Genomic DNA, 121,896 nt, shown 5'->3' with positions numbered 1-121,896 from the left:
TGGTACTCACTACAAGCCAGTCCAGCCTCCTACACCTGCATGCACAACATCTTCAGCCACTACGTCCATCACCAGCACACCCACCAGAACCCCCCGCACACGTGCAGTCACCACCCCCACTACCATTTACACGTCCCCTGTGTCCTCTCCCACTGTGTCTGTGACCCCCTCTTCCAAGCTACACAAACGCAGGCAGCCACCCACCCAACAGCCATCCACCTCACGACAGCATCCGGCCCAAGCCCCTGCACCCAAAGACACCAGACTGAAGACTCCTACAACCACAACCTCTTCCTCCACTCCCATACCCACTACACCTACCTGTCCCTCTGTTCCTAAATTGGTTTTCCTTTCCAAACTTGACCTCTTTCCTACAACTCCCCCACCCCGTCCATCTCATAGGACTCCAGTCAGCACCTCAGCCACCACAAAAGCGGGACCTGGAATGACAGTGTGCCATGGACTGTGGAGTCCCCCACCCTCAAGGGCAGCCAGTTCAGGAAGGAGCCAAGGCACGGCCAGCCCACCCCCGGTAAAACATCCGAAGATTGTCAGTGGCCGGCGCGAGAGGCCGAAGACACCAGGGACCAAAATCCCGACCATGATTCCGGCAGGAAGTATGGTGCCACCTGGCACACCGCCAAAGGTGGGGAAGGGCCACAGGCGAACAGGGAAGGCTGGGAAGGGCAGCACACCCGACAAGTCCGCCAGCAGCCCAGCTGGCCAGGAGGGCCCCGCCTGCCCCATCCCAGGTGGGCAGGAGGACACCCACAGGCCCGGTACTGCAGCCCAGGAGGACCCCGCCAGCCACACGACAGATGGGCAGGAAGGCACCGCCAGCCAAAGGTCAGGTGGCGAATGACCTCCATGCCATGGCCGGATCCGCTGAGTTGGACACTCATCCGATGCACCGCTGAACAGGGCACCGCCGTCTCAAGCACCGCTACACTGTGCACCGCCGTCTCAAGCACCGCTGAACAGGGCCCTTCATCTCAAGCACCGCTGAACAGGGCACCGCCGTCTCAAGCACCGCTGAACAGGGCACTGCCGTCTCAAGCACCGCTGAACAGGGCACCGCCGTCTCAAGCACCGCTACACTGGGCACCGCCGTCTCAAGCACCGCTGAACAGGGCACCGCCGTCTCAAGCACCGCTGAACAGGGCACCGCCGTCTCAAGCACCGCTGAACAGGGCCCTTCATCTCAAGCACCGCTACACTGGGCACCGCCGTCTCAAGCACCGCTGAACAGTGCACCGCCGTCTCAAGCACCGCTGAACAGGGCACCGCCGTCTCAAGCACCGCTGAACAGGGCCCTTCATCTCAAGCACCGTTGAACAGGGCCCTTCATCTCAAGCACCGCTGAACAGGGCCCTTCATCTCAAGCACCGCTGAACAGGGCCCTTCATCTCAAGCACCGCTGAACTGTGCACCGCCACACTGGGCACCGCCGTCTCAAGCACCGCTGAACAGGGCACTGCCGTCTCAAGCACCGCTGAACAGGGCCCTTCATCTCAAGCACTGCTACACTGGGCACCACCGTCTCAAGCACCGCTGAACAGGGCACCGCCTTCTCAAGCACCGCTGAACAGGGCACTGCCGTCTCAAGCACCGCTGAACAGGGCCCTTCATCTCAAGCACCGCTACAATGGGCACCGCCGTCTCAAGCAACGGTGAACAGGGCACCGCCGTCTCAAGCACCGCTGAACAGGGCCCTTCATCTCAAGCACCGCTGAACTGTGCACCGCCGTCTCAAGCACCGCCACACTGGGCACCGCCGTCTCAAGCACCGCTGAACAGGGCACCGCCGTCTCAAGCACCGCTGAACAGGGCCCTTCATCTCAAGCACTGCTACACTGGGCACCGCCGTCTCAAGCACCGCTGAACTGTGCACCGCCGTCTCAAGCACCGCTACACTGTGCACTGCCGTCTCAAGCACCGCTGAACAGGGCACCGCCGTCTCAAGCACCACTGAACTGGGCCCTTCATTTCAAGCACAGCTGAACAGGGCACCGCTTCTCAAGCACCGCTGAACTGGGCCCTTCATCTCAAGCACCGCTGGCCCATTGGCGGAAAGGGCAGGCCCGCCTCTGTGTCGGGCAGGGCTGCACGAAGCACTCTGGGCACCAGTCCCCCTCCAGAACCAGTGGAGACTGTTATCCACTTGTGAGACTGTGGCTTTGCACTCCCCAGGATGTAACAGTGGGCAAACCACCCACTGTAGAGACTTGAGAGACTGTGGCTTTGCATTCCCCAGGATGGAACAGTGGGCAAACCACCCACTGTAGAGACTTGAGAGACTGTGGCTTTGCACTCCCCAGGATGGAACAGTGGGCAAACCACCCACTGCAGAGACTTGAGAGACTGTGGCTCTGCACTCCCCAGGATGTAACAGTGGGCAACCCACCCACTGTAGAGACTTGAGAGACTGTGGCTTTGCACTCCCCAGGATGGTACAGTGGGCAAACCACCCACTGTAGAGACTTGAGAGACTGTGGCTTTGCACTCCCCAGGATGGAACAGTGGCCATGGAGGCCCATCGTGGATCTGGCGTCGTGGACTCATCTGGCTGAGGTGCCCCCCCTTCCCTTCCCCCTGAGGTGCCTGTAGTTTTGCTATCTGATGTCCCTGCAGTGTTCTCTCCGTTGGAGTCAGGTATCCTGTGTGGGCTTTGCCCATGTGATTTGGGCCCAGTGGTCCACGGACAATGCCTGCTACAATGATCGGACTTTAAAATGTATGTATATAAAAGGTTTTAGATGTGTGATATATTTTTAAGCCAGTAATACAATATATTCCAATGTTTAGAATCATTTCCTTTTTTTCTTTGCATTCTTCCAGGGGGTTTGGGGGGATAACTGTGATGTATTGCTATGCATTGATGTGTGTGTTGTAGTGCGTGAGGGTGGGGGTGGGTGTGTCGCTTATGTGTGTCCCCGTAATTTTTTGCCTCCCCCCTCCCCTGTGTCGTAGGTGCAGTACTCACCGTTGTCTTCTGCGCCGGCGTTCGTGCTCCTGGTAGAGGAGCAGGTAGACAATCGCTGGGAGGATGTGGAGTTCGGGTTCCATGCTGTCCAGATTCCTCGTGGGGTGTATGGAGGTGAGCGTTTTCCCTTCGAAATGGCTGTTTCTGCTGTGTTTTTATCGGCGGGGCTACCGCCCCGGAAAAGGTGGCGGATTGGTAGGTTGTGATGGGGTGGGCGGTACATTGACTCTCGCCTGTCTGTTGGCGGTTACCGCCGCGCTGTTTGTTTGTCCCGCCGTGGCGGGCGGTGTGTTGAAGTGGCGGTCTCTGCTGGCGGTTTCCGCCAGGGTCGGAATTCCATTTTTTTTACCGCCAGACTGCTGGCGGTTTAGCCGCCGCTTTAACACCGACCGCCAAGGTTGGAATGACCCCCTGAGTATTTTCTTTCATGTGTATGAGTACTGTGTGACTACAGTGGTATTGCATGTGCTTTTCATGTCTCCTATATGAGCCTTGGCTGCTGTACTGCCATTTGATAAAGTTTGTTTTGACCAATGACTTTGTGTTTCACCACTGCACATATTAGTTGCTCAATGTTCACCAGTAGCACATGGTATGTTTTGTTCAGTTGAGCCGCCTATGGGCTTTGACATGGCATTAGCCATTACTTTCTGTATTCAGTTTAGCCGCCTATGGGCTTTGACATTGCATTAGTCATTACATTCTGTATTCTGCCTATTGGCTTTGACATGGCATTAGCCATTACTTTCTGTATTCAGTTGAGCCGCCTATGGGCTTTGACATTGCATTAGCCATTACATTCTGTATTCTGCCTATTGGCTTTGACATGCTGTATCCAGTCTAGCCGCCTATTGGCTTTGACATTGCATTCCTATTGGCTTTGACATGATGTATTCAGTTTAGCTGCCTATTGACTTTGACATGCTATTAGATATTCTGCCTATTGGCTTTGACATGATATCATATATTACATTTTGTATTCAGCTCCGCTGCCTATTGGCTTTGACATGATATTATACATTGCATTTTGTATTCAGCTCAGCTGCCTATGGGCTTTGACATGATATTATACATTGCATTTTGTATTCAGCTCAGCTGCCTATTGGCTTTGACATGACACTAGACATTGCATTTGATATTTAGGTTAGCTGCCTATTGCCTTTAACATGACATTGCATTTGATATTTAGGTTAGCTGCCCATTGCCTTTAACGTGGAGTTAGACATTGCAGTTGAGAATCCAAGCTGTATTTTTCCAAGCTGTGTTTTTGCACCAGAGAACCAAGATGTTTTGCTCTCACAGTAGACTAGACCTGATAAGAGAGAGTACATGGGCGTTGTTTTTCCTCGCTTGAGCTTGGGAACAGGAGTAGTCTTGGAGACCTGGCCAGTCTCCAAAAGGCTTGCTCAGTTTCCCAGGTCTGAGAGGAGGGGGCACACCTTTGTAACGAATGTAACAGGCTGCAGAGAGTCAGATTCGAATCTGCCGGACCTCGTGCTGGAGCTTGGCGCCAGCTGCCAGCATCCCGTGTGGGTAGATGAAACTCTTTCTCGCGGCTGACAGGGGTCATCAGCTTGCAGACCTTAGAAAGATGTAGCTGTAAATAGTTCCTACACGGTGAAGTATTTGTTTTGCTTTGCATTCAATATCTTATAAATATAACCTGCTGTGTATATTGCAAACTGATATATTTTGTTTGATTAACGCGGACTGGAAAGCTACTAATTCGTCATTCATATAACAACAATAAAAGTCTTCTTTGACCTCAGAAGTGCATTTCTGTTGTGTTATGTTAGTGCTTAGAAACTAAATAAGAGGAAAGCACTACAGCTGCACAGCTACAGCTACCCCTAGACAACCTGGCTTCTAGACACTGACTACATTTCACTAATAAGGGATAACTGAACCTGATATGAGGTGTAGGTGTAGGAGGCTGGCCTGGGCTGTAGTGGGTACCAGAGGTACTTACACCTTGTGCCAGGTCCAGTTATCCCTTATTAGCGTAGAAGAGGGGTTTCTAGCAGGTTAGGCTGATAGAAGGTAACTATGGCAAAGCAGCTTAGGCCGAACTAGGAGACATGTAAAGCTCCTACTATACCACTGGTGTCATTTGCACAATATCATAAGAAAACACAATACACAGAAGTACTAAAAATAAAGGTACTTTAATTTTATGACAATATGCCAAAAGTATCTCAGTTAGTACCCTCAGTATGAGGATAAGATATATGACCAAGATATATGTACACAAACCAAAATTATGCAGGTAACAGCAAGAAAAGTAATGCAAGCAGTGTAAAATTACAGTAGATTGCAATAGGAGCACATAGGTATAGGGGCAACACAAACCATATACTCCAAAAGTGGAATGCGAACCACGAATGGACCCCAAACCTATGTGAGCTTGTAGAGGGTCGCTGGGACTGTAAGAAAACAGTGAGGGTTAGAAAAATAGCCCACCCCAAGACCCTGAAAGGTAGGTGTAAAGTGCACCTACTACCCCCAGAGAGCACAGAAGTTGTGATAGGGGGATTCTGCAGGAAAAACAAACACCAGCAATGCAACAACAGTGGATTTCAGGACCTGAGTACCTGTAAGACAAGGGGACCAAGTCCAATAGTCGCAACAGTGTCGAGAGTGGGCAGGAGCCCAGGAAATGCCAGCTGAGGGAGCAAGGCAGCTTCCACCGGATGGAAGAAGCATGGAGTTCTGCAAGAAAGAAGAGGACTAGGAACTTCTCCTTTGGAGGATGGATGTCCCACGTCGCGATGAAGCTTGCAGAGGTGTTCCCATGGAGAAATACTGCAAACAAGCCTTGCTAGCTGCAAGGGTCGCGGTAGAGGTTTTTGGGTGCTGCTGTGGCCCAGGAGGGACCAGGATGTCGCCACTTGGATGAGGAGACAGAGGGGGCGCCCAAGTCAGGGAGCCCTCACAGAAGCAGGCAGCACCTGCAGAAGTACCTTAACAGGCACTTAGAAGAAAAGTGAACCGGAGTCCCCCCGAAGTCACAAAAGGGAGTCCCACGATGCCGGAGAACAACTCAGAAGGTTGTGCACTGCAGGTTAGAGTGTCGGGGACCCAGGCTGGGCTGTGCACAAAGGAAATCCTGGAAGAGTACACAGGAGCCGGAGCAGCTGCAAATCACGCGGTACCCAGCAATGCAGTCTAGCGTGGGAAGGCAAGGACTTACCTCCACCAAACTTGGACTGAAGAGTCACTGGACTGTGGGAGTCACTTGGACAGAGTTGCTGAGTTCCAGGGACCACGCTTGTCGTGCTGAGAGGGGACCCAGAGGACCAGTGATGCAGTCTTTTGGTGCCTGCGGTTGCAGGGGGAAGATTCCTTCGACCCACTGGAGATTTCTTCAGAGCTCCTGGTGCAGGGAGGAGGCAGGCTACCCCCAGAGCATGCACCACCTGGAAACAGTCGAGAAAGCCGGCAGGATGAAGCGATACAAGGTTGCTAGTAGTCGTCTTGCTACTTTGTTGTGGTTTTGCAGGCGTTCTGAGCAGTCAGCGGTCGATCCTTTGCAGAAGGTGAAGAGGGAGATGCAGAGGAACTCTGATGAGCTCTTGCATTCGTTATCTGGTGAGATCCCCAAAGCAGAGACCCTAAATAGCCAGAAAAGGAGGTTTGGCTACCTAGGAAGGAGGATTGGCTACAAAGAGAGGTAAGAGCCTATCAGAAGGAGCCTCTGACGTCACCTGGTGGCTCTGGCCACTCAGAGTAGTCCAGTGTGCCACAGACACCTCTGTTTCCAAGATGGCAGAGGTCTGGGGCACACTGGAGGAGCTCTGGGCACCTCCCCTGGGAGGTGCAGGTCAGGGGAGTGGTCACTCCCCTTTCCTTTGTCCAGTTTCGCGCCAGAGCAGGGCTGGGGGATCCCTGAACCGGTGTAGACTGGCTTATGCAGAGATGGGCACCATCTGTGCCCATCAAAGCATTTCCAGAGGCTGGGGGAGGCTACTCCTCCCCAGCCTTCACACCTATTTCCAAAGGGAGAGGGTGTTACACCCTCTCTCAGAGGAATTACTTTGTTCTGCCTTCCTGGGCCAGGGCTGCCTGGACCCCAGGAGGGCAGAACCCTGTCTGAGGGGTTGGCAGCAGCAGCAGCTGCAGTGGAGACCCCAGAAAGGCAGTTTGGCAGTACCCAGGTTCTGTGCTAGAGTCCCGGGGGATCATGGAATTGTCACCCCAATGCCAGAATGGCATTGGGGTGACAATTACATGATCTTAGACATGTTACATGGCCATGTTCGGAGTTACCATTGTGACGCTGTACATAAGTAGTGACCTATGTACAGTGCACGTGTGTAATGGTGTCTCCGCGCTCACAAAGTCCGGGGAATTTGCCCTGAACGATGTGGGGGCACCTTGGCTAGTGCCAGGGTGCCCACACACTAAGTAACTTTGCACCCAACCTTCACCAGGTGAAGGTTAGACATATAGGTGACTTATAAGTTACTTAAGTGCAGTGGTAGATGGCTGTGAAATAACGTGGATGTTATTTCACTCAGGCTGCACTGGCAGGCCTGTGTAAGAATTGTCAGAGCTCCCTATGGGTGGCAAAAAAAATGCTGCAGCCCATAGGGATCTCCTGGAACCCCAATACCCTGGATACCTCAGTACCATATACTAGGGAATTATATCGGTGTACCAGTATACCAATGTGAATTGGTAAATTTAGTCACTAGCTTGTTAGTGACAAATTTGGAAAGCAGAGAGAGCATAACCACTGAGGTTCTGATTAGCAGAGCCTCAGTGAGACAGTAAGTCATCACACAGGGAACACAGACAGGGCACATACTTATGAGCACTGGGGCCCTGCCTGGCAGGGTCCCAGTGACACATAGACTAAAACAACATATATACAGTGAAATATGGGGGTAACATGCCAGGCAAGATGGTACTTTCCTACAGTAGGTAGCTTTGGTACCCACTACAAACTAGGCCAGGCTCCAACAGTACTGCCTTCAACATCTGATATCAGTGACGGCGGAATACCTTCCGGGGTCCTAGAACATATTAGCAGATTGGAATTCCAAATACATCAAGGATTCCAGCAACTGGCAACTGGACTACTCAGGATCAGTGGGGTCCTTGCAGCGTGGATCAGTTTGCCTCTAGGCTGAACTCAACTCCAGCAGTAGATCATTTAGCGACCACATCCTGGGGCCATAGCAGTGGATGCATTCCTACAGGACTGGGAACAGGGCCATCCTATGCATTCCCGCTCTTTCTCCTGATTCCCAAAGCGACGGCTCAAGTTCAACGCCAGAGGGCTTTGATAATCCTGGTAATTCTGCTCTGGAAATCACAAGCATGGTTTCCCACCATGTTGGAACTATCCTGGGAAGCACTGATTCTAATCCCATCCTTCCTACAGATTTTGCAGGATCCCCTCGGCCATCCACATCCGCTTGTCTTGCAGGGCCACCTCCATCTCATGACTTGGAGGATTTTAGGCAACGATGGGAAAACAACACACTTTCGGAGGAAGCTTGGAGACTCACCTAGCAGACATGGGCCCCGGGGACAACTAAGCAGTATAATTCGGCCTGGCAAAAATGGGTTTGTTGGTGCGTGGAGAAACAGCTGGATCCCTTGGGGGCATAAATTATGGATATCCTGAATTTTCTGGCAGAATTGGCCAGTTCGAGACTGGTGTATTGTACGGTGAACTCGTTCAGATCTGCAATTTCATCCATTTGAGGTGGGGAAGCACCCCTGCGTCTGTAAGTTACTAAAATGCATCAGGATGACTAAACATCCGGAGCCCAGATACACTGGGCCATGGGATGTCAACTTGGTCTTACGTTTCCTTTCAGACTGGTAGGATAACCGGTATCTTTCTAGAAAATAAATTTCAGTGAAATTGGCAATGCTGCTTTTTCTGATGTCTTGAAACAGAGTTTCAGATGTCAGAGCTCTGGACATCACGGCTAGGGTGTTCAGCCCAGATGGGGATATGTCCACCATCTCTAGAAGGACCAAATCGAATACCAGGATTTACCTATCCAGCCTTTGAAGCGTCACCTAAACTGTGTGTAGTCAGATGCCTTAAAGCTAATGAAGAAATGATGGCGGACATCACAGCACCAGGTGAGAGACAGCTGTTAATTGCTATTAAGAAACTGTTCAAAATGGTTTTGTCACTTTCCATTGCCAGGTGGGCAAAATGGATTATGGCAGAGGCTGGGATTAACAGTCACATTTTTGGAGCCCACCCAATGAGGGGAGTGCTATGGCAGGAGGACATAATGAATGCTATAGATTAGTTCTCGGAATCTACCTTTATAAGGTTTTATTCTAAACATATCTATGAAGCACCATTGGTGGTGGTGAGTAAGGTTTGAACATGCATAAATCTTGCCTCTGGTACACATTTAGAACGAGAAATTTCCTAGCTAATGAGAAGGAAAGTTTCAATTCTATGAAGGACAAGGAGGTGAGGATCACCCCTTCCAACGCATACTGGAAAAATGACTTTCCTACCTTTTTTCTGGTATGAAGAAGTATTATATTTTATAATTAACTTAGATGTAATGTACACTCACTGTTATCATTAGTTTTCTTGGTATTGATTGCCTTTAAACCGGTCATGTGGTTTGTACTGGAACACCTAGGGTATTTTATTGAAACATGGTCAATGATGTATACCGTCATCATTGCTGGATTATTACCTAGAGTATGTTATGGACTGTCATTATTGCCTCATACGCGAGATATTTTGTGGAATGGTTTTAACAAGGTACATTCAGCCCTTAGGGTCTGACTCAAAGACTGCCTGAAGTTAACTTCCCACAGTGAAGGGGAACGATGGGCGAGATGAATATAGACATTCGGACTGTGTTGGCATTGGTTCTTGGTTGTCATGGACGCATTTCTCCTTTGGTTCATGAGATATGTAGTGTTTACGTTTTTTCTTTAATCTTTGAACCTGATGGGTTACAAAGAGTGAGGGAAGAAATGCACAATCCTCGCCTCTGTGTCCTTAATAGAATTGGAACTTTCCTTCTTGTTAGCTAGGAAATTTCTCATTTTTTCAAGCGCCATTTGATAAAACCTCTTCAAACGTTACAATACTCAGAACTGGATAATGGTTTGGAATCGCCGTCTTGGGTTTGGATCAGAAAAATGGGTTGCAAGATAACAAGGCCAGGATTTGAGCTCAAGAAGACCAAGGCGGCTACGGGGGCCTCGGAGGATATTGTTATGGACTCATTAATGATTTGGGGCCTCTATTATTTGTTTGCAATTTAATCTACATAAGTGTAGTTAATGGCTGCTTGAGGATGCCCTTGGTAACTTCAGCTGAGACAGGCATGCACTCTGCCCGTCTTGCGTCCTTCACAGGAGTGAAAGCCTGCTTCTGGAGGGCGAGGAGAGTGACATTAATGGAGTCTGCAGAGCCTGAGATCCAAGATGGCGCCTTCTTCACCAGGGAGGGGGGCGGGGCCACGGCGAACAGTCTTTCTTCCAATGCAGGACGTGACGTCCATAGCGCGCGCGCATGCGCAGGCCGCGCCACTTGTTTACCTGCAGAGTCCACACAAAACATTACGACAGATGCTGCCTACAACCTCCGCTTCCTCATTGGAGGCTACCAGGTCGTGACTTCGCCCTCATTGGCCCATAGTTGGCGTAGTCCCGCCTATTTCGCAGGACGCTGTGAGTATTCATAAGAAGGCTAGCGCCATTGCAGAACAGGTCAGGTGCATAACGGGGCGCGAACCGTTCCTGGGCGTGGAGCGGAAGGTGCTGGGGAGCGCCGCCAGGCAGGGTGGCCGTCGGTGGAGCCCCGCGCACGTGCGCAGTTTAGATACCGAGACACCCCACTCTCCGGCTGTTGCGCAAGAGCGGCGCGCGCGCATGCGCAGTTGGTGAAACCCCCCCCCCCCCCCCCCCCCGGAGGTTAGTGACGCGCCTCCGTCTGACAGGTCCAGGGCCCCGCGCACGCGTAGTATGGTGACTAGACCGCTCTAGTCCCTCCCTCTGTTGTGGCAGTTGGCGCATGCGCAGCGGGTGAGGCTTATGCGGGGAACCCGGTGACGCACCACCGGTTGACAGGTCCAGGGCCCCTCGCGCACCGCACCTGCGCACTGAGGAGAGTAGCCTTTCTGCTTCCCTCCCTTTGTTGTGGCAGTTGAACAGGAGGAGCGGCGGCGCACGCGCAGTGGGCGAATCTCGTGCTGTGAGCCCGGTGACGCGCCACCGTCTGACAGGTCCAGGGCCCCGCGCGCGCCGCAGCGCCTGCGCAGAGCGCGCAGTTTTGAGCGCGCGAGGCGGGAGGCCGCAGGTGACGGTTTGGGCGCGCGCGCGCCGGTGGCTCGCGAGGCCCGTGACGCAGGCAGCGGCCGCCGCCATGAGCGCCCCTCAGCGGCCCGAGCCCGACGAGGCCCCAGCGGCTCCCCCCGCCAAGCAGCGGCGCCTAGAGGCCCCCGAGGCGCCCAGCCTGAAGGAGACGGAGGCGGCGCAGGCCCTGGCCGGCATGACCTGCTGGGCCGGGGAGGCCTCGGAGGAGTGCTCCATCGTGTCGGTGCAGAGCCGGCCGGCGCCGCCTCACAGGGCCGAGCACTACCTGGAGGCGCTGGAGGCCGTGCAGCAGGAGCTGGAGGGCGTCAACGAGCAGGCCAACCGCGCCTTCCTGCAGCTGCGCAGCAAGTACGGGGGCCTGCGCCGGCCGCACCTGGAGAAGAGGAACGGCATCATCCGCAACATCCCGGGCTTCTGGGTCACGGCCGTATCCTGCGCCGAGGGGCCGGGGGACGCGGGCGCCGGGGCCCGGCGAGTCCGACCACGGAGGGTCCGACCACAGAGGGTCCGCGGTGCTGCGGGGGCCAGCGCCGGCCGGACCAGAGGGGCCCTAAGGGCGGGGGGCTGGGATACCACCGACCCCCTCAGGGCCTGGGAGATACCAGGGGAGGGGCTAACACGCCACCGACCCCCTCGGGGCCTGGGAGATCCTAAGGGGGCTGGTATACCACCCCAACCCCCCTCTCAGGGCCTGAGAGATCCTAAGGGGGCTGGAATACCACCCCCTCTCAGGGCCTGGGAGATACCAGGGGAGGGGCCAACACGCACCGACCCCCTCAGGGCCTGGGAGATACCACGGGAGGGGCTGGTATACCACCCCAACCCCCCTCTCAGGGCCTGGGAGATACCACGGGAGGGGCTAACACGCCACCGACCCCCTCAGGGCCTGGGAGATACCAGGGGAGGGGCTAACACGCCACCGACCCCCTCGGGGCCTGGGAGATCCTAAGGGGGCTGGTATACCACCCCAACCCCCCTCTCAGGGCCTGAGAGATCCTAAGGGGGCTGGAATACCACCCCCTCTCAGGGCCTGGGAGATACCAGGGGAGGGGCCAACACGCACCGACCCCCTCTCAGGGCCTGGGAGATACCAGGGGAGGGGCCAACACGCCACCGACCCCCTCAGGGCCTGGGAGATACCACGGGAGGGGCTAACACGCCACCGACCCCCTCAGGGCCTGGGAGATACCACGGGAGGGGCTGGAATACCACCCCCAACCCCCTCTCCTCAGGGCCTGAGAGATCCTAAGGGGGCTGGTATACCACCCCCAACCCCCTCTCAGGCCCGCGTTAAAAAAGTGGGTGATAGATTGCAGATATGGGACTTTACATGGTAACTTTATTCCTAACGTAGTCATGCGTGCATGCAGTAAACAAAGGAGGAGAGATTGTGGGATATTGGTGACACCAAATACAAGGTGTGGGTGCTGCCTTTAGAAAGGCTGACATTTATGGTCACTGCAAAATCTGTAAATGAGAACAAATATTGAGATTATTACGTAGTGTGTAATCAGATGCATTTACAGTGCATCTTTTCAACAAGCGAGAGGGAATGGGTACACCAAATACAACAGTTCAGGAATGCTTTACGTGTGATAGTAAGAACCATTTAGCATTTATTAAAAGCTAGCTTTAAGCAAAATGTGGTGTATTGAAGAATAGGACATATCACGCCGGTATAAAAATGAAGACTAAGTAATAATTGTAAGCTAAAATGTCAGTGATAACTATGAAGTGGTTTCTTGTGATGAATGAACAAAATGTATTTTCAGTATTAAAAGAAAACTTGTGAATAGTTAACATACGAAAAGCATCGAGACCAAATCTTTGTGTGAAGAATAACTCCAACTTGTAGTGGGTTCACGTGCCTATCCTGATCATAGGTAGTAAGGAAGCAGGGTAATGGAGCCTTAACTGCTCTCACTGGTAGTCATTCTCAAGCGCAGTGGTGACATTGTAATGCATTGATCTTTGATACTTGGTCTTTAGTTGCCGTGTTTCAAGTTCTTAAGATCAGTGAAATGTTGGCAATAGTCGAGGGCATAAGGGTTTTCTCCATCATTGATCTTTCTGCGGCCCATGTTCGAGTGCTATTACATAACGATAGTAAAAAGTATATAGCTTTTATTGCCCTGGGTGACACCTTCAAGTTCAGTAGAATACCATTTGAACAGCCATCTGAACTTACTGAGCTCCAAGTTTGTAGTCGAGTGTACCAAATGTACATTTTCACAGTCTAAAGGCACGTATTTACAAACAGAAGTATAAATTGAGAGCCATCAGGGAAGCACCTGTTCTCAGAATAAAGGTGGCTTTTAGTCACTCTTAGGTCTAGCAGAGTTATAAGGAATACGTTGAAAAATAGTGCAAAATTTGGTTGCACTTGAAAACTTAAAAAAAAAACTAAGTCTTTGTGAAGTAATTGCCATAACAAGGTTGTGACCTAATGCGTTTGAGTTGCATTGCAACGGCTGCTAGTTATAACGTTTTTCGTGTGGTACTATTGCAGTGTGATACTAGAGGCAATGTTTTTTGCATTTGCACCCAGATCTTTACCACTAGCAAAGGGAAACTATGCAGTGTCAGAGAGAAACTTTGGTTTGTTTTTGGAGTATTTGTTAATTTAGTAGGAGCAAGTGATTATTAGAAGTAATCACAAGCTGTTAACCCAGGGGAGCTGCTTTTCTGTGCTATTACAGAACTCTGTTCAAGTGTGATGGTTGCTTGGAATCTATTAAATCCCTCAAGACATGACCACCCATGGGTACATACAGGTGCACAGTAGGAGAGTGGCTGTAGATGTAATGCAATCAGTGACTCGCACATGTTTTTCATTGCTATAGACGTTTCTCAGGATGGCCTTGGATTAAGGTAGTTGAGTGGATACCTAATCTGACGGTGATGTACAACTCGCTTCTGAGAGAGCTAAAGGATGTATAAAAAGTCTGGACATTCTCCAGAGACCATCATCACTCTACAGCCAAGTAATAATTATTTAGTTGAACGCTCCGTAGAGTGTTGAACTGTACCATTCAGTTGGCTGTGAGGAATCAGTTGGTTTGGGAAGTGAAAATATACAAAACCGTCTGATCCTGAAGGACAACTGAAGTTAAACCTGCATATGTTCTCCTTTTTGAGGTTATGAGAGGTAAGAAATCCAAGTCAAACTATAATCCTGGTTAGTTCCAGGATGGTTATTGCGCCAGACGAATGGGAGGAAGAAATAGATTAGCACACATGATTGATATGAAAAGTGTTATTATCGTAATTGGTCTGTACACCCTAAGATAATTGATATAGGTCAGTGGGTTTGCATTAAGAAGCCTGCTTTTGGGCCCGCTCTGCACCTCCCTGAGTGTGCCGGAGTGACCCCCTGTCGTGCCTCATTTTGAGGTGGGCTGATCACCAGTCCATGGATTGCTTTCTGGCCCCATGGGATTGGCGGGTGCCCTCATTGGGTTCCTGCTGGTGGATCCACCTTCTGCACCAGTCAGATCCCCTGATCCGCCGCAGGATCGGTCATTGACCTTAAAAAATTGATTTTCTAGTGGCCATTACTTCTGATAAGAGGGCTAGTGAGCTGCAAGCACTTTCTGTGCACCCTCATTACACCACTTTATTCTCAGACAAACTGGTGTTGCGCACATGTGCCTCTTTCCTCCTGAAGATGACATTTTCCTGTGGGACAGACCAGTGCCCTTCCTGCCTTCTATGCTCCCCCCCCCCCCCAATCCAGACTCTCTACTCTTCCGAAGAGAACCCACTGACTGGATACAAAAAGATATTAATGGCTCTACATTGATCGTACAAAAGTTCTGGGTGGATGATCAACATTTCATTAGGGTAATTGGGGCAAATCAAGGTAACGCCATGCAGAAACAGGACAGCTCAAATAGGGATGGTGATCTGCGTTTAGATTTGCTATGCATTAGGCAAGAGACAACCCCTTGAGGGCTTGCAATCTCATTCCAGCAGAGGCAAGACTGTGAACACTATTGGTTTCTTGGTCCCTGGCCTGGAAACCCATCAGGTTCCAATATGGATGTCTTTGCACATGTTTACCAAATGCCTTGTAAGTCAGGTCCGTCTTGTGGGCAGTTTGGTCGTTAGGTCCTACAGGACTTCCTGGTCTGAATCTGTTTTGTAGACCCACCTCCAGAGAAGTTTTGCTTGGGCAGTATTCTAAGGTAAGCAGTCTGTGGCTAGAAGTCTCTATCAGATGAACCTATCAGTCAATCACAGATTTGTACAGTGCGGCTAATTACCCATAGGCTCTCATGTTACTTTCGGTAACGCCTCATTTGGTAGAGACTATCCTAGCTGTAGATTTTTTTGATGAGCCTGCCACCAATCCCAATTTGAGAACAGACTTCTCTATGAAGGGTAACCCATATAAGGTCCTTGATGTCGGCACACTGACTCATCAGTAACCTTTGTGTTTTTTTGTAAGGAACTGAGGCTGGTTGTAAGAGAGAATGTGTCACATGGCTTAAGGACACTCATCCTTAGTGTTGGACAAGCATATAAGAATACAATGTTGGATCAGGTACTGCATCATCGTAGTGAAGAGGGAAGTGTAGGTCTGCATACTGCCCAGACGCTATTAAAGAAGCTGAAATAAATCAACTGATTGTGTTATGACTATAGGCTCACTGACATTTTGTTTGTCTGGTTTCCTTGTGTTTGTGCCACTTCTCATTTTACTTGTGTCGTTGTCGTGCCCATTTTCCTTGACACAGACATTCCAGTTTTTGAATCACCCCCAGCTCTCAGCCATGATTGATGATCGAGATGAGGACACTTTGAGCTACATGACAAACTTGCAGGTAAGAAAGGCCCTCTTAAATCTATAGATACGTGGGCCTGGACTGTTGGAGTTTGTTCATTGTCTATCTTAACATGTGGATGGTTTAGGTACAGTTCAGTCCTAGCTAGTTTTGGGGTTGAATATCATCTTAGGCTAGCATAAGACATTTCAGGCTGAGAAGGTGATGAGCTCTAACATGGTCTTAAGGTCACATTGTCCTTCTACAGTCATAGATGGTGCTGGGGACTAATCTATACTTATAACAACTTAGCATTCTCCAGGGACTCTGGCGTGTTCTGATATCCTGTTACAGTAGGGTAAGCCTTCTTGAATAAATACTTGTTTTGAGGACTGCCATAACCCTTAAAATAGCAGAGATCGAGAGATACTGCTGGGGTGTTACATCCTCTAAGGCCATTATAGGTGTTCTTTTGTCTAAGTTGGTGCTGCAGGCTGATATCATCCAATGGTGCGAGCCTGTTTCTCTTGGGTGTTAAATGTATCTGTCTCCTAGGTGTGGTGTTGTCCTGCTGGCAGTTGTAGGTTTTGTTAGGATCCGCTAACCTTTCCGAATTGTATTGGGTAGGTAGTATGAGCTGGAGCTCTTACCCCCCCCCCCCCCCTCCCCCCAGTATGCTCTTGCTTTCCTCATCCTAATGAGCTTATTGCGATCTATGGTCTTTTGAACTGGCTTTCACCTGCTGCTCTCTCAAGTGATTGCACTTGTGCTGCACACTGCTTGCAGAGCTTTCTGAGGTGTTTGGCTTCCGGCAACACATCTTTATTTCTCCTTTTCAGTCTCCTTGCCCATATGTGGGATCTGAAGGATTTAGAGCCCTTTGGATACATCAGCAACAAAAACGGCAAGCAGTTGCTGCAACTGGCCTTACTGGCTACAGAAGCACAGTATTACCCTGAGTTGCTCCAGCAGCCGCCATCTTGGAAAGACTAGTTTGGGTAGCTCTGCCCAAGATTAAACAGACTGACACTAGAGGAGTCAGTCAGCTACTTCTTTATTTGGTCAATGATGACCATAAAAGCATCAACATTATACAAGAATAAAAGCGTAATTGTGATGCTTATGATGAAGTAAAACAAACAGTTGGAAGAAAAACAATCGAGTAATGTCAGGATACATTGTGACCAGCACCCTAAACATAATGCAGTAAAAAAAATATACAACTGACGGTCCGCTATGTTAATGGAAAAAAGTTCGGCCTCTGTCACTAGAAGACTGTGGTAGTACAAAAACTTTTAGAAAACCATAATTTAGGATATCATAAAATTAATTAAATAGATATTCTAACATGCCATGTAAAAGCACACATAAAAAAATTATTTAAAAACTATGTATTACTTCATAAAGATAAAAAGTTAAAGGGTGAAATCCCTGACATTAAATCAGTAGATTTGAGCATACATCAAATGCAGAAAATAACATCATGAAAGGTTTCAGTTCATGTACTGGAATAGAATACTAAATCATAAGGGCTCTGGTGTATGTGCTAAAATAGAATGCTAGGCAGACGGCCAAATGGAAGATATCAGGAGGCATACTTCTTTCTAATCTTTAGCGCACAGCAGCTGTAACTAATAACTGAGCAGCAAACAGATTGAGATTCTGGGCACTGTAAATAACGTAGGCTGTCTGTGTGAATTAAATTTCATGGAGCATAGGGTTGGACGTAAGAAACAATCTTAGAGTGCAATACAGGTTGCAAAAAAGCATAAAGTGCTTCATGGCTGTAAAAAGCTGGCCTGGTGTGTGTGAGCACCTATGGTGTTAGAACCTTATACTAGGTACAGGTATCCCCTATTAGTGAAGTGTAGGCAGTGTCTAGAAGCCAGGCTCTCACGGCTTATCTAGGAGACATGCAAAGCTCACGCAATAACACTGTAGTCACACAGTACTCACACACATGAAAGAAAATACTCAGTGTTACAAAAATAAAGGTACTTTATTATAGTAATACAAATACTAGAATACTATATAGACAGTTCCCCAACTGGAGGTAAGCAAACGCTTATTTACACATTAGCAATCAGTAAATAGCATATAATGCAATAAGCATTGATAAAAGCAATAGCAAACAGTGAGGGCCCTAGCAGGGGGCCAAACCATATATTAAAGCGAAATGTGAAAGGCAGTCCCTCCCTCCCCCTCACCCAAGGAAGTGGAATCAGTAGAAGGGAGCTGGAGGAACTAGGAACCCCAAGAGGTAAGTACCAGAGTGACCCCCAGCGGCCAGGAGAGCAGAGGTAAGTACCTGGTGTGCCCCAAAATCAACAGGAGGACCTTGGAAAAAGATTATGCAAGACCCATCCAAGACTAGAAGAACTCAAAGGTGTGTCATGTCAGAAGAGGACCTGCAAAGGAAAGGGACCAAGTCCAGTTCGTGATGCAGTGTCCGGTTGTGGCAGTAGCCACTAACCACCCTTCTGAGGATGTAGGACCAGTTCGCTGACGAACAAGGTCAGCTGTGCAGCACAGGAAATGAAGAGAAGGCCCAGAAGTGATGCAAGTGATGTCCCAAGTCGGCAGTAGAGATGCAGTCGGTTAGTGGTGCTGGAGAAACAACAACAAGCTTTGGCAAATGCAAGAGACGGAGAAGGTTTTGCAAGGCTGAAGAGGACCAGCAAGGCCCAGGGAACTCTACCCAAAGAGGGGGAGTCCTGGGTGACCCCTCAGCAGGTGGGAGAGTCACAAGAAGAGGAGGCAGCCCTCACAGGCAACACACGGGCAGCAGGCACAGGACTCGCAGTGAGGCCCATTCAGCACAATTGAAGAGTCCCACGTAGAGGAGCAGGAGACTGTGCTTTGCAAGTAGGAGTGCTGGGGGCCGGGGCTACACAGAGCCTGAAGATCCTCTGGTGGAGAAACAAACATTCCTTGGTAGCTGCAATAGTCACGGTGCACAGGGGTACTCTTCTTCTGAAAAAGGCAAGCTCTTACCGTGTCCCAAGTTGGACAGCTGGCAGAGAGGCCCAAGGCGACCACTCCAGACCACCACCTATGATGCTGGATCCACACAGCTCCGTACCGGAGGAGATCCACGCTGCCTGTTGTCGTTGCAGTTGGTGCCTGCGGATGCAGGGGAGTGACTCCTTCACTCCAGGGGAGATTCCTTCTTCTTGAGCAGGCTGATGACTCGTCACCCTTAGAGGATCCACAGCCGGGGAAGTGTTGCAGTTGCTAGAAGGAACTGGAGAAACAATTTTGCAGATTGGAGTCATTGGGGAAGCGCTGTGAAGTCAGGAGGCGGGGCAGGAGCCCTTCAAAAACCCTTTCGCGCTCCCGCCGTCGCGGGAAGCGCTGTGAAGTCAGGAGGCGGGGCAGGAGCCCTTCAAAAACCCTTTCGCGCTCCCGCCGTCACGGATATCGCTGTGAAGTCAGGAGGCGGGGCAGGAGCCCTTCAAAAACCCTTTCGCGCTCCTGCCGTCGCAGGAAGCGCTGTGAAGTCAGGAGGCGAAGCAGGAGCCCTTTAACAACTCTATTGCGCTCCCGCCGTCGCGGGAAGCGCTGTGAAGTCAGGAGGCGGGGCAGGAGCCCTTCAAAAACCCTTTCGCGCCCCCGCCGTCGCGGGAAGCGCTGTGAAGTCAGGAGGCGGGGCAGGAGCCCTTCAAAAACCCTTTCGCGCTCCCGCAGCGCGGGACGCGCCCGGGCAAAGCCCGGGCCAAGGGCGGGCCCGTCCTGCGCCCGTCAGAGGCTGGGCTGGGCCACCCCCCTGACATCTATCTCCCAAGAAGGCCACATTGGACTTAGTCCCACTTATTTTGTCATTGCCAATTCTGTATCCCAAGTCAGCTGCTCCATTTAATCTGACACCTTATCGTTTAACCTTGCACCTACGCTAACATCAGATGGGCAAAAGGAAAGCAATCGAGGCAGGGGCCGGGGCAGTGCTAAAAGCCAAGCGAAAAAGGCATAAGCATGCAGCTAGCAACTGCGTCATGGATAGAATCTACTCTCTCCTGGGCGAATGCAACGGAATACTAACTAGCCCCCAGGGAAATATTTCTATTGAAACTGGGGGGGGGGGGGGGGGCACTTCAACTAACAGGAAGGATGGTCCCATGAAAATCGTGGAGATTTTCGTGAAACGTGGGCAACTAGTCACTGACACTACAGGGGTGGGCGAAAGTAGGAATGTTATCACCCATGCCGCCCCCTCCCCAGTAGAAGACCTACCATTTGCCACCAACGATTCCATCCAGCTCAGTAACCGATTCAATCCCTTAACCAACATCCCTGAATCACACGACTACATCAACCCAGACACCCTAGCAGATGGGCTAGCAGCAACCAATATGCACTCTCCTCATGTAACCCCACAGCATATCGAATGCATACAAGTTCTAAGGAAGGAAGTCACAGAACTCAAGCATATGGTTAACTCATTACTTGCAATAGTAAAACAGCTAACCCACGCAAATAACACGACCACCACTAACCTTGCCCAAAACCCAACCCTATCAGGCATCACAACAAACCCGCCCAACCCCTCAGCTTCTTGCCACGTCGGCCCTCACCCTATCGGAGAAAAGACCATGAACTCTCACCAGATACCCTTTTCCCACAACTCAGGCATAGGAAACTCACTAGACATCTATCATAAAACCCTCAAACCCATGAGCAATACCGCCTCAAAATACTCTGCACAACCTGCCACTGATCAGTCCCATTTAGGTAATGTAGTTCTAATGGTTTACGTTCCCAAGTTAACCACATTGACACGCAAGGAAGGGGTAGACTCTATCAAAAACAAGGCAATCCATTGGATTCGCCATGTTAGAGGCTGCCGATCCATAATACGCAAGGACCTAATTAATGTAGTACGACGACCAGACCCGGGAACTCACTTTGATATCCTAAAACTGACACTCAAGAACAGGACCATGGCGAACAATCTGGTGGCCCTAGACGCAAGAACAAGCCCACCAGCACACTCGCGCATCCAGTTTAAACACCCCAGGCCACCCACGCTCCACGAGGAGTGCCCGAGTTACCACCCAGCAGAAAACCTATCCTCTCTCGGTAAATACGATTGACTCACAGCCCCACCTAAAATCCTTGCAGGCAAACCTTGCAACCCTCTAACATCTATCACCCCCAGATCCCCCTTTTACCCTACCACTGTTTGTCCATGTATTCTCCCCCCTACCCATGACACCGAGACCACTTCTGGTTCACTGAGCAATCATGACAACGATGCTCCTTCCATCTTGCAGGCACATTGCCCACCAAACCAAGTGCTGCTGCCTAGGCCTGCAAGCACTTCCTGGATCAGGACCAGGCCAGTTCCAACAGAGGAACATCACCAACCACCGCAAGCCTCACGGGCAAACATTGGTATCAACCCATCTCTGCTCCCTCAACCACATCTCCCAGACCAACCCCCGACAGCCAACCTTACAAACCCCAGGCATCTAGACAGGATAACTCCGCCACAATCTGGGGTACGACTCGTTTCATGGAACGTGGCAGGTCTGAAATCTATTCTTCCCCTTCCATCCTTCTCCTCATTTATTGATGAACATGACATATGTCTCCTCCAGGAAACATGGTCACTCGACCCACTCTTCCGAACAGGCTACACAAATTTCCACATCCCCGCTGTGGCCAGCACGAGAGGCAGACCCTCAGGGGGTCTGACCATCTGGATCAAAACATCACTTAGCTGCCATATATCACAGCTACCTACCGTCTCTCCCGACCTGTTAGGCCTTCGTCTATCCTTTGGGCCTGACTCTGTGGTGAACATCTTTAATATCTACACTCGAGGGGTCAGGGGGGTCAAGTCTCCAAAACCCTCTGCGCCCTCGTAGCCCTCTTACAAAATTATCCCCGCCATCACAAAACCATTGTGGCTGGGGACTTCAATGTCACATTCGAACCCCTTGACTGGGACGATCTCGGGTCCACCCGAGAGGAAGATCAAGCCTGGTCTATCCCCGCCCTGTCAATCCCACCCATCAAGAGATGGACGTCTGTCGCTATTCAGGTCAAATCACTGACCATGGAGTTTGGACTCAGGGCGCTAAATGGAAGAACCAATTCAGACACCAACGGTAGTCACACGTACAACAAAACGAACCACTCCAGCAGAATCGATTATTGCCTATTCGATATAAGATTATGGCCTCTAGTCATCGATATGACGATCATCGAAAGGACTGAAAGTGATCACAACCCTCTCTCTGTCCACACATTAGACCTAGGTAACCTCCCAGCTATATCTAACCCTGCAGCAGTAGCACCTGAGGGTATTAGCCTGGCCAACAATAAGACACCTAAAATGGGACAATATCGTGGCTCGGCCCGCACTTATCAACGCTGCCAATAACACCCTAAAATCCACACTAATGGACCTAGAGGCAGGTTCTGCAACTCTCCCCACCAGGAAATAAGCTCAATCCACACCTCCTGCTTTAGGGACATTGCAGCTCACTTCTCAGCACCCCCAGCCCACGACGACAAACGACCCAAAGGCAGGCACCGCTGGTTCAACAAAACATGTCGGTCCCTAAACAAGCGCCTAGTTCAAGCCATTAAATCCAAGGACCCCACCGCCATCCGCGTAGCTAGGAAGTCCTATAAATCTGCAATATGCATAGCCAAGCGTGACCAAGATAACAAATGGTGGACAGCACTCAGCGACGCTGTGCGCGAGAGGAATTATAGTCTGTTCTGGTCCCTGGCAGCGCGAGGCCCAGAAACCAGTGGTTTGGACATTACAACCAACATTGCCCCAAGAGACTGGATAGTTCACTTTAGTAATCTGTACTCCCCTGATCATGATAGCCCCACCTCTGTTTGTACGGCCCCCCCCTCCCCCTAATTCACTCATTAGCACCCACCACCGCAGCACCCCTGTTGTTCTCTCAAAGTGATATAACCTACTCTCTAAGCACTTTAAAACGCGGCAGGGCCCCTGGATCAGACTGTGTCCCAGCAGACCTATTCTCAACAGACCTAGCATCCTGGTCAAGATACCTCACCATTCTAGCTAACGCAATAGCATCTGGGGCGCCAATTCCCGACTCTTGGAAAGCGGCCATTGTTATTCCAATTTTTAAAAAGGGCGACCGATCTCTTCCCTGTAATTATAGACCTATTAGCCTAATTGACTGTGTCCAAAAAGTCTTCTGCCATTGCCTCCTAGGGAAGATCGAAGAATGGATAACTGACCACGATATCCTTAGCCCCCTCCAAGCCGGTTTCCGAAAGAAGATTTCCACCATTGATCAAGCCCTCAGATTTCTATTATTATATTGGAAAACAGTGTTCATTGGCAAAGGCAGCCTTTATGTAGCTTTTGTGGACCTCAAATCTGCTTTTGACCTAGTACCTCGCAACAAACTTTGGGTCACTCTCTCTAGGATGGGAATCCCGGAGCACATCCTTGCCATTTTGATACGACTCCACGAGGACAACTACGCACAAGTCAGGTGGGGCAACAAGGGCCAACTAACTGATAGAATCCACGTTTCCCGGGGTGTGCGGCAAGGTTGCGTACTTGCCCCGACCCTCTTCTCCCTGTATATCAATGAAATTGTCCCCTCCCTCCTCAGACTGCAGGCTGACGCACCTTCACTTGGCACACAAAAAATCCCAGTCTTACTTTTTGCAGATGACACACTTTTGATATCCAAGACCCCCAGTGGTCTAAGGAAACTCCTTGCGTGCTTCGAGCATTTTTGCTCATCTCGGGGTCTCGAAATCAACGCCTCGAAAACAAAATTAATGACTCTTAATCCCCACAGATCCTTCAAAGGGAAATTTTCTTTAGAGGGCTCCTCACTTGAGAAGGTGGGCATTTTCAGCTACCTGGGCATAACACTCACTGACAACATGTCCTGGAAGCCACACATAGGAAAACAAGCCCTTAAATTAAGACAAACAACTGGGGCTCTATTAAAAAATTTCCACCTCTCACACACAAAACCAATTCGCCCAGCATTACAGTTATACGAAGCCCAAGCCGTTTCCTCAGCGCTTTACGGGGCTGAACTTTGGGGTTATACCAAAACCCAAGACCTAACCACCGCTGAAAACAACTTCCTAAGAAACCTTGTGTCCCTCCCGCTAAGCACCCCACTGTTCCCTCTTGTCAAGGATCTCGGCATCAAACGCATTGGTCACAAAGCCCGCCTGCGACCTCTGCTGTACTGGCGGCGTCTCTGGACCACTCCGGAGCTTGACATCTTCACTGAAGCTCTACAGGTCATCCTAAAAGCCGACCACTCTCTCAGAATCCCCTGGCTACGATCTATCAAGGTTTTACTATACTCACTCGGCCTCGATGATCTCTGGAACTCACCAGCCACGTCAGTCTTTCCCTCGAAAAGCGAACTAAAGAAACTATACTGGCAAATGGCCAACCACGAAGACACAAGGGCTGCACTCCACACTACATTATCTTGTGACTTTGTCAACCTAAAAGAGTCATGCAAGTACGAAACATTTTGGGACCTAATCACGGCCCCAAGGGACCGGAAACTGTACTTCCAGCTCCGCATTGGAACACTCCCATTAAGACTTTTCACCAGCAGCTGGTCACACAATGAATCCACTGCATGCCCTGCTTGCGAAGCCCCCGTGGAGAATCTCCCTCACCTCCTTTTTGCATGCCCCGCGTATACCGCCCCCCGTAGGAAATGGCTGGCCCCGGCATGCAGACTACTGGGAGTACGCTGCTCTGCGCTAGCCCTGCGAATCCTTAGATCAGACACCAGGCCAACGCTAGTGATCGCTATCGCCAAATTCCTCGGAGCCAGTTGGCTTGTCAGAGGGAAAACTCTTCTGGACAAAGACTCCAAATAAGACAGTCCCAACATCCTGCGCAGCGCATTTCATTTCATTTTATCTCATTTTATTCCATTTTTATTTAACTTTTTTCATTTTCTCTTATCTTTTACTTCCTTTTATCATTATATTTACCTGCAATTTTATTATGTGTATTTATTTGTATTTATTACTGCTCGCGCTTTTTTGGCTCTTGTAGCCGCAATAAAGCTTCTTTGAATTGAATTGATTGGAGTCATTGCTGGAGTTGCAGATTCAGTCCTGGATGGTCAAGTTGTAGTCCCAGTGACCAGAAGATGAAGTAAACAATGCAGAGGAGTCCTGCTGGAAACTTGCATGTTGAATCTGAGGACCCACCCAAGAGTGAGACCCTTGATAGTCCAGGAAGGGGGGTAATCGGTCATCTAGCAGGGTGACCACCTATCGGGAGGGGGCTGTGATGTCACCTGCCTGACATGGCCACTCGGATGCTCCCAGGAGCCTCTGACCACCTTGGATTTAAGATGGCAGAATCATGTGGCCACCTGGAGGCGCTCTGGGCACCACCCCTAGGATGGTGATGGACAGGGGAGTGGTCACTCCCCATTCCTTTGCCCAGGTTTGTGCCAGAGCAGGAACCGGGGGTTCCTGGACTGGTTCAAATCGGTTTATGAAAGGAGGGCACCAAATGTGCCCTTAAAAGCATACCAGTGGCTTGGGGAGACTACCCCTCCCAAGCCATGTAGCACCTATTTTCAAGGGAGACTGTGTTTACCTCCCTTTCCCACAGGAAATCCTTTGTTCTGGCTGAGCTGGTCAAGTAGCAGGAGGGCAGATATCTGTCTGAGGCATCAGCTTGAGCTGCTCAGAAAACCCCAGAAGACTGGTAGGAGCAATATACTTGGGACTTATAAGGGAACACTAGTATGCCAGTTGTGGGGCATGAAAAGACTTAACTAACCAAATTTAGTGGGAGAGAGCACAATTACTGGTTTCCTGGTTAGCAGGATCCCAGGGAAAAAAGTGGGAGTAGCCATGCCAAAAAGAGTAACTGTCTCTCACAGTGGATTTTTGGGTAGTTGAATGGCAAAAGTGTAAGGCAAACTAGGGGCCCATTAACTGAAAGACGGCTAAAAAAGTGTGCCGTGCTTAGTCGCAAACGTGTGCGAGATAATCTGTTCCAGATTAACCACTCGCAATATATATGGTTCAATCAATCAGTATTTGTAAAGCGTGGCCACTCACCCGTAGGAGCGTGAGCGCTGATAGTATCAGGCAAGTTAAAAAGGTTTAGTCTTAGCAAGGTCCCTGAATGCTTAGGTTAAGCAAGCATTCAAGCCATGGAATTGATGCCATATTATCACAGTCGAGAAGGGACTATGCGTATGGTGTCCTGCTCATGGAGGAGTTGTTTCCTGAGCTGAGCTGAAGCAGGCGACCCTAAGGATCCTGCTGTAACCTGATACTTAGAATATCACTGAACTTGATTTTAATTTATTTTCCAAATAATTTTCATAGAGTCCTGGCCTTACGCAAGGATTCATAGTGGACCCATTGCTGTTTTCTTTGTATTTGTAAGATTTCATACATCATCTAAATCGAGTTTTTCACTTCTCTAGTAATAGGCAGTAGATAATTTTCTAGCTTTCTGTTCACCAGTGACCTAAGAAGACACCTCACTACAATAGGCCTACAGAGGAGACAGACCTGTAGTGATGAAATGGCACAGAGTCCATTAACGATTTATACGTTTTCATCAGAGTTGCCATATTTAGTGGTCAGAAGTTGCAACTGGTAAAATGATTTTCAAATCTGTTACTGGGAGAAGTTTTCCTTGACTAATTATAGGCAAAAATGTAAAAGAAGAGAAAATGGCTTCTGGGTTTAGAGCTTGAGACCAGTATGGGACAAAAGGTCGCTTGATTTCATATTCTGGGATCGAATGCTTTTAGTTACAGAATTTTGCCTTTATGAACCCTGTACAAAGGAATTTGGAAGAAATGTAATGATGCAAGCTTGAAGCCCGAATTAAGTCGGGATAGTTTATAGGGCGAAAGCAAAGGGCCACGATACACTGTTTATAAAATGTAGTTAATGATCCACATGTGCTACCTAGGAAATTTAATTTGAGGAAGTCACTAAACAAACAAACAAGGTGCTGTCTATTCACTCAGTTGGTTTTAAAAGCCTTCCCCTTGGTTATAACAGATATTGATCAGACCAATTGTCAAATAGGAGTTTAAACCTATAAATTACAGAAAGCTGTTAAAAAATAGCACGATTTAACGGACATGTAGTATTTTACCATTCCGTAACACCCTCTTTATGGAATTGCAAACATGGAAATTTGTCTATTGCAGTTTCATTTAAAAGCAGCTATGGAGCAGGTTATCAAGAAAGGTTTGTTCTGTGAATCTGTTTTAGAATGAACAAATCATGTGGATAGTTGGAAATGTTATGTCCATGTGACTTCTGTTTCTTTTGTAAATCTATTGCGAAAGGAATGGAACAGGTTTTGTTTGTATAGTTATTTGAAAACCCCATTGGTCACAAACATGGCTACTTTTAAGGCCGGGGCAAGCTTGGATGTGTGATGTGCCATAAGCAATGTATTTTCCAGTCAATCGATGGGCACAGTATAGTAATCTGAACCCTCAACCCTTTCACAGCGCCGCAGTCCTACAGGAAGGACAGTCCTCACCCGCCCTCCTTAGATACGTTTCCATGTGCTCAGCAAGGCTGCTTGGCCTGTCCTCGATCTGTCTCCTACTGAGAGCACTTCTAACCGTGTTATTTTATGCATGCTCCTAAAAGTGCTCGGCCTCCCTAATCAAGCCTAATAAACCTCGTTTTTAACAGAATGTCCCAGTTGTTACTAAAATATGCCTCAGACCTAAGCCGCAACATTACTACAGCGGTCTTACCTTCTTACACAATCTCATATTTGAACTGTCCCTTAGAAGCAGGTGGATGTTTGGCAGTCTCGCGCAACATCTTGTACTGTCACATGTGTTCGTATCCAATGAGTTCTTCTCACAGAATGTCTAGGTAATAACTTTTCCTGTTTGCTGAATTCCCATCTCTTCTTTTATCTGCCTTCACCATTACTGACTTCACCACTGATGTTTTTACAATCTGTTTTCAGTCCTTTTCCTCCCGCTTCCTTGAGACTTTAGTGTCTGGTCAAGGACCTGAAAGCTTTTTGTAGAAATCGGGGGTTAACATTCTGGCAGCACCCATCAGTGGGGGCACATGCAGGATTCTTGTTTCTGAAACATAATGCATCTCAGTCTCGCCGAAGCCCTTCTAGTTGTTTGGTATGAGCATTCTGCTGTTCTGTTTCGTGGTCTTCAACCCCCCCATTTAGACAACCCTATAGGTCACTGGAAGGCACCGGTCTAAAATGAATAGAGATAACCTAGATGGCTGTCTCTGCTTATACCCTCCTAAGTACTGTTAGCTGGCACACCTGTGGGATCTACAAGAATATTGTATGCTCTGCTATTGCCTTTGAATGTCAAAATCGTATTGATGATGTCATTAAATGTTCAGTTTGACTTACACCCCCATGGCATGCTTCTTTTTGCTAATTTGCCCTCACCCTCTTCGCTCAGATTTTGGATATCCACGATTGAAAGCTAATTAAATGACTTTACTGTTAAACCTAGTTCTCCGTGACGTTAGCTTGTCATTGCCTCCGTGGTAAAACTTAGAGAATGAATAACTACATTGTAATTCAGACTTCCTTTAATAAGACGTTTGCAATGAGCTCCTACTAATTGGCCCTGCACTACAGTCGGGACTGTAGCAGCATGCTGTAAAGCGGCAATATAAACACTTCTCTCTGAGGTGCTTTCTCATTCCCTGTATAGTCTTGAATTTAAGAGTAAGAATTGAAGGGCTTTCAACCCAGTTGGTAGTTTTAAATGTGTTTAAAAACCCGTAGATCTTTTTTAAGTTATATGTAATGTTTAAAAATGAAACCAATATTTTGTTTTTGTAACGCACACCAGCCGAGATTTTCAAGGTTTACATGTTTAAAATGGTGCCCCATTCCTTCTCCTTGTACTCTGATCTCCCACTCCTCCTCCCCTCTTGACACGTGGACCTTGAGAAAAGGACTGAGCTGTTGAAAGATAGTAGGCACCTACCATGGTTGGTGCTGGTGTGTGAGGCCAGCTTTCATGCACTTTAAACAAAAAAACAACTCTGTTCTGCAGTTGTTCAATGAAACCGTGTGAGAGTAAGGAGAAAATGGACTGGGTTCAGTTGGAGGTTGCGGGGTGGGGTCTCTATCTGACTTCCTTTCATCTGTTTAAATAACCAGCTGCTACCTGGTCTATTCACTTGGCCCATCTTTCCTCTCTCTCAGGTAGAAGATTTCACACACATGAAATCCAGCTGCAAAATAAAGTTTTATTTCAGCGGCAATCCGTACTTCCAGAACGAGGTGATCGTCAAGGAGTTTCAGTGCGGCTCTTCGGGTGAGTGTGCAGCATTTCTGGGACTTGCTGATATTTTAGAGCCATGGCTGATTTGATGTGGATCCAAACGTGTTTTCTGTTGGGAAACACTTCAGAGGTTTGTGCTTAAAGGAGAGTAGGGCTTGTCTCAGAAGTGTTTTTAATAATGGGATTACCCTGTGCCACTCACAGCCGGAGCTCTAAATATAGTCTCATTTTAAGTGGTTCTTTCATACATTTAGTATGTATGAGGAAGAGGATGTTGAAAACACAATGCATTCTATCCAAGCATCCGAATCGGGCACTTTGCTGTGATCTGTGTTCTATATACCTGAGAGAGTTGGACTCCAAATGTCTAACTGTAGGGCCAGTTCCACAATTGAAATCCTCTTCCCTTTAAATAAAAATAAAATAAAAAAAGACTTTGCATTTGGGCTTTGGAAATGAGGTTCTGTCTGAGGCTTTTTCTTCCCTTAGCTGGGGCACTTCACACAAAGTGCAGGCGTTCTGGATAGGAAAATAAAGTATTTTCTGCCAGAAAATGGCTATCTGCACTCTTGGTGCTGAAAAATGTCAAATTAATTTTAAAAGAAAAGAGTTGTTCTGCCAGAAAGGCAGAGCTTAGTGCTCTGGGATTCTAACTGGAGAAGCTGGAAAAATGAACTGACTTGTCACCTTGGAGGTATGATGGGACACAAGATACTGTTAGACGTAAAGGTAAGGAAGCTTGTTTACCACATCTGAACTTGAGTTTTCTCTGTGACTGATGGATTCTGCTGTGAAGGAGCAAAGGCATCAATCAGCAGCCTGAAAGAAGAGGACCAGCTGTGTTGAGGCTTATTGAGCATCAGCTTGCAAGGTGAGGAAATTCCAATCAGCAGCTCAAAATAAGGAAGCTTACAGCACATCAACAGAGACCGAGGGAGACTGGGAAGCTTGATTCCAGTCCTTGTAGGTGAGATCACTGTGCCCAGACCCCTTCCAGTTACGATCTGTAGCTGGTGAAGTGTCCTGTGCTACAGGCTCCCTGCCTTTCTCTTTGTGACACATTGGGGTGGGGGGGGGGGGTGCTACCAGGGTGTACTGGCACTCTGGCCATCCAGCTACCCTCCTACAGCTAGTCGGTGGCTAATGTACACGTTAACTGTGCCGAGACATCAGGCATCTGTGATCAGATTGCGGACACCACCAGAGCAGTGTCTTTGCTAAGGACAGTGAGAAAGCCTCTTTCTAGCATGAGTACCCCCATTTTTGGCCGGTTTGTCAGTGTGTTTTGACTGTCAGGACCCCAGTGCTTCTGGTTTATGGCCTGCTTGGCGGTGTGTTTCACTATTTTTCTAAATTGTCTCTGGAGTCCTGCTAATCAGGGCCCCTGTGCATGTGCTCTCTGGTTCCAAATTGGTCCTTACTGCTAACCTAGTATTTCACTCCAAATTGGCATACTGGTCCTCCCTTATAAGTCCCTAGTATATGGTACCTAGGTACCCAGGGCATTGGGGATCCCTGTGGCCTGCAGCATTACTTGTGCCACCTATAGGAAGCCCATGCAAAGGTTTCTGCAGGACTGCCATTGCAGCCTGCGTGAAATAGCCCTACGTTACTGCTATTTTCACTGCACCAGGTCACTTATAAGTCATCTGTATGCAAGGTCTTCCAACCCTGAAGGCTTTGGTGCAAAGTACCTGTGTGTGAGGGCACCCCTTCACTAGCAGAGGTGCCCCCATTTTTTCCAGGCCCATTTTTCTGGACTTCGTGAGTGCGGGGGTGTGATTTTACGCGTGCACTGGACATAAGTCAATACCCATGTCCAGCTTCACAATGGTAACCCTGAATATGGCCATGTAAGGTGTCTAACAACTGGGAATTGTACCGCAATACTGATTCCAGTATTGGTTGCACAAACCTGTGCACTCTGGGGGCTCCACAGTGGACCCAGTACTGCCATACCAGCCTTCTGGGGTTTTCCAGGCAGCCCCAGCTGCTGCCACCTCAGACAGGTTTCTGCCCTCCTGTTCTTGAGCAGCTCAAACCCAGGAGGGCAGAACAAAGGCTTTCCTTGGGGAGAGGGGTGTTACACCCTCTCCCTTTGGAAATAGGTGTAACATGCATGGAAGGGGTAGCCTCACAGAGTCTATGGAAGTGCTTTGAATGGCACTGATTATCTCCTCCTTGCATAATCCAGTCTACACCAGTTCAGGGACCCCCAATCCCTGCTCTGGCGCACAACTGGACAAAGGAAAGGGGAGTGCCCACTCCCCTGTCCACCACCACCCCAGGGGTGGTGGCCAGAGCTGCTCCAGTGTGTCCCTGGGTTTTGCCATCTTGGATTCCAAGGTGGTGGGGCTCTCTGGGAGCATCTGAGGGGCCAATGCCAGCAGGTGACGTCAGAGCCCTTCCCTGGTAGGTGCTTACCTGGTTAGGTGACCAATCCCCCTTTCAGGGCTATTTAGAGTCTCTCCTCTAGGTGGTTCTTCAGATTTGGATTGCAAGACTCCAGCAGGAATCCTCTGCATCCTTTACTTTGTCTTCTACTGACTTCAGGTGAACCCTCCAGGAACTCTACAAACTACAACAAAGAAGCAAAGACGACTTCTGCAACATTGCATCTTCACCTCCTGCCAGCAATTGCAACAATTTCCAGGTCGTGCATCCTCCGAGGACTACCTGTCTTCAGCCTGCATCAGAAGAACCGAAGGAATCTCCCGTGGAGTGATTGAGTCACTTCCCTGCTTCAGCAGGCACCTTTCTGCAGCGAGGACCAGTGGCGTGGGTTCCCTCTCCAGACGGCGAACATAGATTGAGCAACACAGGTGGTGGACTAAACTGACCCAGACAGTCCCAAGGTCCAGCTGTTCAACTTTGGTGGAGGTAAGAGCTCTCTTCCCCATGCAAGACAGTATCCCGTGCACTCCGTGACTTGCAGTTGCCAAGGTTTGTGTGCAACCTTCCAAGGTGTTCTTCGTGCACAGCACAGCTTAGGCCCCCAGCACTCCATCCTACGACGCACAGCTTCCTGAGTGGTTCTCTGGCAGGGTGGGATCCCTTTGTGTTGTGCTGCGTGGACCTCCATTTGCACCTTCTTTGTCCCCCGTGGCGTCGGTCTCCTGTGCACGTTGCCTGGTCTTCTGAGGGCTCTTTGAGTTGCTGAGACCCCCCTCTGTCTGAGGAGGCCACCAGGTCCCTCCTGGTTCCGGGCAGCGCCATTTTCTGCTAACTGCAAGCTTCGCGTGTTTGAGTTTGGAAATTTATAGAGCGCATGGCTACCCTAGGGCCTCCCAGCGCTTAGGAGCATGACAACTACTGAGGAGAAAATATAACCTGCCAGAAAATTAGCTTGGAAAGAACAGTTTTTTTTTTCCCCCAGAACAAACGTTCTGATGGTTCTTGCCGACGCTCCGGAGGGAGAGTGTTCCAGAGGCGTGCTGCTTTGACAGAGAAAGAATTACCTTCCCACCGGGACCTCTTAAACCGCGCTACATGTACTAGCCGGAGATGGAAGATCTTAAGGTTCTGGTGGGAACATGAAAGAAAATACTTTGTCTGAGGAAGAGAGGACCTTTATTAATCAGGGCTTTATGGGCCATGAATAAAGATTTGAAGTGAATCTGTGTTTTATCGGTAGCCAGTGGAGAACAGCCAAAGCTGGCTTAGTAGAATGATGTCTAGATAGATTAGTAAGGAGCCTGGCGGCCGCATTCTGCACTACCTGGAGTTTCTTTACACCATATTCTGGTGTACTGAGAAAGAGTTACCGTTATCAAGTCGAGAAAGTATTGTAGCTTGAACAAGAATTCTTCTGGCCACAGGGGGAAGAAGCTATAGGATCTTCCTGAGAGTGCTCAGGAGACCAAAGCTTTAGATTGTTGTTCCATGGTGAGAAGGGGGTCGAGCCAAACACCAAGGCTCTTTATGTGCTCCTTGGGGGGAGGAAGATTTTTGAAGGCCTGAGTGCAGTGCCAAGGGGATTGCGGGGCCAAGCATGTGCCAAGGCTTGTTGGCGGAATCTAGCGACACAAACCGGACTGCATTCATCCATCCGGCGTGGGACATCTTCTGCACCAACCAGGAACCCGCATCTGTCTTGGGTGCATAACTGACTTGGTCTTTTCATCGATGGTTCTTCTTTTGCACCTTGATCTGGGTTAGCAGGGGCTCTTTTTCTCCCTGGACTCTTCTGTGCTTCTTGGACTTGGTCCCCTCCTTCCACTGGCCTTCAGGTCCAGGAATCTATTGTTGGTGTCTTGCAGTCTCTTCTGGTTCTTGCATGATCTTCTATCACAACTTGTGTGTTCTAGGAAACTTGCTGTGACTTACTCCTGTTTTCCTGGGCTCTGGGGTGGTGTCTATTACTTACCTTTTGGGGTTTTCTTACACTCCCAGCGCCCCTCTACACACTACACTTGCCGAGGTGGGAAACCGACTTTCGCATTCCACTATTTTAGTATATGGTTTGTGTTCCCCAATAGGCCCATTGCAACCTATTGTGACTTTCACTGTTTGCACTGTTCTGTGACTGTGTACTTAACTGATTCTGGTTACTATTGTATATTTTATGTGTGTTACTTACCTCCTATGGGAGTATAGCCTCTAATAAATTACCTTTATTTTTGTAACACTGAGTATTTTCTTTCATGTGTGTAAGTACTATGCGACTACAGTGGTATTGCAAGAGCTTTGCATGTCTACTAGTTCAGCGATGGCTGCTCATCCACCCTAACACCTAGAGAGCCTGGCTTCTAGACACTGACTAACTACATTTCTCTAAGAAGGGATAACTGGTCCTGGTGTAAGGTCTAATGTACCTTTGGTACCCACTACAAACCAGGCCAGCCTCCTACAGACGGGAGGACACTTTTGTTCTTTGGGTTTTGGGTTCTGGGCTGTCCTGGAACATTTGACTTCACATCATATGCTGAAGCTACATCATTACAATACAAGGATTAGTATCATGGCGCTAGCGAATGAGAGGGACCTTGTGCAACATGGTCTGTAATATGTAATTCTAATTGTGTGTCCACTATCGAATTGTTTTTATAGTGCTTAGCATCTAGGTGCTAGAATACTGTTTGGTGTCAGAACTCTGGCCCAGAGCGATGTAGCGATGTCTTTCTGGTTTTCACTGTTTATCCTACGTTTGTGTAGTATATCTCTCTTGTGTGTATTAGTAAAGCACCAGGCAATGTTCTTATTAGATGGTAGTATGGTGTGCATTGTATTCTGAAAGTCAGTCCACCTCACCTCACCTCCTTGAGTAAGCCTTGGACTGCTTTGTCTCGCTGCCCTGAGAGAGTCAAGTGCTGGAGAGGAGTACTTAGTTATCCAGTTTTGGGTCCACTAGTACTGAGGCCCTGGGACACCAGTGGGGATTACTGGTGCCCAGGAGCCTGATCTAACAGTACCCCTGTGTCTAATGCACTTTACTCCGTTTCTAATTCTTTTTTGAATTTTTGTTTTTATTTTCAACTCAGTTACTGTATAAATACTTGCACATTGCCTCTAAGATAAGTTTGCCTGCTTTATGCCAAACTACCAGGGGGTTGAGCTCAGATTTGGTATCTTTAGTGGTTCAACCTGAAAAGGGTTTGATTATAACTTAAGGGGTGGGGTACTTTCGTCCCTCAACTAACTCACTATTTAGGATTATCTAGGAGTATGAGGAGTCATAACTGACCAAGTGCTACATGAAGCCTTCAGACCATGGGGGTGTTTCCAAACGGATTTATTTTTGAGCAAAGAAAACAGGAAATACCCAGACTTCACCTCCCCATCTGATGAACCAGGAGCGAAGAGCAATGCTCATTTGATCAACTGGTTAGTGACGTTTCTGTACGTGTTTCTACTTGTACCCCTTATCTCATCAGTAATCATCAAACTGACTTGCTGCAGGCCGAGAATGATCCTCATAGTGATTCAGTGGCTACAGCATTGGTGGAAAGTTGACCTTTCTCTTTCGAAGTAACCCCACATGAGTTCTATGCAGGCCAGATAATACATTTGGCAGCATGGTTTCTTACCTCCTACATTATAAACATCTGATGGTCTTCAGTGCTATATAACATTCTAAATTAAACCAAAACCACACTTACTAGGGTTATCTGATAGCCTTCTGGGTGCAGATTCCTTACCTTTTCCCAGACATCAGACTGGATCCGGAAACTTCTTCTGAGCAATACCTTCCAGTGGTTCCGTTTGGCTCTGTGTGAAGTTGACGTCAGAAGTGACGTTGCGTATATAGGTGCCACTTCAGGCACATGGGTCAGTTCTTCTCTTTCCATGCCAGGTAGCGCCGATCTGGAGCGAGCTACCCCTTTGTTGCTTTTTGATAGGCCTTTGTTCAACTTTTTGTCGAGGTTTTTGAGGATGTCATTGAGAAAAGCTGTCCCAAACCGTGTGGTGCCTGTCATCACGCCATGTTGGTTACAGACCCCTATCTCGTTTGCCTCTAGTTCCTAGAGTGCAGCCACAACTCATGCTGAAACTGCCGTGCCATGGCGTCGAAGGCTTTGAGGGAGCGGTCCCTAAAGCTGGTTGCGGCCTGGCAGTCAGCAACACTGGCACATGCAGCACTAAGGAGGTTTCGGTTGAGAAGGAGGTCGCAGGACCATTCCCGGAGCCCCAAGTCCTCTTCTTCCCGTTCAAGGTCCTCTGGAAAGAGGCATAATAAATCCAAAAGGACGTAGGCTTCACCTCTTTGTCTGCGGACGAGATGAGTGGGAATTTTGGCATGCCCGGCATGGTTCTGCAGAGCCGTTGCCCAGTTGTACTGTCTCCTCTGGTTCCGGGAGCGGGATGGACACCCGCCCAGATCAAGGAGTCTTAGGTCAGCTGTGTATTTTGGGTGGGCCAACTGCTCTGATGCACCTTCGGGCCCTGTGGAACCTCAATGCCCTGGGTACCATATACTAGGGACTTACATGATGGCACCAGTATGCCAATTGTGGGGATAAAAAGTTACCAGCAACCAAACTTAAAGGAGAGAGCACAGTCACTGGGGTCCTGGTTGGCAGGATCTCAGAACACAGTCAAATACACTGACAAACAGGCCAAAAGTGGGAGTAACCAAGCTAGAAAGAGGCTACTTTCCTACAAACCAGAAACTATGTGCAATTGGGAGGCTCCATTTGGCTCCGTGTGGCATTGAAATTATGTCACGGTCACCTATATAGGCGCCACCCAGGCATGACGGCGCCAGTTACTTTGATCAAAACTTTCCAGGCCAGAAGCACAGAGCCATGCTAAGAACGGGCGTGTGTCCGAACTAGGGCCTTGAAAAAGGGTTCAGCCTAACCCTAGCAAACAAGTCCACAGAGCGGGGAGGCGTGGGTGGGTGTAAGGAAGCTGCAGATAAATAGTTTCTACAAAATAACGCGTTACCAAAGTAACTTATTCATCGGACAGACTTCAAGCTGCAGATTCCTTACCTTTGATTAGATACTCAAGCATTAAATCTCCTGGCGGTGGGCTGAGGACAGTGTTTTTAGACTAAGAAGTCCTGCAGACCTGACTGTCAAGGCAGTAATGTCTGGCAAACATGCAGAAACCCACGTAGCCATTTGACAGCTATCCAGGCCTGGGACTCCACGTGCTAGCGCTGTGGTCGCAGCTTTTTCCCTGGTAGAATGGGCCCGCAAGCTCTTGGGGAGCTGCTTCCTAACCAGGAGCAGCAGATCTTAATACAGAGAACAACACAGTGTGAAATGGTCCAATTCTCTACTAGCAGACTCATCCTTGCTCCCACATACCCCACAAAGAGTTGGTCATCCGCCTGGAACTCTTTTGTGCGGGCAAGGCAGAGCAACCTTTTTGGTCCAGCTTGGGGAGTCGCTCCTTTTCCTTAGAGGGATGTGTGGGAGCAAAGGAGGTGGGCAAGGTGATAGTCTGACCCATAGAGAATGGGGTCACTGTAAGAAAGTCACTCTTTTGGCATGGTTACACCCACGTTTTGCCTGCTGTTAGTGTGTTTAGACTGTAGTACACTGGGATCCTGCTAACCAGAACCCCAGTGATTGTGCGTTCTCCTCTAAATTTGGTTGCCTTGGTACACTTTACACCCCACAACTGGCATACTGGTGCACCCCTGCAAGTCCCTAGTACATGGCATTTTGGTACCCAGGGCACTGGTACACCAGGGGTCCTCCATGGGCTGCAGCATGCATTATGCCACCTATGGGAGCCCACGCAAAATGTGTCTGCAGGCCTGCCATTGCAGCCTGCATGAAAAGGTGCATGCAAACTTTCACCACTGGAAGTCACCGATATGGTAGGCCCTCCGAGCCCAGAGGGCAGGGTGCAAGTACCTGTGTGTTGGGTGCCCCCACAAACTCCAGTTCAGTTTTCCTGGACTTTGTGAGTGCGGGGACGCCATTTTATGCGTGTACTGGACATAGGTCACTACCTTTGTCCAGCTACATAATGCTAACTTTGAACCTAGACATGTTTGTTATCAAACATGTTGAAATCATACTCCGGTATAGTTGCCAGTATTGGTTGTATTATTCCATGCACTCTGGGGGCTCCTTAGAGAACCTTCAGCATTGCTCCTACCAGCCTTCTGGGGTTTTCCAGGCAGCCCAAACTGCGGCCATCTGACAGGTTTCTCCCCTCCTGCTGCTTCAACAGCTCAAGCCCAGGAAGGCAGAACAGAGGATTTCCTTTGGGAGAGGGTGTAACGCTGTTCTGTAATGATGAAGAGTAGTAGTCGTTAGTCAAGAAGAAAGGTGCTTACCAGTCCGGTGTGCTTTTAAGGCGGCATGAAGCTTGTTTCCCGAAAGCCAGTTGCCGTAGCACAGCATTGTGGGGATTACAATGGATTTTGATTTGTGATCTAAGTAAAAGTTGTTTATCAGCTAGTAAGGCAGGAGCAGATATGAAATTCAGTTTCCACAGTGCTGCTGTTTTCTATATATGCATGCCGCACTGTTGCTGTTGTGCAGATACATTTACCCTACTTCTGCCTCTTCTGGGTTTCCTACCACCTTTAGAAAGGGATCACCTGGCTTGTTCTGTAGAACTGAAAATAAAATTAAAAGCTGCTTATTGGAACAGCGGCTCTCTGAAGTCATGAACGCCCCCCTTGCTTTCTCTGGTTAGAAGCAGAGATGTGTATGTAAGGTCGTACATCCTTCAACTGCCTGCCAATGAATAGTTGGAATTTCATCTTTCGATATATATATATATATTTTTTTTAAACGAAAAATGAAGGGTTGGGAGCCTCAATACTTTGATATACAAGTGGTTCTACAATATTATTGTTTTGTAATTTCTCTGAAAACTGGTCAGCGTGGACTAAATAATTTCTACTGTTTGGACCTCAACGCAATCAGCCAAAATCCAGAACAATCATACATCAAAAATCATAAAACATTTTATTTAATTCGCTGACAAATATTCAAAAAACCGAAATTGTTGGGCTGGAGCTCTTCAAAATGTGGGGCTTATTTACAGTTTGTTGGACAGGGTACAAACACGGGACAGCTTGGGTTGGTGTTGATGACTAGGTAAAGAACGGCTGTCCTAGACCATTTCACTTAATGTAATTTTTGTCCATGCTTTTCTAATGAAACCTTAAGTGTAAAGCAAACATATTCCTGGGCAAAGTTTGCTTTATTTTGAGAGCTTTTTCCCCTTATCCACTCCCACTTTTGTCCTCCGCCTCATCCCACATTTGGGTCAGAATATTCCCGTTTTATTAATTTTATGAGTATATCTATGTCGGGGAGCTGGTGTTACAGGTAAGTATCTTTTCTTTAGGTGGTGTTCATTGGCTTGTGTGAAATAAAGACCCATACAGCTACAACTTACATTGCAGTTACTAAGTTGGTTTGATAATTGGAATGGATAGGAGATTTATTGAGCTGGTAAGCATGGTCGTAGACCGAATCCTTGATAAGAATCCTCCAAGCCACTTAATTGTATCTACAGTTATTACGCTTGCTCGGATTTCTTTTCATTGTAAAATTGCTCTTGAATAGGTGGGTGTAAAAGGTAAAAGGTGTCCCTGAAAGTAATGTAGCCGTCTGTTTACTCATTAGGGGCTGTCCTTTAATGCAGAAGTGATCAGCAGTATGCTGATGAATGCCTAGTAATGAGACTTGAACCTTTGTGGCGGGATACGTCATTTCTTTTCTTGTCCTGCAGGAAGATTAGTATCCCATTCTACACCCATCCGCTGGTGGAGGGGGCAGGATCCTACAGGACAAACACGGAAGTCTGGTCCATCTGGTCGGAGTTTCTTCACTTGGTTCTCAGATCACAGCTTCCCTGCAGCAGATCGAATTGCTGAGGTAGGTCAATTTTCAATCTCAATTTCTAATCCACCACCTTCCTTTCTCAGTCCCTTCTTTCACAGTTTTTCATATTTGTTCCAAGCATTGTATGGTTCAGCAGAGCTTGGCTCTTTGATTGCTGTATGAGCAGATCCGTGCACCCACCCATCCTCCAGAAGAGACCCTCGCTAGACACATGGACATCACAAGTTACCCATCAGTAGCCTTCTCTTTTGGAGGAATGTCCTAATCCTTTTTCATTTTATCACATTTGATGGTAAAAAGGACGGATAGTCTGCTCCTGTGTGGTGTATTCCGGCACAATTCATCCAGTTGTAAATTTGTGTTCAGTCTTAACCTTACTTCGGAAATGCCAGAGTATTTTATGTAGCTCAGAAAATAATTTACCCAATGTAGCAGGCTGTATTGCGAATTCCATCCATTTCATTAAAAAAAATACATTAAAAAAAAAATTACCAATTGAGATGCCTTTAGAAAATGAGATGACAAACATCTGTGGAGTCTTTTCCATTGGTTCTGTTATAGGCTCCTCCCCACCCTTCTTTCTTGGGGATGGGCTTGCTATTGTGTTTTGTACTTAAGACCAGTAATGAGGGTCCCTTATAGGAGAAGAAGTATTTACTTACCTACGAGCCTGGTTCTTCTCCAGGGGAATGTTTCATAAGCAACCCTGCCTCCTCCTCGGGTAAAAGGGAATTAAAATCTGTTCTAACACAATCTGTCATCTTTGTAAAAAGGAACGGGGTCGGTTACCAATACCCATCATACCTTGCAGGTGGCAGAGTAGCGAGGGTTCTTCAGCACATTAGGCTGCGTTGTCCCTCTTGTCTCAAGTATGCACGCATTTCTTTTTTTTTTGTTGTTAATAATTACTTTGTTTAATAATAATAAGCTGTGGGAGCCTGTGGGATAATTCAGTGCTTATAACAATAATGAAGATTCCCTTAAAGTAGAACTAAGATTACTGGTAAGTAATGATCCTCCTTTGTGAACAGTTTACATTTAGGGCGAAGCTTGATGGTGAATGTATGTCTAAAACAGCTGTCTTCATTCAGTTGCTCTGACACCTTCAGAGTAGCTCACAGTTCATTTTTAAATAAGCGCAGGGTCACATTTTCCTTTTAAATTTAAGGAAAGGCTGTGTTTATTTTACAGTACTACCTTCGTGCTGCAGCTAGCAGGGCCTCATAATGAGCAGTGCTGGAGTTAGATTTATGACCTAGAGCACAGGGGTGAAGAACTGACGCACTAAGGTATTTAAATCTTAAGTAAAAGTCCTTGTCTCGAAGCGTGAGAACAAAATGCTTCCGGATGCTTTTAAATGGGAGAAAGCAGAAATAAAGTTAACTTAATGATTGTTAATTCTTCGTTTTAATTTTCTCCCATTTCAAAGTGCCACGTTTACAAACAGCAGGTCACACTGCTGTTGGACACTATGCCGTTTTTATAATTGAAAGTAATTTTTTAAGTGGGAGAAATTTAAAGGGATGAAATATTTATATGAAACTTTGAGTTAGTCATGTCTTAATACTTTGCGAAGCATGTTTCTTCACTGTAAATTTCTCCCATATAAATAAGTGGCTGTATTTGTCTGTTATTAATATGGCGCTGTGTCTACAGGCCAATTTGGTGCAAAATGCCTCCTGTGTGTAAATGTGACACTTTGAAATGGGAGAAAATGTGAATGAGTAGTTATATGGAATCCATATAAACATAGTTAACTCTCCATTTAGTTTTCTCCCATTTCAAAGTGTGACATTTATACACAGGAGGCATCTTGTTCCCAGTGACTGGTCGTCACGGCGTCCTATTTACAACTGAAAAATGCAGCCATTTTCTAAGTGGGAGGAATTTAAAGTGCATAAAAATGTTTCATATTGTAAATCTTTCGCAGAACATTGAGCACTTTAAATTTCTCCCATTAAAAAAGAAAAATGGTTGTATGTTTGTTTTATTCTTCTGATGGTTTCACATATGGAGAAAGGTATGTCTTGTACCACAAGTCCATTCGACATAGGCTCTAATTCATATGTTCACATGTATCCCACTCTTACGCACATAGGTTCACACTGATGCATGTGGCACCCATTTCATAGTTCCCCTGTCTGAAAGTATTTTGTTCAAACCATAGTTTCTGATTCTATGGATATTAGGCTTAGTAACTGAAGCTGGCCGAAAGTGGGGGGTTGGGGGGGGGGGGGGCTAAATCTGGTAACACTGTGCAAAGCGCCTTGGTCTTCAGTAGCTCACATTGATTTTCACTGATCAGAAGTAGCTCTCACTACAGGGAAGGTTGGAGACCCCTGTACTTTAAACTGTCCTAAAGCAAAACATTTTTCTTTGGGCCACCCTAAGCAAGATTTTCTTAGAAGAGGGCTTTCTGCCCATGGCGTTTGCCATATTGCATTACAGGAGAAATGTTTTGCTTTCATGCTACATGCCTGGATGTAGAGCTTCTTGGGTGCTGTGCATTTCGTGGAAAGTGACATTCATAGCATACGACACTTGCTCTCTGTAAATCTAGTCCACCTCCATCTTCAAAGATAATTTGAGCTTCCGGAGGATAGGACCACAGTCTCCCTGTAGTGCTGTTTTTAAATGAACCACTGTGCATTGGACCTATGCCCTGAGGAAGGTGGTTGACCATATAATCATGATACTTGGATTGGACAAAATTTTCCATTCCCTCTCCCTTTTTTTTTTTTAACTTTGCATATTATGAATTGAAATGTTCCACTTTTGTGATTGATGGCTTTGTTCATCGGACTATATAAAGATGTACCTAATGAACTATAAATATCTTTATGAAACTAGAACAATATTGTAATTTTGAAGAATAGGAACATGGGGGGTGATATTTATTTTTGTACGGTCCTACTAATTTTGATTCTTGTTTTTTTAGCAGTGTTAGGTGTATGAGTGGTATGAAGAATGGTATTTTTTTTTGGGGGGGGGGGGGTGGGGCGTTTTAGTGAGGTCCTACAGCTGCCTATCATATTAGGAATAATAACTAAGAATATTAACAAATAAAATAATTGTTTTTGTAATTAACATTGCTCTACTGACCTTATAATTCATGAGGGATTCCTTTTAGGAACCAGCTTGGGAGGTGGGTTGTATTTTCTTGCTTTTGCTCATTTTCCCTGTCCTACTCCTTGATCCGTGTTTTCCAGGGAACCCTTTAGACATTGGACCGTCTTTATTCCAGCCTGCAATGTGTCTTTTCATGTTTGTGATTAGATAGATCTTGATACAATGTTCTTGTTTTCCTGTTCTAGATAATTAAGGAAGATCTCTGGCCTAATCCCTTGCAGTACTACTTGATGGGCGAGGGGGACAGTGGAGAGAATGGTGAAGACAGGTGAGTGACTTGTACAAGTATATGGTAGAGCTTACTTGGGGCTTCCTTGTTAACCAGCACAAATGAGTATAGTTTCAAATGACCCACAATGTCTTTGCTGGCATGAGTTTCTAGTGCTTACATTTGTGCTGCGGTTCATTCTGATTAATGTACATGAAATCTTTGCCATCATTTACAAAAAAATAGGAAGTGGAACACACTTGGAATAAATGTTATGTGGAAAGGAACTTTTTCATTTTGCTGTGGTGTGTGTTTTAAAAAAAAATATTCTTTAACCTTTCTTTGACAAGTAGGATCCAGCTAAATTGTCCTACATCACTAATGGCTCAGGGAACTCCAGCATTGGATCTTTCATACGTGCACTTGCTGGAATCATTCCCTGTTGTCAAGCTGGGGATCCACAGTAATATCAAAAGGGCAGTAAACTATGTTAACTTCGTCATAGGCTTCAACAAGTGTTTAGTTGCACATCGCCTTATATGAAGCAACCTCAAATTCAGCCAATGTGGTGGAAGTGTTGGGTTTCTTACCACCCACCCCGAGGCCACGTTAATTTGGATCTCTGTTGCCTGATATGTGAGTTGAGTCCCCAGGCAGAGCTCTGCTTCACCTCTCCGTGACCATGTATCATTTTCTGGACTACCCTGGGACTTTACCAGCTCTATCTTCAGTTTTGACTATGATGAGGGTTTTTGGTTGTTTTTTTTTTAAAGGTAAAGTTCCCTTTTTTTCTGGACTAGTGAGAACCTGCATCTATCATCATCTTTCACCATGGCTGACTCAGGGAAGTCTCTTCCTCTTGTGGTCATAAGATATATACTGATGACTGACATGAACAATGTATTGCTTTTATCCAGCACACAGTCCTTCACGCTGTGACATTGTAGTACATTTCCATTTAAAACCCTAAAGGACAGACAGTACAAAAGCCTTTTATCTATTGGAAAGGGTAAACAGTACCATCCTAAAGGGGGATCACCCTTTTCTCGACATGATTCTGTGAAAAGTGCTCATCCAAGCGCTTGTTTGAAGGCACTGAAAAAAGAAAACCTAAAAGTTTTGCTGAGCTGGACCGTCAACTTTGTGCCTGATCTGCCTTTTCACACAACATTGAGTTTCCACAGAAAAATGTTCCAAGTAGTAGAATGAATATCAGCATGAGCAAAAAAGCAAGCTTGCTGGAAACCAGACTTCCAGCCTTTACAGGTTTTCTTCTCATAGTCCCTGAAAAACCCTTCATCGCCAAATATTCCTTGTCGACCAGACCACAGACTCGGTCATTGGCAAGTACCACCTTTTGATGTCGACATCACAGTTGCAGACAAGGCCATTGTTCACGTCAGCAGCTCCAGTGACACCTGGATGGTAGACCGCGGTGCCAACAATGTCCTTACTCCTGACATCTACTTCATTGTAAGACATCAACCCCATTGAAGACCAAACCGTGGGCAACAAGTTTTTCCTCGCCAGTCCTTTTTTCACTCATTGAAGTCACAGCAAACCTTCCTATGGAATTTCTGGACTCCGAATTGGAGGGTAAATACTTCGACCAAGATGCTTCCCAGCCTGCCTCTAGCTCTGTTCTTGGATGGCTGCTATTTGCCAGAATCTGAAGGGGATGAAATGGATGACCAGGATACTTCTCAACTGATGATGATCAGCCAAAGATTTATGATGGCCATTTTGATCAACACTAACCATTGTTATGGCTGTGCTTAGCCAGATATGTTCATGTACCTGTTGCATTTAGACAGCAATGCAACAGATGGCATCTTTTACAGACTTTCTCCTCTGCAGCCGACTTGTCATCCCTGGCCTGCCTCTCCTCTGACTTGATCTTCTCCATCTCCCACACCACCTCCATCCCCTTCGCCTCCTAGTAAATAGCCTCCAAGAACAGTGACATCAAAACTGGGTCTTCCAACTCAAAGATATGGTGGAACAAGCATTCTTATTCACCGTACTGTGGTCAGGTCTCAAATTAATGAAAACACCAGCTACAGCACCCCATATTTATAGAAGAAATTGGGAACCACTGAACTAAAGTATACAAAAAAGTGATGGATGGAATGGTTCAATTAATATCCGCCACTGGTAATTACTCGGCGCTACATCCAAATCAATTATTTTGCACTCCATGACACTCCAGTTTGGACCCAGCTACATGCAAATCGGTCTTGACCCTGCTCCAATAGGAACAGTCCATCCCAAACTGCCAGGCCAGGTCCTCCTTGAACTGTAACACAAGCAACCCAGGACCTGTTTCTGCCTAGTTATGGACTAATCAGCCAGGTACAGCTTGGTGACAGTGTGCATAAGACCCACATCTGGGCATACTCACTTCACTTAAGGTGACCACCGAAGCATACAAAAAAGTTGATGGAGTACTTGAATTGATCTCGGCCACTAGGGTGAAAACAGTCCTAAGCTGCTTGTGTTCTGATCCAGAGAAGACCTGACTTGGCTGTTCGAGCTGAACTGTTTGCATGAGGAACAGGGTCAAGACTTATTTGCGTATAGCTGGGTCCAAACTGAGGTAGCATGGTGAGCAAAAGAACAATGGGTTCGGATGCTACCCTGAGCTGTAGGCAGTGGTAAGACTTGTTGCAGGCAGCCTCCCATCAGCTTGTGTTTTTCACCTTCCCCTGATGGAGGGCCACCCCTCGCTCTTGTGATAGGAAGTGCTGGTTTTTATGGCCAAAGGAGCCAGTGAGAGGGTACCTGTATCAAAATTAGGTTGTGGCTGCAATTCCTGCTACTTTCTGGTGCTTAAAAAGGATAGAAGCCTCCGTCCTATCTTAGACCTAGGCCCTCTCAGCTACATCCTAAAAATGGGAAAATTAAAAATGCTCACTCTCTGGTGTTACCTGCCTTTGACCCTGGAGACTGGATAGTCTCCTTGGGCTTTCAGGACGCTTACTTCAGCATCCCCGTCCTACCAGCTCACAGGTGTTACTTTAGATTCAGAGTAGGTCAGGAGCATTATCCGTTTGTTTTGCTTACCTGTGCCCTTACCAGCACCCCTCGCGTGTTCACCAAGGTGATGGCAGTGGTTACAGCACATCTGCGGAAGTCACCGGTTCCAGTCTTCCCCTACCTCGATAACTGGCTGAAGTGGGCTTTCCCCAGGCAGTGGACTCCCAACTCCAATCTATGGCTGACCTGCATTTGCTGGCAATGTGCCGAAGTCACACCTGACTCCCTCTCAGATGCCCCTTTTCATCTGATTTGTTCTGCACACAGTGCAGGTTTAGGCCTTTCCTCGAACTGCAAATCCAGGGCATTTGGGCCATGATTCCAATGCTGCAGCCTGTGTTCTGTATTTCAGAGAGACTGATTCTGAAGATGCTAAGTCCACCATCCGCAGACACCACCAACTCATCTGAGCCGCCAAGTGAACAGCCTTCAAAGACCGAATCAACAACGCACACAGCCACAAGGAGCTCTTTAACGTTGTGAAGGAACTCCCCAACCCCAGCTCCAACGACATCCCGACATCCCAAGACCTTGGCGACTTCTTACCGTCCTACTTCCACTGCAAGATTGCAGACATCCACGACAGCTTCAGCTCCCAGAGCAGATGGAAGGCCTCATCTTTGGCTCCACCCCCTCTGCATGGGATGACTCCTGGTGGCCTGCCACTCTCGGAACCACTCCCACGCGCCCAACCTAGGATTCATCTCGGACCCCTCACTATCCATGACCCAGCAAGTCAACGCCATCTCCTCCTCTTGCTTCAACACCCTCTGCATGCTCCGAAAGATCTACAAATGGATACCCACGGAAACCAGAAGAACGGTCACCTAAGCCCTCGTAGGCAGCAAGCTGGACTAGGGCAATGCCCTCTACGCAGGAACCACAGCCAAACTCCAGAAGAGTCTGCAACGCATCTAGAACACCTCCGCACACCTCATCCTGGACATCCACTGCCACATCACAGGCCGCCTGAAAAACCTGCACTGGCTCCCAGTCCACAAGAGAATCACCCTCATACTCGTCACCCACGCCCACAAAGCACTGCACCACATTGGACCAGAATATCTCAACAGACGAGACTCCTTCTACACCCCGACCAGGCATCTCCACTCTGCCGATCTCACCCTTTCAACCGTCCCATTACGTCCGAAGAACTAAAACAGCGGTAGATCATTCTCGCACCTCACCGCCAAAACGTGGAACACTCTTCCCACCCACCCACCTGTGCCAGACCAAAGACCTCCTTACCTCTTCAGGAAACTTCTCAAGACCTGGCTGTTCGAGCAGTAGCAGCACCTCTTTCCCATCCTCCCCCCCCCCCAGCAACAGCACCTTGAGACCCTCACGGCTGAGTAGTGCGCTTTACAAATTCCTGATTGAGTCGCATGGCCTCCTGCATCCTGCTGGTAAAACCTGCCCATTGGCATTTGAAGGCTCTGCAGTGGGATTTGAAGTCACAGTAGACGCAACATCAGGAAAACTTCTTTGATCTGGTCAAAATTGTATGAAAATGCCCCTTTTGGACCTGGTCACCCCCACTTTTTTTTTGTGATGGAGTTCCACTGGGTTTCTGCTAAACAGGTCCCCAGTGCCCTTCCCCAAAAATGTCTACAGTTAGCGCACACACATCTACTTGCGTAAGTCCCTAGTGAAAGTTACCCCTTGTACATAGGGCCTGGGTACTGGAGAGCATCCCTAAGTGATGCAGCATGTATTGTGCCTCCTTTAGCCCCCCCCCCCCACCCCCCACCCCGAATATTGCACACAGCCTGCCATTGCAGGCTGCATGTCATGGTGCAAACCATGAGTGAAAACACGACATGGCACACATTGTCTCATGCCCTAGTCACTGCATCTAAATATATGTAAGTCACTCCTGCCCCAGGCCTCAGAGCCCTAAGGCAGGGTGCATTATAACTGATGTGATGACATATCTGCATAAGCAGATAGGCCTGTGTGACGTCTAGTTCATTTACTTAGACATTGCAAGTGAACAGGGAAGGTATGTACTGGACACTGGTCAGCATGAGTTACCCAGCTACATATTGGCTTCACAGAAAATAATGGTGCTCGGTATCACACACCTTGTCTTAATACATCTGTGCTGATGCCAGTCTTGGATTTATTGTGACATACACCTAGAGGGCACCTTAGAGTTGTCCCTGAAACCTACTAATCCTCTAGTGTGCTGGCTTGTATTTGTAGGAAGCTGGCTATGAGATGTACCAATGTGGGGGTACACAGTGTAGATAGTGCAGGCGAGCCTTATTGGCTGACAAGGGCTAAACGGGTCAATACTTTTCGAGTTATCAATTTTTAAGTCACAATAAAATACACTAGTATTGACTTTAATGCAGTATGGTTATCCTATAGGAAAAGGCACATAAACTGCATTCGGGCACTTAATGACTTGCAGGAGTAATCTTGTGGATTTAAGGTAAGTATGGGGCCAGGTCCAAGACAGTACCAGCAGGTCACTTAGAGAGGCACTGGGGCGTTGTGGTGCAGAGGTGCTTTACAGCGTCGGGTATCCCATTCACTTTAAAGGGAAATGGTCCTGGGGAAAAAGAGGCTGCAAGTGGGGGCTGGGTGACCAGTCCAGTTCACCCCTAAAAAGGGGGGGGGTTTCAAGTCTTGAAGGTCTTGGTTGGGCATGCAGATGCAGTCAGTCCAAGGCTATTCTGACTGGGGGTGCGTGGGCAGTGGTGCTTTGTCTGGAGCGGTTGTGTTGTGAAGACTGTAGGAGGCTGGCTCAGTTTGTGGTGCACACCTATGGTGTGGCACCCTATACTGAGTCCAGGAAACCCTTAGTGATAATGAATTGGTCTCCAGATAATAAAAGCTCTCTAGGGGTAGCTGAGGCGAGCAGCTGAAGGAGGCATGTAAAGCACTTGCTATACCACAGTAGTCAGACAGTAACTCACTCAGAAGGAAGAACTACACACTGTTGCAAAAATAAGATTGTTTATTACAGCACTAACTACTACACTAGCATTGGTATATCTCTTCGGGGATTTCTACACACACTATATACACAAAGTAACCATCAGAAATACCATGGAATACACGGGGCCCTATGAGGGGCTAAACCACATAAGAGGAATGCGAAATAGTGAACCCAACCAAGGTAATTGTGTCGTTAGCTAGGAGCTGGGGGAAGATGAAAACAGAGGTTAGTACGGTAAGTGTCCCCAGCGACCAGATGCCAGAGGGGTTACCTACCCAGTCGTCCCATAGGCTGACATAGGAAGTAGTGGTTGGAGTTTGTGTGATTCAGGACCATTCCCAGTGGACCTAGAGTAAACCAACAGACCAGAGGAAGGTTGGTGAGTGCCCCTATCCCAGGATACCCAGAAAACAGGAGTACCTACGCCCGGAGACCTGGTGGAAGCCTCAGATTGTCCAGCTGCTGGTCCAAGGATGGATTTGGAACGTAGAGGAACTTAAAAGTAAGGGGACAGAGTCCAACACCCTCAGAGGTACCCAAGTGCTGCAGGTGGCAATGTCAACCCTCCTAGAGGTGAAGCTCCTGCCAGACACTAGAGGAAGAAGTCCAGCTGCGGGGTCCAGGAGCTGCAGAAGATCCAAGGAGTCATCTGAGCTGTCCCTCGACGGTCGCCAGATTGCTGGAGGGTCAGTGGCCAGCCAGGTCACCAAAAACACTGGCAAATGCAAGCAGAAGCTGAAGAGAGATTTGCAATATTTTGGGGACTAGCAAGGTCCAGGAGAGACTATCATAGAGGGGGAGTCCGGGCTGGCCCTCTGCATACAGCAAGGCCAGCAGAAGTCATTGGAGCCCCCACCAGTGACCACAGTTGATGGACAGGGAGTCCCAAGGAGGCCTCAGCAGCAGAACAAAACAGAAGCCTCGAGTTGCAGGACAGGGGCTGATCTTCGAGTTGCTGAGTGCTGGAGCCTGGGGCTTCTTGGTGCCTGAAGATCTCCTAGAAGAGGAGTCAAGTCTTGGCAAGAGCATCAGTCGCTGTGCACAGGGGTTCCAGTCCAGTGGCAGGAGCAGGAGCTCAGTCTCCCACGTTTGTCGGAAGACGAGCAGGACCCGGAGGAAGCCATAGACCCACCACCTGTGGTGCAGAACCTTTTGAGGTACGTGGGACAGTAGACCCCACCAGCCGGTTGACTGTCTTGAGGTGCCTGGCGATGCAGGGGAGTGACTCCTTTACTCTAAGGGAGATTCCTTTGTGCTTCCAGATGCCAGTCCTTCTGACCTTGGAGGGTGCACAGCCTTGGATATTTCAGAATTCTTGCAGGATCCAGAGAAACAATGTTCCAATGGGAGTCTTCCCACCAGAAGCAGACTTGTTTGTTTCCAGAGCAGACCAGAGCAATTCCAGAGGCCAGGAGCAGAAGATGTCTTTGAAAGAGTTCCTTGTAGAATCTTGCACAAATCTGAGTACCCACACACGGGGGAGCCCTTAAATTACACTAAAAGGGGGATTTGTCAATCTCTAAGTGACTCACCTGTCGTAGGTTGGAGGGGGGAGTGTAAGGAGCGGGATCGTCACTCCCCTGTTTGTGTGGTTTCGCACCAGAGCGGTAACCGAGGGTTCCTGAACTGGTACAAACTGGATTATGGAAGGAGAGCACCAAATGTGCCATTCAAAGCAGTCTGGTGGTGCTCAGAGGCCACCTCACCGCAGCCCTTGGATACTTATAGGAAATCCTTTGTTCTGCCTTTCCAGCCTGGGCATCAGCAGGAGGGCAGAACAGTGACTGGGGTCATCATGGGCTGGCTGCTAGACCCTTAACACTGCACAGGCCGAACTGGGGGGGGGGGTGTCCTCTAAGGAACCCCCAGAGTACATGGAATCATGCAACTAGCACTGGAATCTGTGTAGTTGCATGATTCCAACATGTTGGCTTCTCCAAACCTAGGCATGTTTGGAATCAATTATGTAGTTGACCACTCGTGTTGAATAGTGTCCATTACATAACTTAAGATGGCTTCCCGGTACTTACAAGGCCCAGGAAAAGGAGCCTGGCATTGGTAGGGGCACCCTGCTCATGCAGGGGAGCCCTCACACTTAAGGACATTCACCCTGCCCTTACGCTGAAGGGTCTACCAAAGGGGTGACTTTCAGTGTCGGAGTGCAATGACCAGGATAGAAGGCAAGCCTTATGTCTGTGGTAAAAGGTGCATGCACCATTTCACGCATGCTGCAGTGGCAGGCATGCAGACAGTTGGCATGGACCATCATGGGTTGCACAATACACACTGCAGCCCATGGGAAAGGTGGGGGGGGGGGGGGGGGGGGGAAGTGGGTTTACCAATGCCCTGCGTACCTTAGTACCATATACTAGTGACTTACATAGGTGCGCCAGTATGCCAATTGTTGGTGTAAAGTTTACCAGCAACCACATTTAGAGGAGAGAGCACAGACACTGGGGTCCTGATTAGCAGGATCCCAGTTAACTACAGTTTAAACACACTGACATTGGGCAACAAATTGGCGTAACTATGCTAGAAAGACTTATCATAGTTCTTGGTTCCTGCATAAGAGGCTGCAGGTGGCAACTGGGGGACCATTTGTCCAACCCAAGGTGGGATTCTGATCTGGAGGGTCTTTGGGCCTTGTTGGCACTGTTGTGCGCTTCAACTCTGGCCAGGGGCTCGGCTACAATGGTGCTTTTTGGTGTTAGACTTTCAACGGTCTAGAACTCACGGTTCTTCTTGGGTGTCTGCAGGGTGCATGGCAGTAGCACCGCTAATCCACAGGAGATGCTGGTAGTTTCTTGGAGTACTGGCAATCCTCCCGTGCTTTTGGTGGCAAAGCAGCTGCAGGACAAGTCAGCTTTGGCACAATTGAGGGCAGCAGGCAGGGTTGAGGCCAAGTAAGTGGCTGCCCCTCAGTTCTTGGTTTTCATGGCTCTTTGGTGTCTTCTTTGGTCCAACACATCTGAGTTCCTGGTAACAGAGAGCCTCCTAAATAATGACTTTAAGGGTATTAAGGGGAGTAGCCAATAGGCTACTTACCTTTGAGGTCCCTGTCATAACTGTCCCCCGAGTGCCTAATTCCACCACTCACAAGATGGTGGAATCCCTACTTTGTGTTTACTGCAAGTAGCCCATCCAAGGTTGTAACTAGTCTGGGAGTGTAAAACGTCTCCGGACTATCTAATTTCCTGCCTGTGCTGGTGCCAAATGGGCCACAGGTCAGGAGTTGCCTTTGCCTGGTCTGGAGAAGCTTGTGTAGGAAAGTACCCTCTTTTTGGCATGGTTACCTGCACTTTTTGCCTTCTGTCAGTATGCTTAAGACTGTTTCTACTTGGATCCTGTTAACCAGGACCCCATTAGTTGTCCTCTCTCTCTACATTTAGTTGCCTAGGACTTTGCAGACCTTGCAATTGGCATACTGGTGTCCCCTTGTAAGTCCCTAGTATATGGTACTAAGCGATCCAGGGCATTGGGGCTGCAGCATGTATTGTGCCACCCAGGGGAGCCCATGCAAGATGTCTGCAGGCCTGCCATTGAAGCATGCGTAAAAAGGTGCATGCACTTTCACTACAGGTCACTAACCCAGAGGCAGGGTGCAGGTCCCTGTGTGGGAGGGCACCCCTGTGTGAGCAGAGGTGCTCCTATGAACTCCAGTTCCATTACACTGGACTTTGGAAGTGCGGGAAAGCCATTTTACCTGTGTACTGGACCTGTGTCCAACTACATAATGGTAACTCTGAACCTGGGCATGTTTGGTATCAAACATGTCGGAATCCTACCCCAACACTGATGTCAGTATTGATTGTATGATTCCATGCACTCTGGGGGCTCCTTAGAAGACCCCCCAGCATTGCTACCACCTGTCTTACAGGGTTTCCCGGGCAGCCCAAGCTGTTGCCACCCGTCAGACAGGTTTCTGCCCTCCTGCTGCTTGATCTGATCAAGCCAAGGAAGGCAGAAAAGGCATTTCCTTTGGGAGGCAATGCCTTTGGGAAAGGGAGGTACCGCCCTCTCCCGTTGGGAATAGGTGTGACTGGCTTGGGAGGGGTAGCCTCCCCAAGCCACTGGTACGCTTTGAAGGGCACATATGATGCCCTCTGTGCATAAACCAGTCCACACTGGTTCAGAGACCCCCAAGTCCGTGCTCTGGCGGGAAACTGGACAATGGAAAGGGAGTGACCACTCCCCTGTCCACCACCCCAGGGGTGGTACTCTGAGATCCTCCAGAGGGTCCCTGGATTCTGCCATCTTGTTTCCATGGTTGGCAGTGTAGGAAGTTGGCTCTGTATGCACTATTTCAAAGTAAGGAATAGTATGCACAGAGTCCAAGGGTTCCCCTTAGAGGTAAGATAGTGGCAAAAAGAGATAATACCAATGCTCTATTTTGTGGTAGTGTGGTCGAGCAGTAGGCTTATCAAAGGAGTAGTGTTAAGCATTTGTTGTACATACACACAGGCAATAAATGAGGAACACTCAGACAAATCCAGCCAATAGGTTTTGTTATAGAAAAATCTTTTCTTAGTTTATTTTAAGAACCACAGGTTCAAATTCTACATGTAATATCTCATTTGAAAGGTATTGCAGGTAAGTACTTTAGGAACTTTGAATAATTACAGTAGCATTTATACTTTTTACATAAAACACATGTAAAGAAATGGCTCCCTGTTGCAGTTACCCCCCACTTTTTGCCTGATACTGATGCTGACTTGACTGAGAAGTGTGCTGGGACCCTGCTAACCAGGCCCCAGCACCAGTGTTCTTTCACCTAAAATGTACCATTGATTCCACAATTGGCACACCCTGGCCTCCAGATAAGTCCCTTGTAACTGGTACCTCTGGTACCAAGGGCCCTGATGCCAGGGAAGGTCTCTAAGGGCTGCAGCATGTATTATGCCACCCTAGAGACCCCTCACTCAGCACAGACACACTGCTTACAAGCCTGTGTGTGCTAGTGAGAACAAACTGAGTAAGTCGACATGGCACTCCCCTCAGGGTGCCATGCCAGCCTCTCACTGCCTATGCAGTATAGGTAAGACACCCCTCTAGCAGGCCTTACAGCCCTAAGGCAGGGTAGCCATAAGAGTATATGGTCTGGGAGTCTGTCAAACACGAACTCCACAGCACCATAATGGCTACACTGAAAACTGGGAAGTTTGGTATCAAACTTCTCAGCACAATAAATGCACACTGATGCCAGTGTACATTTTATTGTAAAATACACCACAGAGGGCACCTTAGAGGTGCCCCCTGAAACTTAACCGACTATCTGTGTAGGCTGACTGGTTCCAGCAGCCTGCCACACTAGAGACATGTTGCTGGCCCCATGGGGAGAGTGCCTTTGTCACTCTGAGGCCAGTAACAAAGCCTGCACTGGGTGGAGATGCTAACACCTCCCCCAGGCAGGAGCTGTAACACCTGGCGGTGAGCCTCAAAGGCTCACCCCTTTGTCACAGCACCGCAGGACACTCCAGCTAGTGGAGTTGCCCGCCCCCTCCGGCCCCGGCCCCCACTTTTGGCGGCAAGGCCGGAGAAAATAATGAGAACAAGGAGGAGTCACTGGCCAGTCAGGACAGCCCCTAAGGTGTCCTGAGGTGACTCTAACTTTTAGAAATCCTCCATCTTGCAGATGGAGGATTCCCCCAATAGGATTAGGGATGTGACCCCCTCCCCTTGGGAGGAGGCACAAAGAGGGTGTACCCACCCTCAGGGCTAGTAGCCATTGGCTACTAACCCCCCAGACCTAAACACACCCTTAAATTTAGTATTTAAGGGCTTCCCTGAACCTAAAGAGTTAGATTCCTGCAACTACAAGAAGGACTGCCGAGCTGAAAGACCCCTTAGGGCTGTAAGGCCTACTAGAGGGGTGACTTATCTATACCTGTATAGGCAGTGAGAGGCTGGCATGGCACCCTGAGGGGAGTGCCATGTCGACTTACTCGTTTTGTTCTCACCAGCACACACAAGCTGGCTAGCAGTGTCTGTGCTGAGTGAGGGGTCTCCAGGGTGGCATAAGACATGCTGCAGCCCTTAGAGACCTTCCTTGGCATCAGGGCCCTCGGTACCAGGGGTACCACTTACAAGGGACTTATCTGGATGCCAGGGTGTGGCAATTGTGGATACAAAAGTACAGGTTAGGGAAAGAACACTGGTGCTGGGGCCTGGTTAGCAGGCCTCAGCACACTTTCAATTCAAAACATAGCATTAGCAAAGGCAAAAAGTCAGGGGGTAACCATGCCAAGGAGGCATTTCCTTACAGCCAGGAACTCCGGAAGCATCTGAGTGACCAGGCAGGTGGCGTCAGAGCCAACTCCTTATAGGTGGTTACCTGGCTAGGTGACCAGCACACCCCCCCCCCCCCCCCCCAATCCCCCTCCGCCCACCAGGGCAGTTTTGGGGTCTCGCTCTTGAGTGGGTCCTCTGATTCAGTTTGCAAGATTCTAGAAGGGCTCCTCTGCGACTTCCACTTGGACTTGTGACCTCTGGAACTGCGCCTCGTACCTCCAGGACCCGACAAGCTGCTTCTAAAGAACACTTCTGCAACTTTGTTTCCAGTGCTCCTTCCAGCAACTTCAACATTTTCACCGGCGCTGCATCCAGTGAGGGCGGCGTGTCATCAGACTGCACTAAAAGAAAGAAGGAATCTCCCTTGGAGTGAAGGAGTCAGTCCTCTGCATCAGGCACCTGCTGCAACGACGACTGGCTGTGTGGATCTCCCCTCATCTTGAGCTGCGTGGATACTGTATCACTGGTGGTGGTCCAGAGTAGTCCTCTATGCCAGCTGTCCAACTTTGGTGGAGTTAAGCCCTTGCCTTCCCACTCAGGACAGTACCCCTGTGCGCCGCGTCTCTTGCAGCTGCCAAGGCTTGTTTTCATCTTCAATGGATCTTCAGGCGATGTGTAGCTCCACTCCTTCCTGCGACGCACAACCTTCTGTGTGGTTCTCCTGTAGTGGTGCCTGAGCTCCTTCGACTTGTGTCCCAGTCCTGGGGGTGCTGCCTCCGCTCCTGTGAGTCCCCCGTGACTCCCCCTCTGGGTTGAGTGCTCCTGGGCCTCGTGGGTTCCCATCAGCACCACTTTTCCACTGACAGCGAGTTTGCCTTCGCCAAGGCTTGTTGGTGGAATTCCTGCACCGACACCCATCTGCAATCTTCCTTCCAGCGTGCGGCTTTGTCTGCATCCATCAGGAACTCTTCTCCGCCTCCAGGGCTGCAGTGCTGACCTGTTCTTCATCACCGTCGATCAACTCCTGCAAGTACTGCTGGGTGGGTAGTAGCTCCTGCACCAAAGAAAGGGGGACCCTGACAAAAATGAGGAGAGAAACCCAGGGAACAAAACTCTAAACAGAGGAAAAATACATCTCTCCTATACAATTTGAACTGTAAGTCATTGATCACTGCTATACGTATTGTAACAAATGTTTTTATTTATATAAATCCAAACAACAATATCTTTAATTCGACAATTTCTAAATACAACAAAACTACAGCATCAATTCCCTACATAGTAATATCAACCAAACAAAAATTTGCTAAAATACAACACAGCACAATGGACAACCACTAAACTCACATCCCAAGACAAAAAACAGAACAACATAGACCACAAAATCATACACAAACTGATATCACACGACAAAATACTGCATAGATATATGAAAACAAAACTCATAAAATGTCACATTCTCACAGGTATTAGTTTAAGGAAAGTCACACATAATCATAAATATACATTGCATCTACTATTGTCAGACTTATAATCTAAAAGTTCATGGTATTACTGAAGGATCTATCCTCCTCCTCCTGGACTCCACTGTGACTCTTGGACTTGGTCCCCTCTCTCCACAGGTCTTCTTTCTTCAGGAATCCACTGCTGGTTTTCTTGCAGTCTTCTCTGGGTGTCTTCTTTTTATTCTTTTTCCTCTTTTTGTGTGGTTTGGGGAAATCCCAGTTGTAAGGAAATGCCTCCTTGGCACGGTTACTCCCTGACTTTTTGCCTTTGCTGGTGCCAAGTTATGATTTGAAAGTTTGCTGAGGCCTGCTAACCAGGCCCCAGCACCAGTGTTCTTTCCCTAACCTGTACTTTTGTTTCCACAATTGGCACACCCTGGCATCCAGGTAAGTCCCTTGTAACTGGTACCCCTGGTACCAAGGGCCCTGATGCCAGAGAAGGTCTCTAAGGGCTGCAGAATGTCTTATGCCACCCCGGGTACCCCTCACTCAGCACAGACACAATGCTTGCCAGCTTGTGTGTGCTGGTGGGGAGAAAATGACTACTTCGACATGGCACTCCCCTCAGGGTGCCATGCCAACCTCTCACTGCCTATGGCATAGATAAGTCACCCCTCTAGCAGGCCTTACAGCCCTAAGGCAGGGTGCACTATACCATAGGTGAGGGCATAGGTGCATGAGTACTATGCCCCTACAGTGTCTAAGCAAAACCTTAGACATTGTAAGTGCAGGGTAGCCATAAGCGTATATGGTCTGGGAGTCTGTCCAACACGAACTCCACAGCACCATAATGGCTACACTGAAAACTGGGAAGTTTGGTACCAAACTTCTCAGCACAATAAATGCACACTGATGCCAGTGTACATTTTATTGTGAAATACATCCCAGAGGGCATCTTAGAGATGCCCCCTGAAAGCCTCAAAGGCTCACCCCCTTTATTACAGCACAACAGGGCATCCCAGCTAGTGGAGATTCCCGCCCCCACGGCCCCACTTTTGGCGGCAAGGCCAGAGGAGATAATGAGAAAAACAAGGAGTCACTGGCCAGTCAGGACAACCCCTATGGTGTCCTGAGCTGAGGTGACTGACTTTTAGATATCCTCCATCTTGCAGATGGAGGATTCCCCAATAGGATTAGGGATGTGCCTCCCCCTCCCCTCAGGGAGGAGGCACAAAGAGGGTGTAGCCACCCTCAGGGCTAGTAGCCATTGGCTACTAATCCCCCAGACCTAAACACATCCCTAAATCGAGTATTTAGGGGCCCCCCGATCCAAGCAAGATAGATTCCTGCAACCTGAAGACGAAGACGGACTGCTGACCTGAAAGCCCTGCAGAGAAGACGGAGACACCAACTGCTTTGGCCCCAGCTCTACCGGCCTGTCTCCCCACTTCAAGAAAAACTGCAACAGCAACACGTTCCCCAGGGTCCAGCGACCACTGGAGCCTCAGAGGACTACCCTGCATCTAAAAGGACCAAGAACTCCCGAGGACAGCAGCTCTGCTCCAAAGAAGAAACAACTTTGCAACAAACAACTTTTAAAGGACTGCACGTTTCCCACCGGAAGCGTGAGACTTTGCACTCTGCTCCTGACCCCCCCCCCCCTTCCCGGAGCCCTACAAAACCCCCCTGGTCTGCCCTCAGAAGACACGGGTACTTACCTACTGGAAGCGGGGCACCCCCTTCTCCATTGAAGCCTATGCGTTTTGGGCACCACTTTGATCTCTGCACCTGACCGGCCCTGAGCTGCTGGTCTGGTAACTTTGGGGTTGCACTGAACCCCCAACGGTGGGCTACCTTGGACCCAACTTTGAACCCTGTAGGTGGTTTACTTACCTGCAAAACTAACAAATACTTACCTCCCCCAGAAACTGTTGAAATTTGCACTGTCTAGTTTTAAAATAGCTTATTGCCAAAACTGTACTTGACTTGTTATTTTGCTGATTCAAAGTTCCTATGATACCGGAGTGAAGTACCTTTCATTTGAAGTATTGATTGTAAATCTTGAACCTGTGGTTCTTAAAATAAACTAAGAAAATATATTTTTGTATACAAAAACCTATTGGACTGGAATTGTCTGAGTGTGTGTTCTTCATTTATTGCCTGTGTGTGTACAACAAATGCTTAACACTACTCCTTTGATAAGCCTACTGCTCGACCACACTACCACAAAATAGAGCATTAGAATTATCTCTTTTTGCCACTATCTTACCTCTAAGGGGAACCCTTGGACTCTGTGCATGCTATTTCTTACTTTGAAATAGTATATACAGAGCCAACTTCCTACACCAGTGATTTACTTCTGCTTTCCTGGTTGGGGGGGGGAGGATGTTAATTACCTCTGTGGTTTTCTGTGACTCCCCTCTACACATTCCACTTACCTAGGCCTGTTTCTGATTACTAGTGTACAAATGCAGTGTGCATTACTTACCTCCTAAGGGAGTATTTATTGTCTTTTAGTAATTTTGGTATTGTCTCTAAAATAAAGTACCTTTATTGTTGTAACACTAAGTATTTTCTTTCATGTGTGTAAGTGCTGTGTGACTACAGTGGCATTGCATGAGCTTTGCATGTCTCCTAGATAAGTCTTGGCTGCTCATCCACACCTCCTCTAGCGAGCGCTGGCTTCCTAGACACTGCCTCCACTTCACTAAGAGGGGAAACCTGGACCTTGTGTAAGGTGATAACACCATAGGTGTCCACCCACACACCAGGCCAGCTTTCTACAAACGCAAACTCCATCTGCAAAACCCTGGCCACATTGTTCACACTGTTACCTAATCAGACTCCTTTCTTTTGCCTCTCCCTTTCACGCTCCATAGTTTTCACAAAAACACATGTAATTGATAAATGCTTTACGTAAAAAAACACAGATCTTCAAAACAGATCTCACGACAGTGGGAGAGCCAATACTCCAATATTCACTGCACTCTGATAACTCGCTCCATAATGCTTTGCATGCCATTACTTTTGGAAAACATTTTTGCCCATAACTCAGCCAGTGGTGGTCTTAGGACAATGGCACCACCACCAAAATGTTCATGAGAATGTGCTCTTTCTGTCTTCGTCATCTTTGGCTCCCTGCACTAGGTTAGTAGGGACCCCAAAATAACCACCTCTCCCACAATTCAGTGTCTGTTTGAGCGATCATGGCCTGAACCTTTGTTTTACAGCTGGATGTAGTTTGTGTTTTAAGGGCTTTGTTTGTAATATTGCAGTAGACTGTCCTCTAGGGGCTATGTTCATGGTTAAATGACTTTCTGCCATTTTCCTTTCTTGTGGTTATGCCCTCTAGGGGCTAACTATATGGTTACATGCCCATATTTCTTACAAGTGCTATTTTCATTGTGGTGTCATCTAAGGGCTGTTCTAAGCATTACAGTCAACATAGCACAATATTTGCAGGCACGAAAACTCACCCCATAATGCTTTGCAGGGCATTACTTTTACAAACCATATTTGCTCATGAATCAGCCTGTGGTGGTCCTAGGACAATGGGACCACTTTGAAAACATTCAGCACAGTGTGTTCTTTCCGTCTACATCATCTTTGGGTCCCCACACTAGGTTACTGGGAACCCCAAAGTGACAAGCACTCTCACAGGAAAATTGTTTTACAGCTGGGAGTAATTTGTGTTTTAAAGGTCTTTTTCTTGTAATTTCAGTGCAGTTGACCTGCTAGCCCTAAAAATGTGTAATACGCTATGCCCTCTAGGGGCTAATTATAAGGTTACAGTGTATTACTTTAAGACATTCTGTTCATGTGGTTATGCTCTCTAGGGGCTGACCATATAGTTACATGACCATGTTTATTACAAATCGTATTTGCATTGTGATGTGCTCTAGGGGGCTGTTCTGAGCATTACGGTCGAATGCCAAGTTTATTTCTGATAAAGGTATGTTCGATGGCATCTGTCGCTGTAGATACGCATGTTCTGCAATAGCTCGCCATCTGGTGTTGGGCCGGAGTGTTACAAGTTGTTTTTCTTCGAAGAAGTCTTTCGAGTCACGGGACCGAGTGACTCCTCCTTTTGTCTCCATTGCGCATGGGCGTCGACTCCATCTTCGATTGTTTTTTTTTCCGCCATCGGGTTCGGACGTGTTCCTGTCGCTCCGAGTTTCGGAACGGAAAAAATAGTTAATTTCGGAAGATTTTCGTCGGTATTGTTGCGTTCGGGATCGGCGTACTTAGATTCCACACCGCATCGAAGATCGAAGAGCTCCGGTGCCCTTCGGGGTAGTTTTTCGATCCTCCGTCGGGGCCTGGTCGGCCCGACCGCGTGCTGAAGAACGCCGATGGAACGGACCCCGTTCCGTTTCTGCCCCAAATGCCACAATAAATACCCCTACACAGACCAACACTTGGTCTGCAACCTGTGCCTGTCACCTGAGCACAGCGAAGACACCTGCGAGGCCTGTCGTGCGTTCCGGTCCCGAAAAACACTCCGAGACCGTCGAGCCAGAAGACTTCAAATGGCGTCCGCACCGACAGCCCAACGGGAGTTCGAGGAACAAGAAGAGGAAGGTTCCTTCTCGATCCAAGACTCAGACTCCGAAGGATTCGACGATACACAAACCGTGAGTAAGACGTCGAAAACCACACAAAGAAACATTTACAAGGCCCAGGGGACGCCACTGCCACCAGGCCATGGCTCGACCCATAAATTCGGTGACCGACCTTCGGCACCGAAAAAGGCCCAAACAGTGCCGAGATCGTCCGACTCCGGTCGAGACACAGGCACGCAGCCTTCTCGGGACCGAGAAAGTGCTGGAGACAAGCCTCGACACCGAGATGCCGGTGTCGACACGGCTCTACGCCGAGACAGCGGCACCGAAACAGATCGACGCCGAGAGGTTTCGGCCCCGAAAAGGAAAAAAGTCACCTCGGAGCCGAAAAAACACGCAGACAAAGTTTCGATGCCGAAACAAACTGCAAGCGACCCAGCTTCAGGCTCTTATACAGAAGAGCACTCGCTAACCTCCCAAATGCAAAAGCATAGGTTTGAGGAAGAGCTACAAGCAACTGATGTGGACCATACGCAAAAGCGTATCTTCATTCAGCAGGGGACAGGAAAAATAAGCACCCTTCCCCCCATTAGGAGAAAGAGAAGGTTGGAGTTCCAGACGGAACAAGCACCACAACCAAAAGTGGTGAAAAGAGTTACACCACCACCCTCTCCTCCGCCCGTAATTAACGTTTCACCAGCACAAACGCCATCACACTCCCCAGCTCACACCACCATGAGCCAGGGTGACCAAGATCAGGACGCATGGGACCTATACGACGCCCCAGTGTCAGATAACAGCCCGGAGGCATACCCTACAAAACCATCTCCACCAGAAGACAGCACCGCGTACTCTCAGGTGGTGGCTAGAGCAGCACAATTTCACAACGTAAGCCTCCACTCAGAACAGGTCGAGGATGATTTCTTGTTCAACACACTCTCCTCCACCCACAGCTCATACCAAAGCCTGCCTATGCTCCCTGGTATGCTCCGGCACGCAAAAGACATATTTAAGGACCCAGTCAAAAGTAGGGCAATCACACCAAGGGTGGAAAAAAAGTATAAGCCGCCTCCTACGGACCCGGTTTTCATCACAACACAGCTGCCACCAGAGTCTGTTGTTGTAGGAGCAGCTAGGAAAAGGGCCAACTCTCACACATCTGGAGATGCACCACCCCCAGATAAAGAAAGCCGCTAGTTCGATGCAGCTGGTAAGAGAGTCGCAGCACAAGCTGCAAACCAGTGGCGCATCGCGAACTCCCAGGCACTACTTGCGCGCTATGACAGAGCCCACTGGGACGAGATGCAACATCTCATCGAACATCTGCCCAAAGACTTCCAAAATAGGGCAAAACAAGTGGTTGAGGAGGGACAGGCCATCTCCAACAACCAGATACGTTCCTCCATGGACGCTGCAGATACAGCTGCACGGACAATTAATACATCTGTAACTATCAGAAGGCATGCATGGCTCCGAACGTCTGGATTTAAACCAGAGATTCAACAAGCAGTTCTCAATATGCCTTTTAATCAAAAAGAACTGTTCGGTCCAGAAGTGGACACAGCGATTGAGAAACTCAAAAAAGATACGGACACTGCCAAAGCCATGGGCGCACTCTACTCCCCGCAGAGCAGAGGGAATTACAGCACATTCCGTAAAACGCCCTTTCGAGGGGGGTTTCGGGGTCAAAGCACACAAGCCAGCACCTCACATGCGACACCGTCCACTTACCAGTGACAGTATAGAGGAGGTTTTCGGGGACAATATAGAGGGCAATTCCCTAGAAATAGAGGGAGATTTCAAAGCCCCAAAACCCCTACTACTAAACAATGACTCACATGTCACTCACCCCCTCCACACAACACCAGTGGGGGGAAGAATAGGTCATTATTACAAAGCATGGGAGGAAATCACTACAGACACTTGGGTTCTAGCAATTATCCAACATGGTTATTGCATAGAATTTCTACAATTCCCTCCAAACATACCACCAAAAGCACAAAATTTAACAACACACCATTCCAATCTCCTGGAGATAGAAGTGCAGGCACTATTGCAAAAGAATGCAATCGAAATAGTGCCAAACACACAAATAAACACAGGAGTTTACTCACTGTACTTTCTGATACCAAAGAAGGACAAAACGCTGAGACCAATCCTAGACCTCAGAGTAGTGAACACTTTCATCAAATCAGACCACTTCCACATGGTCACACTACAAGAAGTATTGCCATTGCTAAAACTTCACGACTACATGGCAACTTTAGACCTCAAGGATGCTTATTTCCATATACCAATACACCCATCGCACAGGAAATACCTAAGGTTTGTATTCAAAGGAATACATTACCAATTCAAGGTACTGCCTTTCGGATTAACAACCGCACCAAGAGTCTTTACCAAATGTCTAGCAGTAGTCGCAGCACACATAAGAAGGCAGCAAATACATGTGTTCCCATATCTAGACGACTGGCTAATCAAGGCCCATTCGTTCATACAGTGCTCAAATCACACAAATCAGATCATACAAACCCTCTTCAAACTCGGGTTCACCGTCAATTTCACAAAATCCAAAATTCTGCCACGCAAGGTACAACAATACCTGGGAGCCATAATAGACACATCAAAGGGAGTAGCCACTCCAAGTCCACAAAGAATTCAAAATTTCAACACCATCATACAACGCATGTATCCAACACAAAAGATACAGGCAAAGATGGTATTACAACTCCTAGGCATGATGTCATCATGCATAGCCATTGTCCCAAACGCAAGACTGCACATGAGGCCATTACAACAATGCCTAGCATCACAGTGGTCTCAAGCACAGGGTCACCTTCTAGATCTGGTGTTAATAGACCGCCAAACTTACCTCTCGCTTCTGTGGTGGAACAACATAAATTTAAACAAGGGGCGGCCTTTCCAAGACCCAGTGCCACAATACGTAATAACAACAGATGCTTCCATGACAGGGTGGGGAGCACACCTCGATCAACACAGCATACAAGGACAATGGAACGTACATCAAACAAAACTGCATATCAATCACCTAGAACTTCTAGCAGTTTTTCAAGCACTAAAAGCTTTCCAACCAATAATAGTTCACAAATACATTCTCGTCAAAACAGACAACATGACAACAATGTATTATCTAAACAAGCAGGGAGGGACGCACTCCACGCAGTTAAGCCTGCTAGCACAAAAAATTTGGCATTGGGCAATTCACAACCAAATTCGCCTAATTGCACAGTTTATACCAGGGATACAAAATCAACTCGCAGACAATCTCTCTCGAGATCACCAACAAGTCCACGAATGGGAAATTCACCCCCAAATTCTGAACACTTATTTCAAACTCTGGGGAACACCTCAGATAGACTTGTTTGCGACAAGGGAGAACGCAAAATGCCAAAACTTCGCATCCAGGTACCCACACAAACAATCCCAAGGCAATGCCCTATGGATGAACTGGTCAGGGATATTTGCTTACGCTTTTCCTCCTCTCCCTCTCCTTCCTTACCTGGTAAACAAACTCAGTCAAAGCAAACTCAAACTCATATTGATAGCACCAACTTGGGCAAGGCAACCCTGGTACACAAAGCTGCTAGACCTATCAGTGGTACCCTGCATCAAATTGCCCAACAGGCCAGATCTGTTGACACAGCACAACCAAAAGATCAGACACCCAGATCCAGCATCGCTGAATCTAGCAATCTGGCTCCTGAAATCCTAGAATTCGGGCACTTACAACTTACCCAAGAATGTATGGAAGTCATAAAACAAGCAAGAAGGCCATCCACCAGGCACTGCTATGCAAGTAAATGGAAGAGGTTTGTTTGCTACTGCCATATTAATCAAATACAACCATTACACACAACTCCAGAACATGTAGTGGGTTACTTGCTTCACTTACAAAAATCTAACCTAGCTTTCTCTTCCATTAAGATTCACCTTGCAGCAATATCTGCATACCTGCAGACTACCTATTCAACTTCCCTATATAGAATACCAGTCATTAAAGCATTCATGGAGGGCCTTAGGAGAATTATACCACCAAGAACACTACCTGTTCCTTCATGGAACCTAAATGTTGTCCTAACTAGACTTATGGGTCCACCTTTTGAACCCATGCACTCCTGCGACATACAGTTCCTAACCTGGAAGGTGGCATTTCTCATCGCCATTACTTCCCTGAGAAGAGTAAGCGAGATTCAGGCGTTCACTATACAGGAACCTTTTATACAACTACACAAAAATAAAGTCGTCCTAAGGACCAATCCTAAATTTTTGCCAAAGATTATTTCACCGTTCCAGCTAAATCAAACAGTGGAACTTCCAGTGTTCTTTCCACAGCCAGATACCGTAGCTGAAAGGGCACTACATACATTAGATGTCAAAAGAGCATTGATGTATTACATTGACAGAACAAAGAACATCAGAAAGACTAAACAACTCTTTATTGCATTTCAAAAACCTCATGCAGGAAACCCAATTTCAAAACAAGGTATAGCCAGATGGATAGTTAAATGCATCCAAATCTGCTACCTTAAAGCTAAACGACAGCTGCCCATTACACCAAGGGCACACTTTCTAGGAAACATCCCAATGCAAGAAATATGTAAGGCAGCCACATGGTCTACGCCTCACACATTCACCAAGCACTACTGTGTAGACGTGTTATCCGCACAACAAGCCACAGTAGGTCAAGCCGTATTAAGGACATTATTTCAAACTACTTCCACTCCTACAGGCTAATCCACCGCTTTTGGGGAAATAACTGCTTACTAGTCTATGCAGAACATGCGTATCTACAGCGACAGATGCCATCGAACTGAAAATGTCACTTACCCAGTGTACATCTGTTCGTGGCATCAGTCGCAGTAGATTCGCATGTGCCCACCCGCCTCCCCGGGAGCCTGTAGCAGTTTGGAAGTTACCTTCAATTATTTATATATGTATCATCTCAACCTTAAATAGGTGCATACTTAGTCACTCCATTGCATGGGCACTATTACTACAATTCAACTCCTACCTCACCCTCTGCGGGGAAAAACAATCGAAGATGGAGTCGACGCCCATGCGCAATGGAGACAAAAGGAGGAGTCACTCGGTCCCGTGACTCGAAAGACTTCTTCGAAGAAAAACAACTTGTAACACTCCGGCCCAACACCAGATGGCGAGCTATTGCAGAACATGCGAATCTACTGCGACTGATGCCACGAACAGATGTACACTGGGTAAGTGACATTTTCATTATTGGATTTACAGGATAATTGTATGCGTTTTATTAATCTCTCCGTATTGCACTTATGACCATGATTCAGGACAACTTAACACCCTTATTACACTTATAATTTATTAATTTATTTGTCATCTCATCCATGGCGGTCTTGTGTTAGGATTTGTTAGCCAGCAGCTCTGATGGAGGGGTGGTGAAAGTGGTATTCTATTGGAATTAGCATGACAGACTTAAATTAGGATGCTAAATGGCAGCATTTTCATTTTTGGCTGCAGATCGAGAGAGAAGGTAAATGGAAGTGCTTCAGTGGCTTGCAGGGCAACTGGAATTATGTGACCGGAAAAGACCAAAATGAGGCAGGGTTCACCAATTTATGTGGCAAGAAAAGTCCATTATGAATTTACAATGCCAATAGCTTTAAACTCAAGCAAATGCGAGACCTATTGCATTGCAAATGCTTGTTTTAAATGCAGTTGGCCAATGTAGCCTTCCTTATAGGCTTCAAAACATTGTCTTCAGTGTCTCTCCAGACCTTACTGAAGAAAGGTGAACATATACACTTAAGAAAACATATTGTAAAGAAGAGGTCCGGGATCAGTGCACGTGGGTGGGATTATTCAGTGTTTGAATTCAATGAAGAATTCTCTGAGAGAACTAGGAAGCCATTTATTATTTTCCGTCATGTGCCGTGGTTGACGAGAGGCATTCAACTTGTGTCCCACAGACCCCCAGCACTCATCTTACATACACAGTACTACCATAAATGGGCGACTCCAGGTGTTGAGTTGCATTTTCTTTTTTTTAAACAAAATGGGGGACACATTTCTCATTTTTTCTAATGGGGAAATATATTTTCTCATGTTCCACTATCAAGGAAGATTCCTTGATGGTGAATGTATGGTTGCGATGGTATGTGTAAAACCACTGCGTTAGCAGAAGGTAGCTATGAAGCCCAGTTGTAGAATGGGTACTGCCAGGTCAGGGCTTTAACGGGAGACCAGCAAGGGGGAAGTAGTCTGCCTGTGCTTTGAGCATCTTGGGAGTTTGTAAGAAATAGGTTTTTATGTCTGGTAGTACATGTTACATCTGTTCTAGGTCATGCTTCTTTCGCTGTGAAACCACACTCTTATTATAATCTGATGTTGTTGCTTATCCGGGTCTTGTGGTTTGCTCTTCTTTCAGTGAAACAGAGAATGGTGATGACTGTGTGTTGATAGTGGATGACGACTGCGAAGAACAAGTGGAGGAAGTGGAGCAGGACGTGCAGGAGATCACAGACGAGGAAGAGAAACGTCTAGAAGGTAAGCCCAGTCCATCTTAGAAGCCAATTGTCCTTTGGGGGTGATCTCCAGTAGAGCGCAGATGGCCACAGGTCGGATCGCCCATGAAATGGTAGGCAAATGCACACCTCAGGCTTCTTTGAAATGCTTGCCGAGCCAGATTAGTCAACCATCATTATTATAGTGCCTAAAACTGAACCAACTTGCACCTAGTGAGTGGTATCATTGGACGTTAAGCCTCTTAGAACAGATTGTTTCACAGAGGCATTACTCTGATGCTTCTGGTGTTGTGAATATATTCCACTTCACAAGGGCACAGTCTGCGAAACCCTTCCTTAGGGTTCTTGCAGGCATTTCTAGGTGTCACGAGTTGTGTGCTGATCGTAATGCTCCGCCTGGAGTGTGGGGCACAAATGAATCTGCCGGGTATACCTCCGTTTTCACACTTGCTGTTATACGAGTGAGAACTAAACATTTATGTTTGATTTGTTAAGCTGTCAACAACCGGCATTACCGAAACCTCCCCAGCATTGAATTTTTCATATAAACATTTGTTTAAATCATCTCCTTAGTAATGTCAAAATAGCAATGTGTATTGTGAAACATAGCTTACCGTACCTCATTGAAAGTGATTTAAATTTCAGCTAGTGTTGAGAGCATAGTAAACCCTAGCGCCCACTGTAGGAGGCTGGACTGGCTTATAGTGAGTACCAAGGGGTACTTGCACCTTGCACCAGGCCCAGTTAGCCGTTATTAGTGTATAGGGTGTCTAGCAGCTTAGGCTGATAGATAATGGTAGCTTAGCAGAGCAGCTTAGGCTGAGCTAGGAGACGAGTGAAGCTCCTACAGTACCACTAGTGTCATATGCACAATATCATAAGAAAACACAAAACACAGATATACTAAAAATAAAGGTACTTTATTTTTATGACAATATGCCAAAAGTATCTCAGTGAGTACCCTCAGTATGAGGATAGCAAATATACACAAGATATATGTACACAATACCAAAATATGCAGTAATAGTATTAGAAAACAGTGCAAACAATGTATAGTTACAATAGGATGCAATGGGGACACATAGGGATAGGGGCAACACAAACCATATACTCCAAAAGTGGAATGCGAACCACGAATGGACCCCAAACCTATGTGACCTTGTAGAGGGTTGCTGGGACTGTAAGAAAACAGTTAGGGTTAGAAAAATAGCCCACCCCAAGACCCTGAAAAGTGAGTGCAAAGTGCACTAAAGTTCCCCAAAGGACATAGAAGTTGTGATAGGGCAGTGGTTCCCAATCTGTGCGCCGCGGCTCGCTGGTGCGCCATCAAAACTAGCCAGGGGCGCCGCACACAGTTTGGGAACCACTGAGCTATTTATAGCCCTTGGGCCAGTTCGTACAAAATAAAACTACTCAGTTGTAGCAGCTCTTTTTTAATTTTGTCCTTGAGCGCCCTCTGGTGGTTAAACACAACTAAAGGGATTCTACATTTCACAATATTTAAACAGTTATGTTATAACTACATAAAAATGAGACCTGCCCATTTTACTAGGGTTACCGTCAACCAATATTTTCCCCTTACTAAAAAACCCTATGCATGCTGTAATTAAACAACTGTTACATTTTTATTTTTTACAGTTATATATAGAATTACAATACCTTCATTGGCGTCATCCCAATTCTTTTCAGGGAGAAAAATGGATGTACTCCCTAGGCCAGGCTTACATCCCCCACCCGCCAACAAAAAGTAACATAATGGGGAGCCGCAGCCAGTGGCCAATAGATCAAGGGAGCCGTGGGTCGAAAATGTTTGGAAACCACTGTGATAGGGGAATTCTGCAGGAAAGACACAAATCAGCAATGCAACAACGATGGATTTCCAAACGAGGGTACCTGTGGAACAAGGGGACCAAGTCCAAAAGTCACAAGCAAGTCGGAGATGGGCAGATGCCCAGGAAATGCCAGCTGTGGGTGCAAAGAAGCTGCTACTGGACAGTAGAAGCTGAAGATTCTGCAGGAACGACAAGGGCTAGGAACGTCCCCTTTGGAGGACGGATCCCTCACGCCGTGGAGAGTCGTGCAGAAGTGTTTTCCTGAAGAAAGACCGCCAACAAGCCTTGCTAGCTGCAAATCGTGCGGTTAGGGTTTTTGGATGCTGCTGTGGCCCAGGAGGGACCAGGATGTCGCCAATTGCGTCTGGGGACAGAGGGGGCGTTGTGCAAGACAAGGAGCCCTCTCAGAAACAGGCCGCACCCGCAGAAGTGCCGGAACAGGCACTACGAAGTGGAGTGAAACGGTGCTCACCCGAAGTTGCACAAAGGAGTCCCACGCCGCCGGAGGACAACTTAGGAGGTCGTGCAATGCAGGTTAGAGTGCCGTGGACCCAGGCTTGGCTGTGCACAAAGGATTTCCGCCGGAAGTGCACGCAGGCCGGAGTTGCTGCAAAAGTCGCGGTTCCCAGCAATGCAGTCTGGCATGGGGAGGCAAGGACTTACCTCCACCAAACTTGGACTGAAGAGTCACTGGACTGTGGGAGTCACTTGGACAGAGTTGCTGGATTCAAGGGACCTCGCTCATCGTGCTGAGAGGAGACCCAGGGTACCGGTGATGCAGTTCTTTGGTGCCTGCGGTTGCAGAGGGACAATTCCGTCGACCCACAGGAGATTTCTTCGGAGCTTCTAGTGCAGAGAGGAGGCAGACTACCCCCCACAGGATGCACCACCAGGAAAGCAGCCGAGAAGGCGGCAGGATCAGCGTTACAGAGTTGCAGTAGTCGTCTTTGCTACTTTGTTGCAGTTTTGCAGGCTTCCAGCGCGGTCAGCAGTCGATTCCTTGGCAGAAGGTGAAGGGAGACATGCAGAGGAACTCGGATGAGCTCTTGCATTCGTTATCTAAGGAATCCCCAAAGACAGAGACCCTAAATAGCCAGAAAAGAGGGTTTGGCTACTTAGGAGAGAGGATAGGCTAGCAACACCTGAAGGAGCCTATCAGAAGGAGTCTCTGACGTCACCTGCTGGCACTGGCCACTTGGAGCAGTCCAGTGGGCCAGCAGCACCTCTGTTTCCAAGATGGCAGAGGTCTGGAGCACACTGGAGGAGCTCTGGGCACCTCCCAGGGGAGGTGCAGGTCAGGGGAGTGGTCACTCCCCTTTCCTTTGTCCAGTTTCGCGCCAGAGCAGGGCTGAGGGGTCCCTGAACCGGTGTAGACTGGCTTATGCAGAAATGGGCACCATCTGTGCCCATGAAAGCATTTCCAGAGGCTGGGGGAGGCTACTCCTCCCCAGCCCTAACACCATTTTCCAAAGGGAGAGGGTGTAACACCCTCTCTCTGAGGAAGTCCTTTGTTCTGCCTTCCTGGGCCAGGCCTGGCTGGACCCCAGGAGGGCAGAAACCTGTCTGAGGGGTTGGCAGCAGCAGCTGCAGTGAAACCCCGGGAAAGGCAGTTTGGCAGTGCCAGGGTCTGTGCTAGAGACCCATGGGATTGTGCCAACTATGCCAGGATGGTATAGAGGGGGCAATTCCATGATCATAGACATGTTACATGGCCATATTCGGTGTTACCATTGTGAAGCTACATATAGGTAGTGACCTATATGTAGTGCACACGTGTAATGGTGTCCCCGCACTCACAAAGTCCGGGGAATTGGCCCTGAACAATGTGGGGGCACCTTGGCTAGTGCCAGGGTGCCCACACACTAAGTAACTTAGCACCCAACCTTTACCAGGTAAATGTTAGACATATAGGTGACTTATAAGTTACTTAAGTGCAGTGTAAAATGGCTGTGAAATAACGTGGACGTTATTTCACTCAGGCTGCAGTGGCAGGCCTGTGTAAGAATTGTCAGAGCTCCCTATGGGTGGCAAAAGAAATGCTGCAGCCCATAGGGATCTCCTGGAACCCCAATACCCTGGGTACCTCAGTACCATATACTAGGGAATTATAAGGGTGTTCCAGTATGCCATTGTAAATTGGTAAAATTGGTCACTAGCCTGTTAGTGACAATTTGAAAGAAATGAGAGAGCATAACCACTGAGGTTCTGATTAGCAGAGCCTCAGTGAGACAGTTAGTCATAACACAGGTAACACATTCAGGCACACTTATGAGCACTGGGGCCCTGGCTGGCAGGGTCCCAGTGACACATACAACTAAAACAACATATATACAGTGAAAAATGGGGGTAACATGCCAGGCAAGCTGGTACTTTCCTACACCCACCATATGTCTCATTTCTGTCACTTGTCATTTGAAGGTAGTCCATTTGAGCTCCCCTCAAATCTCGCCAGATAAGTATGTTTTGCCTCAACTTCTTTGATTTCTGCACTTACTGTCTAGTCTTCTGGTAATCTTCTGTTTCTAATAGAGACCTGTAGCCGCATATTCCTCACTCACCTTTTGAATATTCCACAGGCATCAGACTGGTTCTGGAAGCTGTTCAGTAGTATCTGAATGCACAATCAGGTGGCGCTGTGAGGCTCCGCACTGACATTTATTCCCCTCTGTACATGGCGTGCAGGGCACCTAAGTGCCACACCTGTGTGCTGATGTCACTTTCTTTACTCTCCGCCACACGCGGATCGGGAGCTCACTTTTTGTCTCGGACATTTGCTCAGTTTTTTCTAGAATACAAGGAACGTCACCTCCAGAATTTTTCAAGCCCTGTAGGGACTGTCACAGACAAATCCCTTACCTATGGATTCCTGTGATCTGTGGGGTGGGCCACAAGTGCAAGACCTGCAGTGACTGTGTTGATGAACCCAAAAGCCATCAGGGACCACAAGGCCAAGCTCTAGTGTCAAATACAAAAGGATTCCTCCACTGAAACACTCCCAAGTTGTGGTCTGGGTTCAATGTTTGTCCCAGTTTTTGCTCTCGGAGTTGTCCAAGCCACTTCAAAGGTTCGTCGATGTTGAAATCATCGGGTAAGTCTAAGAAGAATCACAAGAAATCGAAGCAGAACTCTTCGCACCACTTGCCGGGTCAGCCCCACTCTTTTCAATATTACTCCAGAAGTCAGACAACTTCAGAGCCAATTCTGAAATTGGTTCTTGCACAACCAGAATTTCTGTGGACACACCAAAAAAAGTCCAGAGTTCACTGGAGTCATTCTCTAGCTCTTTGGATGCTTACAGACTTCCTCTGGCGTGCCTTTAGGCCCCAAGGAGTTGAGGCCTTCCATGTGGTGTAGCACCAGCGAGGTACCATGATTTTGGGATTTGTTGACTTTGGGTTTCTTCCTGGACTGCCTGACCCGCACTCACTCTGCTACCCTCCCTAAAATCAATCCAACACTATTCCAAGTGTCCTGAATAAATTTAAGTTCGATGGCATCTGTCGCTGTAGATACGCATGTTTTGCAATAGCTCGCCATCTGGTGTTGGGCCGGAGTGTTACAAGTTGTTTTTCTTCGAAGAAGTCTTTCGAGTCACGGGACCGAGTGACTCCTCCTTTTGTCTCCATTGCGCATGGGCGTCGACTCCATCTTCGATTGTTTTTTTTCCGCCATCGGGTTCGGACGTGTTCCTGTCGCTCCGAGTTTCGGAACGGAAAGATAGCTAATTTCGGAAGATTTTCGTCGGTATTGTTGCGTTCGGGATCGGCGTAGTTAGATTCAACACCGCATCGAAGAGCTCCGGTGCCCTTCGGGGTAGTTTTTCGATCCTCCGTCGGGGCCTGGTCGGCCCGACCGCGTGCTGAAGAACGCCGATGGAACGGACCCCGTTCCGTTTCTGCCCCAAATGCCACAATAAATACCCCTATACAGACCAACACTTGGTCTGTAACCTGTGCCTGTCACCTGAGCACAGTGAAGACACCTGCGAGGCCTGTCGTGCGTTCCGGTCCCGAAAAACACTCCGAGACCGTCGAGCCAGAAGACTTCAGATGGCGTCCGCGCCGACAGCCCACCGAGAGTTCGAGGAACAAGAAGAGGAAGGTACCTTCTCGATCCAAGAATCGGACTCCGAAGGATTCGACGATACACAAACCGTGAGTAAGACGTCGAAAACCACACAGAGGAAGATTTACAAGGCCCAGGGGACGCCACTGCCATCAGGCCATGGCTCCACCCATAAATTCGGTGACCGTCCGTCAGCACCGAAAAAGGCCCAAACAGTGCCGAGATCGTCCGACTCCGGTCGAGACACCTGCACGCAGCCTTCTCGGGACCGAGAAAGTGCTGGAGACAAGCCTCGACACCGAGATGCCGGTGTGGACACTGCTCGCCGCCGAGACAGCGGCACCGAAGAAGATCGACGCCGAGAGGTTTCGGCCCCGAAAAAGAAAAAAGTCACCTCGGAGCCGAAAAAACACGCAGACAGGGTTTCGGTGCCGAAACAAACTGCAAGCGACCCAGCTTCAGGCTCTTATACAGAAGAGCACTCGCTAACCTCCCAAATGCAAAAGCATAGGTTTGAGGAAGAGCTACAATCAACTGATGTAGACCATACGCAAAAGCGTATTTTCATACAGCAGGGGACAGGAAAAATAAGCACCCTTCCCCCCCATTAGAAGAAAGAGAAGGTTGGAGTTCCAAACTGAACCGACACCACAACCAAAAGTGGTGAAAAGAGGTACCCCACCACCCTCTCCTCCGCCCGTAATTAACGTCTCACCAGCACAAACTCCATCACACTCCCCAGCTCACACCACCATAAGCCAGGGTGACCAAGATCAAGACGCATGGGACCTATACGACGCCCCAGTGTCAGATAACAGTCCGGAGGCATACCCTACGAAGCCGTCTCCACCAGAGGACAGCACCGCGTATTCTCAAGTGGTGGCTAGAGCAGCACAATTTCACAACGTAAGCCTCCACTCAGAACAGGTCGAGGATGATTTTTTATTCAACACACTCTCCTCCACCCACAGCTCATACCAAAGCCTGCCTATGCTCCCTGGTATGCTCCGGCACGCAAAAGACATCTTTAAGGAGCTGGTCAAAAGTAGGGCTATCACACCAAGGGTGGAAAAAAAGTATAAGGCGCCTCCTACAGACCCGGTTTTCATCACTACACAGCTGCCACCAGACTCTGTCGTTGTAGGAGCAGCTAGGAAAAGGGCCAACTCCCACACATCTGGAGATGCACCACCCCCAGATAAAGAAAGCCGCAAGTTCGATGCAGCTGGTAAGAGTCGCAGCACAAGCTGCAAACCAGTGGCGCATCGCGAACTCCCAGGCACTACTTGCGCGCTATGACAGAGCCCACTGGGACGAGTTGCAACATCTCATTGAACATCTGCCCAAGGACTTACAAAATAGGGCAAAACAAGTGGTTGAAGAGGGACAGACCATTTCCAACAACCAGATCCGCTCCTCCATGGACGCTGCAGATACAGCTGCACGGACAATTAATACATCTGTAACTATCAGAAGGCATGCATGGCTCCGAACGTCTGGATTTAAACCAGAGATTCAACAAGCAGTTCTCAATATGCCTTTTAACGAAAAAGAACTGTTCGGTCCAGAAGTGGACGCAGCGATTGAGAAACTCAAAAAAGATACGGACACTGCCAAAGCCATGGGCGCACTCTACTCCCCGCAGAGCAGAGGCAATTACAGCACATTCCGTAAAACACCCTTTCGAGGGGGGTTTTGGGGTCAGAGCACACAAGCCAGCACCCCACAAGCAACACCGTCCAGTTACCAGGGACAGTATAGAGGAGGTTTTCGGGGACAATATAGAGGAGGGCAATTCCCTAGGAATAGAGGAAGATTTCAGAGCCCCAAAACCCCTACTACTAAACAGTGACTCACATGTCACTCACCCCCTCCACACAACACCAGTGGGGGGAAGAATAAGTCATTATTACAAAGCATGGGAGGAAATCACTACAGACACTTGGGTTCTAGCAATTATCCAACATGGTTATTGCATAGAATTTCTACAATTCCCTCCAAACATACCACCAAAAGCACAAAATTTGACAAAACATCATTCCAATCTCCTGGAGATAGAAGTGCAGGCACTATTGCAAAAGAATGCAATCGAATTAGTGCCAAACACACAAATAAACACAGGAGTTTACTCACTGTACTTTCTGATACCAAAGAAGGACAAAACGCTGAGACCAATCCTAGACCTCAGAGTAGTGAACACTTTCATCAAATCAGACCACTTTCACATGGTCACACTACAAGAAGTATTGCCATTGCTAAAACTACACGACTACATGGCAACTTTAGACCTCAAGGATGCTTATTTCCATATACCAATACACCCATCGCACAGGAAATACCTAAGGTTTGTATTCAAAGGAATACATTACCAATTCAAGGTACTGCCTTTCGGATTAACAACCGCACCAAGAGTCTTTACCAAATGTCTAGCGGTAGTCGCTGCACACATAAGAAGGCAGCAAATACATGTGTTCCCATATCTAGACGACTGGCTAATCAAGGCCCATTCGTTAATAGAGTGCTCAAATCACACAAATCATATCATACAAACCCTCTTCAAACTAGGGTTCACCGTCAACTTCACAAAATCCAAAATTCTGCCGCGCAAGGTACAACAATACCTAGGAGCCATAATAGACACATCAAAAGGAGTAGCCACTCCAAGTCCACAAAGAATTCAAAATTTCAACACCATCATACAACGCATGTATCCAACACAAAGGATACAAGCAAAGATGGTACTACAACTCCTAGGCATGATGTCTTCATGCATAGCCATTGTCCCAAACGCAAGACTGCACATGAGGCCCTTACAACAGTGCCTAGCATCACAATGGTCACAAGCACAGGGTCACCTTCTAGATCTGGTGTTAATAGACCGCCAAATTTACCCCTCGCTTCTGTGGTGGAACAACATAAATTTAAACAAAGGGCGGCCTTTCCAAGACCCAGTGCCACAATACGTAATAACAACAGATGCTTCCATGACAGGGTGGGGAGCACACCTCGATCAACACAGCATACAAGGACAATGGAACGTACATCAAACAAAACTGCATATAAATCACCTAGAACTTCTAGCAGTTTTTCAAGCACTAAAAGCTTTCCAACCAATAATAGTTCACAAATACATTCTCGTCAAAACAGACAACATGACAACAATGTATTATCTAAACAAGCAAGGGGGGACGCACTCCACGCAGTTAAGCCTGCTACCACAAAAGATTTGGCGTTGGGCAATTCACAACCAAATTCGCCTAATAGCACAATTTATACCAGGGATCCAAAATCAACTCGCAGACAATCTCTCTCGAGATCACCAACAGGTCCACGAATGGGAAATTCACCCCCAAATTCTGAACACTTATTTCAAACTCTGGGGAACACCTCAGATAGACTTGTTTGCGACAAAGGAGAACGCAAAATGCCACAACTTCGCATCCAGATACCCACACAAACAGTCCCAAGGCAATGCCCTATGGATGAACTGGTCAGGGATATTTGCTTACGCTTTTCCTCCTCTCCCTCTCCTTCCTTACCTGGTAAACAAACTCAGTCAAAACAAACTCATATTAATAGCACCAACTTGGGCAAGGCAACCCTGGTACACAACGCTGCTAGACCTATCAGTAGTACCCTGCATCAAATTGCCCAACAGGCCAGATCTGTTGACACAACACAACCAAAAGATCAGACACCCAGATCCAGCATCGCTGAATCTAGCAATCTGGCTCCTGAAATCCTAGAATTCGGGCACTTACAACTTACCCAAGAATGTATGGAAGTCATAAAACAAGCCAGAAGGCCATCCACCAGGCACTGCTATGCAAGTAAATGGAAGAGGTTTGTTTGCTACTGCCATATTAATCAAATACAACCATTACACACACCTCCAGAACATGTAGTGGGTTACTTGCTTCACTTACAAAAATCTAACCTGGCTTTCTCTTCCATTAAAATACACCTTGCAGCAATATCTGCATACCTGCAGACTACCTATTCAACTTCCCTATATAAGATACCAGTCATTAAAGCATTCATGGAGGGCCTTAGGAGAATTATACCACCAAGAACACCACCTGTTCCTTCATGGAACCTAAATGTTGTCCTAACTAGACTTATGGGTCCACCTTTTGAACCCATGCACTCCTGCGAAATACAGTTCCTAACCTGGAAGGTTGCATTTCTCATCGCCATTACTTCCCTAAGAAGAGTAAGCGAGATTCAGGCGTTTACAATACAGGAACCTTTTATACAACTACACAAGAATAAGGTCGTCCTAAGGACCAATCCTAAATTTTTGCCAAAGGTTATTTCACCGTTCCATCTAAATCAAACCGTGGAACTTCCAGTGTTCTTTCCACAGCCAGATACCGTAGCTGAAAGGGCACTACATACATTAGATGTCAAAAGAGCATTGATGTATTACATTGACAGAACAAAGAACATCAGAAAGACTAAACAACTATTTATTGCATTTCAAAAACCTCATGCAGGAAACCCAATATCAAAACAAGGTATAGCCAGATGGATAGTTAAATGCATCCAAATCTGCTACCTTAAAGCTAAACGACAACTGCCCATTACACCAAGTGCACACAACCAGAAAGAAAGGTGCTACCATGGCCTTTCTAGGAAACATCCCAATGCAAGAAATATGTAAGGCAGCCACATGGTCTACGCCTCACACATTCACCAAGCACTACTGTGTAGACGTGTTATCCGCACAACAAGCCACAGTAGGTCAAGCCGTATTAAGAACATTATTTTAGACTACTTCCACTCCTACAGGCTGATCCACCGCTTTTGGGGAGATAACTGCTTACTAGTCTATGCAAAACATGCGTATCTACAGCGACAGATGCCATCAAACTGAAAATGTCACTTACCCAGTGTACATCTGTTCGTGGCATCAGTCGCAGTAGATTCGCATGTGCCCACCCGCCTCCCCGGGAGCCTGTAGCAGTTTGGAAGTTACCTTCAACTATTTGTATATGTATCATCTCAACCTTAAATAGGTGCATACTTAGTCACTCCATTGCATGGGCACTATTACTACAATTCAACTCCTACCTCACCCTCTGCGGGGAAAAACAATCGAAGATGGAGTCGACGCCCATGCGCAATGGAGACAAAAGGAGGAGTCACTCGGTCCCGTGACTCGAAAGACTTCTTCGAAGAAAAACAACTTGTAACACTCCGGCCCAACACCAGATGGCGAGCTATTGCAAAACATGCGAATCTACTGCGACTGATGCCACGAACAGATGTACACTGGGTAAGTGACATTTTCATTCACTGGTTAAAGACCCAATATCTGTGCCAAAATCCTGCTGTTTTTTAAACCAATCCTTAACGCTTCAGCTGACTCTGCAGTATTAGCAACTTCAGAGTTTTGATGTGGGATATGCCTTTGGTGATACTGGCTGTTTTTGACATCTCTAACCTGATGCCCATCTCAAAATAATGAACATACTCTCCATATTAGATCTGGTTTTGTCTCCATATGGACAACAAGATGCAGGGGATAAAAACTGAGATGGAAATTTTGAGTTGTGGGCCTTAAAGAAAAAAAAAAAATCTTCAAATTGCATTTTTGCTACAGACATTGTTGGTACTGCTCTATTCATTGTTCATTCATTGTCTGTCTGAAATCCATTTTATTTGCACACCCTCCCAGAAAGCGAGCATCTATATCAAATTATTGTTTTAGAGCTCTCTGGGCTTACCTCCCCTGTGACAGTGAATGATCCTTATATAGGCTATACAACCACAAAGCATGGCAATTCATGAAGCAGGGAGGTACTAGCTCCAGACTAATGGCAGTCCATTTCCAGGCCTGCAGAACTCACAAGCTAGTGATTTAAAGGAAATAATGAATGAGTTCTCAACAGCTCTTTCCTTCAAGGTGTCATCTCAGATTACTTGTTTCCTCAAATAGATCTATTTGCAACACAACTAAAAGCAAAATACCCTAATGGGTTGGTCAAACAAATGTGTTCATGCTTTCCCACTAATTCCTTCAAGTCTGTCGGTAATGGTGAAACTGAAATACTTGCATGCCAAGATGACTCTCATTGTCTCTCAGTAGAGGAGGTAGTGATGTTTTCCAGATCTTTCACTAGTCATGATATCTGCACAAGATACTCGTGTCCAAACTGCATCTTTAATTCAGTTTGTAAGGCCAGCATTAACATCCCAAAGTGACATCCCTAAATTTCTCAGCATTACCCCTGAGATCGTACAATACTGACATCAAATCCTCCATGAGGTTTATATGGAAATTCTGAAATAAGCTAAAACTCTCTCCACACGGGCTTTTTATGCCTTCAAGTGGAAACAATTTTGATTATGGTACCAAGGTGAGCACAACCCTGTCTTCCTTCAAGATTAGATTATTCTTTATTTTCTCTACCTTTTTCAGTTAAAGTTGCAATACTTTTTTTTTGTTAGGGTGCAGTAGTCTTCCATCATGATTCCCGTTGACAGATTTTCTTGAAGTTATAGAAAACATTTGGTTCTGCAAATGGATGGCTCCTGTTTGAGCTTGTTCAGAAGGCAATCATTCCAGCAACTTGTATGGAAAACAGCTTTTCTCGTGGCTTTTTTCCCCCCTGGTAATCTTCTTTGGCAGTGAAATATATACATTCCTCAGAGACCAAATGGGTCCTATAGAAAACTAAAGATTTAGGAAAATGTAACTTTTTTTTATTTTTTTTAAATCAAGGTCTATGTACTTCAAAATAATCCGTCTCTAGATGGATAGTTTCTTGCGTTTCACTCTTGTAGGAAAGTCCCCTCTTTCTGCCATGGTTACCTCCACTTGCTTGATGTCAGTGTGCTTAGGCTGTTTTCACTGGGCTCCTGCTAGCCAGGACCCCAGTGATTGTGCTCTCTCCTTCAAATTGAGTCGCTTTGGTACTTCTTACACCACACAGTTGGCACACTGGTGTACCCTTGTAAGTCTATGGTGTGTGGTACTTGGGTACCCAGGGTATTGGCACACCAGGGGTCCTACATGGGCTGCTGCATGTATTATGCCACCCATGGGAGTCCATGCAAATTCTCTGCAGGCCTGCCACTGCAGCCTGGGGTAAAAGGTGCATGCACCCTTTCACTACCGGTCACTACACCAGGACACTGTAGGTCCACCCCTATGGTAGGCCCTTCTAGCCCACAGGGCAGGGTGCAGGTCCCTGTGTGTGTGTGAGGGCACCTCTGCATGAACAGAGGTGCCCTATGCACTCCAGTTGCATTCCACTGGACTTGGCAAGTGCGGGGAAGCCATTCTACCGGTGTAAAAGCTACATAATGGTAACTCCGAACCTGTGCATGTTTGGTATCAAACATGTCAGAATCATACTCCCAATACTGATGCCAATATTGCTCCTATCAGTCTTACAGGAGCTGCAAGCAGCCCCCTCAGACAGGATTCTGCCATCCTGCTGCTTGACCAGCTCAAGCAAGGGAAGGCAGAACAAAGGATTTCCTGTAGGAGAGGGTGCCCAACCTCCTCTCCCTTGGAAATAGATGTTACAGGACTGGGGAGGGATAGCCTACCCATGCCACTGGTTTGCTTCAAAGCTTACATTTGGTGCTGTCCTTGCATAATCCGGTTTGCACCAGTCACTCCTCCTGGGAGCATCTGACTGGTCAGGTTAGGCAGATGTCAGTGACCCCCTCTGATAGGTGGTCACCTTGCAAAGTGACCAAGACCCTTTTTGGGCTATTTAGGGACTCCCTTGCAGTTGCGCCCCCTGATTTGGTGTGCAAGACTCAAGCTGGGCTCCTCTCCATCGTTCACTTCATCTTCTGGCCACTGGAACTGCAACTGGACTCTTAAGGGAACCGACAATCTGCAACTCTGGTGACGTCTTTGCTTTGCAACATTGTTTCTCCGCTCCTTCCAGCAACTGCAACATTCCCCCGGTTGTGCATCCTCTGAGGTTGACAAGATTTCAGCCTGCTCCAAGAAGCAAAAAGGAATCTCCCTTGGAGTGAAGGGGCCACTCCCTTACATCTGCAGCCACCAACTGCAATGACGACCCATTGTCGATCTGCTTTCCTCTGGAATTTGGTGGTTCAAAGGTGGTGTCTGGAATGGTCCCCTTGGTCCTCTCTGCCAGCTGTCCAACTTGGGAGACGTTGAGCCCGTGCCTCCTTGCTAGACAGTATCCCTGTGCACTGCAACTCTTGCAGCTACCAATGCTTGTTTGCTCATGCTCCAAGGGATCTTCAGGCTCCGTGTAGCCCAGTCCCCTAGCACTTCTTCCTGCCAAGCAATTTCCCACCTGCTGCTCTTCAGGTGTGCTGACTGGGCCTCACTGCGGCTTACTATGCCTGCTGCCAGTGGGTTGTCTGTGGGGGCTGCGACTGCTTCTGCTTGCTCTCCCCACTGCTGATGGTCACCCCTGAGTCCCCTCCTTGGGTTGAGTTCCCTGGGCCTTGCTGGTGCTCTTCAGCCTTACAACACTTCTTTTGCTCCTCTTGCATGTGCCAAGGTTTGTTGGTGGTTCTTCTGCACCACTGACCATCTGCGACCTGACAACCGTCTCTGGCCTCGCTCTGCACTGCTCCAAGGACTTCTCTTCAACTGCTGGCCTCCACAACTGATCATCTTCCTTTCTCCAGTATTGGATCTTTCATAGATTCACATGCTTGAATCATCCCCGTCGTCGAGGTGGGAGCCTCACGGTAAACTTAAATATATATAAAAAGCAGTAAGTCAGTAAAAATAAAACCAGTAGGCCCAAGTAGGCCTCATAAGGTATTTTACAGTCTATCCACTTTGTTTTGTGAAAAGACCCAAACTTGAGTATCAACCAATCAGGATTCAGCCCCTCCCAAACACTCCCAACAGAGGCTGAATTCCCTTAGATTTTCTACCGCACGTCGTGTGAAGGGAGTCTCCCTGAGCTCTGCTCAGTTTTTTTCCTATTTTCTGACTGAAGATTGTTTTTTCTCTCAGGAAACTAGTTACAACTTTACTATGTCTGAAAAGGCAAAGAAGGGTCTGTTCAGAGACTGTGACAACTGTGGGAAGAAGAGACTACATATTGATGACCCCCACAAGAAGTGTATTTACTGCCTTCATCCAGACCATAAGGTGAGAGACTGCAAAATCTGTCGCACCTTTAGTCAAAAAACCCTCAAAGACCGAGAGGGTAGACTTCTCTTATGGCTGCAAAAACAGAAAGCCTTAGAGCATCCTTCATCAGACAGCGAAGAGTCACCACAAACTTCTCGCCCTCAGAAAAGAACAGGTGAGAGAGATAGAGGTGCGGATGAACCACCAAGAAAAATGCACAAAAAGACTAAACAAGTCTTAACTGAAGAGGCAGTTAAACATGGACCAAAAAAGGTTCATTCAGAACCTACTACGCCGTTACACCAGAAAAGCACCTCAAAGAAACCATCCCTGTCTCTGTCACCACAAAAAGAGACAGAAAAACTCTTTTTGGTGAAAAAACAACCGTCGACGACCGCCCCGTCGACGACAGTGTCGACGGTAACAGCGACCACGGTATCGTCGACGTTCACAACACCATCCTCACCGATGATTATGACGTCGTCGCCTTTGTCATCGACGATTATTACTGCAAAAATCTTCAAAAGAGCTTCGTCGGCAACCACATCGTCGACAGCGGAGGCCTCCTGGGTTCACAAATCATCCAGGGCACTCCCATCTACGCAAACTACGTCGGCGAAGCGACCGTCGTCGCTAAAATACCCGTCGACGAAGGGACCGTCGTCGCTAAAATACCCGTCGACGAAGGGACCGTCGACTAAGGAAAAGACGCCGTCATGGACGGAAGCGTCGACGAGAGACCCGTCGACGACAGTACAGTTGACGACAGTACCGTCGACGAGGGAACCGTCGACGAGGGAACCGTCGACGATGGATCCGACGATCACCACAGCATTAACAGTTTACAAACCTTTGGACATTTCACCAGCTCATTCCTCATACCATCATGAGGACTCCACCAGATTCTTACCCCTTTCCCTTATTAATATAGGGGACAAGCCATCTGACATTTTGCCGATGCATACATCACCAAGTAAGGTGCTGCCATACCCACCGCAACATCTTTTAGACGATGAGGATGATGACGTTCAAGGAATGTTTGGGGCAGCTAGTAGCCCGTCCCAACTAAATGTCAAATGTCAAGAGTTTGATGAAGAAGAGGATCAACATTACCAGCATAGTTATGCTTCAACATCTTATCCACAGGCAAACCAACCATCGCCTCTAGCTATGCCTAGCACATTAGTGACAGATTTACAGCATATGTTGAAGGACTACTATAAAAGGTTCCCACTGTCAACTCAGTCCACGCCACCTAGACCTCAGAGTTACCAGCAAGCTCAAACTACTAATGTTTCCGAAACGCCACAGGCTAGTAGACCTGTAACTAGCCAAGCTCCGGAAGCTTACCTCTCGTCGGACGACGAAAGGGAAGAGGGCGAGCTAGCAGATTCAGCGGCTAGTGAATGGGACGACTATCTCGTTCCCACACCATCTCCACCTCCAGCAGCTCCAGTGGATTCTCCTCCAGAAGACATAGGAGGTTTCCATAATATCATAGAGAGAGCGGCGAAACGTTTTGGCCTGGAAATTGTTTCCCATGAAACTGAATGTTTTTTGTATGACTTTAAAGAGCCATCAAAGAGATCTGTAAGAGCCATACCTATTGTGGATTTCTTATGGCAGGAGGGTTTGAAGGCAATGAAAAACCCGGCAACCGTGCCTTCACAAATGCCAAGGCTAGAGAAAAAATACAAGGCCCCAGATGATTCTCCGGCCTGTTTAGTCTCACAACCGAAACCTGACTCGGTTATATCACAGGCGGCTCAACGACGATCCAAAAACCCCTCTACACCTATTGCGTCTCCCCCAGACAAAGAGGGAAGGAGACTAGACAATATCAGTAAGAAATTCTCCTCGGTTGCTGCAGTAACGGTCAAGGCGGCAAATTCCCTCGCCATCCTGGGAAGGTACGATCGGCAGATGTGGGCAGACATGTCCGTTTTTGTAGATTCACTGCCAGAAGATCTCAAGGTGGAGGCTAAAAAGGTCTTGCAGGAGGGAGAAAGGGTTTCCGCAGAGATAATAGACAGTGCAATAGATATTTCCCTCACTGGCTTTCGACAATTAGCTGGAGCAGCAGTCCTGCGCAGACAAGGGTGGCTTAAAGCTACTTCATTCAGACCAGAAGTCCAGACTCGTGTTCTCGACATGCCCTTCGATGGAGAGAGTTTGTTTGGCAAACATGTCGATGATATGCTGCAGGCTATCAAGACGGATACCGATACAGCAAAATCCCTAGGTACCCTGCAATATAAAAAACTACCTTTTCGTGGAGCAAGGGGTAGAGGTAATTACTCCTTTCGAGGTGGATACCAACAATACAGGTCACAATATACATCTTCCTCCACAGGACCAGGACATCAGCACCATCAACAACAGCAGCATTATCGATTACCACCAGCCGCAGCTTACAAACATCCGGCTAGAGGAAGAGGAGCTGCCCGAGCAAGAGATACAGGCAGAAAGCAATGACCAGCGGATAATCTCAACACCTCCCCAATCAATATTGAAGGTCGGAGGTCGCATCAATTCTTATTTCCCCAAGTGGAAGGCTATAACATCGGACAGATGGGTACTAGATGTGGTGACCAGAGGTCATACTCTGGAATTCATCCAAACACCACCGAGTGTCCCTCCATCGGGTACACCCCCTCTGAGGTTGAGCCAACTTCTCAGGGAAGTAAGGATAATGCTAACAAAAGGAGCAATAGAACCAGTCCCTTTATCTCAAAGGAACAAGGGATTCTATTCCCGGTTTTTCCTTCTCAAGAAACCCTCAGGAGACTGGCGCCCCATCCTGGACTTGAGAGCACTAAACAAGTTTCTAAAGAAACAATCGTTCAGGATGGTAACGTTGCAGGATGTCCTGCGTCTCTTAAACACGGGCGATTGGATGGCATCCCTAGACCTCCAGGATGCTTATTTTCATATCCCCATATATCGCAACCATCGCAAATTTTTAAGGTTCAGGGTAGGAAGTATGCACCTCCAATTCCGGGTTCTACCATTCGGTCTCAAATCAGCCCCCAGAATCTTCACAAAAATGCTAGCTCCAGTAGCAGCACATCTTCGCCAGGCAGGTATCCAGGTCTTCCCTTACCTGGACGACTGGCTTATAAAGGCACCCTCAAAATTCCAAGTAACAAATCATATTTCCTATTGCCTTCATTTGTTACACAGCCTGGGGTTTGTAGTCAACTACCAGAAATCTCAGATATACCCCAAACAAGAATTGAGTTTCTTGGGAGCAATTTTGGACACAGTACGCAGCAAAGCGTACCCATCACACGAGAGGAAACAAAAGTTAACCTCGTTGGCAGACAACCTATCCAGAAAAAAGTTCGTTTCAGTCCACATCTACAAATCATTGCTCGGAATGATATCATCGTGCATTCCGCTAGTCCCAGATTGCAGGCTCCATATGCGACCCCTGCAAGAGCAATTGGACATACAATGGACACAGGTCCTCGGCTCCTTCGAAGACAAGATTCGCATAACGCCTCTAATGAAGAACACTATGAGGTGGTGGGCGACTCCAACCAATTTCTCAAAAGGGCTGTCTTTTCTTCTTCAAACACCAAGTTACATAGTAACAACGGATGCCTCTCTCGAAGGATGGGGTGCACACTGCCAGGACCTGCAAATCAGCGGAATCTGGAATCAGCAAGAGAGCCAGCTCCACATCAATTATCTAGAACTCAAAGCAATACACTTAGCTCTAAAAGCTTTCTTGCCAAAGATACAAGGTTCAAGCGTCTTAATCCGGACGGACAACATGACCAGCATGTTTTATCTAAACAAGCAAGGAGGCACAAGGTCCCTACAACTCTCGCAGCTAGCCCAACAAATTTGGACATGGGCCATCAAACACAATATTTCACTAAAAGCGGAGCATGTGCCAGGACAGATCAATGTTCTAGCAGACACCTTGAGCAGGACAGTAATTCCTTATCACGAGTGGGAGCTAGACCAGAAAACTCTCAATGGCCTGTTTCTATTATGGGGCAAACCAAACTTAGACCTATTTGCCACTCTCGAGAACAAGAAATGCCAGTTCTACGCAAGTTGGCTTCCCCAAAAAGATTCGTGGGGGAATGCGTTTTCGATGAGATGGTCAGGAGTTTATGCCTACGCTTTTCCTCCGATCCCGCTCATTCCGAGAGTCATCAGAAAAATGAAGACGGAGGGGTGTCGACTTCTACTCATAGCTCCCAGATGGCCCAGACAAATATGGTATACGGAGCTCCTCATGCTCTCCGAAAGACCACATCTACCACTCAGACAGAGTCCGACTCTTTTAACGATGCACCAGGGACAAGTCACACACCCACATCCGTCGTCTCTTCATTTGTCGGCTTGGCTCCTGAACACAATGAATACTTAAATCTCAAAATCTCCCCAGAGTGTAGAGACATCTTAGCAAAAGCTAGAGCTGACACTACCAACAAAACCTATAGACTTAAATGGAAACGGTTTTGTGTTTGGTGTGCAGCGGAAAATATACATCCTTTATCTTCTACTCCGGAACAGATACTTCCATATCTCCTGCTCCTGGCAAAATCAGGACTTGCATATTCTTCCATACGGGTACATCTGGCAGCAATCTCCAGATACCGCAGATCACCAGATAGACTCTCTTTGTGTTCCACAAGAATTGTCAAACAATTTATGAAGGGCCTTTTTCGGGTCTTCCCGCCAATTAGGAAACCCCCGCCTCTATGGTCATTGAATGTTGTGTTGATGCAACTCATGAAAGCTCCTTTTGAGCCGATCCACAAAGCTGACCTAAAATTCCTCGCATGGAAAACAGCGTTACTGTTAGCTCTTACTTCGGCAAAACGAGTCAGTGACATTCAGGCTTTCACCATCAAACAGCCGTTCCTCCAGTTTACAAACTCAGGTGTCATCCTGCGGACAAATCCTAAATTCATTCCGAAAGTTCCCTCAACATTTCATTTAAATGAACCAGTCATCTTAAAAACCTTTTTTCCAAATCCGCAAACAGTGGCGGAAAAAACATTACATTCTCTCGATATTAAAAGATGTTTAAAGTTTTATCTACAGAAAACTCAGGCCATCCGCCAGTCGGATCAATTATTTGTAGCATTCGGCGGAACAAAGAAGGGACACGCGGTGTCCAAACAGACTTTAGCAAGATGGATTGGCCTGGCGATTCAATTCTGCCATTCAAAAGCAGGAAAGCCGCTCCACACCAAGGTGAGAGCCCACTCTACAAGATCGGTAGCCACTTCAGCGGCACTCTTTGCAGGTGTACCACTACATAGCATCTGTAGAGCAGCAACATGGTCCAGCCAACACACATTTACAAGACATTACTGTCTAGAGGAGACAAACCAGGTCGATACAGCAGTGGGACAAGCAGTGCTGAGGCATCTATTTCGTTAAGGTGAGCCTCTTACACATCCCACCACCACACTCTAGGTATGGTCATTAATGGTTCATTTTCTTCTGCTGTTTAACGTGTCGTATTCTCCATAATAATAGCATAAACTGTGTCAGGATTTCTTGCCACACACATTTTATTGCTTTTATATTCGTATGTTTGTGAATATAAATATAATTATATGTAAGTGCATATTTAAAACTGAACTAATGTGAATCACATCACGTATAGAATTACGATGGAATTACAGTCAATGTAATTCAGTAAGTAAGAAAACATTACTGCTCGTTACTCGGATTCAAGCATGTGAATCTATGAAAGATCCAATACTGGAGAAGAAAATTAGTTACTTACCTGTAACTGCAGTTCTCCAGTATTGGTATCTTTCATAGATTCACATGCGACCCACCCTCCTCCCCTCAGAGGCTCCCCTATTATACAGATATTAAACTTCACACTCCTAATAGAAAATCTGAGGGAATTCAGCCTCTGTTGGGAGTGTTTGGGAGGGGCTGAATCCTGATTGGTTGATACTCAAGTTTGGGTCTTTTCACAAAACAAAGTGGATAGACTGTAAAATACCTTATGAGGCCTACTTGGGCCTACTGGTTTTATTTTTACTGACTTACTGCTTTTTATATATATTTAAGTTTACTGTGAGGCTCCCACCTCGACGACGGGGATGATTCAAGCATGTGAATCTATGAAAGATACCAATACTGGAGAACTGCAGTTACAGGTAAGTAACTAATTTTCTTCCAGTTGACCTGATTCTGTGTGCACAAAAGGGTGGGTAGTGGCTCCTGCCCCCACTGGACACTTCATCGTGGACAGGACTCTGTCCCCTTCTTTTGCAGGTCCTCTTCTGCCGGAATCCTCCTTTTGGTTTCTTCCTGTTCTTGTACAATCCCTTTACTAAGTCCTCCTGTTAGTCCTTGGGAAAACCAGGTACTTTCCTCTGTGCTCCAGGTCGCTGGGGAGGTCACTCTGGTACTCGCCTCTTGGGGTTTCTAGTTCCTCCAGCTGCCCTCTAACCACTTCACTTCCTTGGTTGGGGCCTGTAGGAAGTTGGCTCTGTATGTGCTATTTCAAAGTAAGGAATAGCATGCACAGAGTCCAAGGGTTCCCCTTAGAGGTAAGATAGTGGCAAAACGAGATAATACTAATGCTCTATTTTGTGGTAGTGTGGTCGAGCAGTAGGCTTATCCAAGGAGTAGTGTTAAGCATTTGTTGTACATACACATAGACAATAAATGAGGTACACACACTCAGAGACAAATCCAGCCAATAGGTTTTTGTATAGAAAAATATCTTTTCTTAGTTTATTTTAAGAACCACAGGTTCAAATTCTACATGTAATATCTCATTCGAAAGGTATTGCAGGTAAGTACTTTAGGAACTTCAAATCATCAAAATTGCATGTATACTTTTCAAGTTCTCTTCCAGGGGATCCTCATCAATAGTCATAAACATTGAATATTCCCGCCCTTGTGCGGGGACCCCGGAGCATATATACAATATATACACATTATACATGTGTAACAAACAGTCATGCAGGCTTTCATGTTAAAAACAGGCTAAAATGCTTTATTTCTATGAAGTTTTTTTTTGTTTTTTTCTTTAAATACTACAATAGAGCATAAATAAGTACCCAGCTCCTAAAACTAGGCTTGGGGAAGTAAGCAGTAGCAAACTCTAGTGAAAAAATAGAGAAAACTGCATTGAAAAACAATGAAGCATTCTTAGCCAATAGGCTGCATGTAGGTTAACACAGGAGAACCATAAAAACTTTGGCACTGTGCCTTTAAGACCCTGAGCACCTCCAGTATCCCACCATGCCTCAGGGGTGAAGGAAAGGTGACAGTTGGTTCACAGTTAGGTCAGTTCTTTTTTCCGGCTTCTTCTGAGAGGATCCTGGAGCATTGAGCTCTCAGTTTTTCTGAGTTTTCCTCAGGAAAAATTCTTTAAAAAAAGCGTTTTTTCACTTTTCACTCGACAAGTAACATCTTTGTCTGAGCTAGGAAGGTTTTTTCTGACAGAAAAATGCCTTCTCTTTTTGTCAAATGCCCTGCTTGTGGGAAGAAGAAGGCCCAGTCAGATCCCCACTCTCTGTGCATAGTGTGCCTGCCTCAGAGTCACTGCCCTGACACTTGTAAGTACTGTAAGAACATGTCTAGGAGGACTCTGAAAGACAGAGAGAAGATCCGACTTCATGGGCTTCAGGAGAGGAAAAGAACATCGTCCTCCTCACTCCCCAGGCATCCAGAAGGCCATTCTCAGGAGAGAATGGCCCGGTCGACGTCGACAGGTAGGAAAATACCTGTTTGTTCACCGTCGACGTCGTCGCTACCACCGTCCCACCGGCATAGATCGCCGTCGACGGCGACGCACCCGACGTCGAAGGGAACGGCGCCGAGGGAACATCAGAGCAGGGGCAGGTCTCCGTCGACGGCAGCCCGCCGATCGACGTCGAGCCACCGCCGGCATGCCCGGTCGCCGCCAAAGGCTGTGCGCCCCCCCGACGTCAGGACACACGACGTCGAGATCTCCACGACGGCACGAGAAACATCCGCCGTCAACCTCCCATCGCTCCACGTCGAGGCACACGACGGCGAGCAGGTCGAGGTCCAAGGAACGCCGTTCGACGTCAAGGCACTCAACGTCGAGGCAATCAACGTCGAGGCAGGACCAACCGACTGGGCGTCCTTCGACGTCGAAACAACCATCGACGTCGACGCAGGTTTTACCTGTCCAACAGGGAGCAGAACATCGCCCCTCGCCAGACAAGGCTCAGTCTCCAGTGGTCTCCATACCGAGCGACTCTTCTCGGTCAAGAGCATCTCCTGGGCATGTCTCGCCCATCAACCTATCTCCGAGATGGCTGGAGAGCCTCAACAGACCAGCGGCCTCCCCAGATTCGCAATATTCGCGAATGTATTCACCCACTGCATCCCCGCCAAGAACGCCATCGCCGACAGCCGGGGCAGAACGGGCTCGTTCAGCTCCTCGACAGCCGACCGCGAGGCCTAGGCGCTCAGCTACAGCGTCCCGCAGCAGATCTCGCTCTCAACGGAGATCCAGGTCGCGCTCAAGAAGATCACCCTCTTGGTCTTCATCAGGTTCTTCTGTCGGGCGTTACTCACCTACTCTTACAGATTCACCACCTGCTAGAGTCTCACCAGTGGATGACATAACCACTTTCAACGAGGTGTTGCTAAGAGGAGCGCAGAAACTCAATATAGAGGTTCCAGAACCGTCTACCTCCTCATCAATCATCTTTGAGACGCTACAACAGAGATCAGCGTCGAAAAAGTTGCTGCCTCTAGTGCCTGGTTTGTTGCAGCCGACCATGGACACTTTTCTGGCCCCAGCCTCGCTTAAGTCTGCCCCGGCTCGGATTCTTAAAAAGTACAAGGCTCCAGAGCAAGACCCTTTATTCCTTAGGAAGGATCCGCCGCCAGACTCAGTGATCATAGCTGCCGCCCGAAAGACCCACTCGGTGGCATCTTCATCCACGGTACCCCCGGATAAAGAGAGCAGGCATTTAGACTCTCTGGGAAGAAAGATGTGCGGGACAGCAGCTTCAGCAATGAAGGTCTCTAGTGCGTCTGCGCTCCTGGGCAGGTACGATCGTTCTCTGTGGGATTCCCTCAGTAGATTTACAGAAAAACTGCCCAGAGAAGACAGGCAAGATTTCCAAGAGATTCTACAGGAAGGATGCCTGGTATCTAACCAAGTTATCAGCGCGGCAGCGGATGGGGCGGATTTGGCGGCTCATGGGTACGCACATGGTATCTGTGCGAGGAGATCTTCCTGGCTGAGGCTCACTGGCTTGAAACAGGAGGCACAACAACGTATCCTGAATCTCCCATTTGCCGGGAATTCTCTATTCGGTGCCCATGCAGACGAAGAGATGGCCCGCATGAAGACCGAGGTGGATCCCATGAAGGCGGTAGGCCTCGAAAGAAGGAAAGATTTCAGGCGGAGGTACAGACCGTACGATAGACGCCCTTTCCAACAGAGGGTTCAAACCCCTCATTGGTCGCAAAGGTCTCAGCAACGACAGGGACGCCCTCTGTTTCAGCGAAGAAACACAAGGGAGCGAGGGTCAAGTAGACCTCAACAGTCCACTCCAAAAGCACCCACTAAGCAATGAAGTCTCGCTTCCCTCGACACTGTACACCACTCCGGTGGGGGGGAAGTATTATTGCTCATCTTCACGAGTGGCACTCTATCACAAGAGACAAATGGGTGCTCAATATTGTCGAACATGGCTATTCTCTCCTTTTCAAGCAGCCTCCACCACACTTGCCACCAACCAAACACAATCCGGCTCATCTCACCTTGCTACGCAAGGAGGCTCTCGCCCTCCTAAGAAAGAATGCCATAGAAAGGGTTCCACCTGCCCACAGGGGAAAGGGGGTCTACTTCCGTTACTTTCTAGTAGCAAAGAAGGGTCAAGAGGGCGTTTTCAGGCCAATCCTGGATCTAAGACTGCTGAACAAATACATAAGAAAGCAGAAATTCAGAATGCTAGCGCTTCACCAAATTTTCCCTCAACTGCATCAGGGAGACTGGATGTGCTCCCATCGACCTGCAGGATGCGTATTTCCACATCCCAATAGCTCCAAAGCATCGAAAATTCCTGCGCTTTCGAGTAGCGTTACAGCATTACCAGTTCAGGGTTCTACCCTTCGGCCTGAAATCTGCTCCAAGAGTTTTCTCGAAATGTATGGCAGTGGTGGCGGCGCATCTACGAAGACAAAGGATATACATATATCCATACCTAGACGACTGGCTACTAAAGGCTTCTTCTCCGGAGCAGGCGAGAAGCCATCGGGACATTGTACTAGGAGTTTGCGAAGCTCTAGGTCTTCAGGTCAATTACCAGAAGTCAACCTTGACTCCAACGCAGAGTCTTCACTACCTAGGAGCTATCATAAACACAGAACTACAAAAAGTGTATCCTTCGGAGGAACGACTGTCCTCAATAAACATGAAGTGCCAGGACCTGTTGAGAGCCAGCGCACCTACGGCACGTCAGGTGACATCACTACTGGGCTCCATGGCATCGTGCATCTTTATTGTCCCAAATGCCAGACTCCACATGAGACCCCTCCAAGAGGCATTGGAGGCCAATTGGAGCCAAAGAACAGGTCGCTGGGAAGACACAATGCGGCTACCGGAGGTAGCACTGCAGTCATTGAGATGGTGGATGCACAGACCTCACCTGTCAGTGGGCGCTCCGTTTCACCAGGTACTTCCATCCGACACTCTGGTAACGGATGCGTCTCTTCAGGGATGGGGGGCTCATCTGGGTCCTTTTCAAGCGCAGGGTCTGTGGTCAGACAAGGAGAAGCAGTACCACATCAATCTGCTAGAACTCAGAGCGGTCCATCTGGCTCTCAAGTCTTTCACACCGCTAATTCAGGGGAAAACTCTATTGATACAGACGGACAATACAACCACGATGTATTACTTGAACAAACAAGGGGGAACGAGATCCCTACCCCTTTCACGAGAGTCCCAAGCGATATGGCATTGGCTCCTGGCCAGAGGAATGTCAATCACAGCAGTTCACCTGCCAGGTCAGCAGAACGTAGAAGCAGACTTTCTAAGCAGACACCTGGAGGACGTTCACGAATGGGTCCTGCACGACGAAGTCGCAGAATACATCTTCGCGCAATGGGGTCGGCCTCAACTGGACCTCTTCGCAGACGATGTAAACAGGAAATGCCCAGACTTCGCATCCAGGTTCTACCGTCCAGGATCTCGAGGGAATGCCCTGTTGATCGACTGGTCAGGGACATTTCTTTACGCTTTTCCTCCAATTCCCCTTATTCCGGCAGTGATCAGCAAACTTTACGGATCCAGGACCAGAATGATTCTTATAGCGCCACAATGGCCTCGACAATTCTGGTACACGGATCTCCTCAACCTGTCAGAAAAACCTCACAGGAGGCTGCCGTGCAGACCGGATCTTCTGAGCAGAATGGATTGCAGGATTCTGCATCCCAACCTACCCTCTCTGAGCTTAACAGCATGGCTCCTGAATTCCTGCAGTATGGGCACCTAGGACTCTCGCAGGAGTGCATGAACATCTTGAAAGAGTCCAAACGGCCTTCCACGCGGCGTTCCTACGCTTTTAAGTGGAAGAGATTCTACATATGGTGCTGTCAGCAAGGCCATAATCCCATACGGGTGCAGGAGGACGTCATACTGTCCTATTTGCTTCACCTAGCGAAATCCGGTCTGCAGGTATCATCTATTAAGGTACATTTGTCTGCTATTACTGCCTATCGCAAGTCACCTTCTCAGGAATCCTTCTTTACGAAACCTGTAGTCAAGGATTTCTTAGAAGGTTTGAAGAAAGTTTTTCCGCCAATTCGGAGGCCTTCTCCTCCGTGGGAACTGAACATAGTCCTAGCAAAACTTATGGGCCCTCCTTTCGAGCCTATCCATAAGGCCTCCTTACAACACCTTACGTGGAAAACGGCTTTTCTGGTGGCCATTACTTCAGCGAGGAGGGTCAGTGAGATCCAGGCCTTGTCTGCAAAAGAATCGTACACGGTTTTTCATGACAATAGAGTAGTTCTACGAACTCACCCATTTTTCCTTCCGAAGGTGGTGTCAGAATTCCATATTAATCAGACCATAACTTTACCGACGTTCTTTCCCAATCCGGAAACTCCGGCTGAGAAAGCATTGCACTCATTAGGCTTGAAAAGAGTGCTGAAATTTTATCTGGACAAGACAAAATCGATTAGACACTCTAACCGCTTGTTTGTGAACTATGGTCATTTAAGGACAGGAGAAGCAGCATCTAAGCGAACAATATCAAGATGGATAGTCTCTTGTATTGTTAATACTTACCAGCTAGCTAATAGACAATTGCTAGCGCGGCCTAGAGCGCATTCCACAAGGGGAAACGCGGCTACTGCTGCTCTCCTTAACAATGTTCCTATATCTGAGATTTGTAAGGCTGCTACATGGAAGTCTGTCCATACTTTTACAAGACATTATTGTTTAGACTCAGATGCAAGAGCGGATGCCCAAGTGGGGCAGGCCTCTCTAAGGAATTTATTTGCGTAAGACATGTCTATTCCTGCACTTCTATCGGACAGTCCGCTGGGTTTAGGGATGGGCTTGCTAATCTATTCAATGTTTGACTATTGATGAGGATCCCCTGGAAGAGAAGGATAAGTTACTTACCTGTAAATCCTAGTTCTCTTCCAGGGGTATCCTCATCAAAGTCATAAACAACCCACCCTCCTCCCCGGACACACGTCTACTGGAAGTGCAGGACAGACAGTATTTTGATTCAATTATACAAATTGTCACCGTAAAAAGAACTGACCTAACTGTGAACCAACTGTCACCTTTCCTTCACCCCTGAGGCATGGTGGGATACTGGAGGTGCTCAGGGTCTTAAAGGCACAGTGCCAAAGTTTTTATGGTTCTCCTGTGTTAACCTACATGCAGCCTATTGGCTAAGAATGCTTCATTGTTTTTCAATGCAGTTTTCTCTATTTTTTCACTAGAGTTTGCTACTGCTTACTTCCCCAAGCCTAGTTTTAGGAGCTTGGGTACTTATTTATGCTCTATTGTAGTATTTAAAAAAAAAAAAAAAAAAAAAACTTCATAGAAATAAAGCATTTTAGCCTGTTTTTAACATGATAGCCTGCATGACTGTTTGTTACACATGTATAATGTGTATATATTTTATATATGCTCCGGGGTCCCCGCACAAGGGCGGGAATATTCAATGTTTATGACTTTGATGAGGATACCCCTGGAAGAGAACTAGGATTTACAGGTAAGTAACTTATCCTTATTCACAAATAGCTGTTTTGAAAGTGGACACAGTGCAATTTTCACAGTTCCTAGGGGAGGTAAGTATTTGTTAGGTTAACCAGGTAAGTAAGACACTTACAGGGCTTAGTTCTTGGTCCAAGGTAGCCCACCGTTGGGGGTTCAGAGCAACCCCAAAGTCACCACACCAGCAGCTCAGGGCCGGTCAGGTGCAGAGTTCAAAGTGGTGCCCAAAACACATAGGCTAGAATGGAGAAGGGGGTGCCCGGGTTCCGGTCTGCTTGCAGGTAAGTACCCGCGTCTTCGGAGGGCAGACCAGGGGGGTTTTGTAGGGCACCGGGGGGGACACAAGTCCACACAGAAATTTCACCCTCAGCAGCGCGGGGGCGGCCGGGTGCAGTGTAGAAACAGGCGTCGGGTTCGCAATGTTAGTCTATGAGAGATCTCGGGATCTCTTCAGCGCTGCAGGCAGGCAAGGGGGGGATTCCTCGGGGAAACCTCCACTTGGGCAAGGGAGAGGGACTCCTGGGGGTCACTTCTCCAGTGAAAGTCCGGTCCTTCAGGTCCTGGGGGCTGCGGGTGCAGGGTCTCTCCCAGGCGTCGGGACTTTAGGTTCAAAGAGTCGCGGTCAGGGGAAGCCTCGGGATTCCCTCTGTAGGCGGCGCTGTGGGGGTTCAGGGGGGACAGGTTTTGGTACTCACAGTATCAGAGTAGTCCTGGGGTCCCTCCTGAGGTGTCGGATCTCCACCAGCCGAGTCGGGGTCGCCGGGTGCGGTGTTGCAAGTCTCACGCTTCTTGCGGGGAGCTTGCAGGGTTCTTTAAAGCTGCTGGAAACAAAGTTGCAGCTTTTCTTGGAGCAGGTCCGCTGTCCTCGGGAGTTTCTTGTCTTTTCGAAGCAGGGGCAGTCCTCAGAGGATGTCGAGGTCGCTGGTCCCTTTGGAAGGCGTCGCTGGAGCAGGATCTTTGGAAGGCAGGAGACAGGCCGGTGAGTTTCTGGAGCCAAGGCAGTTGTCGTCTTCTGGTCTTCCGCTGCAGGGGTTTTCAGCTGGGCAGTCCTTCTTCTTGTAGTTGCAGGAATCTACTTTTCTAGGGTAGCCCTTAAATACTAAATTTAAGGGCGTGTTTAGGTCTGGGGGGTTAGTAGCCAATGGCTACTAGCCCTGAGGGTGGGTACACCCTCTTTGTGCCTCCTCCCAAGGGGAGGGGGTCACAATCCTAACCCTATTGGGGGAATCCTCCATCTGCAAGATGGAGGATTTCTAAAAGTCAGAGTCACCTCAGCTCAGGACACCTTAGGGGCTGTCCTGACTGGCCAGTGACTCCTCCTTGTAGCTTTCTTTGTTCCCTCCAGCCTTGCCGCCAAAAGTGGGGGCCGTGGCCGGAGGGGGCGGGCAACTCCACTAAGCTGGAGTGCCCTGCTGGGCTGTGACAAAGGGGTGAGCCTTTGAGGCTCACCGCCAGGTGTCACAGCTCCTGCCTGGGGGAGGTGTTAGCATCTCCACCCAGTGCAGGCTTTGTCACTGGCCTCAGAGTGACAAAGGCACTCTCCCCATGGGGCCAGCAACATGTCTCTGGTGTGGCAGGCTGCTGGAACTAGTCAGCCTACACAGACAGTCGGTTAAGTTTCAGGGGGCACCTCTAAGGTGCCCTCTGGGGTGTGTTTTGCAATAAAATGTACACTGGCATCAGTGTGCATTTATTGTGCTGAGAAGTTTGATACCAAACTTCCCAGTTTTCAGTGTAGCCATTATGGTGCTGTAGAGTTCGTGTTTGACAGACTCCCAGACCATATACTCTTATGGCTACCCTGCACTTACAATGTCTAAGGTTTTGCTTAGACACTGTAGGGGCACAGTGCTCATGCACTGGTGCCCTCACCTATGGTATAGTGCACCCTGCCTTAGGGCTGTAAGGCCTGCTAGAGGGGTGTCTTACCTATACTGCATAGGCAGTGAGAGGCTGGCATGGCACCCTGAGGGGAGTGCCATGTCGACTTACTCATTTTGTTCTCACTAGCACACAGGCTTGTAAGCAGTGTGTCTGTGCTGAGTGAGGGGTCTCTAGGGTGGCATAAGACATGCTGCAGCCCTTAGAGACCTTCCTTGGCATCAGGGCCCTTGGTACTAGAAGTACCAGTTACAAGGGACTTATCTGAATGCCAGGGTGTGCCAATTGTGGATACAATGGTACATTTTAGGTGAAGGAACACTGGTGCTGGGGCCTGGTTAGCAGGGTCCCAGCACTCTTCTCAGTCAAGTCAGCATCAGTATCAGGCAAAAAGTGGGGGGTAACTGCAACAGGGAGCCATTTCTTTACAGGGCCTTTCTCGCATTCCATTCCACTTTCCTACTAAATGGTTTGATCCACTCTTGGGGCCCTTTCTATTTTTACCAAGTATTGCCAATGCTTGTTGCTTTTATGCTATTTTACCGATTTGCTTTTGTGTGTATAATTGGTGTGCACTTACCTCCAGTTTGGGGGGGGGGGCTATAAGTAGTCTAGTGTTATTATAATAAAGTACCTTTATTTTTGTAACTGAGTTTTCTCTTGTGTGTGAGTGCTGTGTGACTACAGTGGTATTGCATGAGCTTTCCATGTCTCCTGGATAAGCCTTGGCTGCTCATCCACAGGTACCACTAGAGAGCCCTGACTTCCTAAACACACCCTATACTCACTCATTGGGAATACTTGGACTTGGTATAAGGTGATAACACCATAGGTGTCTACACTAGACCAGCTTCCTACAAGGATCTCCTGTACAAGTTGGGGGACAGATGAACACCCCAACCTTCCATCACTGAACTTGACAGCTTGGTTCCTGAACTCCTCCAATGTGGTCGTTTAAGCTTGCAACAAGAATGCATGGACATATTATAAGAGGCTAAAAGACCTTACACAAGAAAATACTCTACCTTTTTAAATGGAAGAGGGTTTGCTTATGACATACAAAACAGGCCAATCCTTTCTTGTGTTAGGAAGACATGACTATACTTTATCTACTTCATTTGACAAGGACTGGTTTACAATTTTCTTGAATTAAAGTGCATCCTGCGGCTATGACTGGCTATATAAAATGCCTGTGTCAAACCTACTTTTGTTTAGAATACCTGTAATTAAAGACATCTTAAATGGGCTTAAGAAGGTATTCCCTCCTTTAAGATGGACTCCTCCTTGGCAACTTAACATTGTTCTCTCCAAATTAACGAAGCCCCGTTTACACCCATTCATAAAGCCTCTTTAGAGCATCTTCCATGTAAAGGGGCTTTCCTGGTAACCATTACATCAGCATGCAGTGTGTGAGAAATTCAGACATTGTTTTGTACAACCATACACCGTATTTCATGGTGCTATAGTTCTAATGAAAACTCAACCCAGTTTTCTTCCCAGAGTGGCTTTAGAATGACACATTAATCAAACTATCTGCTTACCTACCTTGTTTCCTAATCCGTCGGCTCCAGCCTAAAGGTCTTTGCACACTCTTGATGTTAAGACTTCTAAACTTTTATGTAGAAGAAACCAAAGATGTAAGAAACTCAGATCGTCTCTTTATTAAATATGGCCCAGTAAGAACAGTCTTATCATCAAAACAAACCATTACTAGATGGATAGTTTCCCATACATGTCTTTCATACTAGCTAGCTAGCACATTCCACAAGGGGGGAGGCTGCAACTATGAAATGTTCCCATTTCAGAAATATGTAAAGCTGCTTCATGGAGATCTGCACCTCCCTTTACTAGACCTCGTCTAGATTCAGACTCCAGAGTGAACACTCAAGTAGGGCAGACTTATTTGAGGAACCTTTTCGGGGAATGTTGGAGCTGTTCTTCTCATGTTCACTTGTTGTGGGATGGGCTTGTGATTCTATTCAGTGCTTATGACTATTGATGAAGATCCCTGGAAGAAAAGGAAAAGTTGCTTATCCGGAATCTTAGTTCTCTTCCGGGGGACACCTCATCAAAGCCATATGCAACCATCCCATCTCCCTGGAAAGGAACTACTACAGCTCTCAACAATTGACTCGTGCAGAATTCCTAATCCTCGTAAAACTGACCTGACCGAACTGTCACCCGCCAGACATGATGGGACACACGGGCCACTGTGAGGTTCTTAAAGACAGTGCCAGCTCTCTACTAGCCGTTGAATGGCAGCCTGTTGGCTAACAGTGTCTCATATTCCATTTTCTGTTCCTCTTAAAGGTTTGTGAAAATATTCTGTGGGCATTTTTTAAAATGTATAGCTCATATACATGGAATTGGTTTGTTTAAAAATGAAAATTCATTATAATCTGGTCATTTTTAGCCTTTCTTTAGGCTGCAGACATATTTGTAAGCTGCTGTGTACAAAGTTGGTCACACATTGACATTTTTTTTAAAGTGCTCCAGGATCCCCTGCCCAGGGGCTTGACTGTTCAGTGCTTAGGACTTTGATTAGGATTCTCCTGGAAGAGTTTACAGTAGAGCTAGCAGTTCTAACCCATCATTCTGCAGGGGCACTGGGTGTACATGTTACAAAAGTCATCCACATGTACTTTTCACCTTTTTTTTTGACGTTCTGTTGCTCCTTAGGTTGTTTTTCCCCTTTGCCATGATATGTATGACAGTGTTCGCTGATGGATGACTTGCATGTTCTGCTCTGACTAATCCGATACCTTGCTTCTCTGCGACTATGCAGGTGCTGAGGACCATGACCTTGATGTGATTGAAGAGGTGCCCAAAAAGCAAGAAAGTGGCAAAGATTCCAAGGGAGGCAAGAACAAGCCAAGTGAGGAGAGACTTTTGTTGAAAGACATAGAATCTTCAGAACAGCCACACCGGGACAGTGGAGAGCTCGACGAGGAAGAGGACGAGGATGGTTAAACGTGTAAACAAAATGCACGCCTTCTCCCTTCCATTCCGAAGTGCACAGGCATTGCAGTAATATGGTGGCACGGCGCGGAAGCACGGCTGAAAGCTCGACTGCTTATGGCCAATGTTCCACTTACCCACTTGTGGTGGCCCGTATCCTGACCTCTAGAAGCAAGCTTGTGACCTTGGAACTGCAGTGCGACTTGTCAGCTTAAAGCACCCTCCCAGTCTGCTGCACTGTTCAGAGACCAGTTGATTTACACGGGTTTTAAAGTTTATTTTTATGGTTTAAATCTAGTTTTATAAGAGTTATTTAAAAGGAGTTGAAGCTCATTGCAAAGTGGCTGTTTGCCTTAGCGAGTGTGCGGGTTGGAAGGAGCATGTAAATATCTATAAATAGGTTTTTAAATGGTGTTTAGCATCTAGATTTAACCAGAGGGACGTTTATCATGGGGTTTACAAAGACGACTGGCTCTGGGGCGTTAACAGTAACATTTTTAGCTCAGGGGTATATACTTTTATTTGTTTAATTTATTAATTCTTGCCATCGCCAGTCTTCAGTTCTTGTCATCTGCTTCTTTGACCACCTGCGTGGCACGAGCTCCCAGACCCATCCTCCTGTAATACACCGGAGATGCTGCCATTGAAAGCTGTTATATTTGGGCAGGAGACGACAAACGTTTCTGATTAACGTAGGGCGTTGCTCCAAATGCTCAATGAAGTTCAGATGGAGTAGGGTCTGCCTGTCGCTTTAGATGTCAGTTGGGACTCTTGCAGAGATCGGAGAAAGCTGCGCCTTCCCTGAGCAGTCTAGGCAGGTGTTCATTTTGTCACTTTTCTTCTAGTCGTTTTTTTTTTTTTTTTTGTACAGCCGAGGATCCAAGAATGTGGTAATCTACACTCCTGACTGCTTTAGGTCGCAGTGACTTGATGCATTTTTGTGAGTTTCCTTCCCATTTCTAAAACTTATTTTGCAGCATAACATGAGCTGATCACTTGCATGTCTACTACGCAAGCTCTGCTGTCACTTCTGGGCTCAAATGTCATTTATTTTCACTGTCAATTGGACTGACCAGTGTTCTAAACAAATGTAACTATGCAATTGTTTTCTGTTTTTATTTCACCAAATCATTGCCTTTTGATTTGACTATCCTTAATCCAAGGAACATGCATGCTCCCTGTCACCATTACAGGGGGATACTTAACAAGCCCTTCTGCATTTATGTGCACATGCCACGGGTCCAAAGGCAGAAGCTCTGATCTCGTCATAGACATCAGTTCTCTATCAGTCTCAACGGAGTAATCCTAGTCGCTTCAATCCAGCCAGGAGCAAAGAAAATCAGTAAAAACGGGTATTGCTCTACAGCCCCTTCCAGTGAGTCAAGCCCACCCTTCCCACGCAGCCATCATGAGTAGGTGTGCACTAGGTAGGGCCTCGCTTCAATATTCTTTCCTCATGGACACGCCCATTAAGATTGGTTAATGTCAATTTATGAGTCCTTTGACTTTTCAGCCCTGACTGACCAGTCACTTCATGATCACTGTGCTGGAATGAGCCGTCTTTGCCCTCCTGCCAATCTTCTTGTTAATTGTCTGATTCTCTAGTTGACGGCATGATTTGTGCCCCTGGAAGAGTCCTGCTCTCACTACCAGGAATCTAGACTTTCACCCCGCCCTTGCCAGTGCGCCTTTTAGTTCAAAATAATCAAGTCCTTTTTGATAACCCTTTTATCTTCCTCATGGTGACTGTTTAGTTTTTAAAATGAAAACCATACCATTGGAAGTTCCATGTAGCAGAAGATAAACATTTTTGGGATGTCTTAGTAACTTTTACAAGCTCTACTGGGCTCTGATTTTCAGCAGAAAAGGTGATTTGCTCTTATTTGTAATTCTTTAAAGTAAGCTCCATAAATCATAGTATGTCCATCTCATGGGCATATTGTAGCCGGGCCACTTGGTCGTGAAGTAGCACTTATGCAACCTGGTTTCAAAAACAGTCTTTACTTGACAAATTACGCTTTGCCTCCCATCACTCCACTTTTTTACTGCATTTTCTAAAAGTATACTGGTGACTTAGTGCAGCTTTGGCTAAAGAATGCCCGGCACTGAGATTTCTCTTCAGATGTCTTGTTTTACAACACTGCTTACATGTTTCTACAGTTTCAACATTAATTTGCTTAGAATGTCAGTGCAAGAGCAAGGCTTGATACCAATTTTTCAGTATTAAGCAAAGTGCTTGGCTTCTACAAGTGTGAAGGAAGCGTGTAGCTCTGCATCATTTGAGTGATTTGTCAAGATGTCACAGGTGCAAGGCTCCTGACTTCTAGGCTAGGGAGTGTCCTCAGTCTCTTCCGACCAATCCCTTGATTTTGACAGTCATGTCACTGATGTGTGGTTGTGCGGATAATTAGTTATATACACCTGCAGAAGAACTGATACATTTTTAGTTTACAAAATGGAAACTGCATTATAGGAACTGGTTCCCTGTCGCTGGTGCTTTTGGTGCAGAAGATAAACCTTTTTCATGTGAAAAATTGTGTGCCCATTCTCCACTTTCATTTGGCCAACCATTTCCATTTTCCCTGATGAAGCAGAACCGTACCCCTTATTTAGTTCTATGCAACGATATTGGGGGTTTGAAGCTCCAGTCTGTGTAGTAATGGTTTCGTAGGAGGATATAAACGTTGTCATTTCTAAATGTTCTGCACCTTTAATTTTTTTTTGTAGTAGTTTTCTGCATCAAGTAAAGCACTTAACACTATGATCAGGTTGATTATTGTACTTATTTTCATTACTGGAAATTAACTGGAACAGAGACCCATTTCTATTCTCTTCTCCTGTGTCACCTTCTTAGCTATTCCAGTTGTCCCAGTGTTTTTGTGGCCCAAATGGAGAATAGGAGAAAGATTGAAGTTTGAACTCTTGAAGGGGAGAAAGGCAGAGGTGTCACTAGTGTGAATAACCTATGCTTTTTGAGATACCTGACCGTAACTACTTCCTCATAGGATCTTTGCTGATGTCCGAGAATATAGTAGAGCTCTGCCTCCATGAGAGATCCTGCAACACCTTTCAAATAATTGTTTTGAGACAAAGACTTCTTAAACTATGCCTATGTAATTTAAATGCATTTTCATTAAAGCAGACTAGTTAAAAAATAAATGACTTATGTAAATATATCTGATTCTTCTAACTGCAGTTTCAATCCTGCTAGACTGGATCTGGAAGATGTAATCAGCATTGCTCTTGCGCGCTAGTAGGGAGCATTGAGCGGCTCTCCACTGACATTGATTTACCCTAGCTCCCAACTCTTTTCGTGTCAGTTAAAATCCTGTCTCTTTTCATTCTGCAAGGAAACTGTTCGCCTTAAAAACAGGGTTTAAGCCTTGAAGAGATTGTTGCAAACAGATATGACCGAACCCCCGATGTGTGCAGCTGGTGTTTGTGTTTAGGGCATGACTGCAAGTCCTGTGAAGTGTGCCTTTAGGAATCCCAAAGTGATCAGAGAACACAAAGCTGTGCATCACCAAAGGAAGTAATGAAAATCATGTTGCCTCTAAGTTGAGGGGTTGGTTTGTTTCCGCGACACATACTTGTTGCAGTTCAACTCTTCTGGTAAGCCCTAGTTGAATCGGAAGTTGAAGAATGCCTAACAGGATTTGTCCCAGTCCAATCACTCTCCACCTATAAAGTTGTGAGAGAGTCTCAGTCCCGGTTCCCCACAGAAGCGCAGATTCTGCAACTGATCCGATGCACCGGAAATTCCCATGGCCATAGGTGATGTTGCAACAGACAGAGGCCATGTTGCACAATGTAGATGCTTTTCTGGCACACCTTCGTGCCCCAAGAAGCTGTAAAGGCCTCCAGTCAGGTTACCGCTTGCAGGTTTGCCCTCTGTACCATTTGTGCCTCTTGAACCTATCTGGGGTTCTGCTTTGATCTCAGAGCTAGCTTCCAACCCAGCACCAAAATCAAGATTGGTTTCTTTGGTGCTGGCACCAGACTAAAACCATTTCCCAATAGTCTTTTCGAACTTTGAGTGGTATTCATCTTTACCCCCCGCCAGAAGCTGTCCCATGGCACCTGGCCCCTCTCCATTCAGTGCCTCCTAAGCCACACCACAGCTCTGTTCAGAAACTGATCAAAGTCAACCAACTTTTAGGAATAACAATGAAGATGATGGATGGTGTTATTTTACCCCACAATATGATAACCATCTGGGTACGGACTTGGAGGCCAGTGGGTTGGACACTGGTTTGTGTTCTCCTAGACCATCAAGGAGGAGAGTGCCTCATTTGCTCTGTTGATAGGCAGCAGAGCTCTTGGACCTACAACTTCCACCTAAAGGATGTGAAAACTGTGACAGAAGTTCTGTAACCTAGACAGACATCCTCTGAATCTCTTCTACTGTTCACTGAGGCCCTTGTTGACCACCTTTCCAAGCCACGTTCTCCAGTATTGGATCTTTCATAGATGCACATGCTTAAATCATTCCCCATCGTCGAAGTGGGAGTTCTGCTGTACCATAGTAAAGCATTACATGACATTACTATAGTATATATTGCAATGAAACATTCACTTTCATAACTTATCCATGTCTCTTAAAGAACCAAACTCTAGCCAATCAGGCGACTGCTCCCTCTAGAATACTCCCCACGGAGGCTGGTTCTCTCAAATTTTCCGCAAGTTTTGTGAAGGGAGTCTTCCTGAGATCTGCTCAGTTTCCCTCAACCTCTGAGAAGGAACTTTTCTACTACCATCTCCGAATCATTGAAAGAAAGGGCTCTTCACACCCTGTGGTACCTGTGGGAAGGAAAGTCTTTGTTCTGAAGATCCCCACTACCTCAACACAGGGTAAAGAACTGCACAATCTGTTGCAGTTTTTCTACTAAGACCTTAAAGGATAGAGAGGGGGAGGTTTCTAGAAAAATAAAAATCTAAAAGATCTCCTTCTGAAGAGGACAGTGACACTTCTTCTACCTCTAAGAAGAGGGCATGCAAAGGGGGAGGTTGCATGACCAAAGAACTTCAGAGGAGTCTCGAAAGGCGTTAGACTCACCACAAGTCTGTCATCAGTTCCAAAAAGGAGAAAATAGAACAATACTCATAAACTGTAAGGTCTGAACCTACCACTTCTTCTAGGTCTGGGTTGCGCACAAAGGTCCTCCTCAGTATCTCCCTTGACCAAACCCAGGATTGCCTTAAAGCTCTCGATCACGACAGCCGCTGTTGACAATGACAACAGTGATGTTGACATCCGCGTTGAAGTCTACATTGACGCCATCCACTAAATCTTCTGCGTCTATCATGTTGGTGAAAGTCTTGTAGACGAGGGCCATGTTGGTGTCCCAGCAGTTGATGACGATTCCACTGACGGGGCACCCGTTGATGAAGTGATGATAATAAAAAAAGCCAGCGCAACTCTAAACTACAGCTACAGATTCGACAACAATCTCAAAACGCCGAAAACATTGCTGTTTCCTGAACACACTTTCCCTAGTAAATTTCCTCCCTACCCTCCAAGTCACCTTCTTGGTGTGGAACAGTAAAATGATGATGGACCATTTGGAACGACCCACAGCCCTTCGGTGATCCACGTAAAATATCAGGATGGGGAACAGTACTAAGAGGAATACTATGAATCTCATCTAATGAGTGGCGCTGAAAGGCCTTAGCAACAAGGGGAAACATCCAGCATTATGGCCATTCTACTTCCCAGGAAAGTATGGTGCAAATTTGTTTGACCCTGTTTCAAGATCTGCAGGGGATGCTGCAAGACTTTCAGATTCCTGGAACCCATTCCACCTCTGCTTCAGTCTCCTAGAAAACCTATGCCTATTTGACCACCTTTAACACCCCTGGTGACACTAGCTTCCAACATTCTGGACCCTCTATGGATAATCCTCATCGGATGACAGTGAAGAGGGAGAGATAGCAGACATTCAGTGCATTCCCAGTGAATGGGATGATTCCTTAATTTCCGCACCATCTGCACAACCAGTGGACTCTCCTCCTTATGACATTGGGGGCTTCCACAACTTGATGAAAAAAAGAGGCAAAAATATTCCACATGTCAATGACAGTTAAACGATCTGACTGTTTTCTTTATAATTTCACCAAAATAATGAAAAATCCTGCAATGGTTGCAGCTGTCCTGCTGCGAATAGACCAGTATAAGGTGCCTTAGAATTCACGTGCCTGTGTAATAGGGCCCTCCAGGCCGAATTCAGTGATATGTGACCGCACAGTGCCTGTCCGAGAATCTGTCCATGCCCATCTCAGGCGACTGGATAATATTGGAAAAAGGTTTTCCTCAATGTCAGCAATCACAGTATGTGCTGCAAACTGCTTGGCCATATTAGGCAGGTACGACCGGCAAATGTGGTCAATGGTGCTTTCATTTACCTCTTATCTGAAGATAAGAGAATGGAGGTAAAGAAATCCTACAAGGAGGAGGAAAGAGTATAGTCTGAAATCATTGACTGTGCTATGGATGCAGCATCAACTGGCTTGTGGCCTGGATGGCTGTAAGCGACATCTTTCAGCCTAAGGTGCAAAGCAACATCCTCAACATGGTCTATAATGGGGAAGCCCTATTTAGGACATGCGTAGATGATACCTTACAGCCGAACAAGGCAGATACCAACAGTGCAAGATTGCTGGGTGCTCTATAATTTCGCAAGGTACCCTTACGATGAGCAAGAGGAAGGGGTTCTACATCCTTTAAAAGAGGTTACCAGCGGTTTCACCAATATCAACCTTTTCAGCAGCAATATAGGTCATCCTACCACCAGCAGTCCTATCAACCACCACCTGCAGCATCTTCTCCCAAATAAATGCAGACAAATAAAAGCCCAAAGAAAATAGCAGAAAATAAACTGGGGGTGCAAAAATCTCCAACCTCATCAGTGGTATCGAATAACTGGCTGGGTTTTAGACCTCATCACGTAAAGGCATACTCTAGAATTCATCAGAAGTCTGCCAACTACTCCACTGAAGGGAGTGCACCTGCCTCATCTTCGCTTACTCCAGAAGGAAACCCCACCATGTTAAGCAAAGGTACACTAGAAAACATTCCCTGCTCTGAAAAGGGATGGGTTTATGCGATTATTTTTCCTCACAAAAAAAGAAACCAAGGGTGATGGCTTCCTGTTCTGGATCTTCGAAAATTGAACACACACCTACAGAAACAGTCCTTTCTCGTGGTAACTCTTCCAGACATCCTCCACCTTCTCAAACACCGAGGCTATGTGGCAACCCTGAATTTACAGGTTGCATATTTTTGTATCCCCATACATCTCAAATGTCAATTTTCTTTTCAGATTCACAGTAGCCAGCACTTAATAGCAATTCAGCCTTCCCATTCCGCCTCAGATCAGCACCCTGCATCTTCACAAAATGCCTTGGTCCTGTGGCAGCCTTCCTATGAAAGGAAGGTTATCTGGTATTCCTATACCTTGATGACTGGCTGATAAGTGCCAACGGCCCTTCAAGCCATGGAAGCTTGTCTTCCATCAAGCAGAATACAATTCCTGTGAGCAGCTTTGGCTAACTCCCAAGACAAAGCATTCTTATCTCAGGACAGACAACAATGGCTCTAACAGGCCTTCAGAATTTGGGGAAGAAAGTTCTTTCCAGAACGTCTGTTAAAATCACTCCTACGCACAGCCATCCGCCATACCGCTAGTTCCATTATCCCGTCTGAAAATGAGGCCTTTACTGGAGGAACTGGACAATGGATCCAGAGGGAAGGGCCCTTTGTCGATTTGGTTAAAATCAAGTAAAGCATGAGAGAAGCCCTGACCTGGTGGACGAAAGCAGCAGTCTCTCCAGAGGCTCAACGTTTTTGCCTTAAACACTCGATACTCGAAGCAATTTACCTAAGTCTTTAAGCTTTCCTTTCAAGAATCGCAGGTTCCTCCGTGCTAGTTTGTTCCAACAACACCACCAGCATTCACTATCTCAACAAGCAAGGGAGCCCACGATTATTAGCCTTCACTAAGGTAGCTCAACATATCTGGAACTGGACTATAGAACACAGAATAACTTTTCAGGTGAAGCATGTTTCTGATACAAGCAACCTGTTAGGCGACATGCTAAGCAGATCTGGGTACAGTTGCCACGAATAGAAGCTCCATCAGCCTACCCTGAACAAGATCTTCCGTCTGCTGGGAACACCAGCTCTGGTAGTCTTTGCCACCAAGGGGACCAGGAAATGCCAGATTTATGCAAGTTGGCATCCCCATCCAGGATCATGGGGGGAATGCCTTTACCATGAGCTAGTCAGGGATCTTTACATAGACTAGATACCCCCCCCCCCAAAATCCCACCTTCACCCTTCCTCCTCCTATAGCTCTCATACCAAGGCTTGTCTGGAAGATCAAGGCAGAGCAGTGTCGGATAATCGTGATAGCCCCGAAACGGCCCAAATAGTATTGGTTCACAGAGCTGCTTCTGCTTTTGGAGGCCAACCACATTCAGCTGAAACCACTCAAGATGCTCAAACTGTGACCCAAGGTCAGGTCCTTCATTCAGATAGGACTTCTCAATACTTATCCGCATGGCTCTTGAGTTCCATGAGTTTGCAGACCTAGGTATAGACTGCAGGGACATTATAGGTAGAGCAGACCCAACGAGAAAAACCAATAGAAAGAAGTGGAAATATTTATTTGGTGGCAGAAGTTGAACATGCATCTTATTCAGGTTTTTCCAGCTCAAATACTGCCTTAACTCGTGGCTCTGGCAAAATCAAGATTATTCCATGTGTCCATTAAGGTACACCCGGCTGCAAAATCAACGTATAGACGCTCAAGCTCTCTCTAGTTTAAGAGGCTCATTAGGTAATTCCTTGAAGGGCTATTAAGGGCGTTTCTTCAATACGATCTCCTCAGGCATGGCATCTTAATGTGTTGGCACAATTATTGTAAAGTCCATTTGAGATAACACACAAAGCAGACCTCATGCTCGACTGGAAAGTAACTGTTCGGTGGCATGTGTAGCTGCAGATACACATGCTGTGCATAGTCCGCCGTCTGGTGTTGGGCTCGGAGTGTTACAAGTTGTTTTTCTTCGAAGAAGTCTTTTCGAGTCACGAGACCGAGGGACTCCTCCCACTTCGGTTCCATTGCGCATGGGCGTCGACTCCATCTTAGATTGTTTTCTTTCTGCCGTCGGGTTCGGACGTGTTCCTTTTCGCTCCGTGTTTCGGGTCGGAAAGTTAGTCAGAATCTCGGAAGAATTCGTCGGTATTGTTTCGTTCGGTATCGGGTTAGTTAGAACAAATCGACACCGAATCTTGAAGAGCTCTGATAGCCCTTCGGGGTAATTTCGATCATCCGTCGGGGCCTGGTCGGCCCGATCGCGTGCAACAGCGAGACTGATGGAACGGACCCCGTTCCGATTCTGTCCTAAATGCCATAATAAATATCCTTATACGGATCAACATTTGGTCTGTAACTTGTGCCTGTCCCCCGAGCACAAGGAGGATACGTGCGAAGCCTGTCACGCGTTTCGGTCGAGAAAAACGCTCAGAGACCGAAGAGCCAGGAGGTTGCAGATGGCGTCCACGCCGACAGGACAACAACGGTTCGAGGAGGAGGAAGAAGAAACTTTCTCCATCCACGAGTCGGATTCCGAAGAATTCGACGTCGAAGAACAACCAACCGTGAGTAAGACGTCGAAACAAAAATCACATGAAAAAAATGACAAAGCCCAGGGGACGCCACCGCCAACAGGCCATGGCTTAACCCGGAAAGTAGGTGACCGTCCATCGGCACCGAAAAAGGGCGAGCTGCTGTCGAAGTCATCCGACTCCGGTCGAGATACAGGCACGCAGCAATCGCGGGACCGAGAGAGTGACGCAGAAAACATTCGGCACCGACACAGCGCACCGAAGTTGGTCGGCACCGAGAGGGCACGACGCCGAAAAGAAAAAAGATCTTGTCGGAGCCGAAAAAATCCAGAGACACGGTTTCGGTGCCGAAACACCCGGCAACCGAACCGAAAACTGGTTCCTACTCAGAGGAACAGGGACTGTCCTCTCAACTAAAAAAACACAGATTTGAGGAGGAATTACAAACAATTGAGCCAGATCACACGCAAAAGCGGATCTTTATTCAAAAGGATACAGGGAAGATTAGCACTCTTCCCCCAATCAAAAGGAAAAGGAAACTTGACTTCCAGCAAGGAGACAAGCAACCACAAGCAAAGGTGGTAAAGAAGGTAACTCCACCACCCTCTCCACCACCATCAACTCATGCATCACCTGCACAAACTCCACCATTAATACACTCACCACCTCATACCACAATGAGCCAGGATGATCCGGATGCATGGGACCTCTACGACGCTCCAGTATCGGACAATAGCACGGAGTCGTACCCAACTAAACCGTCACCACCTGAGGACAGTACATCATATGCACAGGTGGTAGCTAGGGCAGCCGAATTCCATAATGTCTCGCTACATTCGGAGCCTATTGAGGATGACTTCCTCTTTAACACCCTGTCCTCCACCCATAGCCATTATCAAAGCCTTCCCATGCTTCCAGGAATGCTAAGGCACTCAAAACAGATATTTCAGGAGCCAGTTAAAAGCAGAGCCATAACTCCAAGGGTGGAGAAAAAATACAAGGCTCCGCCCACAGACCCTGTTTTTATTACATCACAACTGACACCAGACTCAGTAGTTGTGGGGGCAGCTCGTAAGAGAGCCAACTCGCATACATCATGCGACGCACCACCTCCGGACAAGGAGAGCCGCAAATTTGATGTAGCGGGAAAAAGGGTTGCAGCACAAGCGGCAAATCAGTGGCGCATCGCCAACTCGCAAGCACCCCTGACGAGATACGACCGGGCTCATTGGGATGAGATGCAACATCTCATCGAACACCTCCCCAAAGAGTTCCAAAAACGAGCGCAACAGGTGGTGGAAGAGGGACAAAGTATCTCGAACAATCAGATACGGTCTTCCATGGATGCAGCGGATACAGCTGCAAGGACCATAAATACTGCAGTCACGATAAGGAGGCACGCATGGCTGCGCACATCTGGGTTCAAACCCGAAATACAAAAGGCTGTGCTCAATATGCCGTTTAATGAACAGCAATTGTTTGGGCCGGAGGTCGACACTGCAATTGAAAAATTAAAAAAGGACACCGATACAGCCAAAGCCATGGGCGCACTCTACTCCCCGCAAGGCAGAGGCACATTTGGCACATTTCGTAAAACAACTTTTAGGGGAGGGTTTTGAGGTCAACCCACAGAAACCAGCACCTCACAAACGAGACCACCTACCTACCAGGGACAATATCGAAGGGGAGGTTTTCGGGGACAATACAGAGGGGGCCAATTCCCAAGAAACCGGGGAAAATTTCAAGGTCCCAAAACCCCTCAAAATAAACAGTGACTCACAGGTCACACCATCCCTTCACACAACACCAGTGCGGGGAAGACTAAGCCAGTTCTACAAATCTTGGGAGGAAATAACAACAGACACTTGGGTCTTAACAATTATCCAACATGGTTATTGCATAGAATTTCTCCAACTCCCTCCAAACGTCCCACCGAAAACACACAATATGTCAAAACAGCATATAGACCTTCTAGGACTAGAAGTTCAAGCATTACTGCAAAAGGAAGCAATAGAACTAGTACCACGTCAACAAAAGAACACAGGAGTTTACTCACTGTACTTTCTAATACCAAAAAAAGACAAAACTCTTAAGACCAATACTAGATCTCAGAACACTAAACACCTACATCAAATCAGACCACTTTCACATGGTCACATTACAAGACGTAATCCCACTGCTCAAACAGCAAGACTACATGACAACATTAGATCTAAAAGATGCGTATTTCCATATACCGATACATCCTTCGCACAGGAAATACCTAAGGTTCGTATTCAAGGGAATACATTACCAATTCAAAGTGTTGCCATTCGGAATAACAACTGCGCCAAGAGTCTTTACAAAATGCCTAGCTGTAGTAGCTGCACACATCAGAAGGCAGCAAATACACGTGTTCCCTTACTTAGACGATTGGTTAATCAAGACCAACACGCTAACAAAGTGTTCACATCACACAAATTATGTTATACAAATCCTTCACAAGCTGGGTTTCTCCATCAACTATGCAAAGTCACACCTTTTGCCGTGTCAAACACAGCAATACTTAGGAGCGACAATCAACACAACAAAAGGGATAGCCACTCCAAGTCCACAAAGGGTTCAAACATTTCACAAGTTAATACAGGCCATGTATCCAACACAAAAGATACAAGCAAAAATGGTATTAAAACTCCTAGGCATGATGTCTTCATGCATAGCCATTGTCCCATACGCAAGGTTGCACATGCGGCCCTTACAACAGTGCCTAGCATCACAATGGTCACAGGCACAGGGTCAACTTCTAGATCTGGTGTTGATAGACTGCTAAACATATCTCGCTTCTATGGTGGAACAGTATAAATTTTAACAAAGGGCGGCCTTTCCAAGACCCAGTGCCACAATACGTGATAACAACAGATGCTTCCATGACAGGGTGGGGAGCACACCTCAATCAACACAGCATCCAAGGACAATGGGACGTACATCTAACAAAGCTGCATATAAATCACCTCGAATTGTTAGCAGTATTCCTAGCGTTGAAAGCATTTCAACCCATCATAACCAACAAATACATTCTTGTCAAAACAGACAACATGACAACAATGTATTATCTAAACAAACAGGGGGGAACACACTCGACACAGCTGTGCCTCCTGGCACAAAAGATATGGCAATGGGCAATTCACAACCACATTCGCCTAATAGCACAATTTATTCCAGGGATCCAAAATCAACTAGCAGACAATCTCTCTCGAGATCACCAACAGGTCCACGAATGGGAGATTCACCCCCAAATTCTAAACACTTACTTCAAAATTTGGGGAACACCTCAAATAGACCTATTTGCAACAAAGGAGAACGCAAAATGCCAAAACTTCGCATCCAGGTACCCACACAGGCAGTCTCAAGGCAATGCTCTATGGATGAACTGGTCAGGGATATTTGCGTACGCTTTTCCCCCTCTCCCTCTCCTTCCATATCTAGTAAACAAATTGAGTCAAAACAAACTCAAACTCATACTAATAGTACCAACATGGGCAAGACAACCTTGGTACACAACACTACTAGACCTGTCAGTAGTACCCCATGTCAGGTTGCCCAACAGACCAGATCTGTTAACACAACACAAACAACAGATCAGGCATCCAAACCCAGCATCGCTGAATCTAGCAATCTGGCTCCTGAGATCCTAGAATTCGGACATTTAAACCTCACCCAAGAATGTATGGAAGTCATAAAACAAGCTAGAAGACCATCCACTAGACACTGCTATGCAAGCAAATGGAAAAGATTTGTTTGCTACTGCCATAATAATCAAGTTAAACCATTACATGCATCTCCAAAGGATGTAGTGGGATACTTGCTACATTTACAAAAATCAAATCTAGCCTTCTCTTCCATAAAGATACACCTCGCAGCAATATCTGCATACCTGCAAATTACCCATTCAACTTCACTATTTAGGATACCTGTCATTAAAGCGTTTATGGAAGGCCTGAAAAGAATTATACCACCAAGAACACCACCTGTTCCTTCATGGAACCTCAACATCGTCTTAACAAGACTCATGGGCCCACCTTTTGAACCCATGCACTCTTGCGAAATGCAATTCTTAACGTGGAAGGTTGCATTTCTCATTGCCATCACATCTCTAAGAAGAGTAAGTGAAATTCAGGCGTTTAGTATACAAGAACCTTTTATTCAAATACACAAAAATAAGGTAGTCCTAAGAACCAATCCAAAATTTTTACCAAAAGTTATTTCACCGTTCCACTTAAATCAAACGGTAGAACTACCAGTGTTCTTCCCACAGCCAGACTCAGTAGCTGAAAGGGCACTACATACATTAGACATCAGAAGAGCACTAATGTACTACATTGACAGAACAAAAGAAATTAGGAAAACAAAACAACTGTTTATTGCATTTCAAAAACCTCATACAGGAAACCCAATATCAAAACAGGGTATAGCCAGATGGATAGTTAAGTGCATCCAAACCTGCTACCTTAAAACAAAGAGAGAACTGCCCATTACACCAAGGGCACATTCAACCAGAAAGAAAGGCGCTACCATGGCCTTCCTAGGAAACATTCCAATGAACGAGATATGTAAGGCAGCCACATGGTCTACGCCTGACACATTTACTTAGCACTACTGTGTAAACGTGCTATCCGCACAACAAGCCACAGTAGGTCAAGCCGTACTAAGAACTTTATTTCAGACTACTTCCACTCCTACAGGCTGAGCCACCGCTTTTGGGGAGATAACTGCTTACTAGTCTATGCACAACATGTGTATCTGCAGCTACACATGCCACCAAACGGAAAATGTCACTTACCCAGTGTAAATCCGTTTGTGGCATTAGTCGCTGCAGATTCACATGTGCCCACCCGCCTCCCCGGGAGCCTGTAGCCGTTTGGAAGTTATCTTCAACATTTGTACATTTGTAAATATATTACTTAAACCTTAGTTGGTACATACTTATTCATTCCATTGCATGGGCACTATTACTAACATACACAACTCCTACCTCACCCTCTGCGGGGAAAACAATCTAACATGGAGTCGACGCCCATGCGCAATGGAACATAGGAGGAGGAGTCCCTCGGTCTCGGGACTCGAAAAGACTTCTTCGAAAAAAAACAACTTGTAACACTCCAACCCAACACCAGATGGCGGACTATGCACAGCATGTGAATCTGCAGCGACTAATGCCACGAACAGATGTACACTGGGTAAGTGACATTTTTCCATATATAACATTTTTAGTAGACAATTTTCATACCATGTATACGTGTGTACAACAGCAATGCAGACTATATTCATAAACAGGCTAAAGTGCTTTATTTCTATGGATTTTTTTATTTATTTATTAAAACAGTCCCTTTCAAAAGTACAATAAGAGAAAAACTTTCCAAAGCCCCATAGCTGGGCCCAGGGAAAGAAGCAGTAGCAACATCAGTGAAAAAAGAGAAAAAAAACTACATTGAAAACAATGGAGCATTATTAGCCAATAGGCTGCATGCAGGTTAACACAGGAGAACCATAACATTCTGGCACCGTGCCTTTAAGACCCTGAGCACCTCCAGTATCCCACCATGCCTCAGGGGTGAAGGAGAGGTGACAGTTGGTTCACAGTTAGGTCAGTTCTTTTTTCTGGCTTCTTCTGAGAGGATCCTGGAGCTGGAGCTCTGTTTTTCTGGGTTTTTCTCAGGAAAATATTTAAAAAACGCGTTTTTTCTACCTTCACTCGACATTTTACACCTTTGTCTGAGTCGAGGGATTTTTTCCTGACTGGAAAATGCCTTCTCTTTTTGTGAAGTGCCCTTCCTGTGGGAAGAAGGCCCAGTCAGATCCACACTGCATTGTGTGTTTGCCTCAGAGTCACTGCCCTGACACTTGCAGGCACTGCAAGAACATGTCAAAAAAGACTCTGAAGGACAGGGAGAAGATCAGACTTCATGGTCTTCATGAGAGGCAGAAGACATCGTCCTCTTTGCTCCCCCAGGCAGCCAACAAGCCATTCTGAGGAGAGACAGGCTAGATCGACGTCAGCTGGTAGAAAGGGGCCTGTTTGTTCCCCGTCGACGTCATCGCTGCCACCGTCACATCGTCATAGATCGCCGTCGAACCGACCGACGTCGAGGGATACGACGTTAAAGGTACATAGCCACCATAAGGGCAGATCTCCGTCGACGGCAACCCACCGATCGACGTCGAGCCAGCACCGGCATGCTCATTTGCCGTCGAAGGCCTCACACCCCTCGACGGCACGGAAGACGACGTCGAGACTGCCTCAAATGCGAGAGCAGACATCCGTCGGCGGCCGCCCATCACTTGACGGCGAGGCACACGACGGCGAGCAGGTTGCGGTCAGGGGACCACCGGTCACTGAAGAGGCGCTCGACGTCGAGACCAGAGCAGTCAGTGGTACTCCCTTCGATGTCGTTGCAACTTTCGACGTCGACACAGGTGTTGCCTATCTCACAGGGAGAAGAGCGTCGACTACCGCCGGCTGATAAGAGCACTCCAACAAGTCCGGTGGTCTCCATAAGGAGTGGTTCGTCTGGGCGGTCGAGAGTCGCTTTGTCTGGGCACATCTCACCCATCAACTTATTGCCAAGGTGGTTGGAGAGTCTTAATAAAACTACTGCTTCTCCAGACTCGCAATACTCGAGATTGTACTCACCTTCGGCTTCTCTCCCGAGGACACCATCGCCAACAGCACGGACAGAACGGGCTTGTTCTGCATCTCGCCAGTCTGCCACTAGGCCTTGGCGCGCTGCAACAAGATCTCGGAGCAGGTCACTCTCCCAGAGAAGATCCAGATCAAGGTCACAGAAGGTCTCCTTCTTGGTCTACATCGTCGGGGTCTTCAGTAAGAGGGTACTCCCCGACTCTAACTGATTCTCCACTAGATAGAGTTTTCCCAGTGGACGACATTACAACTTTTAACGAGGTGCTTCTCAGGGGAGCACAGAAATTGAATATTGAGGTCCCGGAGCCTTCAACCTCCTCATCCGTAATCTTTGAAACCCTGCAACACAGGGCGGTTTCAAAGAAATTGTTACCGCTGGTGCCTGGTCTTCTACAACCAACAATGGACACCTTTTTTGCACTAGCCAACCTCCGATCAGCTCCTGCTAGGATCTTAAAGAAATACAAGGCATCTGATCAAGATCCTTTGTTTCTCAGGACTGATCCACCGCCAGACTCAGTCATGTTGGCTGCAGCCCAGAAGACGCACTCCGTGGCATCATTCTCCACGGTTCCACCGGACAAGGAGAGTAGACACCTGGACTCTCTGGGGAGGAAGATGTGTGGCACGACGGCTTCCATGATGAAGGTCTCCAGTGCCTCTGCACTCCTAGGCAGATGCAATAGCTCACTCTGGGACTCACTGAGCAGGTTTACAGAAAAATTGCCTAGAGAGGACAGGCAGGATTTTCAGGAGATCCTTCAGGAGGGAAGTCTGGTCTCCAATCAGGTCATCAGTGCGGCAGCAGATGGAGCAGACTTAGCAGCACATGGGGTCTGTGTGAGAAGGTCTTCCTGGCTAATACACACAGGATTGAAGCCGGAAGCGCAGCAGCGTATCCTAAACCTTCCGTTCAACAGAAACTCGCTTTTTGGAACCCACACAGATGAGGAGATGGCGCGTATGAAAGCGGAGGTGGACACCATGAGGGCAGTGGGCCTCGAGAGAAGGAAGGACTTCAGGCGAAGATATAGGCTTTACGACAGGCGCCTGTTCCAACAGAGGGTTCAAACCCCTCATTGGTCCCAGAGGCCACAACAGAAACAAGGGCGTCCACTCTTCCAGTCTCGTAAAGCCACAAGAGACCGAGGGTCAAGCAGACCTCAGCAGTCTACCCCCAAAGCTCCGGCAAAACAATGAGGATTCGCTTCCCTTAATACCGTGCACCACTCCGGTTGGGGGAAGTATCACAGCATTCATTCACGAGTGGTGTGGCATAACAAAAGACAAATGGGTGCTCAACATTGAAGAGAATGGGTACTCTCTTCTTTTCCAACAACCTCCTCCGCACTTGCCACCAACCAAATGCAATCTGGCTCACATGCCTTTAGGTAGACATGCTTAGCAAAAGTCTGCCATCTAGTGCTGGGCTCGGAAGTGTGCAAGTGTTTTTTCTTTGAAGAGGTCTTTTGAGTCACAAGGTTAGTGACTCCTCTTGCTTGTATTGCGCATGGCCCTCGACACCTTAGTTAGATTCAGATTTTTTCTGCCGCTTGGTCTGGAGGTGTGCTCCTCTGCTGTGGGTTGATACTGTCATTGGGTTCCTTTTTCCTACCATCAGTATTGTTTTCGTTCACAATTCCATTAGTTTTCCTCCATATACCATCAACGTCTAATTTGTCTGGGGGATTTGATTTTACCGTGGCTGATCTGGGTCTTCGTCATTCCGGGCAGAACTTCTCCTCCACGTTCGTTGCAATGGAAATCCAATTGGTGATGGAACGGATGCCCTTTCTATTCTGTCCTTCCTGTCATGGCAAGTTTCCACACACTGACCCACTGCAGGTGTCCTCATCTCCAGAACACCAGGAGGCAACCTGTGAGGTCTGCAGGTTTTTTCAATCTAAAAAGACTCTAGGGATCGAAGACATAGAATACTAGAACTGTTTAGACAGGACATCAAAGATACGCTGGACCTTTTTGGTTCAGAGGATCTGAAACTTGAGATAGAGGCACAGCGATCTGCTGCAGAAGAATGCAGCATGTTCCCAGATGACAGCTCCAGGTCAGACATAGAGGCACAAGACATCACTCCAAGACAACAGCTGTGAGTACTGTGCCCCCTCCACCTTTACTCCAAATGCAGCCAACAAAAGCAAAGCCTCAAACATCCCATAAAATTAGGACTGTTGTTGGGCCACCACTGCCTTCAGGCCATGGTTGGCACTGACTGGCTGATTCCGCAATCCCCAATCACAGCTCAGTGTCCAAACAGCTTCAACAGCATGTTGTTGATCCAAATCCTTCAACATCAGACTCAGCTCAACCTTTAGCTCTGTAACATCCCATATCGGACTCGAGCCAACCCTTCAAATCTTAGAAGCTGGCGCAACTCTCCACTCCGATGCCGAAAAAAGTCATCCTTGGATCTGAAACATTCGGCACAGAAAATACATGTACCTAATTTAGCATCGGAGTGGAAGAACTTGCATCTTTGAGGCACTCTCCAGAGACTGTTGAACCAGTACTCGGGGAAACTACATCTAGAACTGGACTCTCATCAGAAGCTCCTGATGATTCATCCAGAGAACAGGATGCGACCTCTCAGGCCTCTGCATTCAGTGGTACAGCCTGTTTAAAGAGAATGTTTAGGAGGCAATTGATGTTCCCACAAAGAAGAAAAAGGAGGATAAATCCATTAGTCCATCACCCACTGTGCACACTCCCCCACCACAGCTTTCACCAGTTCATGACACTATTCTCCTGCAGGTTCACTTCATTGTTTCACAGGGGATGGTGATCAGTTTTCAATACCACCTCAAGATAACTGGGATTCATATGACTTTGTTCCACATGATAACATGGAACCAGATCTATACTCTGCAAACCTTTTCCTCCTGATGACACCCCTACTTATAAATAGGGCAGCTACGTTCCACAAAGTGCCACTTCACACTGACTCACTAGAGGACAAGTTGGGAACGCTCTTGTGAACTCAACGCAGTACCTTCTAATGCTTAGGGTGTATATATATATATCTACACCCACACCCCCATGTCGACCCTACATATATCAAGGGACAGTTTACACCTGACCCTAGTGGTGGCCTGTAAACGGGCAAACTCTCCAACAACTGGTGAGGCACCTCCACCAGATAGAGAGTAAAAGGATAAACGCTGCGGTGAAGAGTGTGGCAGCACAATCTACCAACATTTTGAGAATTGCAGACTCAATTAGCCTCTTATGCTGTGACGCGGACCACTGGGATGCGATGGAAGACCTTCTTCAGCACCTCCCAGAGGGATAAAAGAAAAGGGCGTACCAGATTACTTGGCAAACTACTATCTAATACAGCTATTTGTTGTGCACTTGATGCAGTTGATACAGCTGTTAGGGTATCAGTTCAAGCTTGCTCCTTAGGAGACTTGGCTGGTTAATGGTATCAGATTTTAAACCTGAAGTTCATCAGAAGTTGTTATCCCCTCATCTTTTGATGGTGAACATCTTTTTGGGTTTCAGGTGGATAGTCTTTCAGAGAAAAGAAGGATCACACAATGGCGAAAGCTGCTGGAGCATTAGTCGCAGAATGCAACCTTTTGCTGTTCAGCATAGTGCGGTGTGTCCAAAACAACCTCGCCTGAAGCGTCCACCTCTTACAATAAGTTCCACATGCAAACATCCTCATCAAGAGGAGACTATAGAGGTTCACATAAAAGAAACAATTCCAGAGGTAGAGGTTCTACCAAACCTTTCACCAACATACTCTGACTTAACTGACTCCATGGGATCATACAACACCTGTCGGGAAAACGATACATAGGTTCTATTCCGCACAGCAAAATATCACATCCACCCAGCAGGAGGTGGATTTTATCCAGCTTGGTTTTTACCTGCAGCTCATTTCCACACCTCCAGACAGCCTACCTCTCATCCACAGATAGTCAACAAACCATCAACAACTGCTCAAAGGAGAGCAATAAAGCAAGTGCCGTTACACCAGCAAAGCACAGGTGTCTATTCACTTTACTTCCCTATCCCCGAAAAGGATGGGTCAGCAAGACTGAACCTTGACCCCGGGCCCCTAAACAGGTACATCCTCTCAGCACTTCCACGTGGTCACAAGTCAAGATGTCATCCTGCTGCTAAAACAGGGCGACTTTATGGCCACACGTGAAATCAGGGTATGAGTGAACACATTTGGGGTAAATCATTATGGTTTTTTAGATCTATGTCCACATTCAGTTCTTTTCTTGTCTTATGATGGTGTTTTTTTCTTTTTAAGTTAACTTCTCTTCATTGTAGATGTACTGAAATTAATTTGAGGATTTTAATTGTTATATATATATCCTTTGTTTATATCAAAGGTGAAGTTTGACTCAGAGATCCCTCTCTTTTTCCTGGTGTGGAGTTTATTTTATTGATTTGTTTCTTGAGTGTGCCCTGAGGAAGGTGCATGGTTGTTTAACCGCTGGGCACCGAAACACTTGTTGGCAACTGCTCATCCACCCCTCTGTTTCAGATTAAAACTATTATTTACAAGAATACTGTAATACCTTAAACATATGTGTATTAGGTCATCATTTACATGCACAGGAAAATGAAAACATTACGTGGAGTAAAGTATCTTGTGGTGACGTAGCAGTTCTGTCATATGACTGAATCACAGAGAACATTATATGTAGATCACTGATTGTCTATTTGCTGTTAGATCTCTATGCACAAGGAGGTGTGGCATAGCGTGGTTTAATCATGTATAAGGTATGATTGGTATGTCTAAGCTATGTGACAGCGTGAATTTGTTTCCAAATCTAAAGTGTTGAGAGGCGGATCTCTTGTTGGTGTATCCTATTATTTTTTAACACT

General features: G+C 47.3%; 1 protein-coding gene across 1 annotated transcript; it reads left to right on the top strand.

Annotated features, from left to right (window-relative positions):
* The first annotated feature begins 10,627 nt into the window (after nt 1–10,627).
* On the top strand, nt 10,628–103,902 carry LOC138260865 (protein SET-like). The gene is made up of 7 exons (XM_069209298.1): nt 10,628–11,726; nt 16,048–16,125; nt 29,264–29,375; nt 39,492–39,637; nt 42,919–43,001; nt 67,581–67,699; nt 100,554–103,902. The coding sequence occupies exons 1-7, from the start codon at nt 11,349–11,351 to the stop codon at nt 100,736–100,738; spliced, it is 1,101 nt and encodes a 366-aa protein (XP_069065399.1). The 5' UTR covers nt 10,628–11,348; the 3' UTR covers nt 100,739–103,902.
* Nucleotides 103,903–121,896: the final 17,994 nt, after the last annotated feature.

Source organism: Pleurodeles waltl, chromosome 10 (genome assembly GCF_031143425.1).
Source record: "Pleurodeles waltl isolate 20211129_DDA chromosome 10, aPleWal1.hap1.20221129, whole genome shotgun sequence".
Taxonomy (NCBI): Eukaryota; Metazoa; Chordata; class Amphibia; order Caudata; family Salamandridae; genus Pleurodeles; species Pleurodeles waltl.
The sequence above is the reverse complement of the archived record's forward strand: the minus strand, read 5'-3'. Positions and strand labels throughout refer to the sequence as shown.

Excerpts from the sequence above, each read along its gene's own strand:
- LOC138260865 (XM_069209298.1), top strand. The coding sequence starts at position 11,349 with ATGAGCGCCCCTCAGCGGCCCGAGCCCGACGAGGCCCCAGCGGCTCCC. Across the intron at positions 16,126-29,263 it reads GCTACATGACAAACTTGCAG|GTAGAAGATTTCACACACAT; the intron begins GTAAGAAAGGCC and ends CCTCTCTCTCAG. Across the intron at positions 39,638-42,918 it reads CAGCAGATCGAATTGCTGAG|ATAATTAAGGAAGATCTCTG; the intron begins GTAGGTCAATTT and ends TTCCTGTTCTAG.